The 144,179-nt window shown below is 42.3% G+C and overlaps 1 protein-coding gene across 1 annotated transcript; it reads right to left on the bottom strand.

Annotated features, from left to right (window-relative positions):
- Positions 1–61,779: 61,779 nt before the first annotated feature.
- pcdh19 (protocadherin 19) lies at positions 61,780–117,801 on the bottom strand. Its single transcript, XM_073487458.1, has 5 exons — positions 114,532–117,801; positions 111,807–112,134; positions 87,589–87,647; positions 85,658–85,830; positions 61,780–64,505 (listed from the first exon to the last, which is right to left on the bottom strand). The coding sequence occupies exons 1-5, from the start codon at positions 116,676–116,678 to the stop codon at positions 63,925–63,927; spliced, it is 3,288 nt and encodes a 1,095-aa protein (XP_073343559.1). The 5' UTR covers positions 116,679–117,801; the 3' UTR covers positions 61,780–63,924.
- Between the last annotated feature and the right edge of the window lie 26,378 nt (positions 117,802–144,179).

Genomic DNA, 144,179 nt, shown 5'->3' with positions numbered 1-144,179 from the left:
GCTGTGTCTTCGCCCAGAGTCACAAACACCCCCAAAAGCGAGATAACAAATTGTTTTATCCATAGGATCCAATTAAAAACTGTGAAATCACTGAAAGTCATTTGGTGTCTTGGATGCTTATCGCTACTGACTGCACAAGTGATTACACTTGTCAGTGAACTCGAGGAAATCAGAGTGATGACAGAAGCTGGAATTATAACATACATCCAGTTAAAGAGGAATAACACATTCTGATAAAATCAAAAGTGGAAGCTGTGACTCAATATTCAGCTGGTCGTGAAGAAATACTGTACCCTGAGTATAGAATTGAGTTTTGATTTTTTTTTTTTTTAAACAGCATTAAGGGAATTAGGACTTGCTTTGTTTTGTGGCATGGCTCTAGGGAAGGCAATGTTGGCTGGTTACATTGGCCCATATTGAAATATCTCAACCTTTGCATGGATTGCCATGACATTCATGATCCCCAGAGGATGAATCCAACTGACTTTGGTGATCTGCTGCCCTTTCTTCTCGCACTAGCATGTCAAACTTTTTTACGTGTTGTGTGAAATATCTCAACCTCTACAGGCTGGATCAGCACAATGTCTGACTTTGTGCCAAGATTATGCATGGTAAAGACTTGTTATATTGACTTTTTCCTCTGGCGCCTGAGGCTGCATGAGGCTGACACTTTTGGTTCAAAGTTCATCTTCACAACTATTCAATAGATTGCGATAACATTTGGTACAGACATTCATGGCCCCCTCAGAAGTCTAATAACTCTGACTATCGTACGAATTTTCCTCTACAGACATAATCAGTTCAAAATGTTCTATTTGTCAAAGACTTTGGTTTACACCAAAATACCTTCAAAGCTAATGACCCTCCCATCAGCCTCTGCTGTATTTTGTGTTCAGCGCTAATGAGCAAATGCTAGCATGCTAACACACTAAACTTACTGGTAAAATATTCACCATGCGTTCCCATTGTGCCTGCTCAACATCTTTATAAAATAATGATCAAAAGAATAATATTAAACTAGCTCATAACATTGTTACCTTGATATTATTATATGCAGCTTGTATTTTTCAGTCCTGTTCAGGCCATTAGTTAGTTCAATATCTCAAAAACTTGTAAAACGTTACCTCTGCGTCTTCTCAAACTTCTCCTTACCAATATCAATATCTGTGTGCAGCTTTATTAGCCAATTTCCCATTTCAGGATTTTGTTGCAGACGTGGTAAAAGATTTATTTGGGAAGGATCTATTTTGGTGAACACAGCAGGTCACCAGAGACAACATTAAGCTTGAATTGATTGACTCTCCCAGATTTCCAGCGTTTCCCCTACATAGGGCCATCTGTGGCACACCACCACATTTTTACCACGCCACAGAATCATAAATAATAAACATGCATTGAGAAACAACACTGCATATTAGAGCAGTTAGACAAGGCTGAAATGTACAGTCTCTCTCATCGATGTATTACCACGAGTAAGGCAGAATTATTTAGTAAAGGCAGATAATCGAGAGGACAAGCCTGGTTAACAACAGCCACGAGAGCAATGCTCCTCAGTACCATGCTCATTGGATGGATTAGTGTTTCTTCAACAGCAGAATTATAGTAGTTTATTGTAATAATTTCTCAGTTTTTTTTTTCTTTTGGTGTACAGTGTTCAAAATACTATCTACCTTATAAATACAAAGTGACTCTCCAGAAGGGACTATAAATAGTGGTGGACCAACCGATATTAGGGGATTTAATGAATACCAGGGGAGGGAAAATCGCACATGAGCCAAATAGAACAGAAATTAATGAGTTGCAAATCACCCTTAACCAGGGACGCCATGTTGGGGAAAGTTTCTTACCATTTTTATACAACACCAGTGCTAGCCTTACCTCTGGAAAGTTTACTTTGGTCTGTGATGTTAAAGTTCACAGCTGAGTTGTAAAGTAATGGCTTGTTGTACTGTTAGCTCCTTGTCAAGGCTCAAGGCTCCTTGTTGAATAAGTATTTCTCTTTTTTGAATGTGGGCGCTGATGTGCAAAAATTAACCAAAGTGGTTTTATTTCTACTTTTTTTTGTGGGGGTTGCTTGGCAAGCAATGCTATTGGTGTATGCATGAACACCATGCAACATCAATAACACCAGCTACTGAAGAAAGCCTACCTTTAATGCTGTAGAAATTTTTAATTATGAACTACCCTCAGATCTCGGGGCAAAACACTGAATTTCGGATTCAAACAGATTATAACAGTACAACTTTAGAAAAGAAAATTGAGTTGACATCTAAAGAGAGGTGGTGGGGTTTCAAATTGAATTACATCCTTTGAAAATTACAAGGCTGTTAATTGAATTATGTACCTGATAAATCAGGTTGTGGACAGTTTTTGTTAGAGAAATGTCAGAGAGCATCAGAAACATCCTGTGAATCGAAAAGAATTCTTTCAGGCACGCTGACTTCAGGTTAATAGCCTGGTTTGCTAGGCAGTACAGAAGGTCAGTGACATTTGTCTGTCTTTGTGGTGAATGCACAGGCTAACAATAGCACCATTCAGGACACCACAGTGGCTCCCGCTGGGTTAAAGTCTTGCCAAGTACACATGATGCCATAGCTTCAGATTTAGCTTTGTCATGTCACTGCTTCCTCCGTCCTTACTCTACGTTTCTGTTCCACCTTGGAAAATGTTTTATGCTAAATAAAACCAGCCTTAAAGGTACATTTCACTAACCTGGGCATACATTTTAACAGGGGTGGTTTAAACCTTCCATCACCATAAGCATCCTGCGCGCAAGTATTCTTAAAGGAGACGTATTTTTTCCTTTCTTTCAGTGTATTATACAGGTTTGTTGTGCATGTAAAAGATTTTGAGTCATAAAGTCCACGCCTACAGAAGCTCTTCTCTCCCACAGAAAACACTGCTCCTGAAGCACCTCGTCAGTAGTCCCGCCTTTACTTCTGTAACTTTGTGACATCACGCCACATCATGTGACATCATAATTTATGCATAGCGGCTAGTTTGGCGCCGAAGAATTGATTTAGCACAGCAGCTCTGTAGTTGTTAGCCGTGCTGGCTCAGGTGTGTGCGAGCTGACAAATTAGATAAATTAAAGCATGTCAACCTATCCTAGTAGTGACCCCAAAGTACACTTTGTACAATTACAATTATCATAACATGTCTCCTTTAAGCAGCGCTATAAATATGTGTTCGTTCATTTATTTGAAGTGATATATTAATAATGACGATTGCAAATATCGCTCGTTTGGTTTTACGGTGCTGTGCCAGAAGAACTATATCAAATATTAATTGTATTCAAGCCCAAGGAAATTTAGGAGAAAACAGCCACTTCATTAATTCAATGGTTTTCTAAAATGTGACCTCACTACATCACATCTGTTGTCTCACACTGGGATGTTTTTCAATGTTGATGAATGTAACACACGTTTGATAACCTAGTATGTCTCCATCGTTACCCGGCAGGCAGCCGCTTTTTGTAGTTATTCAACGCCTAGCAATGATGCATACATAACCCTAATGTATTGGTGAGAAGCTCACATCACCCTGTTAACATCGCTTAGTGAAAAAATAGATCATTCAAATGCGGCACACAGCTAATTTGATGATGAAACATAAAATCAAAATCTGGCAGCTCTGTTACTGTAAACATCCATCCTCGCGCTTAGACGCCGAGACCAAATGGAGACATTAAATGAAAAGTAAGAGTAGCTGTGGGGGGAAGAGGAGGCGATGATAGATGGAAATGTGACTGGCAGATAGGAGGGGAGTTAGCCTGGCAGACAGGTGGGTGTGGAGAAGAGTCACACAACCATGAGGATTGCATAATGGCTGGGGAAGGGGAGGAGAAGGCCTCAGCGGGTGGGGGGGTGCTTCCTGTGAATTACCAGCTACATTTATGAAGCGCTCCAGCAGCAGCATGCTAATGAAAGACTTGATAAGACAACAGAGCAGGAGTCAAGTGCAAGTCCTCTGCTAAGGCATCATTTCTGCAAACCTATCCCTTTTCTCTCCATTTAATAGTGATGACAGGGGACCTCTATCAGGACTTTGTAAAGCCTTAGCTCCCATAAGGTGAAATTCCATATTAAATGAGCACAGTTTAATAAAGTCTGTTCAAACAGTATGCGATAGTGCGGGATATGGGTTTAAAGGGTTCATCATGGAAGGAGCAGGTCATCCATCCACGTGTCCCCTTTCTTCTTTTACTACATGCATAGTGCCTATAAGTGCCGCTCGCTTTATGTGTGAGCGGCTACAGCGTTGGTGGACGATCATGGACATAAAACATAGACAGAGGCTCGGGAAAATCAATACCAGTGATGGAGGCCATTTACTGTTTCATTATTCCAGATTCATGACCTACCACCACCCCATGCTGTTGTTGCCCCCAGGCTAAGGCTCATTGTCACTCACATTTGCTCATTAAGTGCCAATCACACAGTACTCCAGGCTATAATTTTGCCAGCACTTGGTGGCACTGCAGATGTCACATAATGATCCCCTGCCTACTTCCTGCATAATTCAATGTAGGTGCAGTTGACAGAGTTTACCCTTGACAATGAACTCTGCCTTTGTGTAAACTGCGGGTGAATTGTGCCGACCGCATTTTTTTTTTTTTTTTTTTTTTAACATTCGGTTTCCTTTGTAGGCTGAATGAACAGGTTGAATGATTCACCTGCTACATATCATTTACCAAGTTTTGTCAATGTGTTTTAGCCTGCAAGAAAATGGATGTGTTTCCAGTGTGCTAGTTACATTTCATTTGCACTGATGAACAGCGTTATATGCCCTGAAAAAATACCACTGTGAACCTTCTGCTTTGATGATATACAATCTTGTTAGAGGCCTGCATCTCATATTGTACATCACATTAAATACTCTAGTCTAATATAGTCTAATATGCATGTATTATCCCCTTATGTGCATGCAGTAGGAGCAAACACATTCTTAGCTCTGATATCACTGGAAAAGGACAGTGAGTAGCCATTAAGTGGATGGCATTGCTTCCTCTTAATGTAGAATTTACTGTGTAAAGACCTTTCAACAGTCGGCTGTAATAAAATACAGATAAAGTTTGATCCAAGGGACGAATCTGAGTTCAGGCCCTACAGCCTCGCCACATGAAGGCTTCAAAAAGGACGTCTGTATGAGCAAGGGAAAAATGGGATGCTATGTAATACAGTACAATTAAAAAACATTTCAAGGTTCCCGTGGACGGCTGTGATTAAATTTGAAGAGGTGCCCCGGCATGGCAGTGAGTGAAATGAAAAGTGTCATGTGTCAGCAGCCGTGATCCTGACTTTAATTGACAAGTTGTCATAGTTCAGGCATTTGGGAGGCAAATAAATCATTCAAAGCCGAGAGAGACAGAGACCTGAGACAATTCATGCTTCTGTTCTGACAAGTTAAAAAAACACAGAAATTGCCGAGTGAAGGCCATGCGAATATGCGGAAAGCCAAATGAGAATGGTGCTACTTTGATCAATATAAGAATCCTAAAACTCTCTAACTATGTTTAGTCTCCACTTGCACAATGCAGTGTGACGTATATCTTCTTTACAAAGTACACTTCCTTTTGCGTCCGGTGCCAGCTCTACAGTATACGTCCAGAGTTATCTCAGTGCTCCTTCTTATGTAACTTTGTAAAAAATACTTCACTTTTCACACTTTGCTTTGTATACATTGTTTATAGTTTATCGCTCATTTTTATATAGTGTTTTTAGCATTTTTGATCATTTAGATAATCAAGTCGTTTTTTTTTAACTAGCGAGGTTAGCCTGTCAGCTAGCCTAGCCTGGCTGGCCCCCTTAAAGGCTCTAGTAGAAGCAGTCACCCTTCCCTCTGATTTGGTTTAAATCTCTTATCCAGCAATGATGTCGAAGCTTTATCGCTTGATTTCACTTTTTGCAGCTCCTCCAAGCACTGAATGAAAAAAAGAGCCATAGCGACCTAACGTTAGCATGTGGCTGGCTAACGTCGCTAATGGTTATGGTAATGGTCTATCTGTGTGAAAGGATCAAAAATGCTAAAAATACTATATACAAAAACCAAAGGTAAACTATTTACAATATATACACACACTGTTAAAGGGGCACTGTGTAGTTTTGGAGAAGAATTTCAAACTCAGAATTTTAACATTAATATTTATTTTTTCCATGACTGAATAAACAAGCTGTTCTCAGAGGAAAAATATGTGCCCAGAACACTGTTTGAAGCTAGAAAGGTGGCAGGGTCCTCCAAATACTAACAAAGTAAAAACAGTATTAAACTGTGATGCCCTTTAAGGTCAGTTTGATTATTCAATTTATTCAGCCATGAAAACAGAGAAAGTGTGTTTATTTAGTTATTTTAGTTGCTAAAATCAGTGAAGATGTTTCTCTTCTGATTCAAATGTCTTACCCAAAACTACATAGTGCACCTGTAAAATTACGGATGAAAAAGCACTGAGATAACTATACTATCTGTGTACTGCAGATTTAAATGTGTCTGCCTTTGAGAATCTTTAGTCTAAGAGCATGTTTACATTATTTAGCAGTTTTCTGCAGTTGCTGTGCATTCCCACCACAGGTCATATCACTTAGTCATCGACTGAGTAAAAATGTTGACTCTCAGTGCAATTTCAATGACAAATTCTCATCAAAAATAACCCATGTGTCTTGTGCTAATTTACTTGCCTTGATCTCCCATATCGTTGCACCCCTCCTCCCACTTCTGCGGCATGGGCGATGCTCAGGGCATCAAGTGCTTGAGCAAAATGGCGAGTTGATCTCAGATTCATTGCACTTCTACAAAAATCATCAAAGTCATCGCACAAAGTCACTGATCTTCATAGCTGATATGATAGTAGATCAACTACAGTTTTGATTCACAATTATTTATTTTATTAATTTCTTTCAAGCACAAATGACAAATATTCACTGGTTACAGTTGCTCATATGTCGGGCCTGCTGTTTTTGTCATATAGTTTGGTCAAACAGCGAATCTTTGGATTTTGACTGTGAAACAAACAAACAAAAAAATGTAATTTGAAGATGCCACCTCTGGGAAATTATTGCTTTTTCCCCCTTTTTTTCCCTTTTTTTCTTGACATTTAATGAACAAATCATGTAATCAAGAAAATAATCTGCAGGATAATCAACAGGGAGAATGATGTTGTATCCCTACTGAAATCACACTGTTAAAAGACTCGAAATGAACCCATCAAAGCAGTCTTCTCCAGAAATTCAATTGAATGTAACTTCATCTCTTTTGATGTTAATATTGCAAAAAAAATTTTTTGCGAAAAAATCAATGTGAACTCGCATGAGTGTGGTTTAATTTTCATTGTGTATGTAGTAGATGATTTGAGCTTGGACTGGCACGAAATTGAAGATCATGAAGAGGCTAATAGTCTTACTAAGTGTTTTACAGAAGAAGCCAGTTGTCAGGCTTCACTCCTTCTGCCAAAACAACCCCATTAAACGGCAACGCTTGTGTGAAATAGAGCACCCATCATCTCTTATAACCCTAGTCCTACATGCACCGTAGAGAGTCCTTTAACTAGCTTTTCAGCTTTTCCATCATTTGCTGCATACATAATGGATACACAACATAGAATCACAGACTTTACATCACGAGAGATGAAATAAACTCTGCTCGGTCAAACGTTGAAACTTTCAGTGTTTTTTTTTTTTCAGTGTGCCAATTAGAAAACAGAGCTTGAAAGAGCACAGCCTGTTTTTGTAGACCTATGGTTTAAATTTCTCACTACTAAACCTTCGGATTGCTTAGATTCCATAACCGATGCTGTCAAATGCCAATCATTATGCATATTGCATGTGTAATTCTCACTTTTTAGAGTTTTCTCTGAGAGATTAGGGCTGGGAAAACATCTGCCCTGATGAATCAATAGTCTGCAGCTTTGCAGTCCAACCAACAGCTTAGCCTTGTTTATTGCTTGCACCATTTTGCAATTGTGAAAAAAAACCTTTTAGTAAAACTTCAAGCCTCCTCCGAGCATTTAACACACAAGCCTTAAAGTGTTGGAGCTACAAAAAGCGTCCAAGGTGATTTCACTGATTCATCATCATCCATCAGTTTGTCTGCGAGCAGGGAAGCAAAAGTACTTTAACTAGCTCATGGTTGTCCAGGAGGTAATTACAACGAATAGAATCATTTTGTCAGTAGCATTTACTTGAACTACAAATAAGCTTTGACATTTAACGATTTCGCCTTAGCTAAATCGGGTGGGCAACTAATCAGGTCTTCATTATAAATATTTGCCTGAAACTGAGATAGTTCTGCATTAATAAATAAAACACAACGCTGCTGAGTTTGTGGAAACATCTGAGAATAATTGTGTAATTCATTGCTACTTTACAAAGGGAAATGTGTGATTTATTTCAGTAAACTTTGACAGTTATAGTTGCTGTTTTCTTTAGAGACTAAACTTTACATTAAATATTCCACTAAGTCTGTAATATATAATGCATTAGTATAACTTAGGCAAACAGTACATTGGGACGTTTTCAGTTAAGAGAACAGATGTTCTTCAGTCTTACCGTTGTGATCAAAAAACACTCACCAGCTTGAATAACATTTCTCTACATATGTCCATCTTCTGTTAGCTTTCTCTGTAGCCCTAAACTTTATATTCATTTAACATTTAATCACAACTTTTAATCACAGATAGACAAAAAAAAAAACACCAAAAAGTATTTCTGGAAGACTTGGATTTACCTTGCTCCTCCAAAAACAGAGCAAGGTAAATGTTTTACCAATGCAGACGTACTCTGAGGCAAAGGAATAATATATGAAGGCTAAAATACAATGGTAAGCTCCTGCTAGCTACAGAAGCGCTGTAAAAAAGCCTTTTCCAGGTTGCTGCTCGATAGGCAGTCAAATGTGAAGAGTTAAAGCTGCTCAGAGTGGCTAACAGCACTGAAGGGCCAAAAATCCCATTTCCATCTGGATTTGATTTAAAATGTAAACACACTTTGTTTCACCACCCAAATCACAGCAATGTCGCAACTCCTGTCCACAGGCATTTTCTAATCCCCACTACTTTCAAAAAGTCCTTTTTCTCTTTCTTTCTCTCGGCCCTTCACTCTTTCTCGACTTCTTCCCCACTCGGATGAAACTTAATTGAATTTGATTCTAATATATTTTGATATAAGTCATGCGGACAAATAAATAAATAAGAGCCATTAATGAGGGGGTTACAGAAATCCCTCTATCTCCCCCATTCTTCACTCCTCTGGGATCTGGCTCAATCTCAAGGCTGTTTTTGGCGATTAGGTCCTTGGTGTTCTCAGCTGAATGGCTCTTTTATCAGCCACTATGGCTTTTTTCTCCTTCTCGCCTCCCAGCTCAGTGTGAGAGGGGCTTAGATGCACCCCTCTCACCCCAGCCCCCCTTTTCCCATGCTCCATTTCTCCCCCTTTCCTCTCCTCTGCTCTCCTCTCCTGGAGGGACTGCCATCCAGTCTGTGTGTACAGATGACCCGCGTTATCATCAGCACCACAGCAAATGAATTTACTCCCCTCCAAGTCTCCGGAGATGGCCACCAACTCCTCCTTGTCTTTACGGTGACACATAGCTATCTAAGTTCTTCTCACTTACACAGATGCATGCCACGGGGCCAGTGATAAATGGTGAGACATGACTTATTATGTATGTGGACAGGGACTGTGGCTCGAGAATCAGCAAGGATGTTACAGCTTCAAAGACCATTCAAGGCAATAACTACATGTGCTGCAGATACGAAGGAAGACTGATTGGAGGTAAATGTCATGTATTCGCCATGGGACATAATGTACTAAAAGTGCTGGAAAGCCTGGTAGTTGTATATATTGTGTGTATTTCCACCCTGTTAAATGAGAGCAACAAATATGTAAACAGATTAAATGTCGGCAAAGCACGTTTCTTCATAACTACGGCTAAGTTAAATTGTTGTGTTTCTTTATGTTGCAACTTTACATTTCTTTACGTTCAACTTTCAATTTCTCTCCTGTCACAAAACACACTTAGGGTTAGGGTTAGGAAAACATCATGGTTTGGCTTGAAATACCTGTTTTGGTCACCACAAACATTGTTGGAAGTGTCCCAAGGTCAACAACCAGTTTTGTTGCCATGAACACGACTGGATTGGCTTCCCCTTAAAATATTTGTTTTTTGTCACCACTTACACGAAATTGTCCCGAATTGTCCTTAAATACATCCAGTGGTGTCACGCTTATGTTGAACAAATGCTGGAGCACAGACTCGGATTGCAGTCACCTCCTGATATGAAAGTCAGGTAACAAACCGTACAAATCAATGTGGTACATCGCCTGTGACACATACGTATAGACAAACCTTGCAGGAACGCTAACTGCTACCATTTAATCCTGGCAAGTCAGCTGAAACACACAAACAAAAATGCAGAGAAATGTGAAGGCTCACACATCCAGCAATATTTTGAGTAGTATGCATTCACAATAATGTGATGTGTTAGAAGAGGAATGTGCTTCTTAGATGCTAATCATCAATGTAGTCTCATCTGTATACTAACGTGCATTTTGGGCGAAACCTGTAAACACTGGGGTTGGTAATTTCAACCAATAAGTAGCTCAGCATCTCACTGTGAGAATCTACCACTTTTTAATGAGCTCTTTGAATTATTGATTAAACAGAGGTTCCATTTGATGATGGAGACAGGGAGGGAACGTAGCAAAGACTTATGTTTACTGCATCGACAATGCACAGTTCGACATGACGTTCTGTACCTCGTGTTCAGCAAACTTCTTTTGTTCGGCAGCTGAGAGCAGATTGCCGATAAAAGGTTTTCCAAAATGCCGGCTATGTTAAAGGACCAGCCAATTAGCATTGCGTTTTTCCTTCTAGGGTTGAAAACAGCTTGAAGAGAAAGATAATTAAGTGTTCTATTTTGCTCCACTATTTGTAGCTCCTTCCAGACTTAATTGTGGCTAATTAGGCAGTGATGTGAGTATTGATAAGCAGTGAGGTGACACACCTTTTCAATGCAGCCACAAGAGCCATCAAAACAGCAGCTCATCATAACTTGGAATATGTAAGAAGTTTCCTCAGTGCGGTGCACTTAAAGATTGCTTTTGGAGTCGGTCATTATGCATATAATAGCAGTTATATGAGTTTATTATCCAGGAGGGGGGGTTAAATGGGGCCAGGAGGCATTTTCTAGGCGGTCACTGCTCTATCTAAAGGGGGCAATAAACACAACTGTATACACCGTACACTTATTGCAAATAATAATATTAAATGGCACGAGAATGAATATTATTTTGAATACACAATTATATTCTGCTTTTATAACACTCCACAAAAGATCTTAAGGAATTTAAAATCATGCGGGTCAAAACAGGGTTGGGTGGGTACCAGAGCTTAAACGTGCTACTGACAATTATTTAGTACGTTTGATTAATTTTGTGATAACAGCTATTTAACGCTGATACTTTGTCATCGACTACTCATGGTAATAAATATAAACTGTTGTTGGCCCGGACAGTCAGTTCTCAACTGCTATAAAGCAACAACGCACTGTGCTCTGTTATAAGGTGTTTATAGTGTCAGGATATTTCATGTTTTAAAGGAGGCACTGTTGAAATGGTGCATTCTGGCTCAAGCTGATTCCGACCAGAGTCCTTAAATAATCGGTATCTGCCAATACTGAGCTTGATCCAATGCTTATATTTACTTAAGTAATGATCAAACATACCTTACATACATACATACCTACATACCTTTTTTTTCTTAATGAGCCACCTGATCCAAATATTAGGGGTTCCCTGCTGAAAGCTATAAATTCGATAAGAAACACTCGTAAATGTACAGTGTTGTCACAGAGTGGAGGTTCTTCCCTCACAAAAAATCTTTGATGAGTACAGACACTAGCTGTAGCTAGCACTTTAACCTGACAACAGCAAACTTATTTTGGCCTGCCATCAAGTTACTCACAGAATTAACGTGAATTAGCGACAGCTGATATGATCTGCCACAGGCACCGATGAAAGCGACGGCCAGTGCCAGCTAAAAATGAGAAGCTGCTACCTGAGTGTTTGTAATGATAATTAGTGAATCCATGTATTTTGCCAACCACGGTGTCTGAACTTAGAGCAGCCCACTGGTGCGTCCAAATATTTATTCACATTCGCGCTCTAGTTTTCACTTGCATATGCATACTGTATGCTCGCATTGTAGAGCCAAGCTGTGGTAAAAAAAAAAAAAAAAGGGCCAAGCTGCAATACTAGCAGGTGGAGGTGGGCACAACAGTACGATTCCAATAAAGTGTAAATAAGAAAAGATCAGATTTTGATTGGCTTCATATTTTCAGGCGCCAAACAGATCCTCACACTTGGCTCAGTCAGGACAATTGTAAACTCGGTATATGCCAACGATTAAGACATCGGGCTGACAAATAATCTAAAGTCGAGTGCTCACCACCAAATGTAGCTCAAAATAATTAGAATTAGAACATTCGGGGCTAAGAAAATACACTGAGAATGTCTACTGACCTCCAGTGGTGTCATTTCTGAGTTTGCTGCAGTGATGTGCATGTGTAACACAGGGTGTGTCAGTACACCGTGGCATCGCTACTGGTTGTGACTGCAGGTTCAGCAGAGGACACTGCTGATACACACTGCTGTGGTCTGTTGCTCTTTAATAGTTTCTCATCTGTCAAAGGATGGTGGTTTCGTCTGCAACAAACAAATAAAAACAGTGTCCGTCATTGAAAAGTAGGACAAGGTGTATAACAGACGTTATGTTTTGCATCCGGCTCAATTCTTCTGTTTACTTGTTTATAATTACTAACCGTGCCTGCAGCCTGTTGACTTCTCTGCGCTTGAAGTGCCACGAGCACATTTCATGCAATTTACCTCCTGAATAATTTCTAATTGATTGGGAATGAGGGACAACACACGTTGATGTATTGTTGGAATATGGGATCCTTTTAGGCAGCAAATTTATGGGGAGTAAATGTCCTCCATATTTCATGTTGTCAATTCAGTGCATGCCAGTAGCACTGCATTTGTGCACATTCCCCCAGTCAGAAGGTTAGCATAATGCTGGTGCTATCTGTCACTTAAGTCCCTGGCTGAAAATGGGAGGATAGAGGAGCAAGGGATCAGTGTTTACCCACCTGGCCAATTAGAAGACAGAGAAACCTACAAGATGGAGTCTGCCTCCAGGAGCAGGTACTAGTCGCTGTTATGGCACTCAGCAGTTGCTAGGCAACACCATCTATCTGTTATTGAGCAAACTTGTTGTGGGTATGGCTATTATATGTATAAATCACTGGTAATCTCTACACTTCAGATAAGGTGTTGCACACACAACACACACACACACAAAATAGAATGTGAGATTTGATTTATCATCGCCAAAACGTGTGAAATTGATCACCTCAGACTGAGTAAGATCAAGTAATGTAAATACATTTCCAATCGCAAGAAACATTATAATACGAGGGTCTCTATATAAAAGTGAAAGCTATGGGAAAACATCACATTTTAGGGGAGCACAGATTTATCAGCAGCTTCTAAATTGTCTGACGCTTCCGATTCGAGAGATTAATCTTATGTGAAATTCCAGGTAACAGTGCATAGTGTGTTGTAGTTTGCTAAAGGAAAGATGAGCTATGGGTTTCTGTAAGGATTTGATATATGCACCGCTTGGCAGGGGATGCGGCGTAAGCAGAAATGATGAGAGCGTTGACACGTTGGCATACATCACATGGAAAGCTGTAACAGCCCATAGAATCTATTCCGAATTAAATACCTACTTCAGTCTATTAAAACAAATATTCTAGATGATGAAAAGAAAACTGCTAAATGCTATTTAGCAAATTAGCATCGCTTTAATCATTTCTGAGTGCATGCAAACGCTCTCAGAATTACACTTTGGGTAGCAGCACTTCAATATCCCAATTATGAATATTTCTGTACACTTAAACACTATTATCCAAATATTACCATGGAAACAAAACCTACACAGAAAAAAAAAAAAAAAAAACATACATCAATATCTCCGCTATAGTTGGCTGGCAAAACCCAGCTTTCAAATAAACATGGTGTGATTTTATCATGTTTATTTAAGACCTGATATGGTACCAACTTTTAAATTGAAGAGATGAGACTTCCATAATATAAATGTGAATGCAAACACGCTGAATTTAATGATGTCCCTGTAATGCTGCTGACAATGAGACTTTGCCTGGAGAAATAAATATATTTATTGCAGGCATATATTACCAACAGTAAAAAATTCTGGATTAATGCACAAATTTTAATATCAGAGTTGGTCTGCATGATGCATTATACAGAGAGAGAGAGAAAGAGAGAGAGAGAGATGAGGGCAACTAGCCAAATCATGTCTATTAGTCCATTTTCCCAGATCCCCAGCATGAAAGGTACACTCCCTATAACCAGTGCATTTTTCTCCGTATATGTAATTATTTTATTAAATATTATATCTGTCCTGCAGCCCACAGCTGCTCGGTTCAAAGGAAGTTTGGTATCACGGCCTAGAGCCCGAATCACATACACACAGCAACATCCCTCTCCTCTCTCCTTCCCTTTTTTCTCACTCTGTCTTGCTCCCTCTTTCTCTCTCACTCACTCAGGCACAGTCCAGCAGTGCCAGTTTTGCCCCGGGCTGACTGATCACAGGAAGGAGCAACATTTTTGAATTCAGGGGAGGATTGAGTCACACAGTCCCAGCATCAGGCTCTATGTGTTACCCAGCTTTGCTGTTTTTTTCCCTATTGCAGACCGCTATGATTCAAATGGAATTTTAATGGCCTACTCTGCTAACCCCAGTATAATTGTCTCCTTCTATTTGTCTCTGGATTTGTCTCCTGCCTGATAATGCTCTTTGTGTTCAGTTTGGCATTTGCTTAGTCGTTTCATGCCAGGTATGTTGGTGGTCCGCTTACAGAATTTACGCAAGATCCTTGTGGTCGTCCCAGAAATCTTATTGTGCTTTTAAGCTTTTGACCCATTAAAATGGCAAGCGGTACCTGCTGTATTTGCAAACTCCTCATAGCAGGCTGCATGAGCTGAGCGGTTCTGTCCGAAAGGGTTTTTTATTCTGCTGTTCATTTGATTGATTTTCCCTCAGACTGAGAAGAATTCTGTAATTCCCTTGAAAAAGATAATCAGTTAAAAAATACATAATAATGCATGTGGATGGGAATCCCATACACAACAACGTGTGAAAATATCTTGCATCTCCATGACAGGAATAATACAATATTGAGAACCTTTTCCTTACATCATAGCGGTATTTTTTCCTCTCAATTATGTAAAATACCAGATTTGTTACATTGTTACATGGATTTGTATATAGATTAGTAATATTCCCTGACCCTAACAGTGGCATATCATGGCGCCAATATACATTAAATTGTAGGTGAAAACTTCGGCCATTATAACCTTTAGAAACTAAGGGGAAATTACGATTCCTGTATTATGCAGGTATTGACATTCTCAACCAGCTGCCGAGCGTGGATGAGTTGTAATACCTCGAGGAGCTCACCTATTTATATTCATAGTCGTTCCCATACAGGAGGGGGCAGTGCAGTGAACCTCTCTGACTTCTGCCAGCGGAGGGATTCAGAGAGAGAACGATGTATAAAGTGAAAGTTTAAACCCCGGGCTTATGCACACAGAGACCATAATCCTAACAAAATCTCCCTCTACCATCCTTCACAATCAACTTAAGGAGATGACCTTTGGTTATAGTTTCGGTCACACACTCCATACTCAAGGATGTGTTAAACAAGCAACTTAATCAATAGGTAGAGGTCATTCCCAAAGGTTTTAAAACACAGAGAAAAGTTTCAATATGTGATGGTAAAACTCCCTGAAGTAAAAAATGTCACACTGTTGCCAGTTGATTCAGTGAATGACTGACTCCCAACTCCGTCTGCTTGCTTTCCATATTGTTTAAATGCAAAGTTTGGGGGTAGTGTTTCAAATGAGTTTCACACATATTATGCAAATAATTTCAATTTTGCATGAAAATAAATGCTCCTTTTCTTCTCCCTTTCCCACCAGCACGGACACGTGACACCCGTAGATGGAAAAATGGGGTTTGATTCCACACAGGGTCCCTCCTCCAAGCTGTGAGGGCGGGTCATGTGTCTATAAATGAAGTGTTTTTGGGATATCCCCGCTCCTAGACACTGTCTGTCTTCCCTTCCCCCCATTCAATAAGCCTATACCAAGACCAGACACGCACTACATTCTTGAAAGGATTCAGCATTAGCCGACTTATCAAACATTTTCTCAGCAGCTTACTGACACACAAAGTTAATGGGGATCCATTTAATCACAGAAACAAACAAATTAACCTTTAAATACCAGTAGGGACATTTAAGTGCTGGTTGCCCTCATTTCACATCTATTAGAAACTCTGGTCTCTCGCTGTCTAACTCACAATCAACCCCCCACCCCAAATACCCCTTTTGCTGCTGGCTGCAGCTGGGAAGCGAGGTGAGCCTGTATGTGGGACATCACAGAGCTCATTAATGTGACTGTGCAATCAAATCAGGTCAGATGGATGCATTGGTGCCTAGAGGAGGGATTTGATAGCCAGCTCAGAAATGCCTTATAATAAGTTAATTAGACATTCACTTACTGGTCCTGCAGCTATCCTATCACTTGATAGTTCCTTGATAGGGTTTGGGTCTTGAAAATTGAGTGTCACAGACTAGTGCCTTATCAGTCCAGTGAAGTAATAGGAGAGTCCTCATTAGGATTAGACACAGCCTGCTTCCTGACTTGGAATTTAACCATCTGAGGTCGTAAATACAACCATCACAAATAAATCAATTTGCAACCAATCTGGTAAAGACTGAGACGTTAATTAAGGTTTCATCTGACTCTTGCAATATGTGACCCATATGTGTGATATTTGGAGCAAATACATGGCTGCCGTTTGAAGCCAAGCAGTGGATATATACCACATACAGACTGTTTTTGAGGCAGTCTGGAAATAAAAAATAAAAAATTTGAAAAGTCTGTTTTTTTTTGTTTGTTTGTTTGTTTTTTTTTATCCTAGGGGATGACTGGATATAAAGTCAAGTTCAAGGATTATTTTTCCTGCCCACACATTTGTACCGTATGGCTTATGTTATTAATGTCTGAATCTGATCAGAAAAATAACAAAAAACAAAATAAATAGGGAGACAAACTGCAACGCTATAATTTAGGATCGGAAACTAATATCACTCTTAAATTTACTGGCAGGTCCGTTAAAACAGAAACTAATACGAGACAACTACATCTCTTTTTGTCTGATTCTCCGCCATAATCAAAATCTAACTATTCTTCTATACATGTGAATCTACCTGTAATTTACACATACAAAAGTACTAAGTCTAAGCTTTGTGTGTTGGTGGATTTTCATGTACGATATATGTACAAAAAGCAAATATACAGTACACAAATCTCACTGTTAACTAGACAATATGCTTGCAATCAATGGAAGATAAAATGTAGGCTACTACATATAAATAAAATCATTTATTTCATTTATTGTAGCATTCACTGGTGCTATATAATACCCCTTTAAGACTGGACAAAAAAAACCCTCCAATAAAACCCACTAACATCTGGCTTTTGTCTTTAACATGAATGTGTACAATCGGCATTCACTCCTGCATCAAATGACTCAGCCGTAGGCGCCAGCTCCGATCGGCTGTGATGGAAACACCACACACGCTATGACACGTGTTAACATTAAGGCTGCTGGCTGTTAATTCTTCTGCCTCTGTCTCTGTTTAAGCAGGATTTAAATATCGTTAAATCTGCACTGAGTTTGAAAGAGACTGATATAAAGGTTATTAAATAAGTACGATCGCTACTGCGCATGTGCAGCTCTCAACGGAGATGAAGAAGAAGATGTCCTACTCCTCCTTACTCCTTAAAACAAGTAACTACTTCTGGCTTTGGCCTGATGACATGCTGCTTTCTGTGTCCTGTTTTCTCTGGCATGTTCGTGATGACAAACGTGACGCACAAGAAAAAAAAAAAGAAAAGAAAAAGATAAGGCAAACTTGTCCCCTGGCAATGGGAAATGAGTCAATTGCCTATTTTAGTGGTTTACACACAAAAAAGAGCAGGTGGTTGGTTCAAAGAGAGAAAAGCATACAGTACTTGAAGGGTCAGTGAACCGGAAACTCTATACTGTGTTTGTCTAAGTGTGTTTGCTTTGTGAAAGACTGAGAACTTGTCAAGGTTGTACCCTGCCTGTCGCCATACGCATGCTGGGATAGGCTCCAGCCCTCCGTGACATTGAGCAGAATAAATGGATATAGAGAACGGATGGATGGATATAGTCCTTATAACAATAACATCTGTCTGTCCCTCGCTCTTTTCTTCTCTCCATTGATGGTCCTCCAGTGTTATCATTCTCGCAGAGCTGCAGGACTGTCACAAGGGTCCTAAACTCTGATACACCGTCAGTTCACAGGGGACCCAGTCCTTTTCCCTGAGCTTTAGTTTCAGTCATCTAGGCCCCATCCCTCATGGCTGCTGTCTCAGGGGAATAGCCCAGACAAAGTGGCATCTGTGGAATTACAGGAAATCAAGGGTAACAAGATAACTTTGAAGAAATAAGAGCTGCTGGCTCAGTCGTTGCAATGGTAATTATGTAATTCATTACACAGAACACTACATTGCAAAGGGCTATATGCACACTAAATGCTAAATGACACTTAATGTAACCAGTGAATAATCAATATATTAGCTGAGTAAATAAGGAAATTGAGTCTAACGTTCATCACCTAACCAAGGCTTTGTAGTGCTGTATACTCTTTTCGCCAAGGTAGTAACATGATATTTGCAGTGAAATACTAGTAATAAATATAACCGATACATTAGGCCGCTATCCTTCTGGGTATAGCGCGTATGTAAAATACAGGAAATCATGGAAAGATGTTCGCACTACAATGAAATGGCTGGGTAACCAATGTCGCGTTGTGACATCAGTGCATCTTGCTGCTGTTTGCAATTGAATTGTCTGGCTACCTTTCAGGCAGCTGGATTTGTGAGATCACAAATGCATCTTGTCAGGCTTCAAGCTTTGTGCTTGTGACCAAACCGCAGCGGTTCGGACCAATCAGCGCCCTGTGAGGAACTACCAGCAGCTATGAGCATAGTTCAGGTGTTATGACCAGCAAGAGAGGCATCTGTTCCCTCGAAACTGACAATGGCGGCTCAAGAGGCTAGCGTACGCTGCTATAGCATTTGCTATATCAGGACTGGAGAGTATATTTCATTGAAAGAAGAGCAAAGAAGGGCACTTAAGGCTTTTCTTTATGGGGGAAGTCTCTCTCATCTGGCTTCAGCATGAGTTTGATCTACCAACTGACTAGTGGCGATGCTCTCCTACAGTAGATCTGATTGGTTGAAGTCAGCCCATGACAGACAGAAATATACAGATGGTTCATCCAATCACCTGCCAAGTTTGTGAAAGTTCCTGCCCTTTTCCCATCAGTTTTCCTCTCCCAACAGTGTCTTTCCAGATGGCTCTATGTAACAAACCATATGGCACGTCAAGTTTGTTGTTTGAAACCACACCAATAGTACTGATACTTTACATAAAAGGTAAACATTGTCTTTGTTGCCTTTGGTCAGTAGCCATGGATGCATTAAAAGTTGTACTGATATAGTAAGTATGTAGAAAACAGCAAGGTGTTGGACCTACACGGTGAACAGGGTTCAGGCAATATTTTCCTGTACTGGAGCAACTTATTATGCTGCTTAAATTACCCCTGGCATTCTTTTTTGCATTAGCTGCTGTTGTACCTATAGCCAGTTACTGACAGGTCTTTTTTATCTGCTCTCCTCGTCTTAGGCCTGCAGCTCACTCAGTAGCAAAAATGTCAGCTCACCTGAGACCACTGGCAAGGTCACCGGAGATCAAGAACCCACCTGCTTCACTTTTTCTTTCAAGGTGGAGTGGGGCTATGCCTCTGGCTGGCAAATGGCTGAGAACTACTTTGGTTAGAACAGTCAATTGTAGAGAAATTTATGAAATTGTACGCTCTACCATTTTCGCAGATACTCTGAAAAATTTGTCACTGTCAGCTTTTAAGAAATACACTCACCAAGAAGGTCTAAGAAGTTATTAAATCTAGTGATGCAGTTGCCAATTTAGGAGCCCTGCTGTAAGCAGCTATGTTTTCAGCTTTTGCACCATTTCTGTGTTCAGACTGCGAGCAATCATTTTGCAGTGCTGCAGTCGGTGGGTGATTTCAGTTCACTGATTGATGGCTGTAGTGTCAATGGTGTTGCAGCAGTAGGTGGAACACAGTGTACAGCAAGTCTACAGCATGTGATTAGCAGATGATGCATAATATTGCATTTTCAGTCACAGTAATTTTTCCTTTTCTGACATGTAATGAAATCATTTGGCACCGGCCAATATTTCTTTAATCACTTAGTGTCGACCAAAAACCAAATTAAGCACTGACTGTCTGAAAAGTCATTTATTGCCTATTTTACATATTAAAATGCTTGTTATGAATTGGGGCAATATTTTGTGTAGAAAGCAGTGCATTTTGGGTTTTGTTACTAAATTATCATAAACTTAGTTTATTGTTTGTTTATTGTGCACATTCAGGGAATTAATTCCAATGATCAATTAAGGAGGTACAGCAAAACATTTTCCTTTCTCGTTGGCAATCAACCAGTGTAAATTGAGGCACTCATTAAGACCGGCATTGTAATTGTTTGGTGGTGTCATAGTTTGATTTACCCTCATCAATAAATAAAATACAATCACTGCTGTTTGATTATATCGTGTTTGTTATTCTCAAGTGATGAGATGAGGCTGCTAAGGAGGTAATGTGTGATTTACTCAAAAATGTAATTTAGAATAGATGAGAGTGTTCTTCACTGTCTGTATTGTATACTTACAGCTTATTATTGTGCTGTATGCCACACTGTATGGAGAGCTGAAAGAATTGGCATGGCTTGGCAGATTTGATGGCTTCACAATAGCAAAGTAAAATAATTCTGGAAATGTTTTGCCCAGTGGTGTTTTGAAAAGGGCCATTTGAAGAACATAAAGAGCCAGAGGGAACATTTCTTGGAGGCAGAGTTTCTTTTGTGTTGTATCAATTTCTTATGGCATGCTGTTGTAACCCCCCTCTAGTGGTGCATAAAGCCCCCGAAAGGATTCCTTTAGGAGCCAACCTCAAGGGTTTTTAACACTGAGTTGTAAGTCAGCTGCTGTGGGATTGTACAGTTCATGCAATTGCTTTATGTTAAAAGGATGTGGGCTTCAGCAAATTTTGTTCATAATACATTACTTGGGACATAATTGCACATGTTGCAAAGCAGCATTTTTTCACAATGTCACACAGACACGGATGAAAATAAAAAATAGAGCGCTATCTGATTATTCTGGTGCAAAAGAATGTATGAATCCCACTACGAACCAAATTCAGCGTGTGTTTACGAAAACACAGAATCAAATATACATGTGTCATCTTTGTTTCACAAATAAATGAGCTCTTCCGGGGAGAAAAGAAGGGGTCTAGATTTCCTTTTTAATCATCTTCGAGAGTCTAACCTCTCAAGCACATCTGTCATATACTAATTAGTGGAGGTAACAACTGAATGGATTGCTGTGTCGTTCCATACAGAATAATACTGTATGAAATTAAAGGGGGACCTTGCAAGTCAATATATGGATGGACGACTTGAAGGTCCCATATTGTAGAGAGTGCGATTTCAATATCTTCTATAATTATAAAGCAAGTCAAGGTGCTATTTAAATATTATGAGAGTGTCAAAAAGCTCAATGCACACAGCCATATTCAGAAACTGTGCCTTTAAATGATCCGTCAGGACTTGCGTATGGTTATGATGTCACAACTTCACAGTCACCTCCTTCAGCCATGCAAACCACCAGCAGAGCTGATGTGGAAACTGAATGGAGGTGCTGCAGCTTTGACGGAATGAGAAATGTATATATTTATATTTTACATTAAAGCATGTGAACGGAGCTATTGGATTTTTTTTTGCCTCAAACTTTTTATTTCAATTCGGTTGTTAAAAGGGGATACAAGGTTTTTCCCAACGGCTCTGCACTTACTCAAGGCATTGCCGGGTGCATTTAACTGATTTTATCAAGCTTTGGCTAACTAACTTAGTAATGTAATATTAATGAGGGACAATTACCCATAATGGCAAACAACACTTTCTGGTCTGTGTCACCTATTAGCTTTCTTAGAGGCAAGCTTGGACTGTAGGGGAGAACCACTGCTTGTGGCAGATACAGCCACAGATTCATTCAGTTGGTTACAAGATTAATAATCTATTTGAAATTCTTCAGTATTGATAATGCACTATCCTTGAAGCAGGAGTTGGCGATGTTTTCTCTTGGTTTTAGCTGACCTGTTGGAGCTGGCACCATACAGCCGACCTACACGTCTGTTTTTCATTTTTCAAACCAGTTTTTCTTCACAGAGACAGAAATGCCACGAGGTCAAGAAAAGATGTAATGCAGAATTCATAAGGCGGTGTTAAATGACACCTACAGTTCTGAGAGGAGTTTAACCAGTGGGCAATGTAATTATTTGCTGCCTGTCAGAAGTATTTTTAAATAAGTCTTTATTCACAAGAAGAAACAAATACCAAACAACACCCTACAAAACATTACAGGAGCCCATAAGACACAAAATATCTACATATGATAAGTAAACATACCCAAATAACATTAATTAAAAGTATTTACAATATGTTGCTCTCCGGTAAAATGAGAAAAAATAAATTAATACATGTACAGAAAAATCAGCATTATGCTTTTTGTCTCTTCCAGCCTTTCTTCAATACAAAGTTTTTGTAACATTTTCTAATAAAAAGATGGATCTTTTTTCATATTTTGTGCACGACAAATGTTGCCAAACAAATATTTAATTACATTAAATATTAATAGATTTAAATGTGTCCCTAGTCCTCATCCAACAGGGTGTTTTTTTCAAACAGAGCACTATAATTGGAATTAATTCCAAAAGAAGCCTAATACATGAGAGCACATATTAAATATACCTTTCCTTTGTTTTCACTCTTACGTCAAAGCACTTCTGCTGCTTGAGCAAGTAGTAGTCCACCTTCATTGATATAAATTGGGTGGACAGTTAAAAACACCTCTCACTATGATGCAGTACACTTTAACAGCACAATAAAAATGATCATACATTTGGATCATCACCTCTCTAATAATCTCCATGAGGTGTACTGTATTTTAATGCAGGGTTGTTTGTACAAATAAACTGGAAACTGAGGGTACTTTTCCCCCTTTTTTTAAAAAAATAATATGTCCTTGAAATTCTGCCAACAGGCAAATGCAAATCGAAACAGTGATAATAATAATGGGGATGTAATAATAGTAATAGCAGTAGCTGATCCTGACAGTTTTGATCACACGTAGCATCGCAGCAGTACACAACACATCAAGGCAAGACAGACTTTTATTTTGTGAATGTGTTAGTCTTTGGTCATGTGGTGTAATGGTGGTACAATAAATCAGTGCAGGGACTTGTTACAGGATGAGTGATTATTGTCTTTCAAGGATGCAACGCATTGATCTGCAGGTGTAACCAGTCATTTGTACACAGTATTGTTTTGTCATGCGAATTCTTTAAAAATGTATTTGCAGTAGGAGTTTAGTACGAGGCATTTAAGGTGTTTGGGACATACAGTAAGGAGAGTTTCTGACTGTGGATCTCTGATAGGTTTCCCATGACCTCAGAACCAGAAATTTTGGATAAGTGGGCTGCGCCAGAGGGGACGGAAGCAATCTTCTGTCGAGGTGGGACCTATGACTCCGTGTGAGCCGGCGCAAATATGTTATGGCTGTGATGAATAGCTATGCCAGCCTCACTGAGTGACATTGAACCTGACTCAATAAGTATAAAGAGGGAGACTCTATCATTAGCACATTCAGTTCCATTCCATTGAAATATGCCGTCTCTTAATCACTCAATTATCCCTGCTTATTAGTTTCCGGCAGATATGGCCTTCCAAGGCCTGGATTTCACTGAAATACTTCAGTGCCTTTCAATATAGTTTACCAACTGCCAAAATGCTTCTTTACAAGTTTTTAAAGGAGAGTGAGGTTACGTTTTTTGACAGGCTGTTAAAAGATGAGTTCACCCAAAAATGAAAATTCAGTCATTACCTGGGACTTGACAGCAAAACAACATCCCAGCATTCTTCTCAGCAACTGAGGTAGATGGGGACTTGTAAACAACAACTGAAAACAAGCATAAAATGGCTCCGTACAGATTGTACAGCTTAATCCAGTCTCTGGAAGCCCTGAAGATCCCAATTTGATGGAGAATAGGCTATGTACACCTTTGATGCGCGGTTGCATAAATATCTTCTTCTGTTGCTTACAATTGAAATAAGTCAACAAATGAACAGCTGTCTTCCAGGTGAAAGTCCTGTGTTTGTCCCATCCATCCACCCCAGCCAATTACTATTGCCACTAGAGGTCGCCGCCTGTCAGTAACCGTAATTATGGGTCATAATAAGCTGCTTGCGCAGCTAACCGATACAATCGTGTTTTTTGATGAGGACGGTCTGCTATTATTGCTGTGATCTGTTTTCCTCTGTCTGAATTAAAAGAAGAGAATTAAAATGTGTTTTTACAGAAAAACAAATGTGACATCAGACAGAACTGAACAGCAGCACAAAATGCTGAAAAAAAAAGTCTCTGGTAACCTTGAAAAATCTGGGAAAGAGATCGCGATTCAAAAGTAAAAGATTAATTATGGAGAACATATGGTTGGAGCTGGGTGGTCAGGCAGAGATGCAGGGGGCAAATGCACGCTACAGAAGAACAGTAATTATAATTACTTTTAGAGTTGTTGTATGAAAGCAGGTGTTTATCTTTTTCTTCTGCTTTCTGGTGTATGAATCACTGCCAGAATGTCCTAAGTTGTGCTTTAGGAAACATGTCTCCTACCAACAGGTATATCCAAACAATTGGACTTGCTTTGACAGGCTTTATTGGCACTTCAATATTGGTCTTTTTCACCTATTCATTGATAATGTTGAAAATGTTGTCTTGTGCTGCATTATCAATTTTAAAATCACAAAAAAACAAATGTGAATCGCACTAGCTGCAACCAGATACGCCCAGGCATCCATGCACCCGTGCATTCATGCATGCAAATGCGCACTTCCCATTGCCCAGCCCCTTTTAGCCAACTGGCATGAAACATAAACACACACCGTCACACACACACACACTTAACCTCCATGCCAAATTCCAGCCTCCTTTGGCAAAAACTAAGGCTGTCAAAGGCTAGGGAAATTTTTTGTGGACCGACTGAACAACAGAGCGGCCGGGAGAGATGCTGGTTGCAACCGAACACTTGAATTACAAAAAATAAGAAATAAAACTGTAACGTGTTTGTGAGGTAATCAAGCGTAGGCAGTGTAATAGAAATCTGTATGGCAAACATTAAATGAATCACTTTCTGGGACTTTCTTAACCAGTATGCTTAGGGGAAATTCTGATTGCACTAACATGCATCATCTTAAGATAATAACTCTTCATGAATAACAGTATTTTATCATTGATTATACCATTCCTGCTGGTAGGGACCCTTCTCTGTTTGTGCACATACCCACCCATGTTACAGTGATCTGTTTACTAGATCAGCCCTACATCAGTTTGCCTTGAGTTCTCAAAGGCCCAAAGAAAAATATTTACACATTTCATGAGTATTCACTCTTTACAAAGACTTTCATAAGGCCAGGGGACAAGTTCAAGAAAGTCGAGAAGAGAAGTCAAAAGTGCAGCCTTGTGGGGAGAACTGTGCTGCATAGTCTTAGGTTGTTATGTAGCAAACATCTATTTAAAATTGCTGCTTTAAAGTTTAATGGATCATTGTGGAAATGCACATTGTAAATGCACAGTGCCAGAAACATCCCAGCAGCTGCAGTCTCAACAGTCAACAGGGAACGTAGGCTAACCCAGAGGTTCTTGACCTTTCATAGCCTAAGGCCCACTTGACTGTTAGAAAATATCTGAAGATCACCTTTTCAAATAGAATAAGGAACAAATAAACACTTGTAACATGTTGTGCTTTCAGCTCATGAATGCATATGAATGTATTCATCACTACTTACATTTCAAAGACCAGTTTATTTTGTGCCACTACGTCCAAGGCCACAACCTGCCATGGCTGTGGCAGCAATGCACAGTAAACGGATGGCTCAATCATTAATTATCTCTGACTTCTACTCATCTGAGTAGTAGTAGTAGTATGAAAAGTTGTAGTAATTGTTGTTGGGGTATATTATGATTGAGAAATTTATAATTATTGGAGTCCCGTCAAGAAACAACAGTGATTAGATGGCACAAAATATATCCCCAACCAAAGTTCTAGCATCACATAGGGTACAACTAAAACCCCCAAATAATAAGACTAAATCTGCATTTCTGTTCACCTACACCATACAAGTGGAGCAGAGCAGAGAGTATGTAAGGCAGAGCTCAGCTTGATGCATTTGTTCACTCCACATAAAAGCAAACAGGCTTTATACATACTGTTGGCAGGTGAATTTTCATGACGAAAGGTTTGAGTGGCTTTTTAGCACAATGAAATGCCCTCATGTCCTTACGAGAGTGCCATTCTTTGTGGGGTCAGACAACATATGCACTAAGGGAAAAACTGAAGTACAAAGAAATGTGCAGCAATGAGACAAAAACAACATTTCTATTGGAGTTGGCTGTGTTGGAAAGTGAAAAGTTAGAAATAGCAAAAAGTGAAGACAGTAACTAAGTAACTTTCAGTGTTAAAGTGGCTGGAAAATCAGTTACGGTAGAACACTGTGCTATAGCAAAAGATTTGTAAGTGGCAGCCAACCATTTTCTGGAAGGATGGTCAAGAAGCTCACAGACAGCAATAACCAAGAAGACATGTTCCCTCCCACCAGTGATTAAAACCCATCGATTTATAACAGCTGCTTTGAACGACTTCAGATGGAAATTGCCAGAGAAATTGATCCATCAACCTGCAGTTTGCTGCATACTGAGCGTCAGTACAATTGAGTACAACTGAGATGTGTATAAATACGGCTTTCACCCGCAGCGCCTGCCATGCCATTACTATCACTCATAACTGTTTGTGTGTCACCATGCATTTAGGTACGGAAAGGGCAAACGGTTCTGTAAACATGTCTGTGTAGGACAACCTCACACAGGAAAATGTTGTTATTTTTATGGATTACAGCTATCTGTTTTGATCATGTCAAAATCAATATGCATGTCTTCAGAAACATATTAACTAAAAAATTCTATCAATAGTTTTGATTGCTCTTTCAGAGACTGTTACCTACATGTAATTGTTGATGTGCAAGCAACTGGAGCTAAATTGATAAGTCAATCAACTAATTGATGAATTCATCTGTAAACATGATGATTGATTTACTTCTTAAGTAATTACTGTATATTCAGGGTTATTCCAACCATTATAAGCTCAGATGCAGCAGAGGACTTCTTAGGCAGCAGAGGACTTCTTAGGCAGCAGAGGACTTCTTAGGCAAATTTCATCATCAAGCTTTATTTTTGTTATTTAGTTAATGAATTATCTGTTCTAGCCTTTTGAACTTTTTTAAAAACGTAATACGTACGTATGATAATGATCTAAAAAGATGTGAAATTGAATATTTTTTATCAAAAAATGTGACAGTTTTCTTAATCTCCCGCCAAGTACGTGCACCTCAGTCTTCCATAATCATCGGAAAGCACCCATTATACACGTGTGTTCATGTGCTGTCAGAATTATCGGGAATTACTGGGAAAACAACAACTCGGAAAGTCAGAGTACATTTTAGTACACAAGTTGCCGAGCTGACATCATATGATGCTGAAACACAGCTGCTGCAACTAAACACTGGGTTGATGGTAAGAAACTTTTGCCAAATTATGTTTAAAATAGTCATTGTATCGTTTCATTTGCTTTTCCTTGTCACTCAAATACTGGAAACAGCTGTCAACGTGTTGTTTAAAATGCTAAACACCTTCATGTTGCTCCCACATTCCAACGTGGCCACATGAACACACTGAATTCGGGAGACGACATCCCCAACTTGGACCATCCGAGGAGCATGTGAATGCAGCATACTGATCGAGTACAAACGGCAAACATTGCTTGTATTTCTGTTTCTCAGCTGTGAGTATTTGGTGCTCGTCTCTATTTTTAAATAACTGTAGATGGATGGACAGATGGTAGGACGAAATGAAATATACATGTGACTGTTCTCACATTTAACAGACCGACATAGATTTAGAAATAATCCAAAAATGATCAAGAGATTTATCAATACAAATATAACTGTTAGTTGCAGCAAGCCTACTTCAGCAAAACAAAAAAAAACAAAAAACATAATAACCACTTCTGAAACTGTCCAGGCCTAGATAATAGCATCATGTCAGTTACATCAGCAGGTCTGTCAGAATACGCACAAAACCAGCAACCACATGCACGCACACTTAGCCCACATAATTTGATATGGAGACACCAAATGGACGTACAGAAGGGCGGTGTAAGATGGGAACCTTGCTTCAGACACTGACATAGCCCTGATAGGAAGCTTCCTGCATTTGAAAAAAAACAAACAACTCCCCCGAAGGCACACCGCTGCCAGCCTGTTCTGAGTGGGTTTCTGTGTACGAGACAGAAGCAGACAGCGCAAACACACAATGATGTATTTGTGCAGGGGACGTCAGTAGATTTGCGAGTGTACTACTTGTCGATTTGTGTTTGCATGGCATGGGTTATCAAAGTTATGAGAAAAGAGAGAAACAGGGAGAGAAAGAGATTAGGGCAGCAAGTCGGGGTCCAAGGGAGAGAGTGTGATTAGTGTATTAAGCATGCATCAGAGCCCCTCAGAGCTGTCTCGGCGAAGGCAGGGCGTCGAGATGAATAGCTTTAATATCCCTGTATTGCGATAGTGGAGCAACAGTTGTTTCCCATTGATGGCTTAGGGGTATGACCGACGTAGACACTGACCTTTGGAAGGCAGTGTGACAACCCCCTGTCCTTTCTACCCCAGAGCCTGTGACCCGTTGAGACCCTGGGGACAATGAACCAGCAGCGCCAGTGGGAAAAGTCCATGTATGTTAGAGGAACAAAAGCTGGCTAATGCACTGTTTTCTCTTTTCATATCCTGGTGGGGGTAATCTGACCTTCTGCCTCTTGTTTCAACATGGTGAAAGCAGCAGCAGTAAGACGCTGACCTCTGGAGCCTTGTCCTCACCGCCAACCTCCCCCATGGACACAGGGCACTTTTGTGTTGTCCCAGCCAAAATGTTTAAAAAAAAAAAAGAGGATGGTATTCAAATACAGTGAGGAATAAAAGGCAAGTTACACAGCGGTAAGATAAATGTTTGAATGCCCTCCCATTTTGAATTGCAGACAGTGCAATCTTTTTTGTTGTACTCTCGTCTGTTGCCAACCTACCTAATTCAGCTGAGGAAACGCTGACACGGTGGTATCAGTTTGCTGATGTGCTTTATGAAAACAGACCATTACTCTTCAAAGTAACCACGATGAGGCCCATCATAATGTTTCCTTTGAGCACAAAGAATCCAACATGTGTAAAGGAAATGGAATGCATTGATTCCACGAGCCGCCGCTTGTTCTTTAATACTTTCCATCGAGCCTTTGTATGTAGACATAACCAACCTGAATAAGAACCGCTAGCACTTTGATTTTAAAAATAAACCTCCCCTTTGAAGCCCAATTTACATCGCTGCTGGGTAACTGCCATGTTGCTCACACCATCAAATGATTAATGGACGAACTAGCCAAGAAAGACCCAATCAATTAAAAATAGACACATTTGAAGTAAGCGAAAAATAACATTTAACACCGTGTCAAAGGCAGTTTTCTTTATATCCTCAAAATAGGTCCCATTTATTCTAATTAGCTGAAGTGAAACCTTTGAAAGTATGTGCAAAGGTGTGGTTTAAATAAATAACAATAAGTCACTTTTTTTTTTCCAATTTCTTACAGTGATAGGTTTAAAAATGAACTGTGCTGTCCACTGAAAACGGAAAGTTCCAGTCTTTATTTTTCCAACTTCTGTCTCCTGATATTGACACGTGAAAAAAAAGGCACAAAGTAATCTCAGTCATCTTCCACTTTCTATATACCCTCTATCTTTTCCCCCCTTTTCCTTCACAAAAGACAGATTTGAGTTGTTCAAGTGATAGCTTGAGTGATGGCCATCTTGGGAAATGAAATATTTGCTGAAACTCTGTGCCCTTGAAAGTTAATTCACAAGAACACGGGAGGTATAGCAGAAGCCGTGAAGGAGAACAGTAATGGGTTTTCTATCTTACTTTGTCAACTTTCCTCTTGTTTCTTTCACTTTGTGGGACTATTCATTTGACGGTCAGAATACTTTTTCCTTTTCTGAAAAAGTTACTTAAAATGAATATGCTCAGGACAGTACATGGTTGAAGGTTTGCCAAATTCACACATCACATGACCATGAAACAACTGAAGATGCAGCTGTTTTTAAAATATGGCCCAACTCCGGGCTCTGATATTTAGAAATAAGTCATTTTAAACGCTTTCTGTCAGAAATCACTTTCCCTTTTTGACTGAAGTGTTTTTTATTTTTTTATACGCATATAATTAGTATTTTATTTAATTTTTATATGAACATTTTCACATTGTGGTCAGCAGATCAAATGACTCAATACACACACACACACACACACACACACACACACACACACACGTGTGTGTGTGTGTGTGTGTGTGTGTGTGTGTGTTTGTTTATAACACAGGACTGAACAACAAAAAAAATCCAAATTAAACCTCATAATAAGGAAGTCCAGCGCAGCAACAATGTGCAGTATGTGCAGTGCTGAGCCCCGTGAAGGTGTGAAGATCTTTACTTTTGATTTGGAAAGCCATAATCAGCAACTGTTTTGTTTTGTTTTGAGTTACCAAGCGTTCCTTAGTTCCAGCTTCTCAGTAGTGAGCACGTTTTTATTGTCTTATGTGAGAATAAACTGAATGTCTTGGGTTTGGGAATGTTAATAACACAAGCAATTGGATGCCATCCTCCTTGAGCTTTAGGAAACTTAAATGGGCATTTTTCAAATTTTTTTTGACATTCTGTGATGATTAATCGATAAAAAGTGGTTATAATTCAGTGTGGTTTGTATCTCCACTACCATGTGTGACTCAAATTCATATTATGAGCTCGCTGAACTGGGCATTCATCTTTATATAATGGAAATGATGTGAGGTGTTCTGCCAAGCCTGAATGTTTTTGGTGGCTGCCTCCAGAATTGGTGCCAATGTAAGAGAAAAGGTATCAGTGACCAGGCTGCACAGGGCTATTTTCAACCCAATAGCCAGAATAAATGGTGACAATGTACATTTCTTTATGTTGCAACTTTACATTTCTCTCGGTTAAATTTTTCTCTCACTGTGGTCACTGGCTAGGCAGCCTTCTCGCCTGTAACTCCATCAGCGTCCCCTCCACCTCCAGGCATGAAAGTCAGGTAGTAAAACATGTAATACCAACGTGATATGACACATTTTGGGGAAATGTCAGCACGGATTTAGCCTACGACCCGTACAAATCTGAAGGTTTCTGTGGTTGCCAGACACATTTACTGCTAACATTTTATCCTGGCAACTGGGCTTTTGGAAGTGGTGTGATCTGTTGCTCCAAACTTGAATGATAAGAAATCATGTTTACTTTCGTACTTGCTCTCGTGCATTTGGTATTTTGGTGACGGCCTACAGAATTGACACAAATGTCTGAGAAAAGGCACGGTATCAGTGATCAGGTTGCACAGTGCTATTTTTTGTTGAGGGTGATGAAGATTTTTGCACTTGCACTGCACTCATGCTCAGGCTAGGTCAAATGCTTAAGGTGTCAGGCGCAGTCACATCTTTCCTTTGTGTCTGGCTTTACCAAGCAAATGCGCACATGATCCTTTTTAAAAACCAGCTAAGCATTTGTGGATATGTCGGCTGTTTGATCTTTGATACAACCTCCCTCGGGCAGGATAAAGAGACGGTATTTTTCGTTGTAGACACATTTTTTGACACAGAAGTGTCACAATGTGCAGAGTGGGGTGCTTTTTGAAGAGCCAATGACTGCTTTTGAAGGGAAGGGGAAAGCTGATTTGACCGGTCATCAGTGACACCACACCGCATGGCACTGATTTATCTTGATAACAACAAAATTCTGTGGAGGACCATCGACAAGCTCAACATCATAAGTGAGGACAAAGTAACAGCCCCTCCATCCTGAAGACTTGTACAGAAACCAACTCTATTCCATCTTTCACTGTAACTGACTATTTTGCGGCAGCCATCCGACATGAGAGCACCAGACTGTGGTCCATCATCCAATCAGCTGAGAAAGTCACCGTATGCATTCTCGCCCTCCTTTCAGGCCTGTGCGACAACGGGATCAAGAAGTGCACTTAAATGCACGTCTCTTCCCTGACCCCTCTAACACCAGCCAGAACACTTTCCGAGCTCTCTCAGTGGGTTTATGCTATAGAGCTGCCAACACTGCCGAGAAAAAGTGCAGCTTTTTTTTTCAAGAGCCATCTCCCAGTAGAGCAAAGCTCTAAACCCTGGGACCTACGACCAGCGGATGTTGCAGTATGTAAGTACGCTGATGTTGATCTGCACATACATCTCGACTATATATAATAACAGAGGAGTGCAGCTGTGGATCAGCTGCATGCACATCATGCCAATTTTCTCCTCTCAATGTATTCATGCTTTTCATTTTTATGTTTGTAAGCTTTTCATAATTTAGTACTTTTGTGCACAGAGCTGAGTGCACAGTAATGAGTTATATCAGTGTAGATATTGTGAGGCTAGGGTTATGCACTCGCTCACGCTACCTAATGTAATTGGCTAAAGCAACCTTCTAGTATGTAATAATTGCATGTGCGCAGGCACTTGGCAATAAATAGGTTTGATTTTGACTGTTTTTTTTCAGGTGGACAGCAAAGAAAACAGAGTCGATGTGGAGTTTACTTTAAACACCCAATGCAAAACTTGGAAAATGATGAGAAAAAGACAATGCAGTTCATACAAACTGGCAAAAAAAAAAAGCATAGTTTACCAGTACACCGCAGTTATTTTGAAGGGACCTCTCTGGCACTCTAAACCAGTGCAAAAGCATACTGATCTACATTTCAGTACAGAGAGTCCTTTACAAAGGTGCAAGTGCTTCTTTTAAGTGTTTTATCATATTCCACAGATGGATATATCAACCATTTATCTACTAGCTATAAAATTGGGTGCCAGATTTAAACCTCAAATCCTGGACAAATCTTTGTTTGCAATGAACCATAACAAAGTTAGATTTACTGTAGTTGGACCTCAATGATGTTTCACTTCAGACCCATTTTCTCCCTTCCAGACAGCCAATTGCAGACCACAGACATGAGTAATTGGCCAAAAGTGTCAGTGGTTCATCTAAACCACCTCTTTGTTTACACTTCTCTGCTGTCTTTATGGCTCCTGCAGACGCAACAGCAGTGTGGTGTTCGAGGCAGTAATTGCAAGAGGTGAGAGGGCCAAGGCTCTCTGCAAGGCACCTAGGTGGCTCAGAGGTGACTGCAGTCCCTGCAGTTTGAAGTGCTGTCTGCTTGAAAAGAAAGTTGACCTTGACAAGACAGGAGCCTCTCTTTGCCTTGTGGGAAGAAACAGGAAGAGCAAAGGGTGTCTCCGTCTGCCCACAGCGCATTACTTAGACCTAATGGCAAATTGTCACTACGGAACACACCTCAGCCACAAAGAGATGTTTCGGGGACAGAGGCAAAACTCGACCTCTCCTGGGTTGGACAGTCATTGCCACCGGGGAGTTTTGAGTTTGATTCCAATAGTACCATAGTTTATGGTCTCCAGGCGAAACAATCTCGGCTGATGCGGTATTTCTCTTTTTTCCCACCCAGTAAAAAAAAGGTGTAAAGAAAATGCCTGGAGTGGTGCCCTGCTTCTGTTTATGTTGTGCTGTATATTTCTTTAGGTGATGTCAAGTATAATGAAGCTAAAGCTTCACTGAACCAGACTGATTGGTGGAAATGCAGCTTTATTTTGTTAAATGTATATGTATTCTGCATTATATTTACAATAATTTCATTGAGAAGTCAGTGTAATTAAACCCTGGAAACATTTGATATATTTTTCCAGCTCTGTTTCATCCCTCCACACAATCAAGTCTCCTTCTACTTCCAATGTGATGCTTCTAGGATTTTATTTATGTCAGTTTGATTCCCCTTAATCATGTAACACTAAAACGTCTACTGCACCTATACATTTTATAATTTATAGTTTAATTACACACTGTTTTTGACATGCACGAATCATCAAAATCGTCAAACACAAATCTAGTCGTGCTGTATATCATGTATACATATGCATACACGCTGCATATCCACCTCCCTGAAAGTAACACGTTTCATTATTCATTCAATTTTTATTTCAGCACTCTGCGCACTTGCACTACTGTATTCTTGTTTATAATTTACAGAAGTAGTTTGACTGTAGTCACATCGTATGTTGTTGTTCAATGTTGCTTTTTATAAATGTTTACATACGCACCAATTTTCTTCGCCTACACCGTTTACATTTATGTTCACTTATCTTTGTTCAGCTTTGTTGTCCTTGTTTTTTTTTAGCTGTATGTCTACAGTAATTTCTATTTTCCTGAAAACTGCTCTTGAACTCTGAGTATTATTACATTGTGAGCAACAAATTCATTGTATATGTACACAAGCTGATTCTAATGATGTTTCTAAGTGTTGCATTCATCTTATTTTATTTCTCATGCGTGGAAAAAAAAACGTCATAAAACAATATAGCCTGGATGATGATCCAAAATTAAATTGCAGCTGGGCTTCCAAACAGGTACGGTACCCCCGTGTAGCCATTTTAAAGTGCCTCTTTTTTTGCAATCCCGCTATTACGTTTCATACAGGAGCCATTTAGTACTGTTTATGTTTGCTGTCTTTCTCGTATTAAATTGCAAACTGGCTGTTAGTTGCTGTCATCACTCATCATTCAAGTGATATTATCTATGCATGTCATACCGCCAGCATTTTTCAGGTTTTAATTTGCCTCCCCATAAATGTGACTGTTAACGACTGGGAGGGTGCACTTGTGTCTAGAAAAGATTAATATCAAACGTTGTCTTTTTGTATTGAAGACTGTTTCAAAGTATAAACTGTGTGTTACTGTTTTCTGGAGTATACAGTATTTTTGCAGGCATGTGACACAATTAGAGGAATATGCAGATCTGAGACCGCCCGGAGCTCTCCTGATCACTCCGTGCCAAATTTCTCATCTCTCTCCACTGTACAGTTTGCTAAAGCAAATTAAGTTCTTAGCGAGGGTAATTCGCACTCCCTCTCTGTAATAAAAAGCATTCTCATATTCTCAAAATCTCCCAATTTTGAATCCCAATTCTGCTGCAGTCTAACCCTCACCGAATCAAACACCCACAGACTGACATAAGCCGGACGGATGTTACAATGTTACATGCTGCTGTTTATTTTGTAATTAAGGGCCCTTACATGTATATTACGTTTGATTTAACTGCAGTGCAACCCCTGCAGATGTGAGTAAGATCCCGCCTTTGTTTGTAGTATAACTACTGTGACAAAATACTTTGCAATCAACTTTTCAACGAGGAGCATTTCTAATAAGGCTTAATTTACTGTGCTCCAGTTAGATTACACAATTGTTCTAGAAGCATTCATTAATACAAATAAAAGAAAATTAGTATACAACCCTGCTGCGGTATGATATGTTTACCACTCCCATTTTGTGAATTCATCAGCCTTTTGTGCTGATTATATTCTGAGACTTGACTTAGTGCAGCTGTCTTCAACTTCAAGCAAAAGATGACACAAAATTACTTGTTTCATCCTCTGAGGTGTCGAGAAAAGCTGTTTTTCTTTGTCTAATGTGAAAGTAAACTGAATATATTTAGGTTTGGCACTTTTGGTCAGACCTAACAAGCAATCATCTTCTGCGTAAGAAAATTGAACATTTCTTTTTCTATTTCCAGATTTTATGAATCAAACACTGAACTATTCATGGACACGGGGAGCAGGGGTGCTTATGAGGCTGCAGTACCCCATCAAACAAGGCAATATAAAATCTGCCAGTTGATTGTCAACATGATATAAGAAAACAAAAATAACGCTATGTCAGTCAAGTCTATGAACTATACTGCGGACTGGAGTCTCTGTTAAGAAGGACAAACAGCCAGATCCGTGTTGTATATGCTGATATATGATGGGACACGATGTGTTTTACACAAAGAAAGAAATAACTTCATATGTAACATCTGCTGAATTTAGAAGAAGGGCCAAATACTTAAGAATTTGCCATAGATGTGATTCTCCTAACTCAACAACTCACAAAATTGAGAGGTTTTATTTGGGAGTCTGGGGAATTTCTCTCCGTCGTTATCTCCTCGTTGTTGTTGACTGCAGTTGCCGTCGCTGCTTTGACCTATAGTATATGTATGGGCTGGATATAAGTTATCTTGGCCATTCAAATTAATACAAAAAACACATAATTTGCTACAACATCATTATAAACACTGACCTCTCAGCACCCCCAGCTCTGACTGAGTTCCAGCGTCCCTGCAACTTACTGAGGAACATAATTAGCTGAAAAGTATCTGCAATACGAGTACTATTTAAAAAGTGTACACTGAATATGAATAGAATACTATGATTTACAGCACTGATAGTCATTTACTCCATAGATTTCCTGTACATGTATATATAGATATATTTGCCAGAATACAGGCTGAAGAAGGGCGTCCTGCCTGACACGTCTGTGTGGCAAGAATAAACAGATTGATGGGAGAGCTGTCCTTTATTTTTCTTTTATTTATTCACTACACGACGTACTAAAGCTATATACGTGAGTTGAGCGCGTTGTCTCTTATTTATATAAATTTAATCCATATGCCTACTGTTTGTAACTAATATGCTTTAGTTTGCACCATATCTACCCGCATCCATGCCAACGTAAGCTGCCACTTTGTACTCACATCCATCTAAAATATACACTACCATATCCTCATGTTCGAAATCACACCATTAAACACTATTAGGCCTAAATGTCAAGAAGAGCATGGACATCTAACTGGCGTTTAGTTGCATAATTACAGCTTGATCTGAATGCCTGCTGCAGCCCACCTCCACTTCAGCACGAACAAGTGCTACTCCACTCATGGCAACAAAGGTAAAAGACTGTCAAAGAGCAATAACACCGACCGCTGAGCACAACAACCGGCTGATGTGACAGTGTATACTGCAGCTGTCACGTAGAGATGAATCCATAACAGAGCCGATGTTCATTAAGCATCACAAGCGGCGCAACCAAGCCAAACAGAAACCAGCCGTGATAAACATCCAAGCTCTGAATACAGCACAGTAAACAAGCATCTAACCACCAAACTGTAACACACTGCAGTTAATGGAGGATGGTCTCACCTTCAGAAGAGTTTCTTCTTTGACCTTGTGGGTGCAAACTGATCCAATCCTCAAAGGCCATCGATCACACCAGGTTGGACTCCATAGCCAGCAATGACAGCACAGAGTCAGTCGGTTCTGAGCCAATGACAGCTTCACAGTCAATGCCAAACATGCTGATGGTGATTAAATCAGCAACTCTCTTGGTACAGTTTGTTTGGAAGGCAGCAATGCAACAGGTCACTGGTAAGGGAAGATATTTTCCCTGAAGGTCAGTGAACTACACATCGGTCAGCCCCTTCTCAAAGGCTGCAGCAGCTTGAGGAACAGCCGCCTCCTTGACAAGCTCCATTATAGCTCTTCTTTAATTTAGGATCTGAATCAATATTGAAATCCTCCTGCTGATTCCCTGGCTGATCCAGTTGTCCCATCACCATTTTGAACATGCCATCTCTGTGTGCGTGGAGCTGCTGCTGGCTGCATTCTTCTTCCGGCTTGCTCCGTCCCCTCTCATCTTTGCTTTATCTGCCCCACAGGAGCTGTCGTTCACAGGCCTTGCCAAGCAAACAGTACTTCCGTTGCCGATGACAGCCACGATGCTGGCGGCGGGACTAATGTGTCTGCCCCAACATTACCACTATCTTTGCTGCTGATGTCTGATTGTTGCAACTCTTGGCACTGAAGTTAACTGATGACAGCACCTGTTGCTGATGTTGCTGTCCCCGCACTGTTTTCACCGACACAAAGGTGACATTTCGGGAACATTTTACATTCGACCTCGCTCTGATGCAGGATTGTCAAGCCATTTATCACTTTCTGGAAGCTAACAAAATGGGCATTTGGTGCTAATTAAGTAGATAATTGGATGCACGTCCAAAGTATGAACCCGCTGGATGACAGGTGAACTTCTCAGCAGCAGTTTTATTTACACAGAGGCGAATGTTTGTCACATTTGTCTGCTACTTACTTTTCCAATTACAAATGTGTATATGCTATCTAGTGAAACAATGGAAAAAACAATTTTGGCTACTGAATAACTTTCAATTATTTAGCTTTATGTCCTGGTTTTGGTTGACAGAAATGTAGTTCCTCTGATGCACAAATGCCAAGGCATCTGTACAAACATACACTTTTTTAAAACGGCTTGGCCTTTCTTCATAGGATAGCTTGGAGAGATGACAGGTAATGGGATGAGAGAGAGGAGACTGGAGCCCTGGGCTGCTGCAGTAAGGACAAGGCGTCCGTACGTGGGACGTGTGCTCTACTGCCTGAGCCTAATCCAATATCAAAAAAACATTTGAATCTGCAAAATCCAGATTTTAACCAAAATATTTAAAAACGCTCTGTCCCGCAGTGTAAAAGAAAGTGTCACAAAATTCCAGAAAATCCAGAAACAACACCAAAAGTTGATGGTGTCTCTTCTGGGCCTAGATCCATCCTCCATCCAGGTTTCATGGAAATCCAATCTGTAGTTTCTGTGTACACCTGCAGACAAACACGGGTGAAAACATGACGTTCTTGGCCAATTGGACCATTTTTCTGTATAATGACAACTTTTATTTTTGATACTTTTAAGTGTTTTGTTAATATTGTAATACTTTCATCCTTATACATCAGTACGGTTTTGAATGCAGGACTTTTGTTACATGAGAAAAGGATCTGGATACTTATAGATATATAAGTTAGATAGGAGAGTAGATATACAGAGAGAGTGAGAGTAAGAGGGAGTACACAACAATTACTTTGTTTGCAATCAGTAAATACAGCTCTCATAAGGCCCTGACAGCGTCCCACTGGATCAGACTCGTGGGATATGTTCACAGATGACTGAAGGTTTAAAGTTTGTTTACACGAGCTTTAAAATCTGATTTACGTTCAGCTGATATGACTTGTGTTGCCTGGTTTCTGTTTATGATTATCACACTCAATTCCTCTGCTCCTTACAAACCTAGAGCGAGGTCTAATTACCCGTGGTTACAGTACGATACTGATTTTTTTAATTTAGCATAACACGTCTGTTTCTCAGCTCGGTTAGGTGCATCCCATATTTTTGCAAACGATGACCTTGTTTGAATTTCGGCTTCCGAAATGTTTTGATACATATACATGTCTGGCTTTTTTTCGCTGATGTCTTTTTCACTGCGCCTATAGGACCCAAAAATTATTAAACACTTGAGAGGGCTGAGCTGAATACATCTCCTTTGAAAATAAGACTCTGATGGTTCTTACCTAAGAAAGAGGTTTTGCCTCGTGGGAAAAGCTTTTTGCGAGTTTTTCAAAGCGATACAAGATGAAGCTATCATTAGCATCTCCTTGGTATGAGCTGTGACCAAGGATACTGTGCCTCTGGAAACAACACTTCCTGTGACATTCCACTGTTTGATTCTCTGCAGTAACCTTGGCAATTGCCTCAATCACAGGGAATTAATTCCAGTCATGCCACTCCCTCCCCCTCCCCTGAGTTGTATCGGGCCCATGCATCGTACCACTGGCCCTGATTCACCCTGAATACCAGCCAAGCCCAACGATTTTCAGGTCCCCAGGCCCCTATTGGTATCTGTCTGCCTCCACTCTCAAAATGGGCCAGTCTTTTGTCTGCACACACTTTTCCGCCGCCAGATTGTGCAAGTGTGAGTCCTTTTTTTTCTTTCCAGATTCACAGTTATTGTTCAGCTCCTATATGTTGCATTTTTTATGGCACGTATAGGAGCTGTGCTTTTCAACCTTAGGTTTTGCCAGGTGTTCCACAGAAAAGGCTGGATGATAAAAAAAACACACAAAGAACACAATCTCCGTACACATGGTCTTTATAGACGAGATGAAAGCTGTGTTTACAAACGTAAAAAACGTATTGAAGCAGAAACATGTGGCTCGCAATCTGATTTTAAAACTCAAAGGCTGAAGCTATTATATCACACAGTGAAATATTTCCCGTCAATTACATGACATTTTTTCTGCATGACGTGTGGGTCAACATCAACATTGTTTAAGAACAACGAGGCAAAGTTATGTCATTTTAAAGAAACTTCTGAGAACCTTCATCAACATTAAAGAAACTTCTTTTAATGGGAGGTTTCCTGTTAAACTGGTAGTCGTTTTACAGCAGCTTTGCATCAGTAAATGTACATTCCATCAGGCCATGAAGCTCTTTTCTAAGGGGTTTTGGCAATGATTAGTGCTCTCGGTCTCAATTCAGTGTTCAATAGGCAAACAGCTGCTGCTTACTCCCATTGTGTTGAATAGAGACATACAACTAAGCCTTCCTATTCAAAGGACCATGTAGTTGCGCCATCAAATACAAGAGCTGCTGTGGTGCCAGGCAGGTAGCCTTATTTCCACCACCTCAGCTTTGTAATGCACAATTAATGAGCCATCTCACATTGGTTAGACAAGGCCTTTTAAATACTGAGGTAGTTTCAAGAGCACTTTTATTCGGAGTCTTTTGTCATGCTAGACTGACCACCCAGAGGACGAGATTTTCTGTTTGGGGCTGCAGTCTAATGGCATCCCCATCGGAAGCCATGATCCAAACTCTTACAATACTCTGTTGGGAAGGTTTTGATTAATCATAATTGACGATTGAGGGAGGTCACATCACAGCTAGAAGGTCATAGTTTCAAAAGCAGCTCGACCAACTGGAGCCTTTTAGAGTTCGACTGTGTGGGTTCGCAACAGTCCAAAAGCAGCAGAATGTAGTTTAGGTGAATATGAGACTATGGAGTCAGTAGATGTGAATGTAAGGGTGTGTTTGTTTCTTTGTACATGTTAGCCCTGTAATATATGGATGACCTCTCTAGCTCCAGCCCCCCACCCGCCCCATTCTCCTCCTCAATGGCTCTGAAAGGAGCAGTTCAGAGAATTAATGGATGGATGGATAATTGTCAAGTGAATCAAATGATACATGCTTTTAGTATGTAAGACCTAGATATGGTTTAATGGGACAGTTTGTTTATGGCTTTTAGCCCTTGAGTTTTTCCTTTTATAGCCAATTGTTGGTGGCTATTTTATGAAAAAGAAAAAAAACATGCATTATGTAAATCGTGTTTGGATTTTTGTCAGGTCCTTATGATATATGTATGCTCATGTAAAGGAATGGTGACTGGGGGTTGAGTCTATAGTGGGAGGTTGTCTTGGACCAAAGGCATCCGTCTGCAAGTGGCTGTAATTGGCTGCAGTGTGGCGTTATCTCATTAATATGGAGCCCAGGGGAAGGAGACAGCCAACTTCCCCCTCTGTGTTTGGTTGTTTGACTGTATCTCCATTGATGCTAAACGCAGTGCTCCCGGGGCACCCCATGCCTGTTGCCTGCTTCGTTAAAACCAAGAAAATGAATATTAATGTCACACAGACTGGAAGCCGCCATAGCAGAAGGGGGTCGTCAGTCTGAAGGCTGTTATTGCCGATTTCTGGGTTTACTTAATAGGGTCTATTCGGGAGGGTCTGATCCAGCAGGCGGGCATGCTCTATCAACGCGCAAAGTGCTGTTGACACCTTATTTCCCCGTCCAGAGGGGGATCAGGCCACACGGTGCCCCTAATCAAATACACAGGAAAATACATACATATGGAAAAATGGCCAACTTGGAAATATATGACATGCTATGGTATAGTTTCATGTTCTAATTCTCAGTGGCTACATACACACTACGAGAAGTTGTGAGGGTACTAATATATATTTATGGAAGCCATCGGTGCAGAGTGGAGTTAATTGAGAAAACTGTGTGTGCATGGGCGACTGGAGTAGCTCCACTCTTCCAGCCTTGATCTGAGGAAGGCAGTAAATAGTGTCTGTAACCACAACTGTAACATTTATGACAGCTCCCACCGCCTATTTGAGATTTACTTGACACCAGTAACACCAGCGAGAAGATGTGTCAATTCATCCATAGATATTAGTAAATAGCCACAGACAGCAGCATCACACTCTTTTCAACAGCTGATGAACTTGCTAGAATTGCATACTGTATATTGGATCAGAAATCTGAGAATCTCTCAAAGGACTTTTGAGCCTTTCTGATTTATGTGCAGATATTTGGAGAGGACACACAGATCCGAGAATAACTGCTGGATAAAAGTCCTGACAGGAATAGTTGGGCTAATACACTCATTATGCTTTCTTAAGTTAGCTGAGAAACAGATGATACCACTCTTATCTTTGCATTAATTATGAAGTTAGAGCCTATTATCATAGCTTAGCATAAAGCAGGAGGGAAACAGCTCCTGGCTCTGTCCACATGTAAAATAATCTGCCTGTTAGCAAAACATCAGCGTGACAATTCAGGGTTTTGTATGGATTAAACAAATGAGATATAACCTGTTAATTAGTAGTTTAGAGGTAGTGGTCGTTGGATTTTTTGTTACCTTTGGGCAGAGGCTAACTGACTGTAGCTTCATATTTACAGACATGAGAGTGGTATTGGTCTTCTCAACTAACTCTCAGCAAGAACGCAAATAAGCGTTTTTCCTTAAAGGGAAATTCTGGTATTTTGGTGTGTTAATGATTTATAGTTACGACAGTTTTCGAATCGGTCCGGTAGATCACCTCAGCTGCCAGCCGCGACAGGACTGCAGTGTAAGCCTTTGGGGCAACTCAGACTGTCAAAGTTGTGTCCTGAAAAAATGCTTGTTTTAGCCACATACAAGCTGAGGTTGTTATTCTGTCTGACCTTTTTGTTGAATGATAAGATCCCTTTTGCAACCAGAAACACAAGTCTCGTTTTAGGAGAAGTCTCATTCTGAATTTGGGATTTTGATTTTACCTAAAAGGAAGTGCCAGCAATAATTTATGTCCCAAATCATGGCTGACTATTTAAATGATCTAGATGAGGCAACAACTGCGACAGCTCACCTCGTGCAATGTCACTAATCTGTCTAACAAAAAGGTTTCTCTCTGTATGAATCCTTTCTGCAATGTTGTCAGCCGCTTAGAATAACAACCTCAGACCGCCAGTGTCAAAAACAAGCACTTTTTGATGGTCTGGTGGATTAGATCACTGCCGCTGCAGCCATGTTACGACTGCCATCTGAGACAATCTGCTGGACTGATTCAAAAACGTTTGGTAAGTATGAATCATTTACACCGAAACATATAAATATAGGGCCCAGCTTTAAAGATACCTGAATTCCCCTTCAACTATTCCTTAAACATTACATGATACCAACGGCATTATACTATTGGCTGACAAACCTTGGTAGAAGCTGGAACCAACCATCAGAATTCTTACAAAGATAAACAAAACAATCATTTTGGACCCAACAGACATTGTAAAATTACTGATTCACAATCATTATAATGTTTTTAAGGAAAAGAGATACTACAAGCTCTGTAGATGTTATCAATATGACCTTAAAATACATTACTGTGTACTGACAGAGTGAGCTTTCTGAGAAGAATCATTTTGAAATAAATAATATAGAAAGTCAATGCTGAATATTGTATTGTTACATAATCAACTATAAACACCTCATTAAGGTCGGGTGAAGAGACTGCCCCAAACTACTAATGTGTCAGTCCCTCCACCAGACTGCTTTCTGTTAGCAATGAGCTGATGAATTATTAATTATAGAATACATAGAATTCTCACTCGGGAGCTGCTCTGTATCCTCACAGCAGACAACCGCAAAGGGACGTTCAAGGTCAAATTAAATAGGTTTCTTTGCCAACAATGTGCGGATAAAGACAGTGGAAAAATACCTATAATTGGTTTAAAACACTGCAGCGTGTGGAAGGCTCCCTACTAGCCCTGCGGTCATATCTGCTCTTTTTCCAGTTGAATTTCGGCAGCATTAATAAAACTTCAATTAACCATCAGGGGTCCGTCTTCCGGCTCACCTTCCTAATCTAGTTTGATGGAAGCAGTTAAAGAATCAGCAGAGCCAATTTATGCTGCTTCCTTTAGCAGTGAGTGCCAGCATCAGATACTTGTAGTTAGAACAGAGATACCTTTTCTCTGTCAGACAAAGAGCGCGAGGCTGCATCATGTAGTGTCTCACTTTCTTAACCTGGTTTCTCTTTAGCTTCCCCCATAATTTGTAGCTTTATAGACACTGCCACAATGTAGACCTGATGTCACACTGCTTAATAGGATCTGACCCCTGATGGTTAAATTATTTAGGTACTTTGAAGAGAGAAACCCAACAAGCCTCCCTAATTGATACACCCACACACAAACACACACACTGCTGTGAAAGGGTATGTGGATCCCCAGCCTTGCAGAGGCCTTTTGGGCCCATTGCCATTCTTCTCCCAGCAAATTGGAGGTTTTTAATGAGCGACCACCTTGTTTCGCCAGCATTGTCTGCGGCACAGCTATCCACAGCTGGACTTTAGGGTCTGAAAGCCCCATATTATGTTTCCTCAGTAAATGAGATGAACTGCAGTAATAGACTCATTTCTGTTCCAGATAAGTTCTCTATTATAAGTTTACTTATAGCTCCTATTTCAAATCGCCGACATCAGTGACAACACTTTGTTAATGTGCATGTGTTTTGTCACTGAGTATCCTAAATAAATGTCATTCTGGAAAGGGTCTATTATCAGTTGCACTTCTTTTATGACCAATTTAAATGCATTTCTGTCCTGTTCTTTTTGTTGCTGCCTGATGTAGTTGCGTCATTTACATGATGTGAAATAAGTCACGTCATTTTATTCCCAGATAGTAAAATTGTCGTGGCCCAGATTTGGCACACACGAGACACGTTCATCTGGCCCACATACCGCTTTGAACGATGGCACTTGGGCGGTCCACTCCTGTTTGCCAGATCTGAGCCACAAGCCACCATACCATGGCAAGATATCAGCCAAGTGGACTGCCCAAAGTGCCGTCACTCCCTGCGGTATGTGGGCCGGATGAATGTGATGAATTTTCCTTACTGCTCTTTTCCTAAACATACAGCCAAGTATATTTTGTAACTAACCAAACCGTGTCTGTTTGATAATGTAAATAACAGTCCAACAGTCATATGTCATAAAATGTGAACTGTTTGTTAGCTAGCTTTATTTTGAAAGTCTCACTGGACGTTGTATATTATGTATTAGTGCTAATTTGACCACGAAGCCCCTCACATGTAAAACTGAAGCCAGAGGGTAGTGAGAGCATCATAGTTTGAAGCTTGAGGCCACTGACCAAGCTGCCGTGAGCTGGGAGTCAGAACGTGTTGGACATTTCTGTTCTAGAGAGAGAAACTGCATTGTCACATAATTTCCTCTTGGGGATCAATAAAGTATTTCTGATTCTGATTCTGATCATAGTGCAAATATTAAACTTTTCTTGAAATAAAAATAAGGGTAGTGCAATAGGTCATGGTATGTGTGAAACCAGCATAACACATAGCTCAGTGCAAAAAAACAAAAAACAACAATTCTGTGTACTTCAGTATGACACTTGGCTCAAATGTGAGATTACTAATTAACACATGCAACATTCAGCAGAGCGTTATACTAGTTAAGCACTTTTATTCATAGATTTTATTTCATACTTTAGCCATGATAAGCAATTGCAGATTTGGAAAGCAGTCCCCTCGTCCAAGTTGGCACCCTCGCGGACGTCTAAATGTGCTGAGCGAAATAATCATCCCATCAATAACATATCAATTTTGTTTGCCTCAGACATTACACTGTAATTCCACTCCATCTTTGCCCCTCTCGGGGTATCTTCAGAACATTTGAAGGACTTGAAGGACTAGTGACCAGAGAGCAACAATGAACAGAACGGCATTTGTGAGCTTCATGGTGCGTAGGTAATAACATAACAGCATAATTGCTCCACTTTCTTGAAAATAATCTTTAAGTCTTTAAAGGGACAATTGCTCACAAATATCATACCTCAGCCAAAATATAGTGTACGCGTTGTTGTGTGGGTGTTGTGATGGCTGTCAAGGTTTTCATCTGTTGTCTGCAGTCAGGTGCATTTTTAAAGGGCATTTGATGGTGCAGGGATTTGTTGTCTCCTTTAGAGCAGAAGATTTGGGTGAAGACAATATTGCACACAAACAAAATTTAAGGATAGATAAAAATAAATAAACCTTAGAACATGTGTCACTGCGCTGCTGTTGTATCTGTCAATCCTGACTTCAGTCAGTTAAAACCGAACGTTTGAACGAAACGTTGCAAATTTATGTTCTATTTCTCTCTTGTCACTACTCTGTGCTTATGCTCTAGTTAGGTTTATGCACAAACACCAGTTGGTTAGGGTCACGGATGTCTTAAAATACCTGTTTTGGTCGCCACGATCACGGATGGAGATGGTCACCACAAAAACAGACGGAAATGTCGAAAAACGGCTGGAAATATCCCCAGGTGTCCTTAAAAAAATATCCGGTGGTGTGACTGGACTTTGGCAGCCTTGTTGGCTTGTAGTAAAGCCACCACCATTCCCTCCACCTCCTGATGAGAAAGGTGGCTGACAGTATGAGCATATAATGTGACTCTGATTGGCCACATTTGGTATAAATGTCAACCTTGGACGTATCTGTGGTTTGCAGAAAGTTCACTGCTAACGTTATATCCTGGCGACTGGGCTGGCATACTGTACCCGTGCACAGTCACACTTCACTTTAAGCACTTGAGAGGGTTTAGGAGAGTTTATTTGGTGTTTTATCAGTTAAATGTAAAAGAAAACAATTTCTGATCTGGGTCAATTTTTCCGACTTAACTCCCACCATAATCTATTTTGACCCAAATCTCATCAACTGCTTCACTACGGCGACTTGTGCCTCACTTGCCAGTTCATGCAGCGTCCCAGCGGAGTGTACTGTACGCTCCAACAAGGGCCAATTGCTTTAACATTTCTAAGCTTACTCTTCAGCGGCCATCTGCTGCTGTCTTTTTATGCGTGCCACTGTGTAAATTAGTACAAAATAAACAGAAGAAATTCATCTCGTTAAAATAAGTGTATCAGCGTGTGTCGGCATGATGGATGTCACACAATTTCGACAAAGCTCTTCACAGGAATGTAACAATGTGCAATAGCTCACCTGTGAGCCATTCATCTATTAACTGAGAAGAGCAGCTGCACCACTGTAGGTATAAAGCTAAATCAATTTATGATCATGAGAAAACAATAATGAAGCATTCTATAATGATGCATAGTTTGTGTAATGCTAAAAGCTGTATATGCTTATAATTCATTTGATTATGTTAACTACCAAGTCAAAGCTTATTGCTCGGAGAAAATACAGCCAATCAACTCAGCATTAAGAGGCCTGAGAGTTCACTAAAAGATGCTGTTAATTCATTATCATGGGTAATGGTCTTGTCTTTGTTTTAGACAATTAATCTTAATTTTTTCAAATGGAAACACTTCCTGTCAATACGTGCGCAGAGAAGTGAAGGAGGTCTTGCGGCTGTCAGTTTGTCAAGCAAGGTAAGGGTGATTTAATGCTCCGTCCATATGCTTAATCATGTAAAACACACAAACACGGCGGTGATTTGTTGGCTGCCAGTCTTTCCCCCACATCCAGGGTGAGCCAGCGGATAGATCAAGCCAGCTGGATGTTCCAGGTCCACTTTCGCTTTAAAGCCATTAATCCAGGCCTCTCCTTGTGCTTTCGCATTGTTTTTATTTGATGGGAATAAAAAAAAAGAAAAAAGAAATCCAATCTGATTCATTTGTTAGCAGTTCTACCAGTCAGTTTCACTGAGCATTGGATTCTGCAGGGTCAAATTGAACCCACACATGCTTGGTTGTCAACTGTAAAGATTTTAATGAGGTGTATGCATTATTGTTATATATGTTAATTTAGTGTCTTATATAGTAAACAAGGTAAGAGAAACTTGCTTACCTGGAATTCAAGAAAATAATAGAGGTCAAAGTCCCAGGTTAAGTTACATGGAAACAATATAATGACCTGGCCTGGCATGCAATCTATTTGTGTTTTTATCTATTAGTCTACAGGTACAGAGATGCGTAAGTTTTCATGCCTTTTCTTTCTCCTCCCATAAAACCGAATCACACTTGAACAAAGAAGTCATGTTGAATAAAACCACGCAGATCTAGTTTTATATTCTGGGTGCCATGCCAAGCGTGAATATGTATGAGTTATGCTCTCAAACTCTATTGTTGTCCATTTATGTAAAGTAGTGTGGAGAGCCAGGTTCAAGAGCCAGGTATATTCAAAACATATTTAGAGTCAGATCTCCCTTTTTCTCTCTCTTTCCATCTACCTTTTATATATCCATTTATATGTGCAGATACTATAAACTATAATAAATATGACAAGTGATGAGTGCAAGTTAATTAACATAGGTGTCATTTTTACATGGAAAAAACACCTTGTCATGCAAGTTTCTCAGGACACGTGAATGTGTATGATCGATCAGCTCTCAAGGAGAACTTGTAACTATTAATATTAAACTGGCTGCCTGTTCTACAGTATATTCTCTTTACATATGGGATCACACATGCACATCTTTATGTCACAATCAATTGTTGACACCCTCCATCCAATCTATCCATCATAATTGGAAAGGGATTATTTATGAATGTTTAATCCGGGTTTCTAAGAGGTTGAACTTCACTGGTGTGTGAGTGGAACAAATATCAAACAAAGTTAGCTGCCCTGAACAAATGAAATGTCAGGGACAATACCTTGGCTCAAGCTCCCCTTCACCTGCTCATCATCTCCAGGCAGTCATATTTGTAGTCAGACATAAAGAGGGCAGACCAAATAGGCTTTCTTTCCCTGAGCTGACCTATTAGCACCCTATTATTTGAACTGCTGAATGAAAAGTGCTAGGGTCCCTTCAACCCACCGTGAGAAGTTGAGGTCACAAAGTAAAATTCTCTGGTACTTTTCTCTGTCCTTTGGCTCCTGACTGTGCTTTCTCCTGTTTCCTCTGGCTGGCACAGTGCCTCGATTCCTCCCAGTGTGGACATTCTCCCATGCACCAACTCTGACTATCAAAACAACAGTCATTAGGCAAATTTGCTTTGGTGCAGGATTACGTTAATTATCATGGAATTATCACTTCATTAAAGCAGGCAGAGATAAATTATCTCTGATGAAACGAATGCAAAATGAGGAAATAATGATGAGGCCCCAAAAAAAAAAGAAGGAAAAAAAATTAAGAGACTACTCGTCGAAGAAAATCAAGTCATTGTGTTCCAGAGAGTTGGTCCCTGAGAGGCATTGCAGCACAACGCAACATGACAGAGCAAGTGGGTTTCCACCGAGAGGAGTGTGGACCACCCACCCCTTTATCCAATGCAGTCCAATTTTCCTCCCCAAGCCTCAACAGAGCCTGTACTTTTCGCCGCAAATTGCAAGTATCATTAATCATGCCAAATACCAATTTTAATGAATGCCTGCATCAGCCCAGAAATGCTCTTTGTTTCCAGGCAAAAAAGGGCTGTGAAGCTGCAGCAGGACCGGAGCGTGATTTTTGAACAGCAATCACTCAATTCTAATTTCATGGTCACGTGATTTGCACTGTTGACCTCACTGCAACCATGGTAAAATGATGAGTATCCAGATGACACTGTCCAACCGGGTTCACGTTGTGTATTTGCTCACAACAAAATTGATTAAAATCTGAGAAGCCTTGGCTGTAATCTTTGCTCATTTGTGAGGGCAGTGGAAAAAAGAAATCTGGCAAATTTGCACTGATAGTTATTTATAAGCCAGCGTGCACCATCTTAATATTGAATTAATCATTGAGCTGCCCTTGTTTTCCACCTTGTAAGAGAGTACTCGGAAAACTTACGTTTTGGTATGTTTGTAGCATTATTGAGCTATTTTAACAACCTGCTACTTGATTTAATGAAAGGATTGGCATGGTACAACTTGTTTTGTCACACCATTAGCTCATTCTTCCATGATCTTTTTAAGGCACTGCGGGAGGAAAATAAAACCCTTGGGGTGATAAGATTTTCTTTTCCCCAGTCTTTGTTTTTTGACTGCAGCACAAGGACACTGGTCTCTGCTTGATTTATAATCATTACAATAATCATATTTCTATGGCAACATGTGCAGTAGCCGGGGTTCTGTCTTACCATTGCTTATAAATAGAGAGTTCCTCCCAAGCTTCATACGCTAGATGGGAGAGAATGATGTGAGGAAATCATTAGGGTACATATATGCCTGGATGTATTCATGCATTTTCTCTAGATAAAACAAATTGTGTTTTTCCCTTCATGATGCGGCAGGTTTGATTATCCATTTGTTGCTTATTCTTGAGGCCTGGGCTGTAATCTGTGATGTCAAGCTGACTGACAGATTGTTGTTCTACTGACTGAAAAAAAAGCTTTTGTCTAAATGGAGCAGAGCAGTTTGGTGATATGAGGGGACAAGAACAATTCTTGTCTCTCGTTGCCTCAATTACTGACTCCAAATGCACTGAAAAAAAAAAAGTAGCATCTCCATGTCGTGCAAAAGGCAGAAAATCTATCTCTGACAAAGGATGTAGGACCTTGTGTGAGAACAAGTTACAAATCAGTGTCAATGTTAGTGGCCTGATTATTAATCAAAAACAACATGGCAGCTAAGTGACTGTTCTCACTCCCGACGTATCAAATACATTGGCCTTGTCAGTCAGTGGCTTCTAAGTTTGGCATGAGAGGTACCCGTCTAGCACAACTTTCTTGAAGCGTCCTCTAGTGCACTAGTACGTTACATCACTTACATCATTAACACCACTCATGTTACGAGTCTGAATGTATTTATTTTAAACCAAAGCATGATCTTTTCCTAAACCTAACCAAGTTGTTTTGGTGCCTTAACCTAACCAAGTTGTTTTGATGCCTAAACCAGGACCAACTGACAATGTTGATAACAGTCCAACCGTCAAAATTTGTCATAATATGTGAACCGTTTTTCAGCAAGCTTTATTTTGAAAGTCTAACCGTGCGTTGCATAGAGAGGTAAGTAAAGTGTCATTGTTTAATGCTTAAGGCGACTGACCAAGCCACCAAATTCGACTAGTTGTGAGTGAGAATGTGTTTGATTGTTCGCTGTTTTTTGTACTACGGCCTAACCTGTGGGCCTTCTAACTGAAGAAAGATCATCGACAATCAAACATTTAGGTCTATCCTCGTTGCTGTTACCAGTAACCTTCCCTCTTCCATTGCAATAGCTCTCTATACTGTGCTATTCTAGGGGCTTGATGAGCTGCACCACTGAAGCTGTAATACAGATTCAATGAAATCCCTTAAGGACCTTCTCCTAATGGTGGCACAGTGGTCCATAAAAATGCTAGTTTGCTTTGAAAATTGAGGTGCAGGTTCATTAGAATCCATCCTGTTGAATTTGAGAATAAGCTCCCAAGTGAGTCAGGGAGAGAGGCCAAGAGACTCACCAGAGACGGGGAGGGAAGTTTCTAATGCACGCAGTTTCTCTTTGCCAATCCACGCTAGGTTTTACCCTCTCTCCCTCTCCTGCAATGTTGGTGGTATCACCCTGGGCCTCCATTGTTCTAGCGTTTCGGGGGAAAACCTCACACCAGGCTACTTATTCTTCATGAGGTTCACGTTAAACAGACACTTGCTCCCCAGGGTTTTCTGTGGCTTCCAAAAGCATTACATTGCTAGATTGTGCTGCATTGGTTATGCGAGTCAGGATGCAACTTTCCTAAGAGGAATAAAGATTTTAACACATCAATGCCATCAGCACTAAAGCGAGCACATCTAAATAAAACTAGCAGGACCCTTAAGAATGGTGTTTGACAACATGAAGACATCTTGCATTGTAAATGAGCATGGCTTCAGGTTTTGATAAATCTTCAGCTATTGTCTGCTGAACCTGGGGATTTTACAGATACAAATACTCATAGCATGGAGATATACAGTATACTCTACTGTTCTGACTATCCCGGTGTCGAGTAACATATTACATAAACCACCCACAAGAAATCTGTGAAGATGTATTTGTGATGATGCAGCTACGCGCCACCATGGCCAGAGCACTGTTTCTATTCAAAAGCACTTTATTCCAGACATTGTTTCATGTTCTCCCTCTGTGTTGTGGAGAAATATGTCTCGAACAATTTCTACAACTTAGGCTCAACAAAAAAAACCATGTCCAATTTCTTCCACCAGCTGCACTAGAAGCTACACACACCTGTAGTCAAAGCTGCAGGCGAACCATCACTTTTGTTCCGAGATTTAAATAACATAGAGAACAATAACTAGCGTGCACTATACACACCGTTCCAATTCCAACTCTGAGTAATCTCTTATTCTTCTTGGCAGAATAGTGAAATCCATTCAAGCATTTTTTTGTCACTGCCTCCTGAGAGGAGTACAATAGCATTTATTTACAGCTGTCTTTTGTAAACAGTATTCATATGTAAATGTGTTACCATTTTATTTGCATATAATGTCTTAATTAGTCTGATAATTTGATTCTTATTTTGTATGTATGTCTCTGTATTCTGATACAAAAACAGGTGATGCTCCCTCACATCTCCACCTTTTGTAAACTAACTTGTGATTGGGTCGCTAGAGGGAAAATGAGGTTTGCATAGTCAGATCAAACCGACTAGTTGGAAGCCGATTGCACAACTAACGGGCTACGAGGAATGGGAATTAGAGTAACTCAGTGATGCAACAGAAAACAAGTTTTGAAAGAAGACTAACATTATCAGAAAATGTTCTTAATGGACATATTTGCCAAGTGGCAAAATGTTTACTTTAGCAAGTAAAGCTCAAAGCAAAGGGTAGAGTGAGATGGAGGAACCCCAGGAGATGGTAACTGTATTAACATTTAACCTAAACCATGGTCTTTCCCTAACCTTAAGCGAATTCTGACAGAAAAAGGCTGCGTTGGTAGTTGTTAAAAAACGGCAACAGTTTAATATGTTTTCTCTTTAACATCATTATGAAGTAAATGTTGATTGCACAATGTAATGGCTATAGAATAATGACACCATCAGCGTTTAGATTGGTTCCCTATACCTCGCTTTAGCTTTGCAATTTTGTCTGCCACCGGGCATAAAATCTCACAGGAATATGAAGTGTGATTGGCGAGCCAGTCTGGCTGGCAGCCTGGCACCACTTCTATCTACGTTCACATCTCCATTATAGGCTAAAGGAATGAACGCACTCCTGTTTTTTCCACAATAAAGTACAATACAGGAAGTCCAGTTTGGCCACAACTCAATTACCAAAATAAATGTTGGCAGTATGTTACGTTTCTTTATGTTGCAAGTTTCAGTCTCTTTAGGTTCAATTTACAATTTTTCTCATCACAACACTGTGCTTATGCTCCGGTTAGGTTAAGGCACAAAAACACTTGCTTGGAGTTCAGAAAATATCATGTTTTGGCTTAAAATGCCAGTTACGGTCGCCACAAACACTGCTTCAGATGGCCTGACTTCCAGTCAAAAATGTCCCAAGGGATCCAGTAGTGTCACCCTTACAAATGTTGGAGTATCCAATGACACAAACGAATTTGAACGTATCCGTGGTTTGCATAAACTTTGATTGTTAATATCTTATACGCTCGACTGAATCAGCTGAATCAGTTTGAAGCTTTTTCAGATGTCAGAGCACTGTGCAGCCGTTTGTAAAACTCACTGATATGATTTTATACGTTTGGAAAGTTGTCACAGCTGCAACTGTTTCATATTTGGTACCGACAATCAAGAGGTAAACAGTAGAAATATACTGTTCACATTACAATGCACAGGAATGTGTGCTTATTTGACAAGTGACGTCCCCTTGCCTTGCAGCTAAAAGTTTTACCTGGTTCAACTTGAGGGCAAGAACACAGCTGTGTAGAGAATAGCATAGTTGTCATCCTAGATACTGTGTAAAGAGCAGTTTAGCATAAATCTCTATTGCACATGTTGGTCATAGGAATACAGCTAAATCACAAAAGGCTAATATCACTATCTCAAAGCAACATTTCATACTAATAATGAAAACAATAATGAATAATTTATGATTGTTAATAACCATTTTTTTGTATCAGATGTTACTCATTTCTGTTCTCTTGTGCAGCTCAGGAAAAAAGCAGCCTTGTTCTGTCACAATGGGACATCAGAGGGAAATTAATTAGGTGACATGCAGGACAAAACAAGTGGTTTTTATATTCCAGCTGCCAGCCTTTTATCTTCCCTCAGTTTAAATCACTTTGTTTGCTGTGCCAGCAGAGACATACAGTATATCTTTCTTTAAGCACAATATGCCTCTTGTACAAATTGTCTTTTTCCCTCTTCGAGCCACATAATAGATCACAATAGGTAACCTGGTATGTACAGAGCTATAGTGGCAATGGCAAACTCAACGCCTTTGTCGTCTCTGGCAGTAGTCTGGCAGGAGCATTGAAGCTGAAAAGAAAAGCTTTCTTTCTTAACAGGTGACATTTTTTATGACATATTTTTTTAATAACCGAGAGACGGAGGCAGACTTTTCGTTGCCTCGTGGTCAGCTCAGTTCTTCTGTAAAAAAAAAGATCAATCCTCAAAGAAAAAAAACATTAACCGACTGAAAACTGAAGTGCACAGCTCTGGTCAATAGTCTCTATTGATAATTTGAACCTCGTAGTGAGAAGAAAAACAACAAATTAACCTACCACTCCACTTTGAACACGTCTAATCCAAGAAATCATTGTCAACTGAACTGTCAGCTTAATAGTTGCAACTGGCATTGTCAACCAGTCATCTGTTGCCTGAAGAGGAAGAAAAGAAAAAGGCAAAAATACAGAGAAAGGCAGTGAATGGCTGTAATCACAGGTTTACCTGGCTGAACAGCCCGTCAGACAGGTCTCTCTCATTGACTGCTGATGTGGGCCAACAGGAGCCAACAGTGCCGGTCACATAACAAACGCTGGTGTGCAATGGCACAGAGTATTGAGCTTTACAAGCCTGCCTATCAAGAAGTTATTTTCCACTGTTGCATTCTTCCTTACCTGCACATAATGGAGGCATTATTTCCCCTGGCACCCCGTATGAAAACGGAGGGCAAGAAACGAGCACCGGAGCGTGTAAACTGTACAGCTTGCTTTAAAACATTATGTTATCTAGTCGCTGAAAAACAAAATCAATATGTCATCAGATGCATAGAGTTATGATCAATAAAGTAGGGCTGAATTAAGTTTCAGTATGAGTCACACAGTTGAAATGAAAAAAAAAAAGTAAAGGCTTGAAAACAATTTGGCTCGATTTGTATTTTGTCTGAAAATCTTCAAACTGAACATACGTTTTTTTTTTTTTTTTGTTTAAAAGAAAACCTTTAGAAAACAAAGACCTCTCAGCCCCTGCAAAAGCTTTTGGACATATTACATATTTTAGAAAACTACTCTCTTGTCTGAAAGGATACTTCAGTAACCATGAGAACTGACATTTGAAGTGACATATTCCTTTGGTTTTAGCTTTTCACAGCACATTCTGATCTCACTTTGGGCTGCAATCCATCTTTCTGAATAACTGTAGCAGTGGAACAACTGATCCAATCTTTTTAGTCCCCTGTACATTCCTGTAAAAGGCTTAATTCCACCGAGACAGAAAAAAAACATTTGAGGGGACTCAGAAAGTGAATAAAAATGGTTCCTAAAGATTCTTGAAACATTTGTAACATTTATTATCCAGTGTTTTCTGTCAATATGTTTCTCTCTGAAAGGGCACAGAGGTCAGGGGACGTACCTGTGCCAGGGCAAAATAAATCATTGGCAAGCAGAGAGTTTAGGTCAAATAATCACCCCTCCGATAATGCATGTCCATGGAGAGGGCCCGTGAGATTCATTGCTGTGCTCCCTCTGACAATAATGGAGGCTTTCAAAGGCCACAGTCTTTAATTTCTTGTCCCTGCTATCAGCGTTTTTATCCTCTGGAGAGGGGGAGGTCAACTGCCCCTGTTCCACAGCCCCAGAGCCAGCATCCTGGGCATTAAGGGCTGAGAGAGGTGGCTCAGGTCAGGATGTGATTGCTGCTGGAGATGGCAGACTGAAGGGTCCTGGGGCTCTTTGGACCCTTCTCCGACAAAGAGGCTTTACAAAGCAGCTCCCAGGTCAGTTTTATCAGGGCATCACTAATGGTTATGATATGATCTGTCTAGCATCACGTCCAATTAAGGCTTGCTGGGGGAATGTGGCAGCCGTTGCTCCCCATCTCACTTGAGGGCTCAGTAGTGGTCAGTGAATGTAGACTATTGTTTGAGAGACTCATTTCAGTGGCGATCAAAGGTCCATTGTGACTACCACAAAGGGAAGTGGCCACTGGCCAGGCCTATTAGATATGTAGTTGTGGTGGGGCGGCGGAGAGGGTAATCAGTCTTCTTACTGATAGCAATGACCAGCCCACTTCTCTCTGTGACAATGACTAACCTCTTCAATACAATATAAAGCTATGAGAAAGGGTTATTCTTCTTGTTTGGATTGCCTTGTCTTTAGGCCAGAAAAAGTGCATCCCTGAGAGTCTTCATAATTTCTACTTTCTCTGGTCTCTGAGCTAATATCTCATTCATGGAGCTTGCAACTTTCAAATGGCTGCGACTGCGGCAAAGCCTGAACTTGTAATCCACAGTGCAGTGCCAGTCAGCCTCCACTAAGGACCTCAAATCTCCACCCAGGCCAAGACTGTGCAGATGTGGTGTGAGGACACATGCAGGGAAAGGTGAACCCAGCTCTGGGCCGATTTGACTTCCCTCCAGCAGTGATGATAATCGTCTTGCTTAAAGGTGTGGATCTGTGGCGCAAAACCATTATCTGTTTAGCAACTCATCCAGAGAGGATGTAGAAAGTTGAGGGAAATTGCTTGAGACTAAAGAGTGGTAACAGCTTTCTTTGAAGATACTTAGTAGTTTTTAAATTTGGGAGTTTGAGCCAGAGTTACAATGAATAGCTGTCAAAGTAAAAGGATTTTTTAATGTCTGACCGAACCTCTGTACCTCGTGACTCCGAAGTCTCGACCGCTTCACCTGCTTCTCAGCAGAGAGAAAATTAGAGAAGAGATGTGAGCTTAAAACGCCCTAAGTCAGGGTCTCATTTGCATGCCTGAAATAAAATGAGGTTGGCAAACTGCAGTGGATGAGGGAGAGAAAATCATTATCTGTAGATACTGTACTTGAGGGTGCATTCATTGAAATACACAATCTCATAAGATGCCATTGGACTTTTCCAGCCACATCGAATAACAGATAAAACTGAATCAGCCCGTTTCTTTGTAGCAACAGACAAAAAGTTCTCACACAAATGCCCCGAAAGTTTACAATCTGCATCAGTTGACTCTCTTATTTTATGATCCTTCTGATTTCCAACAGCAAGACATCTATGTTACTTAACTTTGTCATACATTTTGTTAGCTGTCACCTAATCCCATGGTGAGCCTCCACCACCAGAGGTTAGTGAAAAGGAGTGGTTGGTCATAATGAGGCAGGAGCAGCTGCAAGTCCTTCTGATAGAATGAGGTCACTGGAGCGACAGAGATCAGTGCGCCTGATAGGGGGTTGGTCGAAGTCGGGGGGGGGGTCTCATTCAAAAGAACAGGCGACAAACTATTTTGTATTGAAGGAATGCAAGGCTGCAGGCCCTCCTCCTGCTCCTTTCTAATGCATGTCTGTGTCAGAAATAAATCATTTTAATTGTTCTCTGATTCCCCCGCTCACCGTTTTGCAAAATGATAATTTAAACATTAATAGGATGTTAATAGGATGTGTGTCCCGGTAACCTTTGATATAAATCTCGCCGTAATGGAGAATATTCTCCATGACCACCATGAATCAGGAGTAATTAAATATGCGTGGACAAGCACCATTTTGGGGATTTACAAATACGGTTCCTGCATTACAAATAAGGTTTGACCCGGGGGGGATACTGTTGATATGGGAGACAAAGTTTTTTTCTTCACGAGAGTTACTGCAGTATTGTGCAACCAGGTCAGTTTTTTCCTGTTAATGAGTCTTGCTTCTTCTTTTAAAATGCATACTTTGCCCTTTAGTTTGAGGCAGGACTGTACCTTTAGCGTGGGCGCGTTTGTTATGGAGACCCAGGGGTCTAAACACTACTGAAAGGGCATGAGTAACTCATGCGAGTGGGGCAGGGCTCGAATAGTGGTATTGCCCATGAGAAGAGAACTTAGCTGGAAGAAACAAGATCCTCCTTATAGACTAATGGATGTGTTAGCAAGAGCGCTTTCAGACCAGCTTTCATGTTGGCTCCACCAGAGGGTATAGAGGGAATGGCAAATTAATTATAGAAATGAAGCCAACCTCCTTTTCTTATCATAGAGGGCAGCTGTGTGTTTCCCCCTCGCCCGTTCCCCTTCCTCTCTGTCTACAGCGCTGGAATGTGTCCTGTTCTACATCTTCTCTCTGCTTCTCCTCATCAATCCATACAAACTTACTCAAGAGAGAGATCTGCTGTGTCCGGGGGAGGTGAAAAGTGGAGTCTTTATTGAGTGAAAATGTCATATAGATGGTTGCAGAGTAGACTAGCAGAAAAAAGGAATCAGGCTCTGTCTGCCTTTCAACTTATTTCATAGCTTTTAGACCCTTCCTCTCAACGTCGACGAACAAATCGATATTTCAAGTGGGATCTGGTGTTGTAATGACATCATACTGCCGGCTGTGAAAGCACATTAACCGCCAGCAGAATGCGAGCCTCAATGACAGGCCACATGGTCCCGATCAGCGTCTGTATTGTGGTGTTTTGAGAGACATTTCGAGATGTTAAATGTCTCAAAATGGCATGCGTGACCCACTCTGGTAAATGAAAAGAGCGGTACCGTCAGAGATAGATACGAGCGCACACTCACCTCACTTGTTGGACCATTCCCAAAGGTCTGCTTTGGAAATAATGGGAAAGAGCAACAGCGAACGCATGGAATATTAATGTGGAGTGGGGAGCCAGCCTCAACTCAAACCGTTAATTTCCATTTTATCATGACAAATAGAATAGACATCACTCTGTGTGTTATCATGCTGTTTTCAAGAACAGTTCTCAGGCTTACACATCATATTATAAATTGTACATACAGGCTATTATAGCAGACCTAAATCCTGTTAAGAATGGAGAACTTGTTGAATGCTGTTATCGCCAGTTTTTAGATTATTTGAGTTAATTAATGGAAACTTGCAGATATAAATCATGACCTGATATTAAAATAAGGTTGTGCTTAAAAAAATCTGAATGTGCTCTATGCCCTCGTTTTTTTTAGTTTGGATCGTGGACTTATTTGATTTTAACTGTAATTACCAAAAGGAAGGAATTTCAGTTTTTTTGTAGGGTTTCTGCTGACAGTACCAACTACATTAGAGTTAGTGCTGGCAATCTGATTCGTGCAATATCTGTGTCGGTGGGCACACAGTTAAATCACTTAATTTCCAATAGCCTCGCTCTTCATCTATGGAGCAGCGGCAGCCACACAAGCAGTTGACCAGTTCAGCGTCATTGTTAGCCATTGTCCCATCTGTTATCTGATGATTCTGCACTGTTACTCCATGACTGTGCAGTGGTTACTCGAGTTTGTGGTTCAAATCATGTCATTTGCAGAGTGCCGAGGTTACAGAAGGACCGGTGCCTTGAGTTCTGACAGTCTGGCCATTAACCGTTACCATCTGGACCCATGGAAGAAAGAAGGCTAACGCTAGCTAGTCCCATCCTTCTGTATGATGTGGCATTGTGAGTGTGTGCAAGCTGCTAATGACTCAGCAAGTGTGGAAATAGCACGAAAAAAGTTAAGTTCACCTGGAAGTTAGGCACTGATCGCTCCTCGACTTTGTGTTGGAAAGGATCCTGTTCGCGGTGTAATTGCAGTCTCATCAGCGGAAATCGGACCCGCCCGGTTGGTCCCAATATTATTGAGCCTGTCAATCAAAAAAAATCAGTCGTTAACCTACTCTCTGAAGAGTTTTCTTTCATTTTGTGGAGGCCTAGACATGTTGGATTTTAGTGTGTCCATCCATACATCTCCCAAAGACTTGACTACAGCTGTAACCGCAAAAATTCATAGTTTAATATTAAGAGTCATTATTGACCTTGTTTGCAGTTTGTGGTGTCCTGTCAACAGTTTTACGGACATCTCTTTTATAATGGTGGTCCATGGGTAAAAATACTTTTTGGGTTCGGGGGAATTTTTCCCTGCAATACTGCGAGTGGCGGCGCCATCCTCTCTAGGTTCTGTTAAAATGTTTGGTCAGTACCTGATCTGTAACGGCTGCTCGATCTATTCAAAGGTTACTGCGAATGTGCCTGTTCAAAATAACTTATGAGGTGATAATAAAACAATTCTACTCTATTGAATGAAATTTTTCTTATCGTTGTAAATTTGATATTTTAGTATTATATAACAGGGAATTTACTGAAGTTACAAATAAATCTTATTGGACACTGCTGGAATGAAAGTATTCAGAATTTACAATCCTATTTAGCAAGAAGTTATCTAAAAAGAGAGGATTAAAATATAGAATTTCATAAAACGTATTTCAGACATTACATTGAAGATTAAATTAGATAAATTCAACAGGCATTAGGTTTTATAAAGAGAGACCCGAAGGTGCTTTTACCATCCACGATTAAATACGGTGAGAGGAATAGAAGGAATTATTTTAATAAAGAAAAAGCAAACATGGAGAGAAACTTGATATCAAAATTAAAAATTGAGAACTTTATAACCAAGATGATTTTCAGCATTGCTTTTATATTATTTTATACTGTGATGGATATTGACAGAAACTTTCATGATGAAAAACTATCTCAAACATGTCATTTTCATATATCTATTAATATTTTCGAAAGAACAAAGAAACGTAAACTTTATAAACATATACCATAATAATCCTAACACAGATGGTATACAGATAGTGAACATTTGCTGCCAAAGTTTTTTCATAAACTTTCCTTGTCTTATAACTGTAGAATAAATTGAACAGGCATATTTACAGTAACTTTCATTGACTGGCGGGACCGCTTCAGGCACGGATCAGGCAGCCGGTATGGATCAGGGACTGACACCCCCAAATGTTAAATGTTTCACTGTGATGGTATAAGTCACAAACCAACATAATGCTAGCTTAAAGGCTAAAGGCAAAGCATATTTTTAACAATACGGGGCTATGAAGTGCACCAGTCAGTAACTCACCACGGATGTTGACGGCTCGCCTCCCAGCAATGCAGAAAAAAAAATAATCCAAGGGTCAGTCCAGTTTTGTGATCTATAGATGCCTGATGCTTTAGAGACCATCTACACAAATAACTCCACAATTGTTTTATCCTCTCTTGCTCCGGAGTCGTTATAATCTATAGTTCCAAACAGTGAGGAGAAGTCAAATTTCAGCCCAACTTTAAAATCAATTTGCGTTGAGTAAAGACAAGGAAACAAAGCAGAGAACATTTAATAGTTTAATTATAAGCTGCTGTATACATTCAGTGATTATTCCGATTTTCATGTTGCCAGAAGCCATGGGTGAGACCAGCAAAACATTCAGCTACAAGATCTAGTTTTGTTGTATGCAATTTGTCCATTTTCATTCATATTTTTCCACATTGTACATAGTTTACTGCAAAGCAACATAAAACCACATTGCTGATGTGCAACACGGTTCTTTCAAGACCTTAGTTCATTCAAACACGATTCCACCCAGTCTGTTGTGCGGTGCTCGTAGGAGGGGGGGGGGGGAGCCCTGTTTATATACCACTCTGGTCTCAACCCTATCTTTGAGATCAACTGAGCACAGATGGCACATGGTGACAGCAGTGCTGAGCAAAGCTAGTCTGCACGTCCAAATGCCCTCAGTTGAAGCTGACAAAGTCTTGTTTAAACTCGACCGGGGCCCAATAAGGAAGCCGACTCGTTAGACAGATAAAATAGGTGGAACCCTGTTACCAGCTTGAAGAACACTGGGAGCCTTAGTTTCTCCTCCTTAGATACTAAGATTAAGCAACATCCTGCAATCGTTAAGGTTTTGTTTGCATCTTTTTTGGTTTTCTTTTGCTATCTCACTCTAAGCTCATTGAACTGACACACTAATGTTGGTGCTGATAACGCTGTTTTTTTTTTGTTTCTTTTTCTTTTTTTTGTCTTTTTTACATTTTCTAGTAGCCCACACAGAAACTTGATGGCACAAGAACTGACCAATAAGAAACTCTTTACAACAAGGTAGACTGCAACAGTTGCCAGGGGGGTCACACAGTAAACAAAAAAAATAATCCAAGTTCATTTTTGAAAATAAAAAAACAAATCAGGTTTTCAATATAAAAGCAAAAGACAAATGAACAAAAGCAAGTTAATTTCAAGTATAACTTACTCATAAAATAACTACACAGCATTAAATATTCTCATTATACATTTTTAAATTATTTATAAAATATATTTTGGCATATATGTTTTTTTTTATTTTTGTGTTTGTGTAACAAACGCTACTGTAGCTTCAGTTGAACACCAATGTTTATTTGTTTTTTTCTCTTGAAACAAAACATTAAAGGGATTGTCACATAACAACGGGTTATTAAAAATGATAATAGTAAACCCTATAGAGAGTTTCACATAGCAAGACATGAGTGACGATCCCTTCTATCCTAGCCCCATAGTCAAAAGTCAAAAAAAGTACAAGACCAGAGCACAAGTTCTAATTTGCGCTCCACTGGCTACAATCAAGGTTGGGCACAGGAGATTTCAAAAGCAGGAAGTCTTTTTTCATACAACTCAATTTGAACACAAGGATCTGTCTGTCCCACTTCCAGTGTTCAGGGCTGTTGGGCAGATAGCGAGAGTTCATTTAGCTCCATCCTTGATAAAATATAAATACTGTAAAGACCTCACAGTCTGATGACACTAGGATGTCCTCAGGGAATACGCGGAGAAAGCTTCTCTTATTAGTCAGAGAAAATGGCAAATGAGACTGAGAGGCCTCCCTTCCCTTTCTCCTGAATGCACTGAAAACTGTTGAAGGAGTAAATTGAGGATATTTTTAGATGAATCCTGTGTACGTCTGTTGTTTATTACATTGATGAAGCTCACTATACAAAGGAACAAAGAGCGATTTTGACAGCTAGAACAAACTGCAAAACCAAAGAAGGCAAATATCAGTTTGTGATACAAAAGTAGTTCAAAAGGCATAACTGTACTTAAGAAGTGGCACCTCGGGTGTCCAAACACGCAGTGTCCTGCTTTGGCGCAAGGGCTGGAGAGCTCCGTCGGCCATGTCCATGCAGTCAACAGTAACCTGCCTGTCCACTGATTGCAGACTGATAGAAAGAAAACTGAACAAAAAGCAAACAAGGAAAAAGTACTGCGACTACAACAAAGCCACATCCACTACCTCGGCTTGAGCACACAACTAGCTGCAGCATACTACAGTTCATCATCCTCAGCCCGAGCTGGTTCTTGAATTTTGTATACTGCAAATGGGTGTGTCTCTCTACTTTCACAGCCTGACTTTCTTCTGTGTACACACAGCTATTGCGGGGTACATATATGTGAGTTTACACTGTATGTGTGTATGCATGTCGGTGTGTGTCATAGAGAAGCTCGCTAAAGCACAATGTCCTTCAGGCGCTTGCTGCTGGGGGATTCCTTGTCTCGGCCATCGTGGAGAAGCGTGTTGATCTCCCTGACAGCTGGCTCACTGTCCTTCCCCTCCGGCTGCCGCAGCAGGCTGTGGTTGGCGATTCGCTCTGCGTCGCGGCATTTCAGTGTGTTGTAGGCAGATGACGGCTTGGACACCGGGCTCTTCAGGTGCACGGGGGAAGTGATGGGGCTGGCTGCCTCGCGACCGTTGCCAGCTTCACGGACAGCCCCTCCATTGGCCTTGGGGCTACACACCTGAGACTCCTGAGTCCGCTTCCCCTTTATCTCTCCCCGCTCCACGTCCTCAGGCCCATCCTTGCCGAAGGTGGCAAAAGTCCTCTTGATGGTGCCATCCTCGTAGTGGGTGGTGCCATCCTCGTAGTGGGGCACATCCACTGTGGTGGCCTCGATAGACAAAGCGATGACATTACGGGAGTGCTCGGGTGACTTGGCACGTGCTGGGATCGGGACACGGGGCATCCAACAGCGGTCAGAGTGGCCTAGGATGCGACACTCGTCCTGGCAGTGGAAGCCTTCACTGGGATCTGTGAGGAGACAAAAAGAAAACACGACTGTTAGATTTCTCTGTAAAAACCAGCTTCATTTTCGACGTTACACTCAGATACTTATATTCACACAGAGGTTCCATCGTATTCTTTCTCCACGTTTTCTCATTGATTTAATGATGCCAAGCCAGTCATGACAGAATAAATAAATGACAAACAATGCTGCGTTTTGTTTTAATTAAAACAGCCCAAGTTAAACATTTCTGAGTGATTTGCTTTCACTCGCAACGCATTCCTGCATCTGCTCAAGACTGCCGTCCTGTTAACACCGTTCACTGATGACTAGAGCTGGATGTTTGGGGAACTTCTAATATGCCAATTAAATTATGTATTGTTAAATCAAAAGTCCATTTGCAGCTCTCGTATAATTAGGTTTTCTGTAGCAACACTAGATGAAAGGCAGGTTTAAACAGTGCAATCAGATATCTCACTGAGAGACACCAGACGAGTTGCGGTGTTGTTGCCTGGTTCATCTCTCTCCCCCTCTCTGTCTCTGTCATCTGGCGCCGAGTTATAAATATGTAATGATGTTTAACGCCGGAGCGAAAAAAAAAAAGATTTGCCTGAGTCTGTATAACTGCACTCGTTTATACTTTGTTGTGTTGGAGGGGAAGGACTTTCAAGACAATGTCTGCATCATAACAACAACAACAACAAAAAGTTTCATGGTCACGTACTCAAAATGAAAAGTTTGTTTCAGGTCACACATTCGTCCACTCTCATCAGCTCGGAGATGGTTTTGGCTAATCTGATATAAAGATTTGATCTCGATAAAACAATCCTCATAGTACTCGCTTTCAAAACGGTTCAGCGCGGGGAACGCCACTGCGCCTTTGTGCCTTTGCTCCGGTCTTGAGAAAGAACCTGCCACACAGATACACGGTGACACATTTCTGTGCTCCCCTACTGCTTGTTTCACTCCTAGCAAGATCCATCCTCCGTTCCAGAGGCCCAAGGTGACAAGAGGGGATTGTGAGAGGGATTGCCATCGACCCAAATGCATACGCTTACATCTGGCAATCGCAGCTTGACAGATCACCTAATTAAAATCACTAATGATCTGTTTTTCTCCCTTCTTTCCTGCACTCATGAGAGGCACCTCTGCTTAGGCCCTGGGGATCGATATTTAAAGATCGGAGACAGGCTTTTCAGGGGCAGATATGCCAGAGGTGTCTCTCATAAAGTATAATCTGATGAGACTGACAGATAACATGGTGACTAAATGACTGGATGAATGAGTAGAGGGTATCATGGGCTGTTTGAACCCGCGGAAGGGAAAGTGGCGTTCCGGGTGGAATCATCATGCTTGAAGGGTGAAAACACGAAACACCAGCGAGATGACGAGTGACCAGCGTCCGCACGAACGCCTCGTGAGTCAGATGCGACGGAATTAGCTTCCATTCTTCACATAATGAACACACACATGCACTGACACACACACACACACACACAGACGTGGCATTCTCTGCAATAAATGCAGATTGAGACATCCTCTTCCTTACAAGGGACGCCATTGTAATAAGCATCTCCAATTCAGTCCGCAATTACCACACTCGCACGCCATCTTACAGGACATTACTATGTGCTATTATCCACATCCATACTGCAGCATAAATAAGCAGCGTTATAAAAATCTCTATACAGTTCCGATAATTTCATGAGGCCCCCGAAAAAGAGCAAATTGAATATATTTTCCGCGAGTTGCATTCTCATATGTATGGAGATTTGCATGAAGGCTGCCACTGGTCGCCAATCAAGCGGACAAAAGGGCAAGAAGCCGGGGGTTTTGTTTAAAGAGAAGGGATCCAATCAGAATGTAATAATGTAATCACAACAGAAAGTCTTTCCCAGGTAGCAGGAACATAATAGCAGGCCGATGAGTAGTAATAATAATTGTAAAAAAAAGAAAAACATGCCCACACACTGGATTAGATTGTCTACTGCGACGGTGTTTTTTAAAGCCCTTTTAAATCCCATGTTCTCTTCCTAATCCTCTGTAACTGCTTTGTCATTAATGTATTTTTGAACTTCGCCCTTTTTGCTGCCTTTTTCTTTTGTGTGTGAACAATAAAATGCTCGAGACAGGTCATATTTCAATGTAGAAATGTATTTGGAAATGTATTTTAGCACTTCCTGGCATTGGAAAAACTCGTAGTTAAAAGTTGTAGGATAAATTTCAAACTTGTGCACAAATGCTCCACGTCAGCTCGACATTTATTAACTAACATTTCTCCCCAAATCTTGTTTGACATGTTTGACAAAGTAGATCTTTTTTCCCCCGCTGATTAAAGATTTACAAGCATATTGGTAATGAATGCAATTTCCTCTAAATGCTTTGGCTTTTTTTTTCTGTAGCCCGGAGCATTTTCTAAAGCATGAAAAGCCTCGAGGCACAAAGAAATATACACAAGTTGTATGCTCTCTACTTAGCAGTGCATGCATATGCAGTGAATACCGTTTTCTCTCCTTTTCCTTCAGGGGTCTATGGGAGAGCAACTGGGTTGTAAATGACATTGTTATGAAAGCCAAGTGCCATTAACGCTCACACATCCTGCCTCTGCTCAGAGCTTCATGAAACGCAGATGTTGCTCCAAAAGAGCCACAAAAAAAAATTGGAAGAAGATTTTAATAAAAAAAATAAAAAGTGACAGGCCATCGACCTCTAACAAAACACAATCTCCTCCTATTTCTGAAAAAAGAGCTGTGATAGTGAGAGATGAAGTAATGGCTTTTGCAGCAGTGCTTAATTTTCGAAGTCAACACGTACAGAATGGAAGACGAGTGGAGGCGCCTCCTGCTGCGAAGTTATCGGGGAAAATAAGCTTGCCAATCAGTTCCAGAAACCGATTTATAGTACAGTACAGCGCAGGATGTCATTGGGAACATTTCCTATCTACGATTTAGCACCTATTAATTACTGAGGGAGCTCCGTCGGGAGGTGGAGGCTGCCTGCGTTTTTTAGTGTTCCACATTTAAAATACAAACAGTCTAATGGTCCTGGAGGCAACGAAATCCATGAATCAAGTCGCACAGAGCTGCCATCACATCAGACATGCTGCACTTTAATGCTGAATTAAGGTCCAAAAATAGGCGAAGAAGCACTTTAAATATGTATACTGATGAAAATGTTGCCACTTTCGAATGTTAAAGCCAACATTTCCTGATAAAGCTGGCCATGTTTGTCTGTTTTTGCTGTTACCTGGAATAGCATCACTTTGCATCAGCGCGGGGAGAAAACCCACATGTTCCCTGCCATTTCGTCTCGCATCTGCAGCCTGCCAGCAGCCGATTCAATCCTGTCTCTTCCCCTCAATCAGATGAGGGCGTCTTAACTTCAAGCTGCAGCAGACAGATCCTTCAGCTTCAGCATGGGGCTCCCACAACCTGACAAGCTTATTGCTCGATTTACCCTCGTGCACCGCGTGTAATGATCCCTTCGTGTCATACGGCTATTTGTTTGCTGCTAATGTAGGGAAGAAGAGGAATCAGCAAAAAGACACAGAAGGGGAAGGGAAGTGTTCACTGAGAGAAGCAACACCCCTGAAAAAAAACTCCCTGAGCCTTCGCCAGATATTTTGCGTTCGGTTTGGCTAACGCATGGCGCCTGGCTCGGAAAAAACGAAAGCACTTCTCCCTCCAAAAGCAGCGCACACAGCCTCAGGGTTGAAAACAATGATGTAATCCGATAAAATGAGTGTAAGCAGCCACGAGAAACAGAAGGCCAGACTGCAAGGCCAGAGACGGAGCTGATGTGAACCCAGATTCAGGTGACAAAGTCTTCATTCTGTCTTTCTTAGTTTTAGTGGAGCCACGAGGCGACGGGGACACGCAGCGTGACACAATTCAGTCAGTTTGGTTTTACAGCATGATGAACCCTAAAAAGAAATTGGAACAGCAGCGTGGCATGATAAATCATTTTTCTTACAAAGAATGTCTGCCACTTTTGGCTTAAACAACTTTTTTCTGTGTTTCTTCTGTATGCTGACATTTTGTTGTAGCTGTAACAATAAATGTCCTGATTCTGTTTGTCATATTAAAATAGATACTCCTGAGCAGACGAGCCAGACGGTGTAATGAAGATGTTACTGGGATGTCACAAAAGCAAATAATTTGGAGCGATTTAAACCTAGATATACTATAAGTGTGGCCATTAACCTTTTATTCATTTTCTTTCCTCGCCGTCTCTGGTATCAGACTGCTGTGAGAAGAGCTTTCAAATATAGTCGGCCTATAGTCTGAAAAGACAATTATTCATCGCTGGTGCTGAAAGAGCAAACAGCAAAACTCTGACATTATGCTGTGCGAGAGGACTTGTATAAAATCCAAAAGAATTCAATCTACAGAAAATGAAACAGTGGCCCGACTCCTGTTGACCCTTTCTGAGGACAGCCTGGGAAGACAATGCTCCAACGCTGCCACGTCTGAGTCGTGTACAGAAGGATTTCGTCCACTCCTCTGCTCTCATCTTGGTGTATCTTTGACAGCGAGATGGCTGTTTTCTAATTGCTCTCCATATTAATTTTCCATCCTGGCAGTCACATGGCAAAGATTGATTAAATCTAAATTGTTACTACAGAGTCTTGATGGAGCCTGTGATGCAGAAGCTGAGGCTGAGGGGAAGTATCACAGGGGAGGAAATATTCATAAAATATGGCACCAGCAGAATAAAGGATGACTGTCAGTGGTCGGTTGGTGCTCAGAGTCCAAAGTGTGTTCGAGACCTAACAGGCTTGGCCCCCGCCTGATCCTAACACTGGGGACGGAGCTTAACATCTAGTCTGCTCTAACTACAGTGGAGGGCAGTTCTCCGGCCAGCTGAGGCCGAGGCTTGGCCAGGCAGCCTCCTACACTACTCACCAGGGAGAGTCCAAGCACTGCTGTCATCCCAGCCAGCCAATTCAGTCTGTGGGCCATAAATCAGCCTGGAGGCCTGGCTCCTGCGGGAGCAGCAAGATGGAGTGTGATGGTCTTGTTTTTACAAACAGTAGAGGGGCACCCTTACTGCGCCACGCAAGCCATCATTCTCTACACAGCGCCGAGTCCTCTCCTTCTCCCCACAGCATCTGGTTCAGTCACATCAAGCTATCCCCCCCGACACCCTCAGATTCATCTCTCGCAGCTCTCCGCACAGGCCCATCCTTTATGCTTCTCCTCCTTCTGTCCTCCTCTTTCATCTCATCAGTACTGCTGTCTCACGTACATCGGTGTAATTAAATAAATCCTTCACCCAAAAATCTCTTCCTCTCATTTCTGCCTATCCGACCAGATTTCCTTCAACTCTCTCAGTCAAATATTAATTGTCGAGGAAATTGGACTCACTGGGCAGCCTTGTTAGTACTGTCGTACTGCTGCTGAAGCCAGGGGTTCATGTGGCCCTGCTTCTATTTCTGAGCATTAGTACCAGTCAATTTATCAAGAACGAATTCAGTGTCTAATCCATCCAGCACTGCAGAGAGCGTCTGACAGCTTGTCACTTCCAGCAGGCCTGCCCCTGTCCTCCCAAAAGCTGATGCAAAATGGCAAGTTGACTTAATTTTGAGCCAATCTTACAGTGGCTATACTCTTGCATTTGTCAATAATTGTTTTTAAAGCTCAAACGGTTCAAACCAAAATCTGCAAATGTTTGCTCCCACTGTCTGTTCCCCCCCTCGCTGCTGCTGCTGCTGCTGCTGCTGCTGGCCCATCCAGCCCAGCCTCTTTACTCTGCAGCAGGTCCTGCTATAAAGAATGAATTTCCAAACTGGTGTTGACAAACAATGCACTAGCTTCTAAATTGGTACAAACAGCATCTGTTTAACAGCTGTGTAACAGCAGCGGGAGGAAAAAAAGCAATCGCTATGCTGTTTTATAAATCACTATGTCATCGCAGAGCACTGTTTTGCTCAAAAGCAGGACCACTAGCCAATGGACTGCTTGATGAAATGGAAATGATGCGAGCTGGTTGTCATGATGACATACATGAGTGGGCTGGTTTCAAGGCCCCGGCAACAAATACCGTTTCGCCGAGAGGATTCTCTCGCCTCATTGTGCCCTGCTCCTGCCATCACTGCCTCCTAGAGGTTCGAGTGTCTCAGTAACAGTTCGGTGAGGCTCTAGAAGCATCACCCCTGGCTTAATGGTGGATGTAAGACTGTGGTCAGAGCTTGTGTCATGTTTTTCATACATCACGAGTTAGTAACTGTTTAAATCTCTCAGTGTGAACTCTGGACTGGATTTAACTCAGCCAGAAGAGCATAAGAAACTAAGTCTGATTGCATAAGGCTCAACTTGGCTGAACAGAAAAGAAAAGAGGTTGCATAGAGGTTCTCGAGATAGGGAAACCGCTCCAAAACGAGACACTTACGCGTCCGCAAAACATCAGAAAGCCTCTGGGAAGCAACATGGAGAGACTCAGTGAAGAAATAAGAGCTGTGTCTGTAACCCCAGAATGGAAAGATCAACAAATCACTGCCCCAAGAGCCCGAAGCAGAAAACATGTCATTTTTAAAAAACTTATTTTTCAGATTTTTGGAAATGTTGGTGTGTTGGACAACTGTGAAAAAAAATAAATGATTGGTCTAAAACATAATGATTTTAGTTGCAGTTTTTTCTGACAAAGATGTCAACTCACATGTACAAAAACAGACAGATTAAAAAGCTTCTCCTCTGCTCCGAGATAACGACGCTAACCACCCTGGAACAAGAAATCTGCTTAACAACTTTGTGGCAGTAAATTCGATACTTTTGTCGCCGTGTATAACATTTCCAAGAAAAACTAATCAAGGGTGTAATTCAGTGATGAATTAAATCAGAGAAAATTCATCTTTGGGTTAGTAGTATTTTAAAAGGGATAATTATTTTAAAATATGAAAGATACGTGATGAAAAAAAAAAGAATCCAATTAAAGTCAAAATGAAACTGCAACTTGAGCTCATCTCGCTCACATAATTTGATACGTTTCCAGTTAAAGTGGGATATTGTGGGGAAGAATCACGCAGGGAGGAATCGTTTGAAAGTGAGACAATCGTCGTTTTATTTGATTGAAGGCCCATTTATTGTTAAAAGATTTGCTATGATATTGCGTTATTGGTCGTTACTGATTTCCACACTAATTGTAAGTAAATTATGGGTAATGCTTGGTTGGTTGCTTGTCAACTGAGGTCATTCTTGACCTTCACAGCACTATAATAGATAATAGATAATATAATCTATAATAAGTAAGCTCTGAAATGATCTGTTCCATTAATATAATACAGGATATATTGGAGTTATTCAGGTATTTTGTGTTGCTTTCATGGTCAGAAACTGTCCTTAACAATGAGAGGTGATTGTCACAATTATTAAATAACAATATGAACAATACAATCATTCAAACTGAATATGCTTTGTATTCATTCTAGAGCAAGGTAGAAGTTGAACCGTTGTGTTGTCCTGTGATGTGATGTACTTCACAATAATGACACAACAAATGTCACCCTCGTCAATTCTCAGCGTCCAAATTGCCCTTTCTAATGATGGGCTTCAAATTAACCTGTGTTCTGGTGCCCCAGACCCACAGCGACAGTACAATGCACTCCCAAAACTCAGCACAGCAGGCCACTGGCGTCCCAGATGCAGACCGGCCCACTCTGCCATGCCAGCCAGCCAGCCAGCCAGCCAGACCGCCTGCCTGCCTGCCTGCCTGCCTGCCTGCCTGCCTGCCTGCCTGCCTCTGTCTGCTTGGCTCGTTTCCTCTACAATGCATCGGCAGAGGACATCTTTAAATACACTGGAACAAATGCAGCATTTCTGTGTTTAAGCTTGACCGAGCTAGCAAGCTAATTTGCTCCTAAACCCTTGAGTCTGGGAGAAGCAAGGGGGACAGAAACAGACTCCTAAATTACATTTGTGAATGGGGTAGGGGGGTGTAGAGGGAAGATATACGGGGGAGCAGGGATGGAGAAGGGAGGACATGTTGGCTTGGGGGATGGCAGCGCTATGGACTGTGATCAATGCTGTCAAAACTTGGAGGAAAATAACAGGTCGCTGTGTCTTAATTTCCAAACCAGGAGAGACAATTAAGACATTCCTTAACTCAGTCTGTTATCAGCTGGAATCATGGGAATTTTAATGGGCAGAGGAGAAAAGACAAGCTGCAGATTTCAAGGAAATATAACACTGGATGATGGAAAACGATGGCGGCATGGAGCTTTTCGTTAAAGGGTCACTTCACCAATTTTCCACGTCAAGTGTGCTGTCTGTGGCTTTCCCAAGACCTGTAAACACACTTTAATGTGGAAAATTGGTGGAGTTACCCTTTAATAAAAGAGTCCCATGACAAATTAAAGATGTTTCACCAACACCAAGATTTCTATTTGTGAATCCACGTTTTCATCAGTCAAAAAACACAGCTAATCAAATGTGGGGAATAGATTTATGATTTAATGGCTCTGAACGATCTATAACTCATAACCATCCTACAGAGAGAATCCATTTCATTCTCACATTTGCCATAAAGATATATTTCTCATAGTTTTCCTTTTCTGATTATTTCTTGTTTCCTTTCTCAAGTGCTATTTCTATTAGCCGTCTGAAATAAACACAATACTTCAGCGCCTGTCAGCGTGTCCGGCTCCAAGCAAGTGGGGACGGCACACCGGGCGGCATACCAATATCTTTTTGGATTTCGTCTCCCTCTCCGTGAGCTTCAGCTTTGCCTCAAAAGACTGGCCTTACATAATTAATATAATGTGGCTTCTCATTCAGTCATGTTCACTTTGTGTCATCCAGGACTATGTGTTTTATATTCCATTTTATCTTGTCAGAGAGGCACCAGCACGGTCCTTACTCGCTCTCATTTTCTTCACTTTTTCCTTCCTTCCTTCAGAAAGGGAGAAAAAAAAAATGTCCCTTTTCCCTACAATTTTAACAACCTCTGGAAGTAGGACACTGTAACATGGTGTGGTGGTGGTGGTTTGTAGTGTGGTGGGCAGGTTTAGCTCAGCAAGGCAGAAACATATACTGTAAGAGGTGGTGGGCCACATTGAGACACAGATCATGTTTTGAAAAGACAGTCCCCCTGTTTCCCACTGAACCAGATTGACAGTGTCACTCAGGGTTGAGCAGCTCATGAAAGAAAATAAAGGAAACACAGCGAGGTCCTAGCTGCATTAGATTTACTCCTGCTGGGCTGCAGAAAAGCAAGAGGGAGGCCTCTCTAACACGTCCTATTTCCTCGTCACAGGGCCCATTCAGTTTGGCATCTGGGAGGCATGCTGCTTCACTCCCAGGTTCTCTATTATTCACCGCAGTGAAGCCTGCACCATGATACCACTTAATATCAGACAGTCAGAACCAATGTCCGTAGCATTAGCCACCCACCAACCAGTGCTGCTCTATATAGAGGATTGTCAGCAGTGAGGCAGTCCATGAGCAGAGCTGCAGCTCGTACTGTAGATTGAAATGGAGGTGGGAGACTGAGTCTGAAGAAAAGAGAAGGAACTAATAGGCACATCTTTTCTGATTTGAGGAACATGACTATAGCATACATAAGAATGATGGCAGGGGTCTGACACAGTGGTAGTAATTGGATTTCTCAGGCCCTGTGCCCACTCATGATAACATGCTGAGCTGTGACATGGAAAGTCCTTATGTGTGGCGAGGGAGCAAGGTGCAGCCGAGTGGAAGTGGCAGGTGTCAAAGATCCAATTCCCCTCGCTCCCGCTCGATCCTCGAGCCCCCTTTCTCTGGAGACAGTGGAGGAACAACCTGCCCTGTGGTAAAGCCAAACACCAAGCTTGACATTCAGTTGCAAATCCAAGCTAGTTTAACCTACGTAGAGTGCAGTGGAGGAGGTGGAGGAGGAGGAGGGAGGGTGAGCGAGTGGGGGGTGCTGGCAGCGCTGTGGATATAAGAGGTCACGGCCTGATTGCTTGCTTTATTTATTTCCTGATGCTAATGTGAGCTGAATACAGAAGGAGCACAGGATGTCTACGATGTGCTGGAGAACACACAAAGGACCCTGGGACCCCCCACTGCAGAGCTCACAGAGGATGTGGGGTAGCGCAGTGTCTGGCCACGGTTCCCTCCCCTGTCCTCTGAATGCATTCTGGGCCTCGTCTTTAACAAGGACTGCATGAGAACAGGCACATCATTAAAAAGAGCCACTCCGAGACTTTCCTGTCTGCCATTAAACTTAACAACCGACCTCTCCCATTACCTTTTATCCTGCCTTTTAAGGAGGTGGGGGACAGCAGGGTTTGAAAAGTCACATTCGGCTGGCAGGAGACATCCGATGAATGGAGTCTGTCCTTTAGCCAATCGCACATCAGAGGAACAAGAAAGCCTCCTGGGGTGTATTGAAAGTATTTTTTTGTTACAACCTTACTACTGTGGATATTAAGCGAATGAATGTACCAGTTAGTAGTATTAACGTAGTTCACACTGACCTAATTTTACATAATGTACTAATGTGATATGATTCTCTGGGTAATGCCAAGAAAGATGTGTGGTAGCCTAAAGGGAACATCTCATTAGAAGAACAATACAATAACAGAGGACCTTTGTGAGTTGTGTTATTTTTAATGTTGATGAATTTACTTTAATTTGATTATCCACCACCGCCAGCTACGCCACTCTGGATCCTGCTCAGCTCTTGACCTTTCTCACACATGAACATGATGTAAATACAGTGAAAGAGAACATTTAAATTAAATTGAGATTCACTAGTGAACTCATTCACTGTGTTTACATTCACAAAAATATTTATTTTTTAACCATTATTCTGAAAAAAGAGAATATTCCCACTAAGCTGTTTACACAGCTAATGAAAAAAATCCACCAGATAACCACCTTTAAGAAAAGGTCGGCTTTGCAGTATTTGTGCATATCCAAAAACCTTTTTGATATCAAAGTCCGCCATTAATATTTAAAGGAGACCTATTGAGCTTTTTTAACTTTTTCCTTTCTCTCAGTGTTCTTGTGCATGTAAAAGATCTGAAATCCACACCAACAGAAGCTCCTCTCTCCCACAGAAAACACCGCTCCTGAAACGCCTCGTCAGTAGTCCCTTTAATTCCTTAACTTTGTGACATCACACTACGTCACAGAGTCACACATCAGCATAATTAATACCCGGTGGCTAGTTTTGCATGTAGAAATTGATTTAGCACAGCTGCTCTGTTGTTGTAAGCTGTGCTGGGTCAGGCGTGTGTGAGCTGACCAATCAGAACAGACTGGGTATTTACTGGGTCCTGGACAGTCTGACAAAACTGTAAACCTACTCTAGTATGAACCCAAAATGAAATTCTGAAGCTGAAAATGAGCATAATATGTTTCACCTTCCAAACATAAATGTGCATTTTTCTTTTGCAGAGCTGGCCATAAACAGGCAGGAGGCCAAGAGTCGCAAATTGCAGTTAAAAACGTAATTTAGATGCATTTTCTGAAGACGCTGTCCAAAGAATGCTCCTAAAACCCAAATAACCCCGGCATATCCCTCATGCCTTAATCGCTAAATGCAACATTAGGAATAATGCAACAGTTGGAATGAGGCCTAATTTAGGATATGAAAATGTAAAATGCTGTTTACATGACCCGTATCACATTCTGAATTCAGGTTATGCACTGATCTTTACTCAGCTGAGATAACCCTGTTAAGCTCAGTGGCAGTGCATGCTTGCTTGTTCATTCACTGAATAAGGGAAACACAGAGAAGTGGGAGGTCCTTCAATATGAAGACGTGTTGAAAGACAAAATCCAGGCAGGGTCTTGCGGAGACCGTTGGCCAAGACCAGGTCTGAGGTGTAGCCTCAGCAGGTCCCTGTTCTCTGTTTCTGTGCCTTTCACTCTCTCATCAATAGTTTATAATGTGGGTCACCAGCAACCACAATGTGCCTCCCACTACTGAGAAACTCAAAATGTTGAATTACAACATAGCAAGCTCATCCCAGCAAGGTCATCTAGGGGACAGCGTGGGGAACACTGACACTAATTGGCGAATGAAGGATAGTAATGATGGAGGTGATTTGGACGACTTCTCTTTAACCTCTGTTTAACTTCTGCTGAGAACAAATCCAAAAGAGCACATTTCTGCCATGCTGTGTTTTACAGTGTATGCAGGGGTCTGCGCGAGAGAAATTCTGCATTTCGACGGCTATAAAATGTTGGAGAATAAATTATTCTGACTGAATATACATGAGGAGAGCAGAATATGGAAATATTATAGCAGTATGCCTGAGGTAGTAACCTTTTGTTGCCACAACTGAGGAGGACGACATAACTTTACATATTCCTGCTACATATTCCATCTGAGTTACAGTGTTGTCAGGAGAAACAAGGTGATGCGAACTAAGATAAAAAAAAAAAAAAAACTGGGGTGGAGATGACAAAGGCATTGGAGGAGACACTGCAATGAAAGAAAAATAGGAAGAGGGAAATCTCTGATGGATTAAAGAGGAAGGAGGTATCGTGTTTTTCACACAGAGAGGAAGTAATAGGGGTTAAAAAAAGAAATGCACATTGCTGCGGCACAGGAGACCCCCACCTCCCCCCTCTCTCTCTCTCTCTTCCTCCCTCACCCCAGCTGCAGTGATAAATGTCTCTTTGTATTCTGGACAGAAAACTGCGGGCTACAATGTACTTGTCAAAAGACAGCTGATTTTCCTCTTAAACAGAGCAGAGTATACTCCTAATCTTTCCCCTTCTTCACAGAGGGAGAAGATAAAACAAATGCCGCGTGCCAAGACACATAATGCCCAGAATATCTCTCCCCATTCACGACACGTTTCTGTCGGCGTGTGGCTACGAACGCGCTCGTGTGTGCACCCCGTACGTGCCTGCAGCAGGTGAAGCTACGGCATGTGCGTCTCCGTGCCGTTTGTACTTTCCCTAAAAATTTCCCAGCATCCTTAAATCCCGCAGTATAGCCGGTATGGTTCCACTATGAGGGCTCATAAATGGGAGTCAGTGCTACAGGTAATGGAGCTGATTATAGCTATCTGGGCTACGGGCCAGCTGCCAGACTCTGCCCTGCCTGGAGGGAGCACAGGCCGCCTGGTGTCTGATATCCTGGGATCCCTGTAATACAAGCCTTGCTTTGGCAGTCACTCGGTGACTATTCTGCCCACTTCCAGCCACACACTGAGGCTCCTTTGAGTTAGTCTATGTGTATAGTATGTCCTCATCAGGTTGTTTACTCCACATGGTATCAGTCTAATAGTCATACCATTTCAGCAACGAGGCTGTGGTAAGTCATGCTTTTGTAAAGGTGTATTAAGGACTCTTGAGAGGAACTCAAGCTGTCACTAGAGGATCAGGAGCAGGTCTGGAGTTATCTGTTATTTTTCTGTCTGAGAGGCAGAGTGGTCCAACTTCACAAGTTGCATTCCTGGTGTGACGGACAACAATAGCAAAGCAGTTGGGGACACATTCCCCTGGCAGTGCCATAAACATCTTTTTCTCAGCTGTTTCCTCAATCCTCAATAAATCTCGTAGACTAAAGATGTCAAGACCAACGGTACCACATTAGTGTCATCAAATTGTGTAATGTGTAATGTTCAGTATATTACAGGCACTGGCCTGGTTTAACTGCAACTACAACAACAACAACAACACGTCTTTCAATTTTTAATAACAAATTCAAAGACTGTATCGGCGATACCGCAGGCAAAAATCCACGCATGCAGTCCGAGTCAAAAGAAAAATAAAAAGCCTGCAGCTCCACTCCCAGACACATTTCCTGTGTGTATGAAAGCAAACAACTGACTTGTGCAAAGGTAACTCTTTGAGAAGATTGAGAGATTCCTTTGAGAAGTTTGCTCTGAAACTGAACTTCTGAACACAAACTGAATTTCTATTTTATTGTTGAATCACTGTACATAAGAATTCTATTGGTTTGGTAAAGAAGACGTGAACTTGGAGAATCGTGACACCCAATTTAAAGTTACAATCCTTTGGTTGAGTTTAGGGAACAATTGTAGGCGTGGTTCATAGAACACAACCTGGACTGTTGGTTTGCGACGGGAAACAAACGGTGATCTAGTGTTAAGAGTGACGTTTCTACTGCGTGCTGACCTCCCCCTCTGCTCACCTGACTTTCTTCTTTGTTTTTGTCATATTTAACCAGCTGCTAGAGGTCTTTGTTACTTGACTGTAAACAGATGTCATTTGGGAGCATTGACTGCGTGGACTGGTGCTGTCATACTCCGTGGACGGTCTCATTAACCGTGTGACTTCATAAAAATTCAACAGGCATGCAAGAAAACACTGATTACTGACATCAATTTCACCGCCACTATATGGCTGCCTCTGCACTTGCACCGTTTGTGGGTGGGAGAGACATAAAGAACACCACGGCAGAGGAGGCTTTGTTAACCTCTCATTATGTTGAATTTACATCTTATCTCAGTAGATAAGATTATCACTGTAAAATGTAAATTCAGCTCGGATTAGAATCCACGGCAGCGGGCCTACATCAGACTCCTGGAGGAACGAGATCCTCGTCCCACTGACGATGGAGTGAGGGCGAGAATGTCTAAACCGCGGCAAAGATCACTGAGAGGTGATGCGGCTGACGTAGGAGAGTGACTGTTAAGAAACATAATGAGCACAACGATCTAATTTAGAGAAACGATCTTATTAAGATCACTATATAATTATTACAAGTAATGCACGTCCATTACGTGCGTGTGCTTTAGGTGGAAATGGTGCTGCAGCCATAAAGCCCTCAGTCTTATTATGGCTTGGTCTGTGTGGCAGGGGGAGAAGGGGTCGTGCCCACGCAGTGACCTCAAAGAATTAAACCGCAGTGGTGCAGTTAGGAAAAATGGCCGCTGTCTCGGTCCCTCCGACGAGAACCAGGATCAATCGGAGCCACAAAAGGCGAGTCGGCTGGAGACGATGCTGTAGCTCTGCTACTTGAATTTCACTCTATTTCCCCCTTTAAGCCACAGTATTTCTCTCCCTCGTGCCATCTCTTTATCTGTCTCCCCCTCTCTCTTTTCTCTCTTCCCCCCCTCCGTCTCTGATTAACCTTTAAAGACACACACTCGCAGCCACACCTACACACTCCATACACTGTGTACACACTCTCAGACAAGATTTAAAATTCAGGTACTCTCTCCTCTCTCTTTAATACACACTCGGCCCCCATCAACTTCAGCACATTACCTGTTCTTAATCTCCTTCCCTCTGTCTGGGATCATCCTGATCCCCCTGTTTTCCCATCTGCTGTCGATTGGGGCCCAGCTTGGCTAGGTGTTCAACAAACAACTGTGATTCGCTTGGTTTCTGCGGAGATTATTAACACACCTAGCATGCCACAGCATCATGAATAAGCAATGGAGATCCGGAGCCCTATTTTCTCTCCCTCTCTGTGTTTCCTCCCTCCGTCTCTCTCTCTCTTGCTCTCTCTCTTGCTCTCTCTCTCTCGCCCCGCCGCGTTGTGAACTGAATGCCAGGATTGTCTCGAAAATGAGCTGTCAGTGGAGGGCCTGCAATGAGATACATCAGGCTCATTGTGAGCCCTAGAAAATAATGAACTATTCCCATTTCTCTCTCTGATATGTTCAATACGCTATCCATGACAAGTGCAGAGAGATAAGCAGTCCCCTCTTGAGCTGATTAAATACACTGGGTATATTCAGGAGAGCTTTGGCAGAATGAGGGTTCAGGGGGATCCCATTATAGTTTTACAACATCACTATATGTTTTCAGACCGGGCTGGAGGAGAAGACCTTCTGCAAGTATTTCTTTGTTTGTTGTCTGTGTTGGCGTGAAAGAGCAGCTGGAGGCAGCGCTTGTAAAGACTTAGCAGAGAATCAAAACATGTCAAGTTTGTTTAGGTACTTCTTCACATCTCTTAACTTATTCCCTCTCGGAGTTAACTAAAGAACTAAGGGGATGTGCTCGCATATGATTTTGAAGTAATTTGTTGTTTTACTTATGCAAGTAGTGCAAACAAACACTACCGAGAGGCCACAGCCGTGTTTTTAATTTAGAACAGGCATTAAAAGCAGCGGAGTTTTGCGCAGAAGTCCAGAGGGAGAAAAAAGTGATAGAGGGTCTCTGGTCTTCTTTTTACGAGATGAAAAATCAATATTAGCCGGCTCTGTTTTATTACATTAGGTGTAATTTGAATAAGACAGAGACCTCACCGAGTCACGCAATTTTATTTGGCGCTGTGAGCGAGATAAAAAAGACGAGCACAGATGGACACAGCTTGAAACGACATTTTATTTCCTTATACTTCCTCAACTCTCTTCATCTCAGAGGCAAAATCTGCATCTCGGTGGTTCATTACAGACTTCACCACACCTGCCTGCGAGCACTCTCTTGTGGTGTTGATCGCACGCCGTGCGTGTGTGTGTGTGTACGTGTGCGCGTGTGTTTGCACTCTATCTTCCTTAATGCTCGTATTGCACCGAGCTCTTTGTCACTGTCAGCCATTTTACCTCCACCATGGGTTACACATTAGATTAGGCAAATCCAAATCAAAATGGATGGTCCCAGTATAGAGTTTGTATGTTAACCTAATCATAAGACATCATAACGCAACACGTGTTGTCGCCAGCCCCCCGAATCAAGCGAAGACTTTCCAAGCTTAATCCAATCAAATGTTGTTTGAGAATCAGTCAAATCCCCTCCGCACATTCACAGTCTTCGAGCGAGAGAATGAAAAAAAAAAATTTGCTCCTACCTGTCAGAGAGATTGTTTCCCTCTTTTGCTCTTTTTATTTTCCCTCGCTAAGACTGCTTACTACACTCTCAGCTCATCTCTCCATCTCTGTCTCGCTCACGCACACACTCTCTCTCGCTCTCTCTCCCCCTCCACCTCTCTCTCGTGTTGTCAGCAGAGCCCTGTTCCTGTTGCCTTTCCTGATTCTGACACCTGTCAGCATTTTCGTTAGTAGATCAGAGAACTGCAAACTAGAAATGTTCCCGTGTTGAATTTAGGGCAAGTTTGCAGCAGGAACATGTGAGGTGCTTTTACTCTTTCTTTAATTCAACAGGGGAGGGGGGGGGGGACTGCTTGACTGGCACAAAGTTGGGAGATGTGGGTTGGAGATGTTTGCAGTCAGAGGAGGAAGACAGAAAGACGTATGGAGGGGAGAGGGAAAGAGAGAGAGAGGAAAGGTGTGAGGGGTGGGGGGTGGTGGGATGAAATCAATTAGGAACAGTGAAACCCTGCGGATCCGCTGATGGAAGAAGGGAATACGGAGAAATCTGCGGCCCACGGAGGGGGCTTCCATTCCTGGGCTCCAGCTTCAGGCACACACCCATAGGGAGGCTAACAGATAGATGAGAGATATTCTCCAGAGGTGGAGGCCATGCGATGTGTCAGAACTAAAAGAGGCCTGTTCCCTGCTCCATCTAATTGAGCAGTCTTGGATTCCTTTGAGCCTAATAAGCTGCGAGGAGGGGCTTTTATTCCTGACGAACTCTTCGATATTGACCTGATAACGATTCCAAAACCAGGACCGCAAACCTCTAAACCCACAAATCGGACACTCATGCTCTCCCTTTTTCCCTCCCGCGGAGATAACTCGAGCGATTTAACAATACATGAATCTTAATCCTTAAAAACCATGGCTCATCCATATCCGGGGGGAATTAAAGTGTGAGCTATGACAATCAAAGCAAGTCGGAAAAAAATAGATTTAGCTCTCTTTGTCACCAGCCCCCTCGGAGTCTGTTCCCTCGCTTCTCCCTTGACACTAATGGTTCTACAGAGCCAAAGCTAGCATGTCGCACATTTCAACCAAATCCCCCCCTAACTTCACAGACATGCCTATAAAGATAAAGAAGAATTCATTTTATATAGCTTCTCCTCAGTTTTTAGTTACAGCGATATCATCCATTTATATTCCGTTGGCAGATATGAGTGAACCATTACATGTTAAAGATAGCCCTTCCTTTATAGATTTTAAGAGATTTAATGTAATTTGCTCTTCAGATACTTCTCTAAGCTAATCCGCCGGGTGAGGATATTTTAGGTCAGGTTTTCAAAAAGAGCACACACGCCGTCTTTAGATTCTTGGCAGGGATTCAGCAAAGAGGCATCAGATTTAAGTCGAAAATCTCTTCACAAGCACTTTGATGAAAGTTACCTTGGTAGTGGCCGGGGTGGGGATAATGAGTAGCTTTGTTGAAACCACAGAAGAAAAACAAAAAAAAACAGAACTCTGATGGACAAAAGCCAAATATCAAATACAAAAAGGAAAAAAAAAAAAAAGTCTCACTGTGATTCAGAGCGGGGCCAGTTAGCAGCTGAATCTTGTCACACAAATGCATTCCCACATGAAAAGCCCACCAGATGATGGGGACGCAGCGTCTTTGTGTAAAGGTAATGGCTCGTCTCCTGGGCAAACAGCACCTTTACATGACACTGGGAACAGTAAACATTTGCACTGTAAAAGCCCGAGAGTTTAACCCACCCCACCCCCCTCCTTCCAGTTTCCTTTTTTGTTCTCGGCGCTTATCAGCACAAGAAAACAGAACAATAAAAGCACGGGAAAAAAAAAAACAAGGCATTTCTATCCTCGGCTTGTGTGTGTTGTTGTCCTTTGGCAATTGCAGTCTCTCAACTTGTTTTCTGCTTTAGCTGGCAGGAGAGGCGCACTGTACCACAGAGCTACTCCCAGAAGACATCTTAGCAGCGGGGTGTTGAGTGAACATGCCTATTTGTTTTCTGACAATTCCCTCTATTCACTCAATAGAACTAGCAGATAGTGTCCATTTTTGTCAATTAAGACAGATGAGCTCAAAGTAAAAACCGCACCGTCACGTGACTGTAACCGCCGCGCCCGTTCTCATATTATACCAGCCTCCACTGTTCTATTTCTGCCTTCGCACTCGAGTCACTTTGCACAGAGGAAAATGAAAGCAGAGAAAAGAAGGAAGCTAGTGCTCTCCTGAGGAGGCCCACCAAAAAAAAAATCCAATGATGAAAAATCCTCATACAACAGGAGAGACAGATTCAACTGCGCGTCATGCTGAATCTGCCCATCGCTGTCAGCCCACCATGCCCTTTAACTACGTAATTAGACCGTCGAGATGGTAATAGAGGGACGATTTCATTTGCTATGTCATTACATTTCTGCACGTGTAAGGATCTTTGGTCAATTCATTTAATAATTATGAACAGCCTCTCATTACTCTCTGGTGTGACCACTGCTGCTGACTGACTCGCAAAACAAAGGGAGGACAGACTCCAGTGGAGCCATTCTGTTAAGTCCTTACTGAGGGAAAATCTCCAGCCAAAAGTGAGTCTGCAGCTGAGTGCGATGAAGAAGAAGAAGAAGAAGAAGAAGAAGGAGAAGAATAAGAAAAAAAAAGCCAATAACAAACCACCTAATTGTAATTCCAAACAGATACTTTGTTATCATCTATTTGTTCTGGTCAAAAGAATGGACAGCACTGTGAAATAGCCTCTTGTTCTGTTTACCAGCAATGTGTTGCTGCATTACACATTCAGGAGGCATGCATCCGTTTTGCTGAAACAGATACAATCATCGCTGGTGTTAATGAAAAAAGAACTGCCTCAGAGAGCTTTCCCCACTTGTAATATTCTTCGTGTACATCATTTCTAATTGTCTCCGCTAATGAGATCCCACTACTTCGAGACCTGTCAGCATGCATTTTTTTTTAAGACCTTTTCGGACGGTTGCGGAGTAATTTCAGACGCGGCAGCCAATAGTCAGCAAATCTGCTTTTTATTGTTTATTACCCTAATGGTCAGGATACTTCCTGTCCCCGTGTATTCCATCTGAATCGTTACAATCTATGAAGGCGGATCCATTTGTTTGACTCTACTCTTGATTAACAGAAAGTGTAGGTTGCTAATGTCATTACAGCGCAGTCAAACAACATCAACAGCCAAATTGCTCCGAGTGAAGCATCTGGTGAGTTAAACATGCCAGGCTGCAGACGAGGAAGAGCCTACACTCGTCTATTGCTGCTCCTTCAACCACACCCACACACTTCACAGTCCACTGATGGATTAAAATAAAAAAAAATAAAAAAATAGACGGATAAATAATTTAAATAAAATCACATAATCTTCATCCCTTTATGCATTTTTATCAAGCAGGATTCCTTTTCGTTATCTCTCGCTCATTAAAATTTCTTCCCGATATGAGCTGAGGAGGAAGAAAGTAGAGTAGCGAGAGAGAGTCGACAGCCTTACTAGGGCAGCGCTGGTAAAAAGGAAAACCAACATTATGTCGACGTTAGCTGTGAAGAAAGAAAAAACTAAATTTGGCACAAGTTCCCCAAAAATGGAGCACGGTGCAAATGTAAAGTTCAGATAGTGGCGAGTGGTATCTGTGAGAGCTGCCCTGGAGAGTGTGCTTTTAAAATAAAATGTCCGGTCTTCCCTCCTCGCTCAGAATAAAATTGCTAATGTGAGTCATCCTTAAAATGTCTGCAATTTTCACACACGCCTGACTCTTGTGCTCTGCTGAGCTGTTGCACCTGTGCATGTGGTGTTTTCCTTTTTTGGCTCAGTAAATACCCTCAGGTGCATATCGTAACATCCTGGCCTGCTCCAGACAGCTTTATCCTGCTCTTCTACACGAGCTCTCTCCCTCTTACTGACCCGCTCTCTTCCCTCAGTCTGACTGGCAGTAGTTAAGAACGAACATGACCCCTTACACTGACTTCTGCCAACCAAGTGGATGTCTTTTTAAACGGTGAGTCAGAAATGAAACATCAACATTAATTCCCTGCTAAATGATCCTGCTGAATAATGGATGAGGGCACGTGGAGATATGTAGATTTTTCCACCTTCTACCTTTGTGAGCCTAATTGCTGCCATTCAGGCACATCAGAAGTCGGCCCCACTTCAAGAGCAGACATGGCTACTATCAGTCAATAATGTTGCCTAAGCCTGTATCAAAGGGTAGCCTGAGCTGTCAGAGATCCCCCACATTAGCTGCTCCGGCAGGACATCAAAGACAAAAAAAAAAAACTGTGCTGTTATTCATACTTGCACATCTGAAGCCTGCGATGGGCTTAATGCACCTTAAAAGATGCTCTGGTAGCATAAAAAAACAGACTCTCAGAATCTTTATCTTGAAACTGGCAAAACACACTCCAAAGGACAGCGAAGTCCTCTTAACACACACACACACACAAATGCACACACACTCACATCCAAAGCCAGATTTCCTTACCTTGGTCTGGCAGCTGGCAAACATTGGGGGGGACGGTCATGTTCAGCACGTCATTGACAGCCGTGTCAACATAGTGTCCTCTCTGGACATCGTGTTCGCTGTCGGTCTGGTCGCTCTCCTCGTGGCCGCTGTCCTTCAGACTGTTCCCCTCCAGGTCCTTGAACGTCGATGTGCTACATGGGGGCCAGGAGGGAGGAGAAGAGGAAATGTTGATTAACTGTCACATCTCCTTCTCTCAAACGCTCTCCTTCCGTCCCCCGCGTCTCTGATGGTTTGTGACGGGCTGTCCGTCTTTTTCTAACCCCCCCGTCCCTTCCTGTGCGAATCCTTTGCCCTTTTACGTCGCCCGTTTCCATGAATTCAAAACAGATGATTAGGGTGTTTTCTTTGTTGTTGCTGTGAGTCTTAGCTAAATACTACACTGCTGCGAAGAAACAAAGCCTCGCTCCAGCCTCGACGCTTGCAGCAACCATGAAATAAGAAGGAAGTTTAAATCTGCTGAGAGCCTTTCTTGGATTAAGTGGACATTTTTCAACTTCACAGATAGCACAGCAGCTATGTGGGGTTGGCGTTTGAGACAGGGACATTTTGGATGGATGCGCCGACTTCAAGGACATCGCATTGAACAAACAGGAGGCACTCACTCACTACAATCAAACAAATACTGCAGTAATCAGGAATTCCTGGAAGGAAGATGGATGTAGGAAACGCTGGAAGCATACAAACTGAGCATCTGTCTTGTTTGGGGCTCACAGTCAATAAAGAGGGGCGGTGTGGTGGTGGGAAAGAGGGGAGGGGGGCACAATCAACAGCTGCACAGTAACAGCGTGATTTCCCTTCATTTGATTTCCATCCCACTGGAACAAATTCTGCTTTTACAAACAACACTAAATAGGGGTGAATATATGAACATGTGCTCTTGCGGGAGGGAAAAGAAAATGTACGAATGAGTTCATATAAGGGGAGGAAGGAGAGAGAAGAATAGATGGGAGTAAACAAAAAGAAAAAGGGTAGAGAAAGTGAAGGACAGTACAAGGTAGCTGCATTCCCCAGCTCCAGCCTCGCATTCTCCAGCCTGGGAGAGAGGACTGCAGGTAATGCTGGCTCTCTGATGTTATCACTGTAATTGCACCTGTCCCAGACCATGGGCTCACTGGCTCCTGAGGGGATTTCTTTGTAGTGTGCTGCAGAGGCCCACACTTGAATGCTCCTTGTTTACATTAATGCAGGGAATCTTTTGGGGGGAAAATTGCCATAATGGGTTTTCAAAAGGCCTCAAACAAAAGAAAGGAAGGAATGCTCTAGCTGCGGGTGGAAAAAAAAAAAAAAAGAAAGGGAGGATTGTAGTTTTTGAAAGTGAGGCTGCTTAAAGAAACCTCAGTGGCTGGAGGGAATTATTATATGACCCCCATCCCAACCTCCCCAACCCTGCATTCCTGCAAACTCTATCTAATGCCCTTGCTCAGGTGAAGCACAATGAAAACAGTTATCCTTCCCTTTCCTCACCGGGTAATTACTGGCTATTCATGATTCTGCTGTCTTTGACAAACAGCAGAAGAAAAAAGCACAAGAGAAATCTCTTGAATATCACTTAATCGTTGAGTCGTTCCGAGCCGTAACCCGATGTGATTCGAGCCACATGTGTTGCTAATGAACCTAATAAGGTTATCTGTAAATGTGAAAATCATTACTTGCCAATTCTGCCGCTCTGTGTGATCTAATATTCTGAAAGTGCGAGTTTGTGACTACTAAACGCATTACAGAGCAATTCTATTTATCCCCCCCCAAAATCTGATCCTCCCGTTGCAATTATACAGAATGGAAAACATGCAGGAAACACTTGCAAACGGTAGCTGTGCACTCATTAGATAAAACAATTACAGATAACAATGGTAACGAGGTGCTGGTAACAATTCCTAATCAAGACATACCTTTTAATGAGGTGGGCTCTGCTGTTCACGTAACTGGAGTCGATGGAATAATTCTCCGTCTGCAACAGAGCAATGCAGGGGGTGGGGGTGTGGATGAGATGGCGGGGTGGGGGGGGTTGTGGTTGAGGGATGATGGGGGGCAACAGAGAGAGGTACTTTTAATAATGGAAGCAACCAAAATAATGTTACCAGTAATTGGCTTTCAGTAGAAATGTTATTTTACACAAAGGCCCCGGTGAGCAGCCTCGGCTTTCAAAGGGCTGAATCCTATTCTCTTTCAAAGCACACACACAGAGAGGCTGACTGGGAGTTGAGAGCTGAGGAGAGTGCTGCAGTGAGCGCAGCCTCTCTTCTCCTCTTCACCCTCCCCGCTCTCGATCCCTTGCTCCCTCTCCCTTCCTCCCTCCACTGGCGGTCAGCCCACTGTCTTTTAAAATGGAGTCATTAGGGCGGACAGACTAACATGCAGACAGAGGGAGAAGAAAAGTTTCCCTTTTTTTTTCCTCTTCTCTGAACTCTTCACTTTGACCATGCTTGAGAAGATATTAATGTAGAAATATTTAATAAATAACCGGAGAAGTAGATGAAATTAAGAGTGTATCAGGGGAATCTTAACTCCGCAATTGCAGATGAAAAGGCTTTCAGAATATGCATACGATAGATCTCTGACCCACATTAGAGAACACAGTTCAAAGGCATCCTACATTCATTTTTTTTTTCAACATTTATTTAGCAAAGGAGAATGTCTGACAAGTAAGAGAGCGTGGACAGAGGAGTTAGAGTACACTGAGCAGGTAGCCCCTCCTGCGTCTGCCAAGCGTCTCCTCGCACTAGGTAAGATGTCAGAGGGCCAAAGGGTATCAAAGCCTCTCAAAGGACTTTCCCAGTCCTGCGAAAAAAGCCAGGATACGACCCTTTCGACAAAGTTTGATAAGATGCAGGTGTTTTCCCGAGACAGAAAGCAGAGCCTTCACTTAAAATTCCACGGCGCAGATACTGTATCCCGATAAAAGCTACGAGTCAATGGCTGACTTCCGAGGGAAGTCTACAGTACCCGTATCAAAGAACTGTTGAAAAAAGAGAGTCACCCCTATGATAAGAAAGGTTAATGCAGGCACTGGAGCACAATTGCTGATTATCAAGTGAGCTCTGCATTTGACACATGCCTGCTGGTGAGGCAGCGGCGGCCCCGCACAGCTGTCATACGTGGTGACCAAACAGATTTGGATTAAAACTCAGCGTGCGACTGTGCGAACGCTCTCCCTATCAGATGTTAATTGGGTTGAACATTTTGAACTTTTTTCGGCGTCTCTGCGTGGAAGTGGAACCACAATGCGGGAGAGTGTGAGCAGCGAGGACGGTGGGGGAGCCGAGGAATTGTCAAACTTTAGTCCCAGTCTTCTTGGATCTCTTCTGAAATAAATAAATATATACAGGAATAAATAAAAGTGATGCTGGCAGATCACAGCAGCCAATGTGTGGTGTTTACCTCTGGCAAATAGCTCCCATGACCTGTTTGCAGTCTATGAAAAATGTAAGAGCCTAATGCTACCAAATACATGTCTTTGTTTGTTAAGATTCCTGGTATTGAAGACATTTTCTCATGGCTTCAAAGACAACAAAACTGCTGTGCGGCATTATTATCTGACTCACGCTGATGCTGTTCCTGCCTCTTTAGTTGCTGTAAACTTTGAAAAGCTTGTATCTTGCAGTATTCTCCAAAGCACAGAGGTCTACCTTCAATCATTAGAAGATAAGCCGTTGTTTGCCATCTCACCTCACGGACGCCTAATTATTGTTTTGCAGAAGAAAAAAAAAACAAAAACCGATAAGCAACAAAGCGAGGGCAGGCCTCTGATTGGGGTTGGCCAAATTACGATGCAACGTGTTTTTCGCTGAAGGTTAGCATCATTCCGACTCCTTTTTACCATTTACCCCTAATTAAACTTTAACTCATTACTATAGAGGAGATAATTCATAAAAAGGAATTTAATTACCATGTTATTATTAGCCCTTAATTTGGAGCGTGCCATGTTTGTTCTCTTGTATTGCCCCTGACTCCTTTTGTTCCCGTTCAGCTTGACTCCATTAAATATCAAAGGTAACGACAGTGGCAACATAGTGCAACTCAGATTAAATTATTAATTAGACATTAACACATATTATTGAATTAATTTAGAAAATGACGCCACATTTTAGATACGTATTCGGTGTTTAATCACAGAAAAATAAAAAGATCCACAGCGGTTTAGATCAGTGACGTTTATAGCCGACATATTGTAAACGTGTATGTTTTGTGTTCCACCTGTGCTGCACTTTGGTCCCAGTGAGCACAAATTAAACTGCCTCGTCTTCTACAGTGGCTGCGCATCTAGCGAGAGACTAATGAAATTGCGAGGCATGAGTAACAAGGGGAAAACTTTATTTAAAAAGACAAGATAGAAAATTTCTTGTGAATGTCACTCTGGCTGCAGCCTGTAATTGGTTTGGATGGCAGGTTCTGTGCGAGGCAGTATGCCCCTGCTCTCAAGCTGTTCCAGTCCAGAAAAGAAACTGTACTTTCCTTAATACAATTCTCTCGCAGGGGTTTTTTTTTTTTTCTTACATGGAGCTCTCTTAAACGTGTAGTAGGTACAACCCGAGGAGGACACTTCACAGTATTCAACCGTCTCTTTCTCTGTAGCTCATCTAGAGCACAGCAGCTGCTCGTTAATCAAAGGATTCAGCGGTTGATAACAACATTTCCTCTATTCATCAAATTGTCAGTGGAAATAAACAAACAACCAACATGAGAGGGCATAACCTTGGCCATTGATGAGTCACTCAAGAGTGCCTATTCTGGGGGGAAGAATTGGATGCATTAGCCTCGGCTTCCTGTAAAGAAATGTAATGTCTGCCCCCACATTTCTGAGCGACCTCAAATTGGAGGACATGTCAATAGATCTTGCTGGGAGGTCAAGTTTCAGGCAAGAGGATGAGGACTGCTTAACTACAGCGAGGACGCCACAAATGGCTCCTTAATCAGGTTGGACAATGTGTTGTTGTGATCTGAGCGGCCCCAGTTTGGCGGCCAGAGCCACTCTATCCCCATAATTATTGTTCCGTTTCATCTGGAGGACTGGAGGGAGGAATGTAGTCCCCGATGTCGCCGGGTGACTGATAGGTAGTGTCAGGATGAGTGTGGAGGGAAGTGGAAAGAGAGTGGCAAGAGAGAGAGAGGGTGAAAATGGGGAGGAAATGGGTGAGACTTGACCTGCGGGAGACTCGAGGTCCAGCTGCTGCAGCCCAGTAGCTTTTCCCCTTTTCACCCTCTCCAGTAAAACCTGAGGCGCAGGGACGATGGGCTCGCTTCTCTGCCACTGAGAGGAAAAGCAATCTCCTCGCCTAGTTGCTGCCGTAAGATTTGATTTGCCTTCCTCCCAGCGTGACAATTGGTTCTGTAGTCGGGATGCAAGTGTATTCATTGTGTGGGGGCATGGGGAGCACCAGAGAGGACAGGAGGGGTGGGGGAGTGAAGACACCAGTTGTTACACCAGTAAACACCCGACAAGTTCAGCAGATGTCACAGAGATAGGGGAGAAAAAGAGAGAAAAAAAATGTCACACAGCTGCCTTACTGTATGCATTATCGAGGCTGATACAGCACAGTGTAACATTTAAACAGGGAAGCAGCAACATGCACTAACAACATGTTATTTTGAGATAACTCCATCAGCAAATTTGTTTTTAAATTACAGACATTGTTTCCTTTTTTTTTATCCATTTACACATTTAAAAAAAGGAGTGTAGAATGCTGCGATTGTGATAAGCAATCTTTGCCAGGCTGATATCTGTCTGATAAAATGTATCTATGAAACATCACTTAAACCTGCTTAAAAAAAACAGAAGGCATATAAGCAGGGTGGGGCTGGATGTACAAGGCCGTATCTAAAAAAAGAAGAAAACATCTAAAAAGAAGAGAAATTGATTACAGAAGTGACTGGTTTATGTCTGTCATGCGATGCGACTCTTTAACATCGTCAATTTAGCTGACAGACAACATCCAGACACGCTGCTTGTGGACACAAAATGCTCTTACTGCCACACTGAAAAGCACATAAAGAACAACAGGCCAGACGGAATCAATTAAAACTGTCAGATCGAATTTTGCTGCTTGGTTCCATGTTTGAGCAGTCTGAGGTTGCGCCTCAGTATTCGTTTATTGTTGCTGCAGCTCATTCACGGACTCCCCACAGTCCCGGAAGGAAATGTTACACATTATGTGCCTTGTTATTGATATCCCACTGCTAAAGGAAGAGATGAGGAGAGAGAGAGATCCAGGGGGTTTACAGGGCGAGTCGGCTGCAATTAGAAAATAAAAAGGATTCATTATCCAGCTAGGTTTGGTTGTGGTAAAGTTAAAAGAGTGGTGATGGGTAAAAAAAAAAAAAAAAGGAGGAAATTAGAGCGAAAACTTCACCGGATGAAGGATGGTCAGTGTCTCACAGTGCCTGTTTACAGATGCATGTATTCCCCTCATGTAATTTTGCAGGGAGGATGCAGAGGAGTGACTTTCTCATCCTATACACTGCGACTATGAAAGGAAATGCTTCACTTTGAGCCTCTTGCACATTCACATTCTTGCACACACAGACTCTCTCTTCCCCGCTTCCCCACAAAACGCACAGCTCCCAACAATCCCTGACTTGCAGGGCTGAGCTGGCGCACGACCACTACGCCTCTGGGTGCAGCACCTCTGAGCAGCTCACACTCAGTCTGCGTGACACCCATGACGAAGACACCAGACCACCGAGGCACCTGCACCGACTGGGTTTATATTATGTCCAACATCCGAGGAGGGAGAAATGCTCTTTGGCCTGCTGTGCTGCTGTAACCCTCCACCACCACCTCTGCCCTCTACCCCCCAACCATCATCACCACCATCTTCCCGATTATAGAATTTCCCATAGATCCTCTACCATCTGCTAGATTATAGATTTCTCTCTTCCTTTATAGAGGGCAGGGCCCCTCAGGGAGGATCAGCGGTAAAAAGGGTGAAAGAGTGCCTGAGGCACAGCCATGGTTGTGGATGAGATTACATTTTCTATTTCTGCCTGCTAAAGGGGGGCTGCTGTGATGAATACAGAGAGTTGTTACCATTTAATATCAACTGGCTCCCCTGCAAACTCAAATTATACACAATCAATTGTGACAGAAGGGTACACGTGTGACAAATAACCTGCCACATTCTCTGCATCATTTCACTTCATCACCCATCAATTCACCCCAAAACCCAGCAGCCCATTTGGGAATCAATCATGTTATGAAAGTGAGTGATTCTGTGGAGAAAAGGGTTTTAAAAGCTTCCTGGCTCCGCCGCTGCAGCTTGTACATTTCTGCGGTCTTTTGTGATCGGACCAAAACGTGAATTAAATGCTATTCTGAGGTCACTCGTGTCCTTGACCACATGTGTTAAGTGTCGAGCATTGTTTGAGCAAACTAAATAACAGCTCCTCGGGAACACAATGAAACAGATACGTAAACACAACACTACTTCCTGCCCTCATTTTTCTTGCCTGTCCGTGTGAAATTGAACAAATATTTGCTCGTTCGAACCAAAACAATCGCCACCCCCCCCCCGCTCTCATAAAGGGAGGAAAAAAAAAAAAAGAAAAGGCCGAGGCTCCACCTGTGTATCGCCCCCACATAGGAAACTGCAGATCGTGCGGCTGTCTTCTTTTCTGAAACAGAGACAATAGTTCAGACCAGTCTCCATGTCACTCAGGCCTACAGGCTCCACAGAGCCACAGAGTCCAGTTAGTAGAGATGTGATTAATTATACATACATTGATAGAAACAACATTCATTATTCATGAGCTTCTCAACGTCAAAGCTATTTCCCTCCCTTTCAGCATGATGAAAAGATTTTAAATAATAGGCCCCCTCTGCAGACGTCTGCATTCCAGCGGAGTCGGCTGACGCTAAAGAGGCTTAAGTCAGAGCTGTTGTCTTACCCAGGAATCACTGCTCAGGACCAACGTGTTTCGAACTGTTGGTGGCTGTGTGGGTTCCGGGGGCCGGTGTTTTCTGTTTTGTCTTTGTCTTGAGAGACATGGCTGGTGCTTTTAAAGCCCTTCAGATGGAGCTATGGCGTCCAATTAGAATGAATAGGCGTCTACGGTGTCACCAGGCGCACAAGGCTGGATAGAGTTACGTTTAACACCTGTTCAGCTGCTCACGTCTTCATGCGCTTTCAGACTTATTCTATCTTCAAGTCAAGAGAGGAGAAAAAAAAGCAGAGTATCTCTATGAGATTACCATTCATGGTTTTTACATAGTAAAAAGGGGGGGAGGGAGGAAAAAGACTTGACTATCTGCGCCGTTTCCTTAAAGAAATCGGCTTACTTTTCTTAAAGCCCATGGAGCCTAATCAAACTCAAATAGCAGGAACTTCCCCTTTAGGCAAGTCTTGAGGGATTTTCTTTAATTTGGATGTCAGACTGAAAAGTTTTCACACTCCTCTCATCCAAAAATCCGTTAATGTGCATATGGCGCCACATGAGAGAGGTAGGTGGTGACTTTTTTTCTTTACTCCGGAAACGTTGGAAGGGTGAGCGTCTAATCCAGGTACACTTTGTGGTTTCTGCTCCGTCTGGGAATCGGCACTACAAACATGTGTTCTGAGCAGTACTAGATATTACTAGATAGCATTTTCCTCTTCTCAGTTGTGCCCTATATTAGCCAGTGTCGAGAGGGAAGGGGGGGGCAAGCTAAATGAGAGCACAAGGAATTCCCAGAGGTCTCCCCCACCTCCCCTGGGCCGGGCCTTAAAATAAACATTCAGAAACACTGCAGATTATGTAAACACGTTCCCCTTTAAATGCTTACATGAGAGCAGTGACTGAGTAAACAGCGCAACTTCGAGTCACTTTTGAAAATCAGTAAACTTAGAATGAATTTTTGATTAACTCTAATACACACGAGGACGCCAGAAAATCTCTGAATCTGCGAGAGGAGAGCCGATCGCCTCGCGCTCGACAACATGGTGGAGCACGGTATATTTTCTCTTAGCGGGCTTTAACGATGGCTGCCAGTCACATCGGTGTTTGCTATAGTCTCTCTCTCTCTCTCTCTCTCTCTGCCTCCCTCTCTCTTTTTCTCTCGCTCACTGTGACAAGGCATCTTTCCAGACATTTTAGTTGGATGGAGATTTGCAGCAGCTCATTACAGACTGGGAGGCTCTGTGAGCGGATGCAGTCACTCGGAGATGGATTGAGTGGGTCTGTTTATTGACATGCCTTAATCTGACACTGGGTAAAGGGAATGAGTCACCGCCTCCAGACACACTACCACATCACAGCCACTCCAGCAAATAGGGAGCCAGCGCCCAGGATACAAGTGGAACTTCATCAGCGCTCATTAATCCAACTACCTCAGGCCACTCGCTCAAACAAACCATGTTTACACTGCGCGTTGGCTGGATGGAGGGGTGATGGAGCTTTTCAAAGGGCATGTGTGCAGGTGCTCGGATCCGCAACGCACACACACACACAAACATGTACTCCAGACTCCAGCTCATCAAAAAAAGCCCGCCGCCCTCCTAACCCACAACCTCCCAAAACATAATATCAGTGTGCACCAGCTGCTGAATCTCAGTCGACGCACTTTGTCTCGCAAATAAGAGCCGGTGCTCAGATCAGGGGTAGACAATCGGGCTCGATGCCAAAGTACGTATCATAGAAAGGAGCTTTTTATTAAACAGATGGGCATACGAGATCTTTTAGGTTGCGTCACAACAAAGCTACTCCTATCAGTGAAGCCTAGTTAGCTTTTTGATCCTGTTTGCCGGTGCTTCAATGTGAAGCACATCTGCTGGTAATATTTAGGACGGTCTTTCGAGGCAGCTGTCAGCACCGGGATTGACAGCAGAGTATTAGCTGCTTGCACATCACCAACGCATCTGTAAATCCAGCTTGTTAACAGGACAGTGACAGGCTGCCATCAGGGCACAGGCGGAACAAAACAACAACCAACATTATGTGGTCCGATGCTACTGTTTGGCTCCCATTACGGCGCCGTTTAGCGAGAGATGCGAACATGTGAGTCCTCTGCATTTTACATTCGAGTGTAAATTTGCTAAAAAATTCCAGATCGAGAAACGTGTGAAATGTGTAAGCCGGTCGCAAACAACAAGAAATCTATCTTGAGGAAATGCACACATGCAGACACGAGCAAGCAAAAAGGGAACAGACACTGTGTAGAGTCGGAAAGGGAAGAACACGACACAAATTTACAGTAAAACACACAAGTTCCTACACAAACACGCACACATGCGGTCGCAGTGGGATAGAAAAAGTGTGAGCGGGGGGCCTGCTGTCGCCTCCGTCAGGGACTGGGAGCCTAGCAGCTTGAGAGCAGGGCGAGCGGAGAGGGGGCCAGATGCAGCGGCTTGACCCACTCATTCGTGAGGGAGGGGGGTTTGTTTCGCCAGCTGAAACACACAGGGATTAGCCGCTCTGACTTCATTTAATTTAATTTGTATTAGCGCCGTCTTTGGGGGCAAACATCGTTTTTCACTGCGGGGGGATACGCGGGGTCATGGAAAACAGCAACAGACGGTGGATCTCTGCCTCCTACCCCTGCAGTGGATCCACAGGGGAAGGCAAGGCACTGTATTCCCAGACCTCAGTCACACACACACACACACACACACACACACATAAGCACACTCGACTCGAGCAGATATCTTGTTTCCCCCTAATTATGTCTATATTATGAAGTCAAATCTATCCCATTGAACTGCATCTTAGAACCCAGCATCCACCTTTCCACAGCTTGATTTCTTGAAATGAATACCTTGAATCCTTTTGTTCTGCCACCATAAACAACATGTAGTAATTTTCTGTGCTTATCAGAGCTCGGCTCTGCGCACTTGTGTGTGTGTGTGTGTGTGTTTGCGTGTGCGTTACACTAAGCTGTTATCTACCAAGAACATATCTTAGGGGTGGATGTTTATCTCTGCTGATGCAGATTGGAGTCCTCTTTGTCTCAGTGCAGTGGTACATAATATTATTTGTCTTTTGTTTTTTTTTCCCCGTCGTTTATTTCTCCGAGGCTGATACAGTTTGATATCCTATAGCAGAGAAATCCTTTTAGTTACCGCCGGGCATCTAATGTGCTTTTACTTGTAATCTGGGAATTTAATAAATGAAAAGGAGAAGGAAAAAAAATTCTCCGCACAATCGAATAATTCAACTCCCAATTGTATCCTGTGGAACATGACTTACACTTTGAAGCAGCAGAGGAGGGGAAACAACTGCAGTGAGTGAGCGAGTACCGAACATGCCTCCTCACAATCTACTATAGCTTTGTGAGAAAAATATGGCAGCGATCAGCCATGAAGCCTGCTGTAGCCAAAAGCCTGCGGTCATACCAAAGCGTCCTTTCTGTCTTGTGCAGGTGACACAGTCTGAGAGAAAGCTAATGTGCCGTGCACTGGGATAAGCACTTTTATTACAAAAACATCCAGAAACATAAAGAAAAGAATGTGGGAGCTGCAAAAAAGCATTGCTTTGTCTCTGCTAGACAGAGAGGACTGTACTGCTGGAGCCTGCACAGACTATCAGGCGCTCACTAGCAATCGTTTTTTTTTTTTTTTTTTTTTTTCTTCTCTCCCTCTCTCCCTCAGCCCCTATCAAAAGATGTTACTGTGTAAAATGTCAAAGAAAAAAGAGGCAAGAGAAGTAATCTCCTTCTCCTTTTTGATCGCAAGTGGAATAATTGGAACCCTCTTAGGCTCATTACATGAGTTGCCCGCCAGCCAAAAGACGGCTCCAACTGCCCCTCTTCATTCATGTTGGAGCTTTGAAAAATATCGCTTCCTCTAGTAACAACTCTTTATGAGATGCAATGACTAGAGGTCCTGGTACCTACACTAACGGATAATCCTACAATGCCTTTGAAAATATATCTTTCAGCTACCACTGTCAAATATCGATTCAGAGCACTGGGGAGGAAACGGCAACAATCTGGCTCAGTAATAATGTCATTATGCATATTGCACAGCACCCCTCACCCTCGCTCTCTCTTTTTTTTTTTTTTGGCAATGCCGTTCCTCTCAATTACATAAGGTATTGCATACGTGTAGCGAGTTCATTTGGGTCCCTATTACCCAAAAACCTGGTCTTCATTGTTATTACAACTGTGCTTGTAATTATTGTGACTCTAATTACTATTACTGTATTACCCAAATTAACCTTATTCTGGGTTTAGATCACCCGTGCTGATGGTAGCCAAGACATGTCTATGAAGAATGGCACCAATGTCCCTTCAGATAAATCCAGTATAATTAGCTGTGTGCCTTACAGGGCCTGTGTGATGGTAATAATTAGAGCTACTGTAGCAAAGGTCATGCAAAACAATTTAGAGAGGATGCCGGCTGCATGGGTAATAGAGAGAGAGAGGGGGGGGGAGCGACAAGAGGGAGGAGAGAGCCGGGATGAAGGAGGAGACTCCTCTGGCTTTTTTTCCGTCTTTCAGAGATGGAAGAAGTATGGCTGCTACTTTCACTCTGCACTCGCTTCGTTTTTAAGCAATGCTCTCAAAAATAATAGAAATTGAAAACCCATTTTAATGGCAGGTAGACTGCCAGCTAACGCAGTTTAAATGGATCCGTGATTAGATTTGAGGAAAGTGCTACAGGGTGTATCTGTGAACTGGTATCAGCTGCAATCGATTTGCTGCCTTTGAGGTGTGATAGCTGCCCCTGCTGTTGCATCTGTTCATTAGCTGGAGTTTAATGTGTTTATGCTTTGCCCCTTAGTTATCGTTATTAATCGTGCGTGTGCGTGAGCGACAGAGAAGAGCGAGAGAGAGCGAGAGATGTGACGCTTCACCCAAGTGCACAGGTTAATGAGCAGAGTCAAAAATGTTGACACCGAGGTAAACAAGTACTCACACTGCGGCGCTTCTATTTCTACGCTCCCCCGTGTGGCTGTGCAACTCCCAGATTGCTCCTAAGATGAGAGCTCAAGGTTCGCAGCCCGGCACCGCCAGGGATTCGCTCTGCTCCCTCGCCTCGCTTCTATCACACCCTGATGAGATAAGTAACAGCCTCACCCTCAAATATAGCATCTCAAACAACACATATGCCTGTGTGTGCTAGATTGGTCCATATTCCCCGTTGCAATACTGACACCCACCCACCCCTCCCAGCTCCCAACAACACGTCATTAGCAGTGACTGATACAAACAGCCCTGACCTGGTAGCACAAACCCTTTTTTCTACGGCTACAGCCTCAGTTTGCCGATCATCATCTGAGCCATGTAGCAGCTGCTTCAGTGTTTTGACACATTTAGCTCATTTATTAGAAACGAAGTACTTCATATTGATCACCAAATTGATTGTTCGTGTTCTAGGTTTCTGAGTGGGTTTTCCCGCCCTCTAGGCAGCTCATAGTTTGCATTCGTTTCAGTGCAACATTATAGATATAGTTGGACATTCTGGGAAATGGATAAGAAGATTGATGCCACTTATACCTTGGCCAGCAGACAGTTAGCTCTGCTTAGCATCAAGGGGGAACAGCTAGGCAAAAAGCCACCAGCAGAAGCTATTAATAAACATGTTGTAGGTGGTTTGTTTTAAAGGATAAGTTCGCCCAAAAATGAAAATTCAGTCATCATCTACTCACCCCTGTGCCGATGGAAGTCATGTGAAGTTCCCGTAGTCCACAAAACATTTCTGGAGCTTCACAGCATGCTCATAAACAACTGAAGTAGATGGCGTCTTGTTTTGAATGAAAACAAAACATAAAATGGCTCCATACAGCTCGTCCGGTGTAATCAAAGTCTCTGCAAGCCCAAATCGCTTTTAGCTTAGCAGCTACATAGGAGATTTCAGCTTTAAAAACAGTTACAAATAAAGTCTTTTCAAATCAGTTTGAGGCATCCGGAGACTTGGTTTGTGCCAGACAGGATGGACGCATTTAATTTTTGATTTTTTTTTCTTACATTTTAGAAGAATTCTCCATCTATTTCAGTTGTTTAGGAGAACCTGCAACGCTGTCTTGCTGTGAAGCTCGAGAAACTTCACCCGACTTTCCACCAGCATGGGGTGAGTAGATAATGACTGAATTTTCATGTTTGGGCGAACTTATCCTTTAATCAGTGCAAAACCCGAAGTCCAAAAACAACAAGCTGAGGTTTTAATGAGAGTTATGTGCAGCGCTGTCTTTGCCGGGAGACTCCGCGTTTGGAAACTCACAGTGACAACAACACAACAAAAAAATCTCAAACCGTTCCTTTGAATAAATAAAAGGAGATTAAAACAATATTTTGTTGCTTTAATGGTCACGTGTCACAGTGATTATTAGAGTAATGCTCGCCGCAGCATTTGGATTTCCTGCTCTCCATAGAAAATGAATAGAATCTGTCACAGCGTCCACTCTGTGTCCTCAGCACCACTGGCACTGACTGAAGATGAGTTATCTTTATTACTATCTTTATTTTATGAACACGGAAATAATATTAAATGAAGCCATATTGCAAGTTTCTGTCATCAGTTTATTTCTAATGGATGATTTCTGATATTCCGATGGTCCAACTCCAACACAGCACAAAAAAAACAGGCTGGAGGTGCCGTTGTGTCAAACAGTTGATGAACGGTTATGTGGAAATGATTAAAGGCGACCAGTACTGCACCCATAAACCACCGCTGGACTTCTGATTTAGCTGCTTTACTCAGTTTGACCCTGTAAACTTCCGGATGATAATCACTGCGGTGGGAGCAGAGGCATGTGATGTGATCCATATGCCTCTGTGACTGCGCGGGTTTAAAAACTGTAAATTGTGATTATCATTGATCTCAGTCATCAGATGCCTAATCTCTTTGACTCATATCTACACTGGCCACATTGGGTGACGACGCACTGTCCTCCCCCACATCTAAAGTCCCAAACAAGTGTTGAGGGAAGCAGTGATAAGCAGGTCCTTATCCTTTTAAAGACACTCCCGTAATCCAACAGTGGTGGGGAGAGGGAGGGGGCTTCAGCTTTAAGGGATTTAGTCTGGATTATAGCTAGTCCTCCAAATTAAACCAAAAGTCAGCTTTCTGCAGTTGCTCATGCAAGCTGGCGACTGGCTTGTTACCAGCGCGACTAACAAGGAAACAGTGGAGGTGTATAATTAGAAAACACTCTCGTTCAGCCACCAGGCGAACAAACGTAGGTGATGCAGCAGCGAAACGCGACCGACACTGAATATTCTGCCTTTCTCTCCCTTTCCACATCCCGTCTGACCTCATGTGAACACACTCAAAATGTCTTCCGTGCTGTGTACCTGACTCTCGCTGCCAACCAGCTTAGCCACAGACAAGCTCCTCAGCCAGGGCAAGGCTGCTCTGTCCCCACTGATGCTGCTTCCCACAGCAAAACAAGGCCAAATCTGGGGCTTAGAGGCTAAAATAATCATTACTGGGTAGCGAACAAATGAAAAGTCAGAACACTACTCCCATGTCTGTACTCCCCTACCACCCTTGGTATTTTGTCCGCTGTCCTATCGCACACAAACAAAAAGGGGGCAGCCACACATTAGCATTTAGGATGGAAAGCATTTTGGCCTGATGATGCTTACTGAGAGAAAAACAAAGCTAAGACTGGATATTGGAACAATTTATTCTAGGGAAATATACATTTTCGCACCAACAGTTTATGGGGAAATATGCTTATTCAGATTTAGAAGAGTATATAGATGCAACTCTCCTATCTTTGCATTAAATATGAAGTTAGAATGGTTATCTTAGCTTAGCATAGCAAGGAGGAAACAGCTAGCCTGGCTCTGTCCAAAGACAAAAAAAAATCTGCATACCAGCACAGTTTAAAGGTGCAATATGTAAGAATTTTAGTTGAATCCTATTAGAAATTAACTCGTTCTTTTTACCAGAATATGAAGAAATAACAGTTTTGATGTTATGATGTTGGTACATTGTGTTGCAGGGATATCTACTGAAGTTAGCATGCTAACCAGCTAGCCCTGTCCCCTCCCAGTCCATAGCTCCTGTGCTAGCGCTGTAAACACCAACACTCCTCTGGTGCTCCAAGCTCCCAGTCCAGACCACTAGATGCACGGCTAAAAGCTAAAGGTACATTTAGTGGCAGTTAGCTGTTACTCTGGTGAAAAGCTGACCTCTCTTTGTTTTGAGTCATTTAATTCAACAGACGATCAATTCTAAGATATTGCACCTTTAAGTTCACTAATTAACACACTGAATGTTGTTTGTGACAATCCATACAGAAAATGGAGAAGCTCAATGAAAAGTCATTGATTCTGGACGATAGATTCTGATATTGTATGGACAAGTATAACTCTCCTCATGTAACCCACAGCAAGCATTGACAAAAAGATCTGAATATTCCTTCAGAAGTCGAGAACAAGTTATCAACTGTTTCTTTTATGGGACTATTCAATCATTTTGTAAAGCTAACTCTTCTAAGCTAGGCTTAAAACATCCCGACTCCACCAACACAAACTCCCAAACCAGACTGCTAGCTGCATGGCTAAAAGAGCTCACTAGCTAACGGCAGCCAGTTAGCAACAGATAGCGGTTACTCTAGCGATATGCTGCCCCTATTTGTTTTGAATTTAACAAGTGGTAAATTCTTACATATTGCACCTTTAATTTCCTAAATGTCGTATTTCGTGATTTTAGTTTTGATCACTTAGATTAAATTCCAGTTAATGTTTCACAGAAAAGATTTGAAATACGTATTTTAACTAAACAGTGTGTGTGTGCATGCATACAGTGCATCGTATACTATGTTGTAGCATTAAAAGGTCCTTTCAACCTGCGCTGATTTAACAATCCTTGAGTTAGATAAGGGCACTCAAACTGCGCTCCGTAGTGGCCTTACTGCAGTGCTAAAAAACCTCTGTTGTTAAAGGACAAAGATTGAAGCAGTCTTCCGTTTAACAGGTAAAGATATTTGGCCTTCCCTTCTCACTCCCCATAAGACTGAACCTGGAACAGCTCTCAAACAGAGAGCAGGTACAGGAGAGTAATCTTGAACTAAGGAGGTTACTGGGGGAAAGTACTGAACTCAGAGCTCTGACAGAGGCCAAGTGCTTTTCATTCATTAACTTGGCCGCCTATGCTGTGGTATGTCAAATGGTGGACGTGAGGAGAAAGTCAAAACTGACGTCCCATTGTGCTCCACAGCCAGACACCGACTGAACCCCCGAATATTGTTTTCTGATGCCATAAGAGAGCACAAAGAGGCGGGCGAGGTCGTTATCAATTCCCTTGCAAGGCAATCATAACTATTATCATTAGCAGTGTTTTCATCCTCTGAGCTCAGCCCAGAGCAGATATCTAATCTTTTCCCTGACACACATTCTTGTCTTTCCAACTTGACCTGGTATCACTCGAGCAAAGAAATGGTGTCCTGCCTCCCTAGAAACCAGATATGGGCGTAAATAACAGGCCCTTTTCTGAAAAAGCCCTAATCCCAGGAAAACAAACCTGACTGAAACGGGGCCCACCTGAATTGCTTTCAGGAAAACTAGATAATCAAAATGCAAAACAGCCTTTGATAGAAAAATGAGCCGACTTCTAACAACAAATCCCCTTCACCTAACATCAGCAAATTCTCCACCTGAACTTTTATTTGTACGCCGTGTTTGGGCTTTTTAATGTAATCACACTGCATACGGCGCTCCATCAATGAGCTGGTCTGATTTATGTCAGCCTGAATCAGACTGACTGCCTAGAGCTTTACAGACATCATGAATGAGAAAAGGAGCCACACATTGAACACATTAGGGGTCCCACCATCTCCTCAGACAGGGGGACAATGGGCAGGGGGAGCGGAGATAAAGGAGGGGGATAACAGGGGTGAAGAAATGGTTGACGCTGATCGGGGCAGAGAAAAAGGGGGAGAATGGGAGGAAAGAAGCGAAGAGGCCCAAGACACTGGCCACACAGGGCAGAGGGAACGCGAGGGCTCTGAGAGGCCTATACTCGGTCATAGCCCATTAGGCTGGCTTGGTGAAAATGCTACAGCTCATTACATGCTCTGCCTCTGTTCTGTGGATGAACAATGCACAATTACGCTACCCTGCTGCTCCTCCAGCCATACCGCTGCATGCCTCTGAGGCGGCCGATATTGCTGCTATAGTGGCTCGCCTGCCAACAGCCTCTGTTGCTCATCAAACATCCCATACATGCGCTCCCTAATGCGCATCCAGGTTTATGTCTAGAAACAAAAGGCGTTGTATGAATTTGCAGAAAATGAAAGGAGGGGAGAAACAGGAAAGGCTGCTCCGCCACCGGAGCAAACAAAACAAAGGTATAATGCAGCGTTTGTGTGTGCAATACAATGACGATCGCTCCCTTTTGTCTGCTCTGCCTTCTTTAAGTTCTATAAAAAGGTAGACATGTGACAAAGGGATAATACTTTGGTTTACAGCTGAATTAAGTTTCTCAATGTAACGATTACGCTAACATCTCACAAAAATAAAGACCGTGAAGTGCGAGCAGACTACCTCGAAGGCGCCGTGACAATATCTGCAATGCAGCGAATAACTAAACTCAGGATTCATCTATCCACCAGCAAATTGGTTCACTTCAAGTCTTCCTCCCTTTTTTTTTTTTTATGCAATTATGCATGCAGTAGCTGACATTTAATCTGATGGGGGGGAAATGCTAACTAACATCCTCCTGCTCCCTCTTTGTTTTAGGCAAAAAACAGGACACTTGGAAAGGTCATTCTTCCCTGGTGTCAGAGCTGGAAAAGTTTCCGTTCACAGTGAGTATTGTTATTACGTTTCACAGGCGCCCTTCCCCCTCCCACCCCCATTTCCCTGTCGTTCAAAAAAGCACAGCATCAGCACTGAGGAGAAAGCCCTGGGAAACCTCCTAACAATGTGGCAACAAGTCTGGTAACCTGCAGTTCAACTTAGACAGGACAGTGACCCGAAAATTACTGATATCCATGAATTTTAATGAATGCCTTTTTCTCTCTGCACATTTGGATGAAATTAGCTTTTGGCGCGCTCAAATCATAACGGTCATTACTGGGGAAGTGTAATCATTTGTTCTCACTTTGTTTACGTGGTGGAAAACATTCTGGTTTGGTTGTTGCACAACAGATCTGGAAAAGAAAAAAAGAATAATTTCCCTAAAGACTGATTGCAAGTCTCTTGTTATTCTTATCTGCAAGGAGGGACACAAATATTCAAGAGTGTCAATGTTTTTCTTTCTGTGTAATAGCTTCTGTTTTAATATTATTCTTAAGCCAGAGGAACGGAGATGGGCACATTCCTCTTGACATATACTGGAAATGAGCAAAAAGTATTGTGAGCCTCCACAGCAAATAGATTTCACTCTTGGCCATAAAAAGCCTTCGGAGTTTGTATTTTTAAATATATAAGCTGACCTTTTCCATCCTATATATTAATGCAACTACAGGCGTTTTGCACACAGCCAGCAAAATCAGCATTAATGAGAGATCCTGGAGCCACTGTCATAAGTTTTTCCTGAGACGTTATTAGTTTCCCTTCAAACCCCAACTTAGTTTTGGTTAAAAAATAAAAAACTGCAACACGGAAACGTTGCTAGGAAATGTGTGAAAAGGCTCTCGACGATTGCTCCGAAACGTCTGAATAAATCCGTCCCCTTGATGGTAGATTTCCACACGTTAACTGCCTCTGTGTTTGGGAGAGAGTGGAGAGTCCGAGGATTTCCATGAAAGGAAACAGAATGCGGCATATTTGTGTCAGAGAGTTTAATTTGACAAATAAAAAAAAATAAAAAAACAACGCCGCAGGAAACTCATTTAAATGGGTAATTACGTGCACGCAGCATCGCTTGCAGGGCTTAACAAGGTGCGTAATGATGTCCTCCTTCCCCAGCGATAAACATCATCACAATGTCCATTTCCTTCACTCCATTTAGCCGTCTCTCATTTACGTGAGCACCCATCAACCTATGAGCCCGATGCCATTATACCCCTTTTTGCATTTAGGTACGTGTCCAATAAAAATCTTTTAACATAAATTCTTGGACCACTAAGGCCATTATGTGTCTATCTTTGGCGCCTTCCTTTTGATGTTTAATAGGTTTACAAGAAAGTTAATTCTTTCCACATGATGGAGCTTTTAGAGTAAATTAAAATATATTTTCCTTTTTTCGGCGATGTTGTCTCAAACCAGGCAAAATGATCTCAAACGACTGATGACTGATTAGGCTGATTAGCACCATATGTTCTTACTTCTTTATTTTGATGTCACCGTGCACTTGTTTGTGTCTACTGATGTAGAAAGCAGCTTAAAAAATGTCTGTCGCAGCATATTTAGTCCGCTGATGTTATCGAGATGAAACATTTGAAGCCATTTGATGATTTTCATCTGGTCTGTCAAGATTTCAAGGAAATAAAGTTTGTGCAAAACTCTGAAGTTATTCTAAATCCACTATTGTTTGTCAATACCACTTTAAAAAAAAAATCATAATCTTTGGGGTTTTTCAGCATCTTGTGCTAACAATAGAAACCTGACATTATTGCATTCTGTAGAGGCTGAAATGGTTTGTGCAATAAAACATCCTCCTCATCCCGATACCACATTTTACAGAGAGAAATAACATGTTTCAGGCAGAAGCAATACAGGTTGAGTATCATTGGCGCTCTATAAATAGATCTCTCTCCCCTCCCTGTTCCTCTCCGTCTCTCCTCGTTTTTCTAGGCCTCGCCATTTCTCTACAGTGTTCCTCCCTCTGTGTGCTCCCCCACCAGTCACATGTGGTTAAGGACACATACAGTGAAATGTGTACATCAGACGCAATCGCTCATGTTTTGACTCTTAAGCTCTTTGGCTGGATGCTCCGATCCCGACGAGAGGGTGGCAACCCGGCGGGCCCGGCTGCTTCTGACTGGCTGCCCGGGGTTGTTATGTCATTTCAATCGTACCTCTGCACTATCGATGGTGACATGCAGTGATGGGGCGTTGCGGGTTGGGGTCAAGGCTATAAAAACCCAACCAAGTGTAAATCTAGCACTGGTTGTGCATGAAGTGAAAACCATCTTGTTGAGTAATGTCACTAAAATCACCCTCCAGCTTCAGCAGCGTCGCGTGTTAAACACGATGGGAGGAGCCAGCGGAGGCGGGCACCGAGTACTTCAATGTCACACTGCTAATTCATTTCTGACAGACAAGACTTCATTTCACCTTATAAACAGTGACACTTGAAAAGCTGAGCGTTTCTGAAGTCTCTGCCTTACAAATAACCTCTCTAAATAATTAACAGGTTCATCTGCCACTCAATCAGCGTGCATCCGAAGCTTTTGAGAGATGAAACGCTTCCTTTCTCGAATCCTTTCAAAGGAGACGACTTTAAAGAATGCAACATACACCTCCCACTCTTCCCACACATCAAAAATTAATTACAAAAAACACTGACTTTTAAGATCAAGCAGTTATGTATCCCTTCCCTTATTGCACAATATCTGTATATCTGTTGTTGTTTCCGCCGTGATTGACAAACTGTTCAGAGTGGAATATGTTCTGTATCACCAGAGAATCTGGCTGATCCTTTTTTTTCTCTTAAAGCTTTTTGACGAGACATTGGCTCCATGCCCGTTAGCTGCTTGCATTGTATAATGAATTAAGAATAATTCAGTATCACTCAATCATTAAATTTACAAAAAAGTGTTTAGTTTATTTTTAATCAGATCATTAATCATTGTTCCCTGGGAGTAAGACAGGATCGGTTTGTATGTTTAAAATGTTATTATGATGTTCACTTTAATGTCTAGACCGCGTCTAGAGGAACCAGTATGCTGAACATGCCAGTCTGATCGACTTCTTTTCACTCCCAAGATGGCATTGAAGTCTGAATACAAAACTGACAGTCAGACAAAAATGAAATCAGGCACTGAACTTTTAGATTTTGAAAGAAGTTCCAGCCGGCATCAACAACGTGACAGCCGAGACAAGACGAGAGACACCCTCGTACTTCTACTTTCTGCTTCTCTGCTCTCCATGTTGTCCACTCCCAATTACACTTTCAGCCAGTAAGTTGACGTTCTCTACTTTCTGTCAATCAAAAGCGTGTTCGATGCAACAAACAAAAACCTAATTCTGCCTGATGTAGTCTGTAAATGTAACGTAAAAATGAAGCTTGAATTCTGCACCTTCCTCTTGACTGCTAAGACAAAGCAAACTGTGAAACTGTCTGCACTGAGGAAATACAGCTATGAGCTGCAGTACATATGCATCATTCTCATTAACACTTGAGTGGTCTAATAAAAACACTAACGCTAAAAGACCGAAAACTATAAAGGAAATCTTATTAGCAACATTTATAGCAGAGCGTGTCTTAAACACCAGGGACTGATGACAATATCCAAACAACATTAAAAAGGCTACAGAATCACAACAATGTTTGATTATCGAAAAATGCCGGATTATGCCTCTCATCTCTCCGTCTCCGAGGCGGTCATAATGTTGTAAATGATAATGTCACGGCCCATATTTCAAATAAATGTGTCACTCCATAAGAAATACTGTGTGTGCGTGTGGATTCATGAGTATGTGTGTGGGAGGAGATTGGCAGTTTTCAACAGATGTGTAGCATGCGCTGACAGCATGACGTCTACTTTGCATGCTCAATATGACACGTTTGAATGCTCCCGTGCATACTGTCCCGATGTGAAGTGATAGCGAGGGATGCTCAGCCTCCCTGGAACCACTCCCCTGTTGTCTCCGCTGCATCAACATCCAAACGTCTTCCTTACTAACTAAGGGAGAAACGAGCAACGGCTGGCGCGCTGAGGTACCTTTGTCAGTTGTTTTGTTTTCCATTAATATTTTTCTCATTTAGGTTCCTTTGAGTGACAAACAAAGACCATCCACGTCTCTTTTCTCTCAGCGTGTGAACCTGACACTGTGGCGCTCGATACAATACGGTTTCACTACAGCACCTTTAAGGAAACGGCGCAGGGGCCATCTGGAGGATGATTGCATCGATTATCAATTAACTTAACTTGTGAAGCGCAATCTCCACCCAACGCTGGACAATTTACACCGTGTAGCCCGACCCACGGGTTTTTTTTTCTAATTTATTTATCACCTTTTTTCTGATTCATTTATCATCAGTGCAAAAGAAAAATCTGCAATCCCTTACCCGAATAGGGCTAATCAATAGAGTAAGATAACTTATTTTCCCGCTATGCTCATTATCTGGAATCACAGGTGTGCGAAGCCTTCGTGCACATTACAAATTCAAAAACACATTCTAGCCAAAGGCCATTCCTTTACTGTATAATTGTCTCCCCCACCAAGTGATTCACTATAATTAAGCCATGGAAGACAGCTCTATTCTCCTGTGAGCGTTCATATTAGTGCTACCACCGGCAGGTCTAACAAACATCTCACAGCTGATGCTTTTCAAAACAATGGACAGCCATGTTCAGGGAGGTATATACCGGTACACGTTCTCACAAGGGAGAATACAATATACACAATGCAATTGCAGGTATGAGGCCTTTGGGGAGACCTGTCACTGTTATCTTGGCCAAGGCTGCTCCGTGTGTGTGTGTGTGTGTGTATACGTGTGTGTGCCAGCGTGCTTTGTCTGATGCAGGAAGAGCTCGACTCCAGCTGCTCTGATGCAGGCAGGATGTGCGCTGCCCCACATAAACTAACAATGGAGTAGAACTTTGCATCGATCAAGAAACAGAATTTACAAACAGGCTCACATCCTCTTTACGGCCGTCGGCGAGCCTAATCTGACCTCGCATCCACGCGCTGATGCCAGTGGTCGTTCTAATCTGCACGTTTGGAGAATAAACAAACACAGAGACATCATTGCGCCCTGGTGTAAAAACAAAAAAGCTCTTCCGCTGAGGATAAATGAATCATGGATAATTATGAGGTTGCCCTCAGGATGAAAACAAATTTTTGGGGACAAAGCAGCCTGAGTAATCACAACAGTGCAGCCACTCGTGTGTCCTAGCCAGTCAATGGGATATGGGTTGAGGACTTGTAGAGTCAAGTGGTTTCAAGCCCAAGCCTGCTCATTGTAACGAAGCAATTATCAGTCATTTCACCGCTGTTTGTTTGTGCTATAAGTGAGCGTTGTAATTATACCGAAAACATTTTTTATTTAAGAGCAACATTTGTACATACTGTAGAGCTTCTGTCTCTTGCAAATGTCACAATGGGGAGGAAGGAAAACAATGACAACTGTCGTGGCGCTGGCTGTCGGAGGGTTGAGGCACGCTCTCGCTGCCGTTAAGTTCTCAGTCACACGCACAGACACACATTCTCTCTTCTCAGTCCAGGGGAAATATGCAAAGACCGGGTCAAAGAGATGTTTGTTGACATCATGTGCAAGGCGGACGGCAATGGAAGCTGCATGCTAAACAGGCCCAGCCTCTATCAAGCCGATCAACTGCCTCTAAGAAAATGAGAAAACGTGGTCGTGGGCTCGGACACCTGGCACTAAGAGTCTTTCAGCCTCGTCCATTTCTCCCCCCCCCCCCCCGTCCTTACTTCTCTATCTGCCCTCCTTTGCATATGGAATCATCAAAATCAATCTCCAACACTATTTGTCTCTCCCTCTCCACTTCTTCATGAGGAGAAACAAATAAAGGCTCTACTAATCCTGCGGCAAATGTGCTTTTATTGGATGGTAAAGCTGCAGAGACAGGATGCTGCTGGACCCTTTTTACAACATTGGTCGATTTCTTTGTGTAGCCAGGCACACATCTTTTTTTTTTTTTTTTTCTTTTGGCTAAGAAAAGGGGGGTGTTGACCTGCATTGCACTACCTACCAGCAAATACAATCACAGCATACGGATCACTGCGTGTGCCTGCTGAATCCCCCACCTCTGCCTCCACTGACCAGATAACACCACAGGACAACCCCCTACAACATTCTTTCCACCTGTGTTATTCACACACACACACACTCGGTCAGAACCAGCTCAGACAGGCCCAGTAAATCAGCATGCCTGTAAGTAGGTCTCATTGACCCCTCAGGATCCATCGGTGCCTGGATCTCTCTGGATCATCCAGTCAATACATCAATATCCATCTTGTGTTTCTTGTTTTAAGACCCTCACTCCCAACCCCGCACTCCACCTCCTTCTCACTGAATGTCAAGCGGAGATTGGAGTCATCAATTACAAGTGTGTGTGCATGTGTGTGTGTGTGTGTGTGTGTGTGTGTGGAGCTGATTTGCTGCTGTCTATAGGAGTGAGCAGGATACACATTCTTGTACAAACACACACAAACACAGACACAGATGCACGTTTTCTCTGTCAAGCACACACAAACATAAATGCCCCTTTTCTCCCGTGGGATCAAGGAGAAGTGGGTCATGAGGAGAAAGAGAGAGGCTGCCCAAAGAATCCAATAGACCAGTTCATACATACCAAAAATCTATAAACTAAAGATCAGCTGGTCGGCATACACTCTGTCAGCCTCGATAGTCTTTCAAGTCAGACCTTCACTGCTCTGCTAGAGCCATGCATGGTATGTCAGGGTAATTCAGTGGCTGGCTGTGCAGAGCGGCCATGCGGGTAACACTGCAGCCAAATGGTCAACACACGGATAAAGCATTTAAGCAATGATTATTCTTTCTGCTAGCACCTGAAATGACGTGTAGTGGGGCTGATTAGCCGGGTCAATACATCTGGCAGGTGCTCAAACTCATGCTCTGTGTGTTTGTTTTTTTTTTTACTTTTTGCAATAGCTCAGCACACACAAATAGAAAAGAGAAAAGAATACAAGTGGTGTAAGAGAGGCCAAATAATCCACTTTGTCAGGCCTCCAAATTCTGCTTGGCAAAGCGCTCTCAGTCACAGGTCAGGCTCAGTGTCTCGGCCCTTTGAAATGCCTTGAAGGATTCCACTCAGATCGACTGACATAACGTCACACATGCCATTTCAAATAGCTCAGCTTTCCATCAATAAACAGACAGACATTTCACTGACGCTACAGTCTGTGCTGAGATAGAATGCTAAATATCGCTAGACCTTGAGATGTGTTGAAGGGTAGTGCATTAAATGTCTACATCTCAGCTCGATCAAGGAGGCCTATTGATAACAATTAATGGAAAAGAAGTCTGACAAGGCTGACTGTTGTTTTGTGAGTGATTTGAATCATTTTTTAAAAAAACCAAGCCTCCCCTTTTCTTCTAAGAACCAGCCAAGGATTTAGGAGAGAGCACAGCGAATTGTATCTCACCTCTGGCAGTGGCATGCCGTTGATGATGAGGTCTGGCTGCTGGTGGCCCTGCCCAGTGAACGGGTGCTGATAACCATGGTTGGGACCCGCATTGCGCGAGTTCTGGTTCTCCACGTTGAGGAAGGTGCTCTCGGAGCGCCTGCAGCCCAGCGGCAGGCTCTGCTGGTGGTAGTCGAAGTAGTTGAGCGAGGAGGTGAGAGATGAGCAACTCACCACATTCATCTTGTCCGTCTCCTCGACGTCACGTGGCACCAGGCGGATGTCGTTCTTGCTCAGCTTCTTCTTCTTGCTGGACTTCTTCTGGTTGCCATATGAGTACTCCGCCACCCTGCGCAAGTAGAAGAAACTGAACAGACTCAATAAAGCAGTGTTCTGCCTTCTCCTCCCCTGTCCACACGGTCAAACAGCCCGCCCGCCATGCCAGCTAGGGCACTGTTCGACCATGGGTGCCAGACAAAGGCTCATTGCCCGTGTCCAGGGGTGGAACAGCACACTTAAGTGACTCCCCACTCCCGGCTTGCAATGGAGCTGTCATCCCTTGTTTGTTTGCATTTGCATGCTCCACAATCGACATGTCACAAACAGGCAGACGATATGCAAACATGCCAAAACCACAGAAGCAAAGCAAAGAGAACACACTGGTACTGAGCAGCACTACCGGTATATGCAATCATATTCAAAGCACACAGCCCACACTAATTCCATTTTTTCTTTCATTATCAAGCGAGCCCACTAGCAATACGGAGTGCAGGAGAACTGCAGATTCAAATTCATTTAGCTGCTCTCAGTGGCTGCTGCAAACTTGAACTGAGTATTTTGACTTTAATAAGAGCAAATGAGCAACACAGCCATGTTTTATCAAAGGATCCTCAGACTGGGGAAAATATCCATTCTTCGTACAGCTTTGCAGCTTTTCCACAGGAGAGCAGATGCTATGTACTCTATCGTGACGACTAAAAACTTCACTAGGCATATTCCATTTAATATGTGATGTTTTTTACCATCTGCATTACTTCAAACCCTGGAAGAGGCCGTTTTTTTTACCTTTACAGCTGGGAGCATGTGGTTTATTTTCCGTTAAAGCTCAGAAAATGAAACTGCAATATCTGGAATGTGTCTTGTCTGTTCCTGAATGTCTCTGCTCTACTAGCCCCCACTGGCCTTTGTTCCTCACTAAAATGCAGCCCTAATCCTCTGTCGCTTCTAAAATCACACTGGTTTAGAAGCAGCGCTGTAGTTTGTCTTTTTCATTTTTCTTTTCGATTGCATCTTGAAAACAGCTCCCTCCCCCCGTCCTGCTCCCCCTCGATTCAGAGGAAAAGAAAATGGGCGGCTGCAAAGGGTAGAAAATACTCCATCTCTTTTTCATTTATCGTTTTTTACGTCGTCTGTCTGCTCTGGGCCCCGAAACTGAAATCTGGGGAGGGGAAATCTTCAGAGTTAGGCAGACTGGCAGAGGACAAGCAATAAATTGGAGATAACTGCTCCTCATATTCGAGGTGGCGACTGAGAAGCAGAGCACATCAGTGCTGATTAAAGCTCCCAGCAGGGAGAGTGGCTCACACGAAGAGAGTAAAGTGCTGAGAGCAGTTCTGAATTTGGGATTCGTTGTTGTCGATCACTGTTTGCTCTGTGAAGGATATGTATAACTCTCAGATATGATACTGCAGGAGGTACCTGTTGTGATCAAGATGTCAACACACTGTGAGGGCTGAGCAAAACACAATGTGAGCAGTGTTCTTGGTAACAATCTAAAGGTCACCAGTATAATTTAGTTTACTTTTATTTTATTTTTTTACAAATAAGTTGAAAAGAAAAACACATAATTCCTGATCCATTTTGAGAAAACAATCAGAGCAATGTTGGTAGTTTTCTTTTTTTGGGGGGAGGGGGGGAATATTTTTTCTCGACTGCACGCTTGAAAATAGCCCCAGTTAACTTGAAATTAACAAAATTATGTTTGGAGCAAAATATGATGATAGCTTCAGGTTATATTCTCAAATCCAATCTATATGTAAATTGACGGTGGTAATGTGGCACAGGGAAATCAAAGCCAGAGCTGATGATCAGATTGATGAAGAAAAACAGAATGCTCAAGATGCAAAGTCTGGAAAATAATAATCTGCTCCTTCCTTCACAGGAAACGAGGTAAATAGCTAATGACTGAGATGTGATTTAAATCTATAATCTAAACTACGTTTTCATTTCTTTTTTTTTGTTGTATTCTTGCTGGTCTGAGTCGTCCTCAGAAGAAGAAATCTGACTGATCCTGGAGGACTGTCCATGATCACACTAGATTAAAGCTGGTAACAGCCAATCAGCCATGGTGGACGTTAAATAATAAATGTCTGGGACTGCTATTGAGCCAGTGGGACGTTAATTGTCCGGCAACACACCCGCAAATTGAACATGACAGTTGAACCGTCATATTTATGAGTCAATTGGTTACAATGGACGGATTAAATCAATCAATCACGTTTCCTGAACAGAGAAGCAGCGGGGCCTCGGCACAATGTGTCTGATTCAGAGCTGCCTCACTTTCAAGTGTGGAGAAGAGAAATCTGCAGTCCTCACAGTCCTGGGCCTCTACATGCTGCATGACAAAAGCAATGCACGACCGCGGACACACGCTGCGCACGCTCTTTCTCACACACAAACACACACACACACACACACACAAACACACACACATACATACACACACACACGAGATTGTCGTCAGTACCTGCAGTTGTACGTCCGGATCTCCTTGTTATCCCTCTTGCACTTGACCGCCACAAAAATCATGGTGACGAACAGGATGGCGGCGATAGAGCCCAGAGCGATGATGAAGATGAGGGACAGGTTGACAGGTCCGATAGGCTCCTGCGCGTTCAGGTCTGGGGAGAGGTAGACCACGATGTAGGCCGAGGCGGACAGGGAGGGTTTGCCGTGATCCCTCGCCACCACCGTGATCTCGTAGGTGGACTTGGCGTTTTCGCCGAACATCCGGGTGGAGCGCACCTCTCCGTTCACCTGGTCGATTTCAAAGAAGGCCCTGTCCCCCTCCGAGATGGTGTAGGTCAGCCGGCCGTTCTCCCCCTCGTCGTAGTCGTCTGCTTTCACCTGGGTCACCATGTAGCCCACCAGAGCGTTTCTCGGGATGGAGACCTCCGCTGTGCCATTCACCAGCGGAGGGTTCGTCATGACGGGTGTGTTGTCATTAACGTCCAGGACAACAATACGCACCGTGGCGTTGCTCGACAGAGACGGGTTGCCATTGTCTCTGGCCAAAACTTTGAAATCAAAAGTCCTGGTGTACTCATGGTCGAATGATCTCATGGAGTAAATGCGGCCTGATGGGTTTATGCTGACATATGTGTTTACATCCATGTGCTTAATCTCACCGGGGACTATGGAGTAGGAAACTGTGCCATTCATCCCCAGGTCCGGGTCTTCTGCTGATACTGCGAGCAGACACGAACCCGGGAGGTTGTTTTCCATCACCATCTCTTGATAGTGTGGTTTGAGGAAGTGGGGAGGGTTGTCGTTCTCATCTGTGACTTTGACTACCAGAGATTTGGTGGCGCGTAAAGGCGGGATGCCGCTGTCCTCCGCCTGGATGGTCAGGTTGTATGTGTCCTTTTGCTCTCTGTCCAGCCTGCCATCAACGAGTATAGTGGAGAAGCTCTCGTATTCTTGCAGTCTGAAGGGAACGTTGCCCTGTAGCCTGCATTGCACTTTGCCGTTTGCCCCAGAATCCTTATCTGACACCCTCACCAGCGCGATGACATACCCGCGCTGCGCGTTCTCGCTAACTTCCACCATCTCTGTGTTCAGTGAGAGTAAACTGATGACAGGTGGGTTATCGTTCGTGTCCATCACGTTCACTGTGACTTTGCAGTGAGCTGGGATAGAGTTGGGACCTAAATCTTTGGCCTGCACGTCGATCTCGTATATTTGCGCCGTTTCATAATCCAAAACACCGCTGACGGTGATGATCCCGGTTCTGGGGTCAATTTTAAACGCGTCCCTCGTTTTCTCGGTGACGTAACTGTGAAACGAGTACACAACCTCTCCGTTAGTGCCCTCGTCAGGATCCGTTGCATTCAGGTCTATGACTAATGTATTGATGGGGGAATTCTCCATCACATTCACTGTGTACACTGTCTCGTCAAAAACAGGGTTGTTGTCATTAGAATCAATTACCTTGATGTTTAACTGGACCGCGCCTATCTTAGGAGGGTCTCCTCCATCTTCTGCGCTGATTTCATACGTATAGTGGGACTGGGTCTCCCTGTCTAACGATTTCTGCACGACGAGCTCAGCAATTTTGGACCCGTCCCCTCTGGTCTTGATTTCTAGTCCGAAAAGCTCATTCGGGGTGATGGAATATGACTGCACTCCAAAGATCCCCGAGTCCGGATCGCTTGCCCCCTCTAGGGGAAACCTGGTACCAGGGGAGGCATTCTCAGAAATCTCAATGTCAATGTGGCTCGTTGGGAATCTGGGTGCGTTATCGTTCAAATCCTCAATTTCAACTTTGATGACACAGATCTCCATAGAGTTTGACATCACTTCTAGGGAAATAATGCACTTTGGGTTCTGTCGACAAACTACATCCCGATCTATTTTCATCTGGGTTGTAAGGATTCCGGCTGGACTGAGTTCCACCCATCGTGGCTCTGAATTGGAAATAACCCTCAAGTACGGGGGCTGCGGTGCAATCTGAAATCCTTGCTTTAGCGCGTCCTTTGTCACATTTCCAATCACTGAGCCGGGCTTCATCTCCTCGTTTATTCCATACTTCAGGTTGATAACAGCCTCAGCCCCGACCCAAAAAAGGAGGAACACAGCAATTAGTTGTATTAATTCCATCTCCTTGGTTTGCATTGTACCTGTTGAGTTTTTTCCTCTGCCTAATAAAGACCTCGATTTTTACGCACAAAGCTTGCGCGTCAGAGAAAACAGGAACACGGCTCCAAATGAATCATCTCATTAAAGTGTCCGGAAAAAGAAGTGTATGGGCGACGAATAGCTCGTGTGTGTGTGAGTGTGCGTAAATTATATCATGGTGTGAGAGCTGTAATTTGTAACAAGTGCCTTAGCCTATTTTACTCTTCTCAGGCAGAGCACATCCTCCGGTCTACTGCAGCGGGCGAAACATTGGGGACGACAGAGATGTGAAAACATGCTGAACCTTCTCACAACACTGATTTAGCCGTGTAAATCCGTGCAGCTCTTATCAAGCGGCAAACTGCTCTTACACATGACTCACGATGAACTGTCCATTTTTTTTTTTCAAGTCAATGTGGAGGAAGGCTCGGACTGCGTAAAGAGAATTCCAGTGAGCCACACACACACAAAAAAAGAATAATGAAGTCCAGAAAAATTTAACACAATCTTCCGTGCAGATGAAGTGACGAGAAGTCCTGCGTTAAATTCTCCGCCTCGGTGCCAGCAGATATTCAAGACGCATTTTGGATAAACATCTTCATCTGTGTGATTTGTTACAAGCAGTGGTGAAATGTCCTCTTCGGTCGGCAGCTTATGGGCTTTCAAACTGCACACACACACACACGCAAAAAGGCTCTGCAGTGACAAAATAATTCAACAGCTTCAAGTCCGGATATCTTTGCCTAAAGAACAAGGGTGCAGTTGCAGGAATGTCTCATCACATCACTGAAGTCCCGATTACCTTTTTCTTTTATTTCCAGCAGATTGAGTCTCTCGTCCCCTCCGCAAGTCTTCAAGCTTTTTTACTTACTAATTAATTTCCTTCCGGAGAGAAAAAAAAAAAAAGAAAAGGTGGGCTGCACATATCCCGATAATTAGTCCATGCAACGCTCACAAAAATCCGATGAAAATGTAGCCGGTGAGGAGAAAAACGATGCAGGAGCCTACTGTATGTACAAAACGCATCTCATGTTGAGGCTGCAGCAGAGAAGTAGAAGCACAGGCGCCTATATCCAGCCCGGCTGAGGCAGGGAGAGAAGAGAAAGAGAGAAGAGAAAAAAAAATCACCACTCGCTGCCAGTAGGCTGTCTAGTTGACTCCAACGAGCGCTCCTCTCGCTTCACTGGTGCACACTGGCGGACGCGCAGCTCCGAGCCGAGCGCTCAGTCTCAGGACCCGCAATCCCCTCAGCCAATCAGGGGTTACACGGGAGGGCTGGGAGCTGCTGGTGGGTGGGGCAAAGTACAGCAATGAAACACGGCCAACTACCTGTTCTCCTGCAGATGGACGACTCAACGGGCAATTACAGCGTACAAGTTGAGACACGAGGCTGTGTATTAGATGATCGTTAGAGGCGGTGGGATCCAAAAAAAAAAAAGCAGGGGGCCCGTGGGGGTCTTTGAGAGGGGGTTTGTGGGTGCTAAAGGAGGAGGGGGGGTATGAGAGGAGATGCTATGGATAACTTTTCTCTGATTTGTCCTTGTTGCTGCAGGAGTCGCCGAGTCCACAAGTCATACTTCAACTCCTGGAGTTTATCTGTGGATCAGAATCGATTCTCTGTGACTCGTGTGAAAGTTTGGCTACCACCTGTGTGCCAAAGCGTAAAAGCGCAGTCTCGCTACACATTGTAGCTACAGCCGGTGATCTATATTGGCTTTTGCAACCGTGCGCATTTTGTTACATCATTTCACCCCAACGTGGCTCTCTCTCTCTTGTGCAGGAGGAATTTACAACGATGGACTAACATTACAGTTTAAAGAGGAAAATCTTGCCATGAGGCGAAATCAATACGCAATAAGCCACGTTTTCTTCTTGGATGTCACGGAGAGAAAAAAGAGAAAACAATAGCAATTACACAAAACACTGTGGCACACTTGGAGTTAAATATTTATCCTTCTCTTTTAAAATGTGTAAAATGCGTGCTGGGTAATGATTGCGTTCAGTTCATTTGAGGTTAACAGATCGACTTTTATATTAAACGCCTCTGGACAAACACGTCACCAGCAGCGCGTTTGATAATAAAGATTCAAACCCTGTGAAAAAAAAAAAGAAAATAATAAATTGCCTTCAGTGTAATTAAATCGTTTGTGTTCGTCAGCTGCATGTTTATAAAGGTTAATAATGAGGTGGGTGGACTCTGACCTCCAGTCTGTCGCTAGTCTTCATAATAAAAGCAACAACAAATCAATTATTGGCCATTATTTCTGGGAGTCCCTCCTTGTCTGCTTGTCCGCGTAACTCAGGTTGACATCATATCGAGGCTCGTCGTGACGTGAGCGCTTCATGCCTGTCACAGATCAGCCAATAGAAAGTGAGGAAACTGCTGGAAAAAGAGGAGGGGGGGTGAATATAAAGTTCCTCCAGTGTCCCCCCACTCATGTCATTCAGATAGGAGTGACACAGCCGGGCCCTCACACACACACACACACACACACACTCCTCCCATGCAGCCTGCCTCTCTCTCTCTCTCTCTCTCTCTCTCTCTCTCCCTCTCTCTCCCTCTCTCTCTCACCAGCAGCGCGCTCAGCTCAGCCGCCATCACATCCTCGTCGAGGTTCAGGCCGATTTCAAAGTCACAAGGGTGACACCTAGCGTCCGCAGCCGCCGCTCGATGCTGTCGCTGCAGCTCCGTGTCCGTCTCACCCCCCCAGACTGTGTCACCCCAATAATAATAAATAAATAAATAAATAAATAAAAACAACAGCGCGCCACAAGAATAACAATGAAACGCCGGCAAATCAATTTCCCTCCTCATGCCGGAATAGAAGTCGACAGTTTGACCACAATTAATATGCTGTTCAAGAGGTGAATCAGTTCCGAGCCATATCCAATCACTGCTAATCAATAATGAGTGATTGAGCTGTTTCAAGGGAAGGAGAAGAAAGGTCATTGTTGCGCAATAAGGACATATATTTTTTTTAATGTTTTATTTATTACAAAGACATTTTTTTCTGGATAATAAACAAACACATGGGGATCAATAGCAGCCTCACTGGGCCAATTACAGGAAGCAGAGCTGCTCACATCAATTCACAATCCAGGCACGTGAAGGTTTTTGGGTTTTTTTTTTTGGGTTACAAGAGCGAAAATAAATAATTATCCTTAAATGTTTAGAGTGACTCACCACCATCATCTGAATTATAATCAGTGTTGTAAAGAAAAAAGTAACCAAAAGTCAGGCTTGTAATCAGGATACACAGAAAGGTAACTGTATTCTGAAGAAGAAGATGTTATTAGATTACAGATACACTCAGTAAAAGTAGGGATTACTAACAGGATTACAGTTTTAAAGTAAGGATGATATTCTGTGTTCGTCAGTGAGATTAAATAAAGTTATCTGATTCATATTTTTATTTTTCCATCGTCTTTATTTGTATCTGTTTGGTATAGAAGTAATGCAAAAGTAACAGGAAGTGATAAAGTTACATTACTTTTATATTGTGATACATGGATACTGTCTACATTTTTGAAGGAGGTAATCAGTAACTGTACTGGAATACTTTTTTCCCCAACTCTGGTCATACTCGAGTAAAAGTAAAGATAACCTGACATTACTACTTTGGTAAAAGTGAAAGTAAGTCATATGAAAAGTACTTAAAAATCTTAAAGTATCTGATGTTAAATATACTTAAGTGTCAAAGGTAAAAGTGAATTGTAAACTGTGGGTCACCAGCTATTTGCCTGGATGATTATCAGATCAGATAAACATTTTTCTGATTATATATTTTATTATTATTATTTTACCCTACTGTTGATAAAATACACAAATTACATTATTAAAGGACACTATGTCACTGTGGAGAAGAAATTCAAAATCAGAGTTTTAACATTTACAATAGTAATGAGGTAATAAAACAAACTCTTTTTTAATAAACAAGCTGTTCTCAGAGGAAAATAAGGACACTGTTAGAAGCTAGAAAGGTGGCAGGGTCCGCCACATACAAACAAAGTAAAACAGTAGGAAATGGTGTTTTCCTTTAAGGTCAGTTTGTTTATTTCTCTCTTCTAATTAGAAATGTCTTCCCCAAAACTACATAGTGCACCTTTAAAGGCTCTGATGCAGCGTGTAATCTGCAAAGTAACTAGTAACTAAAAGTATCTAATAGATGTAGCAGAGAAAAAAAGTAGATTGTTTTCCTCGAGTGGAAGATTAAAGCAGAAAATGGAAATACTCAAGTAAAGTACACATACTTGAAAATTGTACTTAAGTACAGTACTTGAGAAAATGTACTCAGTTACATTCCATTACTGATAATACTGCAGTAAATTCACAAGACGAGGGGAAACAATCTCACTGCTAAATGCCTCGGATGCGATATTTCCACCTCTTCTTGCATAATGCAATCGCATCTTCGACAAACAAGCAAAGTATCAACAAAGCAACTTGTTTGCTCTCCCGTAACACTTTTTGGAGACGTGCTGCAGTCGCACGAGGAAAACGCCAGAAGAATCCTAAAGCTCATAAATTCTTAATGTCAGCGAGTTAAACAACCGTAGGCGGTGGCGGGGGACTTTCTCTTCCTTGGGGCCTTTCTGACGGCTGCATACACAGTGGATGGTACGTTCGGTGTCTCCATCGGCCTGAGACGACGTTACAGAGACTTGCTTGTGTGTTGCGATGTCAATTAGAGCACTCACATGATGTCTGAGTGTTCAGGAGACTAGACGTCTTACATGAGCAATACCAGACAGTTAATATATTGCACCTTGTGTTTTTCACGCATTTATGTGCCTTTTTCTTGTCTTATATCGTTCTATGGTGTCAAGCCTTTGAGTTGGTTCATGTCAGAGGGAGTTGAGTTGAGATTTCCGACATTAACCCGTCAATGTTAGGGTTTAACATTCTTGGGCCTGCACGGTTTTGGTCCGGTTTAGAGCCCTAAAGTGTCTGAAGAGGGTTAAAACTGTTCTTTGCCCATGCAGTTGAGTGCGGTGTGAAAAAGAGGCAACGGCACTGCCTCGAGCAGCAGGGTTGATCATAAACTACAGCGCAGTAATTTAGCCACGATGTATTTCTTTCTCTCAGAGAGCGCTGGCATATTTCATTTATGAGCTACCATCTACCTCGATATACTTCCTGCTGTTGACGTTCCTTTGTGTCCTGTATTGATTTTACCTCTATGTTAAAATCCTTAAACTTTCTGACGTGAGTGGTGGCGCACTGGCTCTTCAGCAGCAGTGTTTTTGAGATAAAGATGATTATTTCCTTGTCTGCTGATTGATTGAACCGTCATCCTTTTAATCTCAGTGTCTGACTGACTAAGGTTTATGCTCTGGCTTGATTTCTGTCACCTATACAGTGACCCTCGAAGGCAAAAAATGAAGTATTTACCCCAAAAATGTAAATGCTTTATACATAAAGTGGAGTTTTGAAGGTACACTTTAACACTAGAACTGATTTTACCTGAGGTGCGATGAGTTTATGTCAGTGTTTACTGTATTATAATCTACCTCCCATTGTTGTTGATGGAAAACAGGCAGAAAATAGACGATAGAATGAATTGCATTTAGATCTTGCGCATTGTTTATACGCCAATAACATTTTGTTTATAGCTTTAGAAAAATCCAATCTAACATCCGTAATGACATTTCTTCATTTACTGTGAAGATGTTGATATCTAAATGTATTTCCTGAAATATATGTGGCACTGTGAGCTACTGTGCGAGCTTTAAGGCTGTGCAGAGGTTTATTCTTAAAACTCAAAGTCAGCAGGCAGAGCTCGGCTACTTAAGTCCATGGGAATTTCACAACCTCACACTGGTTTTGAGCATATTTGAAGCGTTTGTGGCGGAAAGCTTGAACCAGTGCAGTTGAAAGTACACAGAGAATGACTGATTTTATTTCATATCATTTTTTTCTTCCTCTGCTGCCAAGGAATGGCACGCGTCTGTAGTCTGTCCCTGCTGCTTGCTTGGAAAGGAATATCTAAGCTCCTCTGACAGATGCTGGCATTATAACCCCTGTGTCCTGTCTGGAGCTGGAACGCGGCCCGTGTGCAGACACAGCCTTACAGGAGCTATAGCACAAGACAGCAGAGACAGACAGCGGCGCATTGATTCTGAACGGGCAAAAAGTGGCCACGCTTATTTTGGCTGAAGCTGGGGATGACGTTATTATTATGGTCCTCATCCATACAGCTTCTCAAAAAAATTGATTCCTCCTGAGCGCCCCTTTGCCAGAGGCATAAAAAGGAAGGGGAACCGACAGGCTTAATCTATGGGCCTCTCGTCAATGACGATACGCCCTCCACTCCATTCCGCACTGTGCCTGTCCATGATACATCAATTAGTATCAATTCTCTCTATCCATCGGAGGGTTCAGAGTCCCCTAGGCTCGCCATCATGGCTGCAACAGAAAAAATGCTCTTTTTTCTGCTCTTCAACTATTTTTTTTTTCTTGTTGTTGTTGTTGTTGTACTACTTTTAATTTAATCCTGTTTTTAATCCTAATTTCCCCAAAGCACTGGCCTGAGACGTCCATCAGAGTTGAGTTGAGCAAGAAAGATTACAAGTGGGTACAGCTTGGCTTTGTGTCATTCAGTCAGTGCTAATACCACTCAGTGCCATTTCTTTTCCTCCGTATCAGCGAGTGGAAATAAAACGGAATTATTTGTGTTTGTGCCTCTTCTGGGCACTGTGCTTCCCTTCTATTATCTGCTGGAGAAAAACTTTAACTTTTCCCATGGCTGGTGCTGCTGCTGGTTACGCACTTGTTGGGCACAAGAGCTGGTTTCGATTTTCACATATTTGAGCTGATGTGTTCTGGTGAATTGTCAAAGGTTCCCTGAACAGACTCCTTCTTCTTCAGGTTTAATGGAATCACTGCTGTCGCCTCGCCGCGCTTTGCCTGACACGGCAGGAAATGGATTCAGATGGTCCCCCCTATTAGAATGGATGTGGCCCTTGATGCATGCAGATGCAAATGAATGGAATGATTGTTGAATGCGGCTGTTTGAAGTTGCATGGTTGGTGGGAGCTCCTGATCATCAAGAGCTGCGTTGATTAAATATGCAGTTTGTTGATGTTTAAACAATTAATAATTAGTAACCCAATGACCCATTTGCTTCTGAAGTGAAACATGTTTAAGAGAAGCTTGTTCTATTCCTGCATAATTGGCTTAGCTATTTATGCTGTTAGATGGCAATTAACAGACTTTGTGTACAGTCCTCGCGTGTTCGGAGCCAAATATGCTCTCGCTGGTTCTCTTTGAATGTCTGTATGATAAAAAGCAGTTTAAACTCTAAATGGCTTTTAAAGACAGGGCTCTCTTCAACAGTTTCAGAGCCAGTCCAGTGGAAGAGAAACATAGGCCTCATCTTTTCTCTTTTAATTTCTTATTTTTCCTGCAAAATAAATGTAGAAATGCGAGCAGCTGAGCCGGGTGTCAGATAATGTAATATTATGTGGAAAACAGCTCAACAGAAAACCATTATCACAATCAATGAGACAGAAAAACTCTACTGTAAAGGACATACTAAGAACATTTTGGCTCACCCATTGATTTTCCCTCCTCTGCCTGCGGGGGCTTCGTTTTAAAGGGAGGACTTGCTTTACAGACTGTTTGGAGCCTCGCTTCATTGTTGATATTTTCCATTTTCAGTAGTACTTCATTTTCCCCGCGAAAAATGGTTGACCTCTGAACAACAGCCATTTAGACATTCCAGAATTGGGAAATCGAACATTTTTAAAGTAGCTATGAAAGCTTCAGGCAACCCAAACTGGTCAAAGATATTCATCCAGTCAGGCTGCTCTGGACTGAGACATTTATTACAGATTCTGGAGCTACATGTTGTTGAATGCTTGGCTGTCTAAAGGAAGACATTTAACAGAAGCACAATGGGTGTAATCACAGGCACAATGCCAATGCCGGGGATTTACTTATGATATAATTACCCCGATGCGCAAAATCAAGTTGTCTTTGTGAGGAGGCCCGTGTCATTAAAGAACCAAAAAGTAAAAAAAAATGAAACCAAAATAGCCGCATTAAGCCACGGCTCCGAACAGACAACAGACAGGATCTGTGTCTGTTCACCTGGCGTACGGTCAATTAGCTTTATGTTGCCGTGTTTATTCAATGTCAGCTCTGATTAATCGGCACAACACGGTGGATAGAACACCTGAAAATGTAGTATGGTGCCTGGGTGGGACATTGTTGCCATCTGATACCATCTCCACAACACGGTGCTTATCTCGTCGCCCCCCTCGGGGGTGTTTACAGCTGTTTTCTCGTCAAGACAAATTAGTGCGGCTGTGAACCTCTGTCACCCCCTCAGACTGAGGCAGTGAACGGAGACATCATGGTCACTGCCTCTCGCTGTGCCTTTTCGGATTTGTGCATGCTTGGCCATGCTTAGTGGTATTTTGAAGTTGATGACATATGTCAGTTTTAAATAAATGTGTTTGTTGATCTTTGTATTCATAACCTGCGGATCCAAGAAGAGGAAAGCATATTGCTGGGATTTTTATTCCCTCTCTAATCTGTCTATCTAATCTAATATGCCTTTTTTTTCTTTTCTGAGCGGCTGTGGCTGATTTAGCTGTGGTAATACTCTAAATCCTGACAAGCCTGACCGGGCCTGTGCTCTAAAATGAGGGAACGAGTTCATATTCACAGGGGATAACTGCCCCTACACACAACACACACAGCACCCATCCATTTTGCCTGCCACTGGCTCTTTCTATCTCCCAGACACACCTAGCAAAGCACATCTTAAATTAAGATAAAATATGTCTACTACATTTCATAACATTTCTGCATATTACTGTTTAGAAAAACGAAAAGACCAGGGTTTCTCCGGTCCACATCCAGCCAGAATACATTTGTTATTACTTTCTTGTTCTTTCACTGCACTTTTAATAATGAGATGCTAGAATAATAGTTATAAATTCTGTTGACAAAGTCTGATCGGATTGTTCTCACCAAACTCAACCATAATTTAGCCAAGATTATCTTGTTAATAATTAAATATTAGAGACTTTAGATGTGAGAGATGAAATGTTAATTGATTGAATTTTGCCTATTTTGTTATCGCCAATCGATCTGGACCCTTGAAACCCCTGGACGAGACCTTTGTTGTGTATTTTATTGAGCCGGTGGTCACATTTTACAACATTTTTTAACAATTCAAATCCATAGAAATCCACCAGTTCACTCGCGGTAACGGCGCGTTTCAGTTGGTCGCCTGTCGCTTTAACTTCCGGGAGAGAGTGACTAACCGTAAGGAAAATAAAACTGAACCACATCATTTCTGCCTGGGTCAGATAGATTTTCACTGGCAAAGGTGGTGATCAAATGCTACTATGTCTTTTTTTTTTTTTTTTTCTGATTGAGACCCGTAGCGGCAGAAATTACATACTGTGCGTTTGGGACAGAAACCTTGGCATTGCTGCTAAAAAGGTCATTGTCTAACGAATGTTGACCTCCTGCTGGTGAAAAATTAGGTTTTGTTAAGAAAATGACATTTCCTTTTACACTGACCATGACGGTGTTGTTAGCAAACCCCAGGAGGGAAAGCACGGCCCCTCCTGCGGGCACCCATATGTTGTCTGCGTGATAGATGCGGCAGCACGAGAGAGAGGGGAGCAATGTTTATTGCTTTTCATAATGTGCCACCAGTGCCATCATGGTAATGAGGACTTTGCCCTATGATTGTGCCGATTTAAAATGTTACACTTCATCACCTTAATACTGGGCTCCGGCAACATTTGATGGCACAGGCTCCATAAGGCTGGTCGCAAATTAGTAGGTCTTGTTATTTCAACATTAGCTTGTCGACACCTCATCTTAATTTCGCTGCTGAACAACATCTGAACCATATAAATGGAGACCTCGAACGCTTTGGCTGCCTGTGTCGAGGAGAGATAGGAGGTGAGAGTGTGCGTGGGTGTAAGCACACAGGCGTATTTGTGTCTATGCCACTATGTATGGATGCGAGTGTGTGTGCGTGTCAGCGTGTGTCGAAAAAGGCATTCTCCTCCTCAGAGAGATGTGGATTCAAAATAACAGACACAGACATAGAAATAGAGGGAGAGAGACAGCCAGAGTGAGCGCAAGAGAGACGGAGAGAGAAAAAAAATAATCTCATGCTATGTTATCCCTGCAAAACCTGACAAACCACCCCCGAGACTGATCTGGCTTAGCATTCAGTGTGGTTAGGGGCTTGTTTGTGCTCCTATGATTGGAACAGGCTGGCTAAGTTGGCCTCATAACAGTCCAGTCACAGTGGAGCCCCAGTGGAGTCACGCTGCCTAGGGATGGCAGGCCTGTCTCTATCTGGCCACAGATATCAATAAAGGCAGCAGTGCGGTCTTGTGGGAGACTGGACAGTCCAAATTTTCTCCCCCTGAAGGAGGGTTATTAATTGTCCCGATGTTGTATGTGTCCTGCTTGCACAACATGGTTTTTTTGTTGAACATTCAGAATTCCAGGCATGTATCCCAGAATGCAATTAGTCCTCTGCCATTAGATCAAGCGACACATGTCTTCTCGCCTCGTGCCTGGCCTGGAATTAGGGTGAGGGGAGGGAGAAAAGAAAGAAATTAGTATGGAAATTAGCTGTCTTCAAAGCCTTTGGCGGTAAAGGTGCTGTAAGGTGCTACAGGAAGGTGGCAGTTCCCTTTTCGCAGATATCTCTGCGAGGGAAAACGCAGGGATACAGGAGGATTGATTTCCTTGGGAGGCTCGTATCCCTCTGTGCAATGTGGGATTAAGGAAATGGCACATGAAAGGCATATCATGCTGTTTGGTATACTCTAATTGTGCATGTGGTACGGAGTGGTCTGGGGTAAGCAGATTGTATTTTAACATCACACACTGATTTGTGATCCGTGGAGAGTTGGAACTCCTTAACATTTTGTAAATAAAACACATTAGAGTTTGTAATCTTTACGAGCCCAATGGAACCAAGCCCGGGCCCAGGAGATGAGTCTGGATCGCCTTCTGATGCTTTTCTTCGCTTCCTCTGGGCATAAGGAAGGGTGGCAAGCTGACACGTGTTGACACTCTGCCGCAGTAAAACAGGAAGTCCTTAAAGGTACAGTAGGTTTATTTGAATCCAAAGCATTTTGACTATAAATTATATTAACTATAAAAAACGTTTTTACGATTTTAAATGTTCCTGAGCCCACGTAGTAATATCCTTTATACAGTCGTGTGTTTCACAGAGTGGTGAGCCTCGACCCATCCTTGCCTGTGAACGACTTAGAGGACGCCCGTTTCAAACCCAATCATGATGCCATCACCTGTTGCCAACTGACCTGTTTACCCCTGGAATGTTCCAACAGGTGTTTCCGGAGAATTTCACAACTTTTTACTTATTTGTTTCCCCTTTTTCCAACTTGTTTGTAATGTGTTGCTGGCATTAAATTCAAAATAAGCATATTTGCAAATGGCAATGATGTTGATAGGGTCAAACATTAGATATACTGTCTTTGTACTGTTTTCAGTTGGGCGAATGCCAAAGAGGATTATGAAATAGTCACATTCTGTTTTTACATTTCTGTTTCAAATAAAAAGATGTCGTGTGCTTAGACTCGAAAGTCTTTTTAATTGTAATGGCTGCCGACAGAAAAAATCACATAATAGCAAATGAAGTCGTCAGCGCTCGTTATAATACTGTTAACAACATACAGCAGCAGACAGAAACGGATTTGCGTTTCAGCCCTAGGCCTTCTTCAGCGTTACCTTGGTGACACGCCAAAGAACGCCTCGGGCTAGAACGCGTCCGTTTCTGTCTGCTGCTGTATGTTGTTAAAAGTATTATATACTTAATAAAAAGTGCCAACAACTTCATTTGTTATTTTATGATTTTTGTTTCAGTGTCCCAATTTTTTTTTGGAAACACGGTTGTAGTTACTGCTTATCAAGTACGTCAGCCTTTCGTGACTTCAGCACCCAAGATGGTGTTCAGGGCAGGTGATGACAATGGCAGCACGCACGTAGGAAACACTGAGCTCTAGCTGAGCGTAGGCTAAAACTAATCCTCACCTAAGATGACATGACTGACATTGAAGGTGCAAAAGGGGAGAAATCACACAAAACTGCACCTCCTACAGATCAGAAGAAATTGCTAAAATTTGAATTCCCAATTAAAGAAATCATCATATTATCTTTTAATTGCTTATTAATTAAACAGTGTAATGAATACATAATGGACCGCGCTGGGTTACTGTTGCCATTTATATACTGAGGTTCTTTTGAGATGTGAAATCAACTGCAGTGAACAATGTGCTAATGTGAGAACAGTGTAAGACCTGAGGATTAATAATGCCTTAGCCTATCAGCTGGAGTGCAGTAAGGTGTGATTCCTATATACAGTATATTGTAACTGTTTGCAGTATTGGTGCTACATTTTGTGGTTTCATGAGCTGATGCTCAGACTGTTTTTATAACCTTCTAGCTCCTTTGCATGGGCACACACAGATCGAGTGTGAGTTCATTCAGTTACACATATTACATATGTAAATATTTAGTGGATTTGTATTTTTTATTTATGAAATAAAAGGTTGAGTCTGCACAGCAAAGTCACGAGGATATAATGTTTAACCACAGATACGTCCCAGTACGACCACAGTTCAGCGTTCGTAAGCATTACACCACTGGATATTTTTAAGGAGAACTCGGGAAAATTTCCAGCAGCGTTTAGGGCGACAGAAAACCAATTGTGCTTTTCAGACCATGAATTTAAAGAAATGTAAAGATGCTACATACGTAAAGGAATGTAAAGTTTTAACTTAAATTTTGCAAAAACGTACTGAACTAACACTTATTCTGGCGGTGAGGTTGATCTGCATGTTGTTTTTTAGCAGTGAACGGCTTTACAGCTTCAGTACCCCCTTCACACCGGACATAAAACCCACTAACACCCTCTGACTTTTGACTTAAATAGGAAAGGGTATAATCTGCATTTATTCCCAGGCCATATGACTCTGCAGTGGTAATGCATATTTATCTCTTCCGGCTCTGATCAGCTGTGATGAAACATAGCACCAGAGGGAACACACTAATTTTCCACCCTTTTTTCCAGCACAATGCTTTGGTCTGAACTCCATGCTGCTTTCTACTGTTTCCTGTCTTCTGGCTTGTTGGCCATTTAAAAAAAAAACGTGACACAACAGAAAAAAGGCAAACTTGTTTCCTGGCAATCTGTAGCAGCTTTAAAGGAAGTCTTTCAGAGATGCCCCATGGTCAAAAATATTCATACGTGTCAAGGCTATGTTCTCTATCTCTTTCTATTTCTGCCAGATGTCCCCTCGCTTCTTCTTTTATTCCATACAACCTTAAGGCATCCTAAGGTCCTTAATACCTGAATATTTAAGATAATTTCTCTTTCTGGCGCCTCCTGGCTTCATTATCTCTCTTATTATGTAGTGGGGTGGTGCTGCTCATTTTGGCAGGAGGCAATCTGGCCCTGAGGCTATGGGGATTCCTTTCCCCCATGTGTCAGCTAATGTTTACCGAGGCCTGAGGACTGAGGATGGATCACAGGATTTCATAATCCACTGCCCATACAGTCGAGCAAGGGCAAAAAAATAATTCTCTTTGTGTCAACAGTTGTTTCATTCATGGGTAATTTCCCCATAGCTAGCCTCATGCTGCAGCCAGAGATAGAGACAGAGAAAGAGAGAGAGAGAGGGAGATAGCAAGAGAGATGTCCACACTCAAGTGCTCTGCCTCCCTGGAAACCGCTTCATGATTTGGTTGTACAGCCAGGCTATTTGTATTCCACCTGAGTTGTTCCATCTCATTCATGTGTTTTAACCAACCATGTATTTGAATTTATGAGTGCCATATAAGTCAAGAGATGCATATTATGTCAGCAGTTCTTTTAAGGGAGGGGGAACATCTCTGAAATTGCTACTCGACAGTTTTCTTCTTGCTCCTTGGGCACTGGCTATTTTCCAAGACGTAGTTAAGGATCAATGCACTCTGAATGGCAGCACTGGAGGTAAAACTCACTCAGACCTGAGCACAGACTGTGTAAATCTGAATTGCAGAAATGTATTATTTCATATGGGATAGAGCAGCAGTGCTTCCTCTGTGATACTTTCTCTTTTCTCTAATGGGTTTTTACCGCACATTAGAAATCGCAAGTCCTGCAAAGGGACAGTTTTTGAATAATCATAGATATTATAGTAGTAGTGGTAGATAGTAGTGCTCATTTCGTCAAGAAAACGATGACAAAAATATCTGCGAATCATCTGTTTCATAACATACACGTGTCTAACACTAAATCAAAAGTAACCTTTAGAAACAAGAACCTTGAAAAAGTGTATATTTTTTGTCAAAGAATAAAAAACTGCGTGATGGACGAATCAACAAATCAGTGTTTTCATGCAAAGTCATATTAAACCACCATGCATGCATCTGCTCCTGATTAGCAAAACATCAACCTCCATCGCTAAAAATATCTCTCGTTCAGAAGTTGATTTAGCTGCTTGACCTGTTGCACTGCTGTAAATAAGAATCATCTAACATTCACTAATGGTCTGTCTTTGTCAGTAATGTGATCTGACGCTTCTGGTTTTTGGAATAAACAGATTTAGGGACGACTGTGAATTCAGTTAGACAAGAAGCAGCAACAAAACACTGGGGCAAACTCTGAAAACATGCAGCCATTGTGCAAACACTTATAGAAAAGTTAGGCTAGCGTAACGTTGTCAGATGAGTCGGCCATATTTCACGTTTCAGCGTTAAAGGTTAGGATTTTGATTCTGGAGAAAAACAGTTGATTGTTGAGTTTTATTCCCAGGTAGTCAAATATCGACACTTTGGGTTAGAATATCGAATATCTGCAGACAACATTTTCAATAACTCAAGATTTTGTTTGAAGAACAACTAGACTAAAACTAAAAAAATCAAATGACTAGTGTTGAACTACAACTAATATGCATTCCTGTCAAAAGACTAAGAACAAATAAAAATATGTATCTTGATACACTGACTGGTTTCGGGTCAAAATACAGTTCTGATCTGCTGCCACGTTATGAACCATCCAGACCTCTGAGGTCGTCAGGTACAGGTCTGCTTTCAGTCCCTGCAGTCGAAGCTAAACATGGAGAAGGTGCGTTCAGTTATTATGCGCCACACATCTGGAACAAACTCCCTGAAAACTGCAGGTCTGCTCCAACTCTCACCTCTTTTAGATCAAGGCAGGAGACCACTGCTTTTCACTGAAGCAATTTTAAGGCTTTGAACTGCACTGTGACTTTTATTTTCTATTCTTGTCTCTTTTAAACCTCTTCTATTTCAGCCTACTTCCCTATTTCTTAACTTGTTTTAATGTTTTGTTTCTTGATGTCTTTTAATGTAATTTTTATGCCCCTGTAAAGCACTTTGAGTTGCCTTGTGTCTGAATTGTGCTATACAAATAAACTTGCCTTGCCTTAACTCATTAAACACTTGATTTTTCAATGGACTTGCATTTCTACAGCACTTTTCCAGTCTACAGACCGCTCAAAGCGCTTTACAGCACTTGTCACATTCACCCATTCACACACATTCATACACTGATACCAACTGCTCATCTGGAGCAATTTGGGGAGCTCAAGGACACTTTGCTGGGGTAGCCGGGGATTTGAACCAGTGACCTTTCCGATTACTAGACAACCCGCTCTACCTCTTGAGCTACAGCCGCCTCAACTCTACGAGATTGCTTTATTAATTTTCCTTGTCATGTTGCTTTGTACTGTACAGTTGATAACTGCCAATCAACAGAGTAGCATAAGACGGTGTATTATGTAGTCTGTACATTGTACCCATCCTCCTGCATGTATACGATACAATTAACAGATCGTGAAAGCATCGCTGCTTAGAGGTCAAAAAACTTTGAATGATGTACTCTGCAACTATCACCCACACGAACACATGGACCGATGTTCTTACCGCTGCCCACCTTATTAAGTGCAGTCACACAACAGAGAAGGTAGAAACATCTTCTTCCAGCCTCTGCTGCAGCTACACGGTTAAACTTTCCCATCAATATGTGTTTGTACTGCTGTCAGTGGTACAACTTGTGTCCTCCTCTGCTGCTCCCCTCAGTGATCACAAAGGTGGAACAACCCCACGCTGACTGTGGGCAGGCCATCATGGCCCTTTGTAGACCTCAGGATGTACATTCTACGCATACTTGTGTACTTTTTCTCTCCTCGGCGCTTGACTGATATCTGGGCTGCACAGGACTGCAAAAGCAGGATCATCTTAAGGTGGATAAAGAAGGACTTCCACTATCATAACCCTGTGGATTAACTGGTGCCTTCTCTATGCTGATATGAAAGTGCACTGCATTGCGGGCAGAGTATATGAGCACTGCAGGCAGAGTGTATAAGTCAAAGGTGCATTGTTTGGTGTTGTATCAGTGTGAATGGGTGACTCAGAGCGCTTTGCTGGTTGACTGGTCCAGCGGCAGAGGTATGCGCTTAATAGTTTTTAATGATGAGCTGAAAAAACTAAAAATTAATGGAAAAAGGAACAAAGTGAGAAAAGAAACAGAAATGAAACTGTGAAATTACCACTTACATTCCATAAATAGCAGCTACATAACAGAAAAATGAAGCAGTACAATAAAAGGAAAGCAAAGACATTAAAAATATCCTGCACCATTAGTGACCACCACTCTCAGCTACAACTCCTATAAACCACCGAGTACTGTAAGCTGTAAACTGCATTCATGCCATTTTGTATCGACTGTCCATGTGAGAGGGAGGGGAAGGGTCACATCCGCCTCCCAGGTGTTGTTATGACTCTAGAAATGTGACATTTCCGACATCTGTGATATCTCCCCGGTGCCAGACAGAAATGTGGGGCCTCGACAAACTGGTGCCAACATTTCTGCAAAGCAACATTGTTGGTGGTTCGGTGTGAACAGAGTGAAATGTTAACACAATTACAGTCGATTCAGTTCCATTTAAAGGCGCAGTCCGGCTAGTTTTGCTTTCTGTTTGAGGGTTGATGACATTTCTCAAGCAAAAAAGTGTACACACTCCCATTGCACACAAAAGCCTGATTTTAGCGGGTTTAAGTGGGATTTTCGGTCAGTGGAAAAGGGGTAAAACTGTACTCACTCATAGATACCAGCCCCCAAAATGCACCTGATTCTTTTCATTAAAAGCCGTGTATTATTCCCTCAGAAACGCCATCTTGCAATGTTAAAGTAAGTGAGAAAAAGATTCCTGGATCTGTCCCTTTATCCAGATCCACAGCAAAAGTTGATGGGGTCTATTCTGGGCCGAGACTCATCCTCCATCCAAGTTTTGTGGAAATCCAGTCAGTAGTTTTTGCTTAATCCTGCTGACAAACCAACCGACCACCAAATGGCTGGGACATGAGTGAAAACATACCTGCAGATGTTCCTGATGATGTCAGAGGCCACTGGGAGGCGAAGGGTCACGTCTACTATCCACATGTCCTACAAAGTTCTACAGAACAAACGGGAAAGTGACTCAGCATAGTCTCTCTTTTGCTTACATGCTTTGCGGTTCTCTGTCAAGGTGACCTGATTAGGCATCGTTCCAGCTGGACCTGGCTGGGTTAAAGTGCGCCTAATAACCTTTGGTGTGAATGACAAGCTGCAATACTTCACTGCACAGGCCGTATAACTGGCCACGGTGCTTAGAAACTAATTGACAACTTATACTTATTAGGTTCACAGCCTATAGCTTATCATTTAGGAAAGTCAAGCTTCCATCTGTGAAGTGCAACAGCGTGTCTGGCCCTGTCTACAGGAGATAGGTGAGAAATATCGGCAATCTCTTTTTTTTTTTTTTACACACCCATTGATTTAACTCCTGTGTTCTCATGTGTTTCATTAACTTTTGCAAGAAAATGATTGATTTTAGCAGTACGAGATCTAGTCCAGCTGGGGGCAGTTTATAAATTGAATTTAAGTCTCAGGTTGACAGGCTGTTTGTTTACAGTATTTACACAAGATATGCATTATTACCTGGGTTGTATGTGTGTGTGTGTGTGTATGTGTGTGCACAAATGGGTTTCAATAGACATCATGTCTGCCCCTGATGGGTACTCAGAGCACTTTTTTTTTTCAAAGTGGGCTCCACGTTCACTTTCAACTTCCTCAACCACACACACAACATCAGATCTCAAACTGCCACATCACCGGTGAGAGGAAGCGCTCTGATATTACATTGTAAACAGGAGATCATAGAAGTGTGATCCATCAGCACACTGAAGGATGATGGACGAATCCCGATGATCGTTTTAGAGACAAAAAAACGTGAATTTAGCATCTTGTAAACAAAAGGCAGTGAGTCCAGAGCTCAGCACAGTGACTTCCCCGCCCCTAACTGGAGGCTCACAACCCCTCAGTGTTAGATAAGGCTGTAATAAGATATAGTCAAAGCCTGGCCACTAATCTGATATTTCACCTCAGTGAGAGATAGGAAAGATATAAAAACGTATGAGGAGTGGGCACTAAGAGGATTAGAGTATGGAAACGGATGTGTGCCGACGTTTTTAATCCACTCGTGCTTAACCCTTTTCAAGCTGCCCAATCTGCAACACGCAAACAATGATTATTTAGTCTTGCTTTCAATGGAGGATGGAGCCGTTGCTCTTGTTTGAGACCGCTAACTCCCTCCGAACACACACACACACCTCCCTCCCTCACTCATTTAATTTGATTTTGAGGGGAGAGAAAAAAAAAAGGTGAGCAGCCGACTGACAGGGCTCAGGTTTGATTAAGACTCTCTGTCCTGTGACAACGGAGCACAGGTCTGTGTCTCCGGTGAATTACTCTGGATTGAAGAGTGACATTTGGTGGTTGGTTTAGCAGACGTGTGTGTGTGTGTGTGTGTGTGTGTGTGTGTGTGTGTGTGTGGCGTCACTTTACATTTGTTCAGGTCGAACCTATGTACGTTTCGGCAACCACCCGCAAAGCTGTGTGTGTTTTATGTTTTGCATATGTGTGCATGCACTTGGACATGTCCCTGTCTGTGTGTATGCCAAGCGCTTAGTGGCTTAGTGCAACCTAATCTCACATAGCCACACTTGGAGGACGTGAGATTAAGTACATCCAGGCTGTAGAGGGCAATTAATCTTCCTTCCACATCCAGGCGGCGGCTTTAATTTCGGGGTGGGCTGATCATAGCTGGAGTGTGCTGTGTGAAAGGTGAAAACACACGTATTTGACCTTTTGACATATGTTAACGCTGATATTAGTTTCAAGGGAGCAATACCATCGAGGAGCCTTCTAGGAGGGATCGTTGCCGTCAAAATGAAGTCATCACTCTGGGAGAGACAGCTGTTACACGGGACATGAGCAGGCGAGCCCGAGAAAGCGGTCTCGTTCTGTCATGCAGGTCCGCCCTGAAGGGTGGCGCCCAGCAGCCCACCAATCGTCGCTGTCTATCGAGACACGACCCTCGTGGCTGCGCAGCGAGCTCTGAGGAAGAGCGTGTATGTAACCTTACAGAAGGGCACGGCCATTAATAAATCGCAGTCTGCGGTGGGTGGCGGAGACAGGGAGAAATAACAGGTGTCAATCTTCATTACACGTGATCTGCCGCCTCTCCAAATTCCAAATTATTCCCCAATTAAGAAGAAAAATGAAGGCAAGGATGCTCTCTAAATGTGACATCCTAATTAATTACTTCCTTCACATGAAGAATTGACTCATACTTCATGTCACCTTGGAGCCCTCTAGTGCGTTTTGCATTGCAAAATTAGTCAAGAGAGCCTCGCTGCAGAGTAAAAGTTTTCAAAGTGGAGGCTGCTTTAAAATGTTTTGACAAGTTCCAATAATGTAAGGTATCATAATTATAGTTTGCTGCTTAATTATGTGCAATATGTGCATAGTTGTGTACGGCTAGGTACTTTCAAAATACATCAGTCAGTAACAGACAAGACACTGGTGTTGAATATAACACAGCGATGATCGTGACGCATGAAACTCAGACAGCCGCGACGGCAGAACTCACTGAAGACATAATTGGCTATACTGTGAAATGGGCTCGAGTTTTATTATCAAATCAGTTGTGGTGAATTAAAGCAGTGTCTTTCATCCTGTCCTCTCATTTGTTATTTAGTTCCCTCGTGCCTTCTCCTCCATCAATTCTATCCCAGATTGTAACGAGCAATTTCATTCGTACAATCAGTTACAGGTTGATTGTAAACGATTTACTGTGAGAGGGAAAAATGTGAAAGAGATTAAGAAATATGATTTTTACTTCCATGGGTAATTGTACCGATATAAAAGAAAAAAACATTTCATGACTGTCTCTCGCTGTCCTTCTCTTACCCTCACTGGTAAAGAAATAAACACACACACACACACACACACACACACACACACACACACACACACACCATCACCAGAAAAATCAAGATCTTTACAGGCGACACAACAGATTTTTGCATAAATTTAACATTTCAGTGTAACTAGTGTCCTTGTGAACAGTGCAGTCGTAGTTTTGCAGCGTTACAGATGGCCTGATAAAAAACACCCCTAAAAAACCCTCATAATCATGTCTGCAACATGACAAGAGGACGGGAACATCGAGCAGCATTACAGGACTTGGCTCCCTCCACGTACAGTGCTTCATCAGCCTGAGCATCTCATGCGTGCTGAATGTATGTCATTTGAGCTTAGAGCCAACGCCCTCCTTTGGTGCAATTTTTACACTTGGCAGGGTGATTAACGCATGTGATGCACTAAATCTGGGTTGCCCAGAAAGCACCAGTGCTCGATAGAGCGGGACTCGAAATCCTCTCCGTCTTTTTTACCTTCTGGCTCCTGAGGCTCAGACTGCATACGATCTGTCGGATGTTTTTCTTTTCTTTTGATGATCACCACTCAACAAATATTTGCTCCCTTGAAAAACAGCCATGTTGTGTTATTTGAATTCATAAACTTCCTGTGTGTATTTGCATGTCTGTGCACCGCTGGGTGCTTCGCTTAGCTGTGAATGAGGATTCAGTATTTCCTTTTATTCACCGATATATACGAAATTTGAAAGTGAAATGGTTCACATAACCTTTCAGAACCTCTTGTTCAGTGAATGCTCTGAGCTGCAGCACTTCTCAGTCTTCCGGTGTGTGACTCAACTGCTTAGCAAATTGTCAGACAACCTACAAAGAGAATTATGGGCCCTGAGGGGTCTTGTGGAAATTGCACCACTGGCAGTTTTATCTGGGGGAGCTGCAGGGCCTAGACAATGCTCCACTTAAGTATGATGACAGACTAGAGGGGATGTACCCTGGCCCTTTCCATAAACTTCACAAAACCCTCACAGCTGAAAACTCCTGGCATTCCCTGCTGAAGTTGTCGCCGAAGGGCAAAAGTCAACTCCGATAAATTTAGCTTATCAGCCAACTTGAAGACAGAAAGCTTATAACGTCTCTGAATGTGTTCCATTAGCAAAGTAAATGTAAAATGTTGCCAGCCTATAGTTTCATGGCATTATACAAACAGTCTGTTCCATTCATTTGAATGGCGACCCAGTCGACAGCCGTGATGAATACCGTGTGTGGTAATCATCCATCACAAACGTGGGCTCTCGCTTGAAAACAAATCAAACTAAAAACCCGGACAGTTGACGCAGACGGTGACAGACCGCAGCCTGCAGGTCGGAGTGCATTTGCCTTTGGTATGTTTGCATGTAAGTCTGCTGCCGGGGATCATAACAGAGGGAGATAGACCTCTAAAAGCAGGCACAACACACTGAGGCGGGCATACGTGCTTTGAAGTGGTTTTAATACACAGGCAGAAAATTCCTGCAGGGATCAAGACGAGACACCAGAAAGACACAGTGGCATGGTGCGGCTGCATCCGAGGAGGCTCGTTTTTCTTCTTCCTTCGCTAGGTTAACATGTTGTTTTGATGTTTTCCGCTGCCTCTGTGTAATTTGAATTAAACACTGCACATTATAGCAGGAGAGAGATTATAGATATGTATGAGATACCGCTGAGGTGTTTTGTATGTTGGCTCATTTGTGAGGGTGTTTTCTTACGTGTCATATTGCGCTGTTGTATTTGTGGTGAAACTCTGCCTCCAGCTCCTCCTAAATACATTTCCCTCTCATTTGAAATGTGCACCCAGTGTTCTGTGTAGGGTATGCAGGAGTTTCTCATTAGGGCACAGACCCTGGGATAAGAGACTGAAAACTAAACAGAGAATGTGTCTCGAAAAGGGGGTGTTCACTCAAAATGTTAATATTTAGAAAATATTTCACATTAAAATGGGAGCAGTGAAGAAAATGAATCTGAGCCCCTGTTACCACAACACATACGCACAAATAATCGCAGACAATGGACACTTAAACCAATAAACGTCTATCATCTGACTACAGTGACCATTACAACAACTATGAGCGTAAAACAGCTACAATAACAAGCAAGCATAAAGGTAGCAAGCAAGCACGTGTTCAAGTTCAAGGTCGTGGACACTTTAGTGGATATGTTACGCTAATCTGGTCGGTGGAGGTGAAGGACAGTGATGTCTCTCTGATCACAAGGTGGCGTCAGACGGAGCTGTCCAGATTATTGTGCACATGACGGCAAAACTAACACAATCGACCCGAAAAATGGGAAAGCATAGTTTGGCTCTACATGTTGAGCACGATCAAAAGTAAGCAGCGGTCACTGTATTTAACAGCAACAAAGAGGACTCAGCATTAAAGCTTTCAACAACACGCTAAAAAAGACACGCTCTAGCCTCTGCCCAGACACTACGCCTGTTAATTGGAGCCAGTGACGAATAGTGCATGTCTCCATCTGCCCAACCCAACTGCCAGAATAAATGTTAGTTAAATACGTTTCTGCAAAACCACAGATACGTTCAAAACTAACATTTAATTACTGTTAAAACAACGTTAGGTTTAGGCACAAAAAAACGTGGTTAGGGTTAGGAAAAATGTCACGTTTTGGCTTAAAATACCTGTTTTGTTTGCCAGAAAAACACCTGGAGATGGTCCCACTTCCCATGAAAAATAGCTGGTATTGGTTGCCAATAACACTGCTAGAGATATTCTGCCTTCCCGTGAATTACACCTGGTTTTGGTTTCCACAAAAACATGCCTGGAGATGGCCCGAAATGTCCCAACAGTTGGCCGTCGTAGTTTCCTATCAGGCTGGTCCTCAGTGTCGAAACATAGAAAAGAGCAAAGCCGACTTGTTTGAAAAAAACAGGGTTCAGAGGTTATTCCGTTATTCTTGTCTTCTTTCCCGCAGGTCGGCTGAGTTGTGCAGCAGTCTACTCTGGATTCAAATGTGTTCAACAAATACAAAAGAGCCTGTTGCTCATCCAGCAAGTTAAGGTTAAGGTTAAATTCAAATGTTCGACTGAAAATGAGTGCTCCCTTTAACATCTAGCCAAGATCTCCTACAGCAACGCGTCACAATAGGAATAGCGTGCTGGAGTGGAGCGCAGCAGCTGTTATACTTTTGTTGACGTCATGGCCGAGTCCCCGGGGATCACCTGAGTTCTGGCGGGTGTCATCCAATGGGATTTTGGGGATCAGACAAGCCTTACACCTAGTTGAGATCTACTAGCTTGACAGAGTTTTGGTCACACTTTCATCATTCTCAGGCTTCACTGGTGCACAGAGACCCAAAGTTAGGCTTTTGGGTAACACGTAGGCCTCTCTAGTGTTTGAGCATGCGGTTTCAGCGGGGAGCAAGGTGTTTTATCAATACCAGCGGCAGGGAAGTGAACCGAGCTACACAGCCTAACTTCTGACACTCAGCAGAGAGCTCAGTAAGTGAACACTGGACTTTTCCTTTATTTCAATACTCGGAGTGTGAGAGATAAACAGTGGAAATGAGGCTGGCTGCATATGTGGTTCTAGTGGAGCCTCTCGCTGCCTGACCCGTCCACGGTGATGAATAATGAATGAGCAGGACAGAAGCAGTTACCATTTGGAGACAGTTTCCTGATGAATGATTACTGGCTCCATTGGGTCTGTATTTGCATAGGAGATGAAAATGTCGAGAGGAAGACACATGGCTGATACAGTCGTGGAGGCTGTAATACTTTTGACTGCTGAGCAGGCAACTCTTCTAATGTTATAATCAACTAGCATGGCTGGTCATAAGAGACCACACATAAAACAGAATAACGGAAGATGGGTGAGGGGTGCATGAAGTGACATTTCAAATGAGATGTATTTATCTGTTATCTATTAAATGGGTTTGTCTGCTCCAGCAGAAATTCCGATTTATGTTTGTACCATTCTGTACAGCTGTTCCTTTAATAACCACATTCATTACCGGGCGACAGTTATTAACAGAGCAAAAAAAGGAAGAAAAAAAAGCTCTGCACTCGAGGTGAAATCTCTCTGGAAACACACATCTAGACCCACCAGAATAATGAGGTAAAGATAATGATCACTGCAGAAAAGGAAACAGAACCAGTTGAGTCATGTCTTCGTAGACACGTAAAACCTGACTGCCACTGAAGTTTACTAGAGCAGCCATGCCACTGCGTGCCAAAATCTGCTAGTTGTGAAGTGAGGGAGATAAGGATTTCATGGTCATCGCGTCTCCTCACAAGGTGGTTGTGGTGCTGCAACTGTGTGTGTGCATTGGTGTGTGTGTGTGTGTGTGTGAGGGGATGGGCTGCAGCCTCTGTCTGGCCCTGCAGGGTGAGATGAAGTGTTCCTGTCAATGTCAGAACTCTGTTTACACCTCAGAGCAGCCACCTATGCCACCACTTCTCGCCTCGCCACGCAGAATCTCACCCGGTTTGATCAGCTTTTTGAGTCGGCTTAATCTTGTCAGGCCTGACAATGAAGGCTGATCTCCTCTTTTCTTCTTAGCAGCGGAATCAGCCTACAGCTCGCCCTATTCAAACAGGGACCAAGATTCCCCCAGAATCCATAATCATTTCTACGAGGGATTTTTGGATGTATCAAACATTCTCAAGTAAAAAGCACTGATCTGCATTCATCCCCACCATAAGCTGGCCCGGCTGAATGCAAAAACGGTCCTGCTAAATTCTGAAGGCCCTCCCTCCCCCCCACCCCTTTATAAGTGCCAAAGATATGCATACGGAGTAGAGAGATAAGTCATTTTCTTTTCTGTGTCGTTGAAAAGAGATGAGGAGACAAGTGTGTTTTAGTGCTCTCAGGGTCAGTTGGAGCTAAGAAAAAGACAGAAAGGAAAGGAAAGGAAAGCGCGAGAGAGCAGGTGGGAGCCACCATTACCACAAGGCTACTTAAAAATCCTCCATGAGGGCACTTAATAGAACCATTTGTAATAGAGGCTTCCTTTCACTGCACACAGCGTTGGCAAAGTAAGAAGGAGATGCTCTTCATGTGGGTGGATGTGTATAGAGAGCACAGAGTAGATGTTCTGCCCCCCAGATGTTTGGCTTCTTTGATAGAAAAAGAAAGTCAAATGAATGCCACACGGTATGCTATTTCGTGTCTTAAGGATGTAATGAGTATTCCTTGTCTGGGCCACAATCTGGCCCCGCTCTGCATCTAGCTTCACCGGTGAGTAACAAGGACAAACGGCCACTTCCACACTCTGAAGTAGAATACTAACAGGAAGTACCTGATGTACACGAAATGTCAGATTTGCGATGTGTATTTTATTTTATATTATGTTTTCTGTGCGTTGCCACTTTACTTTTCTTAATGTTCATAATGATACTTGACACCCTGACCGTGTGGAAGGTGTGTAGTCCTTTCCGTCGCCTTCTTGACGCTTTATTGCCAGACTTCCAGAAACTATCTATTAAACACTGCTGCAGCCAGCTAACCAGGATCGGCATCGCCACGTCTTATTGTCAAGCTTGTCCAACCTAGCAACTGTAACTAAGGGGAGCAGGACTTGGAGGATTGGTTAAATGTCCCTAAAAGTCTGGTGAAATGTATCCAGTGGTTTAGCGCTCACACATGTTGGAACACGGTCTTGAACAGTGGTCTCTGGCTTGGCAGCCGTCTCGGGTAGCTGTCACAACATCGCAATCCCCTCCACCTATCCACATTAAAGTCATCTCATATCGATGCAATCTGACCGTGACATGACATGTATTGTAGAAATGTTGATATGAGACGTATGACATCAGAAATGTTCAATACCAACACTTTATCCTGGCGACTGGGCTGATTATAGAATAGGGTCATTATATCCAGTGTCATTTTGGCAACTCTTAATGCTAGACATAAGTCTCGGTGTGTAACACTGTATTCCTCAATTAATATTAGTTATTATGATACTTGCGTTCCATCGTTAATTAAGTGATTATTCTATTTACAGACAGAAAAAATGACAATATAGACTCGTTCATGCAAATTTTTACTGGTTTTCTTGATCTTTCTTTGAAAACTGATTATCTTCTGGCTTTGGTTAGGGTTAGAGGCAGTTATAATGGGCAGACTGATCAATAATGAAAACAATCTTTAGTTGAAAAGCTAGTTAATGTAAAATGTATTGCGTGCTTTAAGTGAACTCACTGAGTCTTACTTAACAATAAAACAGTGGCCATTTGATTCCAGTTCCACAAATTTACAGCATCGATTTAAGCAAAGACTTTCTCAAAGTGGTGGCATGTAACTTAATTTGAAAGTACATGGATTCAAGCTTAAACTGATTCATGAGCGGAGATTTGCCAACAGTCAGCAGTAACTCAGCCACGGCAACTAAAATATTTGCTAAGGCTGTTCTCTTAAAGACCGTATTAAGTGAAAGATGGTGCACCTATAGCGCAAATAGAGCTCGGGCCAAAACATTCTGAAGAATTATGCTCGGTGTACACTGGAGCTGAAACAGGTCCCATCTCATACCCAGTCTTCCTTGGAAATGCATTCATCAGTTGGTGAGTCATGTTGCACTCAGGAGCGTGACATTTCCAATTGACATCTCTTAGATACCTCAGCTTGAGGGGCTTTACCTCCATTCCCAAGGAAACATGCACACAAAGTCAGTCCACCTTCAACAATAATAAGCACATTTGTGCTGCACAATGATTGTGTTACAGCAATTCTACTCTAATTATATCCATGGATTCCTTTCCTGAGTAGTGACGACAAACAGGTAGGGAGGGAAAAGAAAGCTCTTTCTCAACAGGTATGATTCAACCTGCATTAACACCGCACCCGAATAAATGTATATGTCTGTAAATAAGTTCAAACTAAATGTTTCTTTATGCTGTTTGTTCATGTTCAATTGTCTGTTTCTCTCTTGTCCCAATGTTGTGCTTATTATATTCTCAAGGTTCAAAAATGGCAGGAAATGTCCTCACAGACTTGAACTGCAGCTGCCCTTTTGGCAGCCTTGTGGCTTGTAATACCTTTTAAAAAAAATATACCCGCTCCATGTAAGAGATGAGCGCGTCTGTATCTGTTCAACCAACTAAATTATCTGCCACCGAACCAGTGCTCCGACTGGGCAGGGCTTAAAACCGGGAGTGAGTTGTGCTTAAACCTCGACAAACCAGAAGCTGTTAATTTAAGCCTGAAACTGATACAACAAAATCAAAG

Source organism: Pagrus major, chromosome 18 (genome assembly GCF_040436345.1).
Source record: "Pagrus major chromosome 18, Pma_NU_1.0".
Classification (NCBI taxonomy): Eukaryota; Metazoa; Chordata; class Actinopteri; order Spariformes; family Sparidae; genus Pagrus; species Pagrus major.
The sequence above is the reverse complement of the archived record's forward strand: the minus strand, read 5'-3'. Positions and strand labels throughout refer to the sequence as shown.

What these genes read in the sequence shown, in the direction of transcription:
- pcdh19 (XM_073487458.1), bottom strand. Translation starts at nt 116,678, where the DNA reads ATGCAAACCAAGGAGATGGAATTAATACAACTAATTGCTGTGTTCCTC. An exon ending in ACGGCATGCCACTGCCAGAG is followed by an intron (nt 87,648 to 111,806) that starts GTGAGATACAAT and finishes GCTCTGTTGCAG; the next exon opens with ACGGAGAATTATTCCATCGA. An exon ending in TTGCCAGCTGCCAGACCAAG is followed by an intron (nt 64,506 to 85,657) that starts GTAAGGAAATCT and finishes GTCTCCTCACAG; the next exon opens with ATCCCAGTGAAGGCTTCCAC.